Below are 107660 nucleotides of genomic sequence, written 5' to 3' on the forward strand. Positions count from 1 at the left end.
GTTATGTCATAATGACCTTACTCTATTTTGTCCCAACAAGCAATTTAGTGCCAAACACCTGCTTTGTGTTAGTATCTGTCTGTTGCATCTCGGAAAACAAGGAAACACTGTCTGTGGAAGCACCAAGAGGGAAACACCCTCTAAAAACACTGGAACTTCTGAAGATACCAACTTGATCGCAAATTAATCACACATTTTTTATCTGTTCAAAATGTACCTTAAAGAGAGATTTGTCAGTTTTCAGTACTTGTACATGTAGGATGTGACGGTTGGTTGGTATTTGTCCCGCCACTCTTCCAATGTGATTGGATGGTTGGATAAAAAGTGACAGTGACGAGCGCAGCATTTTACCCAAAGTTGAATATTTTTCAACTCACGGCCACCAGAAAATAAAAAACACGCAGCGGTTAGCACAGAATACCTCGTCATGCTGCTGCTGTTTGTAAATGTAAAAATATGGCACTCACATTGCAAAGAATTCAAAAAAGAAAAAACCTGAACATAGCGGTTGTGGCGGTTGCTTGCCATCCCCTGCAGTTGACTTGTCAATAGCGCGGTATTGCAATATTGTGGTTATTGCGACAGCCCTAGTGTCGGCATCAGGTATCGTATAGAACATTTTAAAATGATACCCAGCCCTATTTGCAATTAAGATCCCCAACTGCTTTAGTTTGTGCTGCCACATGCTCAAGTTGTTTTGTACTACTGTATATAGAGCTGAACTATTTTGCCTTTTTCTTCACAGATAAGGGCTATTTCTTGATCGTCATTCAGAACCCCTCAGACTGAAAAAGGAGGAGCTGCTGCCCGACTCATTACTCTCTTTGTCTTTCATATTTAAACAGTCAAACATTTTCTTTGTCCCGCTAAAATCAAACAAACCTTTTTTACCAGAAGCTTTTTATGCACTTGCTGTACCAGAAAGTAACGACAGGATTTGAAGGTGGATGAAATTGAATCACTGCTCAATGACGAGATGTGTGAACCGTACGCCAGTCAGTCGATCACTCTGCAGGCAAATTTATTTTTTCCATGTTTTAGCATTCCAGTTGGGCCTCTTCTCTATGTATACTGGACGTTATGTCACTGTGTTTATTTCAGAGGTATTTTAGCATGTGATGAGAAGTGCACACCTGCTAAAATACCTCTGGCTTAAAACTGCACCAGTGCATTCATGTCTGCACAGTGTACAAGAGAGAGACCACAGCACATCTTTAAGTTTGAGGAGGTTTTTCAGTTCCATCTTAATGGAAAACTTTGAATTATTATTTATTATAGTGTTGGCAAAAAATGTTGAAGTGCAGTATTTCACTGGTGAGCAGCGAACTACACTACAAAGACTTCTCTGCTCTGCCTTGTCAAGTTTCTGATGGTTATTTTTAACAAATTAAGAAATTAAAAAAAGTCAAAATGTTCTTGTGTTGTCATGGTTTTTATATACATTATGCCGTTATGGTTTTGGGTTGAGGTTAACAAGCAATTGATCTTTACTATGGCTGTCAATCGATAAGAATATTTAATTGCGATTAATCGCAAATTAATTACACATTTTGTATCTGTTCAACTGTACCTTAAAGGGAGATTTGTCAAGTATTTAATACTCTTTTCAACATGGGAGTGGGCAAATATGCTGCTTTATGCAAATGTATATATTTATTAATGTAAATCAATTAAAACAAAACAATGACAAATGTTGTCCAGAAACCCTCACAGGTACTGCATTTAGCATTACAAATTTGCTAAAATCATAACATGGCAGACTGCAGCCCAACAGGCAACAACAGCTGTCAGTGTGTCAGTGTGCTGACTTGACTATGACTTGCCCCAAACTCTATGTGATAATCATAAAGTGGGCATGTCTGTAAAGGGGAGACTCGTGGGTACCCATAGAACCCATTTTCATTCATATATCTTGAGGTCAGAGGTCAAGGGACCCCTTTGAAAATGGCCATGCCAGTTTTTCCTCGCCAAAATTTAACGTAAGTTTGGAGCGTTATTTAACTGTTATTATCACGTTAACTTTGACAGCCCTAATTTTTACTTGTTTGACACTGGACTGAAATGTATTTTCATTGAATAGTGATCTACCAGAGACTTAAAGGGAAAATTCACCACCTTTTATGTGGATGTCAAGGGTGATGTGCAGCGTGAACTTAGCCTATTTTCACTGTTTCTTGAACACAACATTGTATCTTAATTTCAGGCAACTTTCTAAACACGTTTTAAGTATTAGTAGATTTACATTGGAAAAAGACAAAGTATGAATCACAGTGATAGCAAGCACATAAAGAGCTATGTTTTTAGTGAGGTATTGATAGACGCTACTAATCCACAACAACAAGAGGAGAACAAGAAAGAGCTATTAATATAAAAATCAGTAAATCATTAAATGCTTGAAAAGACTTCCTATTTGACACAGTTTTTAAATTAGATGGCAGCAAAGAGCAAGGACACGGCTTTATTATTTAAAGATTGAACAGTATCAACAGAAAGACATCCTTTTGCAGCTAGATATTCAAGTTCATATAAATAAATAAGTAATGAGAACAGTCATTTTAACAATATTAATAAACTGCTGTTTAACAATAGAAGCAAAAAGGACAAAGTTATGATTTTTTCATAACAGTAATGAACGCACACTTTTTGTTTTGCGGTTAGTCTTGATCCATCTAAGTTAAATTCTCTCACAATTCCATTTTGTATGTATTATGGAAGAACATTTTGCTGTTCCGCATTAACCCCACTGCTTTATGTAAAAATAATAATGAAAAAATCCCTGTATTTCTTTTTTAAAAATTCTTCTGATCGTATTAAAAATAAATATGTAAAAAATTATTAAAGTGGTAACCCCTCCCTTTGCCACAAACTATGCTTGCACATTTCATGGTGGTGACAAAATATGAACATAAAGCATTGTTATTACACCAAATAAGGAAATATTTCATGTTTACAGGATATATGGAGTATGCATTAACAAATATATGTTCATTGTGTTTGTAAAAAAAGTAATTAGTCTCCAGATGAACTGAGCTCCAATAACAGAAAAACAAGTACTTATTTTAGGATTTGGGAGGGGTAGTACTGCTGCGTAACAGTACTGTCAACACCAATCTATATATTTAACCATGCAAGGGTCACTGAGAACCCAGACTTATAGAATCAGGTTTATTGCCAAATAGGTTTCCTCATACAAGGAGTTTGCATTGTTAAATATTGCAAAAGTCAAGAAACAAATAGAAAAATTAACTAAAAAAACATGAAAAATATTATAAAAATATGTAGGCTCCTACTATAGCTACTACTATATCTATTGTATCTGCCTCGCGCTGCCAGTAGTGGTAACTTGCAAGGCAATTGCCACCTACATGGTAGCAGGAGTTGATTGGGCTTGACGTGCCGGGGCAGCTTGTACACTACCTTAAAACCTGTCTGGTCTCATGTGGTATGAGTCTGTAATCTGATACCTGGAAGACACTAGGCTAAAGGGAGAGGACTAACAAATCAACTCCACCAATAACCCTCACACTTGAGGGTTGGGCGTGGGGCTAACAACTCTACCCCGTAAAAAACATCTTGTTACAGAAACTAAAATGAGCAAAACTATTGTAACCAGGCCCATAGTAGATCCCAGCCACCCAAACTATTTGGGGGGTAGTATGATCACTCCTGATGAAAGCCGAAAGGAAGTCAGGAGTGTGAGAGAGGGTCTACTTGGGCCAAAAACCAAGATCCGCCTTGGAGCATGGAATGTCCGAACCATGTTTGAGACCTCCAAGACAGCACAAGTCCTCAGTGAGATGAAAAGGTATCATCTGGACATCCTGGGAATAAGTGAAAGTCATTGGAGTGGCTCCGGACGTCAAGTGCTGTATGATGGATCTGTCATCCTCCATTCAGGGCATGAGAATACCCACACACATGGAGTAGCTGTCATACTCTCAAAGGAGAAAGCCAAAACCTTGCTGGAATGGGAACCAGTCAGTGAGAGGCTGATCAGAGCGCGTCTCAACTCAAAGTTCTGCAAACTCACCATCTTGCAGTGCTATGCACCAACCAATGAGGCTGAAGAGGAGGACAAAGAGGATTGGTACGAACAGCTACAAATGGCGGTCTCTAAGGTACCCCAACACGACATGCTTCTGATAATTGCCGACATGAATGCCAAAGTGGGAACCGACAATTCCAACAACGAGAGGGCAATGGGCACCCACAGGTGTGGCGAAAGAAACAACAATGGCGAACGCCTTGTTGGTTTCTGCATGAGTAACAACCTGGTCATCGGCGGAACCATCTTTCCACACAAGAACATCCACAAGCTCACATGGAAGTCACCTGATGGTAGGACTATCAACCAAATAGACCACATTATCATTAATGGTAAGTGGTGTAGGTCACTACAAGATGTTAGAGCATACCGGGGTGCAGATGCCTATAGCGACCACTACCTTATCGCTGCCACCATCAAGCTGAAATTGAAAAAGTCGGTCCCACAAGGCCAGCGACAGAAGAAAGTGGACATTGCAAAACTCCAGTACCCTAAGAACAACAAGGAGTTTGTGTTGGAACTCAGAAACCGCTTCAGCACACTAGATGCTGCCTCTGTTTTGGAAGAAGAATCCACCACCACCATAAACAGTAAATGGCATGCCATTAAGGCCATATATTCAGAAACGGCACAAAAAGTACTGGGCTTCAAGCAGAAAGGGGCCAAAGAATGGATATCAGCTAACACCTGGCAAACAATTGAAGAGAGGAAACAGCTGAAGGCAAAGATACTGAACACCAAGTCCCAAAGACTCCTCGAAAAAGCCAAGTCATCCTATAAAAATAAGGACAGAGAGGTAAAGAGGAGTGCAAGGAGAGACAAGAGAGTCTTTGTTGAAAACCTGGCAAATGTAGCCGAGAAGGCAGCAGCCTATGGAAATCTGGGCACAGTGTACAAGATCACAAAGAGACTCTGTGGAAAATTTACAAGCCAAACTACCCATGTTAGGGACAAGAATGGCAACATCTGTACATCAGAGCACGAGCAAGCAGCAAGATGGGTCCAACACTTCCAGGAAGTGCTCAACCTCCCTGAGCCAGAACAACTAGCTAACATCACAACAACAGACAATATCCTGGACATTAACATCAGCCCCCCTGACTTTGCAGAGGTTAAAACTGCCATCCTAACCCTAAAGGGTGGCAAGGCATGTGGCATAGACGCTATCCATGCTGAAATGCTGAAGGCAGACATTCCCACATCAACACGAGTTCTGACGGACCTCTTCCAAAACATCTGGAATAGTGACACCATCCCTGAAGACTGGTCCAAAGGTCTCATCGTCAAAATTCCCAAGAAAGGCGATACCAAAAACTGCGACAACTGGCGAGGAATCACCCTTCTATCAATTCCCAGCAAGGTGTTCTGTAGAATCCTTCTTAACAGGATGGAGACAGCCATTGACACCAGGCTTAGACAGGAGCAAGCGGGTTTCAGGAAGGGAAGAGGATGTGCGGACCAGATCTTCGCTCTGCGAAACATTCTTGAGCAGTGCTTGGAATGGAACACACCCCTTTATATCAACTTTGTAGACTTCAGGAAGGCCTTCGACAGTGTTCACCGAAACACTCTCTGGAAGATACTATACTCCTATGGAATTCCATCAAAAATCATCCAAATCATAAAAACATTCTATGAACATTTTGAGTGCAGTGTCATCATGGGCAATACCATCTCTGAAAGGTTTTCCGTACAATCCGGAGTGAGACAGGGGTGCATCATCTCTCCCATCCTCTTCCTTGTTACCATAGACTGGATCACAACAAACACCACAGCAGACAAACCCAGAGGCATCCAGTGGACCCTGTTCTCTCAGCTGGAAGATCTTGACTTTGCAGACGATATCGCTCTCCTTACAACCAACCACTCGAACATGCAGGCCAAAACTGACAGGCTCAACAACTTTGCCAGACAGGTTGGACTAAACATCAACATCTCCAAAACTCAAGTGATGTGTGTAAACTCCACCCCTGCAGCACCCATTCTTGTAAATGGGGCACCACTTGAGTTTGTGGAAGAGTTCACATACCTGGGCAGCCTCATCAGTAAAGATAGTGCAGTGCAGAAAGACATTAAAACAAGGCTGGGAAAGGCTCAGGGTGCCTTCTCCCAACTCCGTTCCATCTGGAGGTCCAAGCAATACAGCCTTAAAACTAAGATGCTTTTGTACAACAGCAATGTCAAGTCTGTTCTGCTATATGGCTCAGAGAGTTGGCGAGTGATCAAAAGTGATATGAGGAGAGTGGAAGTTTTTCACAATGGATGCCTCCGACGAATATGCCAGATCTTTTGGCCAAACAAAATCTCCAACCACCAACTGTACAAAAAAAACGGTAGCCGTAGCATCATCAAGGAAATTACACACAGACGTCTGAGATGGCTAGGCCATGTGCTGAGAATGGAGCAGGACCGGATCCCGAGAGTCGCCTTAAGATGGACACCACCAGGCAAAAGAAAATCCGGGAGGCCCAAATCCACCTGGCGCAGAACTGTGACACAGGAGCTGGACAAGATGAACCTGTCATGGGGAGAGGCCCAACATGCTGCCAAGGACCGAATACAATGGAGAGAGCTCATTGAAGCCTTATGTCCCATAGGGGATGAAGAGGAATGATGATGATATCTATTGTATAACCAATTCCCATAAAATGAGAAAAAAGTCACGAGGTATTAAGGTAGTAAAGCAATGTTAAAGGGGACATTTTATGAAAACTCACTTTTTCAGTGCTTATGCTCATACATTTGAGTTTCTCGAGTACCAACCCACAAACTGTGAAATAAGACAACCCAGTCAGTTTTTGGTGGGCTGCCTAGATCAGAAAATGTGATTCAACAAGCCGTTCAGATTTGGCTCCCCTTCCTATGTCACATGCAGGCTCATTAGAATATAACGCCCACAGCTTGACAACTACCTTTGCAAAGGTGCTCCATATTTTTCTCACAAGCCAATCAGAGCAGACTGGGCTTTTTAGGAGGGGGTCTTAAAGAGACAGGCGCTAAAACGGAGCGTTTCAGACAGAGGGTGAATACAGGTATATTCAGACAGACAGTGTGTTAAAGCATGTAAACACGTTCTAGTAGAACCCCAAAATACAAATATGAACCTGAAATGAGCATGATATGTCCCCTTTAAGTCCCCCGTTAGCTGTTAAAGAGCAAACACCATCAGGGTTAAGAGAGTATGAGATTTACAACATAAAAAACACAGATTTGTAAGTCAACTTTGTCACTTATTTCATATAAATAAAGAATATCTAAAAGTAACAAAACTGTCCTGAGGGGATAGGACTGCACAAGGAACTCTTTAAAGACTAACATAGTTTTTTATTCCTATTATAATTTTATATTAATGTTATTATTTATCCGAATTCTATTTTTTAATTATCATTATTTTCTCATTTTTAATTATTATTTTGTAATTCAAATTCATATACTTGTTGATATTAAATTCCTCTTTGACCCCACGGCTTTGTGCAAAAATAATACCGTTTTTAACCTGTATTCCCTTTTAAAAATTTCTTCTGATTTTATTAAAAATCAATATGTAGAAAAGTATTAAAGTGGTAACCCCTCCCTTTGCCACAAACTGTGCTTGCACATTTCAATTTGGTGACAAGATATTAACATAAAGCATTGTTATTACACCAAATAAGGAAATATTTCATGTTTATATGATATATGGGCTATGGATGTATGCATATTCGTAAAAATAAAAGTCCTTACTCTCCAGATGAACTGAATTCCAATAACAGAAAAACAAGTACATATTTTAGGATTTGGGAAGAGTAGCACTGCGTAACAGTAATGCCAACACCAATCTATACATTTAAAGGGATTGTTTGTAACTTCTTACACGTATAATGGGTATGGGTCGGTGTCCCATGCATGCTCACGTGTGGCTACGCTGTTCAGACTCAGTCTCCAACACAAACTACACGGAAGCACCAAAACTGCAAAGTTATATCTAGTGAAGCCCGTCTTGCAAAACAGGCCGCGGTCGGATAACGCGGGGGAGACCGTAGCTTTGGTCTCCAGGGCCGTAGTCTCTGCTGTACTCTGCTCCTCTGCCTGCCTTCACTCAGCTCGCTCCACCTCACGTTCACGCGTGTACACTACACACTGCAGAAGAGTTAGTTTAGCTCTGAGAATATCTAGTGAATGTACAGTGGACGTTTGTGCAGAAATAAATGCTGCAGCTCCTCCAGACCAACAGAGGTTTTCCGTGTGTTGTGAAGTGACGGGGCTCCGCAGCATGGTACGTTATCGTCTCCGACCAGGTGCCGGTGTCTCCCCTGTTTCCTCCGGCCGCGGTCGGGAGGCTGAGGCAGGAAAAGCCAACACTAGGATCAGCACTGATTCATGGAGAGACCTTCGTCTGGTCAGCTAACATTACTGCAAAGCAGGTGAAATATAGAGTAATATTGTGGTTTTAGCTGACGTGTGTCGCCTCACTGTTTTGACGGATGCTCGCTCACATTCAGGTAGCGCGTGCACACGGGCGAGCGCGAGCAACAGGACACTGACTTTCGTTGACTTAACAGCCAGAGGTGTCGCTGTTACAACCAATTTTCTGATTCCATATCAATCCATACAGACACTGCATAGAGTTGAATAGTCACTTCTATTGCTATTGGACATATCCAGTTCTAGTAATCATTGGTCATGAAATATTCCAGTTTATTTGAGGAACAGAAGCCGTCTCACTGGAGAACAGGCTGAGCAACTCTGCTTTCTGCACCACAGTCTGCTGCTGCTGAATTGAGACTCAAACTTCAGCACAAATTTAAGTTTTGCTAGTTTTATTTATTTTTACACTTTATAAAACTTCAGAGAGATATTGTTTATTTATTTATTAAAATGTTCAGTTAACTTTATAAGAAACTGGGACCTCCCTGCACTTTTTGTTTTAAGATAATGTTGAAAAATTCCCTTTTAATTAAACATATGCTTTAATGCATTTCGATGAAGTTTTGTGTTATTTACATTTTTGACACCAAGATTTAAATTTTTACTGCAAATGTATAACGGTTCAAAATATCGGTTATCGGTCTCCTTGATTACTAATAATCGGTATCGGTCCTGAAAACACCATATCGGTCGATCCCTAATATGTATGTATATATATATATATATGCAACATATATTTATTATTTTTAACCCCATAATTTATTATACCTTCAACTGTGTAATACTGACTCAACAGTACAATAATTTAGTGAAATAATTCAATAATCTGGTTTACTCTGGTATTAACACTGCATTTATTTATACATACATTTAAACTGACATTCATATTTATTTATACTATTCTTGCATTTTTACACACCTAATGATAGACCCTATTTTTCATCATTATTTGCCCTCTTGTTATACTATATACTGTATGTATCTAGAATGGGAGCAAAACATAACTCAATCTCGCCCCGGGGATCAATAAAGTATTTCTGATTCTGATATATTTTTTTTATTTTCTTGCTTTAGAGAGGGAAGTTAGTCCCAAAGCTTGCCACTGCATTTATATCCTCCACCTTAAAGAAGGTGCTTCATTTAGCTGTGAGTGTGACTACAAACGGAGATCCGGAGGGTGTAGGGTCCAGATTGGAACTGGGCCTTTGGTTTGGGAGCAGGGCCACGCCTCAACCATCCACCTACCTGGTCATCCCATCCTGTCCTGTTTGTTGCTCACTGTGTTAAGAGTTCTCATTGAGAACGAGTCGTGTTAAAGTGAACTAGAAATGAGTATATCAACAGTAAAAACATGTCTAAAAATATCTCTTCTAAATAAAATTCATCAAGAAAAGTCTATATTTGGTTTTGTCCATGCGGGCTGCTGCTCCTCCGGCTTTCTCCTTGTTTGGAAAATGTCACCTGAACTGGTTGTTGCATCAAATAGAGAATTGTACATATATTTTTGGATGATTACATATATTGTATAAATTGTTAACATTTCATGTAATTAAACATTGATTTTAATGTTTTGAATAATTTTGAATAATCTGGACTACAATTTAAAATAAAGTTTGTTGGTGAACAATGATTGGCTGCTCAAACATGCAGTTATTGATAAACTGATTCTTTTTTCTTTATTTGGATCTCATCAACTTCTACAAAGTCTTTGCTGGTCTTCATGGCTCCACACACACAAGTCAAAATAATCAAAATGAACAACAATTTACAGTAAAATGACACAGTATCGATAAAAAAAGAAAAGTGTAAACAAACAAACAGAAAGATCAGAGATACTGAGTGAAATTATTTTACAAAAACAAAACCCTCTTTCTTTCTCTCTTATTGTTTCTAAATGTAGCACTTGAAGCCGTTTAGCATATTTAATTAAAATGATGTACTTGTATAATTATTGAAATTTTTGGGTAGTATCTATATTGTTGAATGCATTTATTGTAAGTCACTTTGGATAAAAGGGTCAGCTAAATGAATGTAATGTAATTTAATAAAGGTCGACAACAGAAACAAAAAGCAGATTGTCAAACTAAATAATAAAAATAAAATAAAACCATAATAAAACAATACCTGAAACAAAAATAAACATATCTTTGGAATAATGAGTCAGCAGGAGGACAGGTGCAGCTTAAATTCAGAGAGTTTTCCCCTTAAGAAATAAACATCATTAATATAAATATGATCATGCTCTTTATCTTTAACTGCTCTGTTCCACTGTCACACAGACCTTCAGTGGTGATATATTCACTTTATCTCTAGTGTAAATGTATGGAAACAGCTTCTCAGTGAAAGTGTGTGTGAAGGTGTGTATGTGTGTGTTAGTATCAGGATCAGAGAACGACAGCTTTCCTCTGTTCCAGTCCAGATTCACTCTGATCCTCTGGAGCTTCTTCTGGACTCTGAGATCAGTGGGTGGATCTGATGGTGACCACGCTGAGTATTTACCTTCATTGAACTGTATTCTCCATAATCCAGACTGTATGGATCCCTTCCTCTGGACAGACTCTGCTGACACACCCAGTAACCAGTATGTACTGTCTCCAACGTCGACATCCCAGCTGTGAGGTCCAGAGTTAAAGCCCTCAGAGCACAGGACAGAGCAATATTTATCAAACCTCTCTGGATTATCAGGAAGCTGCTGTTTCTCTCCTCCTCTCACACTGGTCAGATCTTCAGACAGGATGAGTAATGGATGAGCAGTGTTTGGATCCAGAATCAGAGGAGTGTAGGAGACCATCTCCTTCATCTTGTTCCAGATGTTGAAGGTCAGGTTGCCCAGGTGTTTGGCCTCGTCTATCAGAGCTCCTGAGGGCAGCTGTGGATCCTCCAGCAGGGGGCGCTGCTGGACTCTTTCCACTGCAGCCTTGTAGTTGTGCAGGAATGAGACGTCTTCAGCTCTCAGCTCCTCCTCTGTGGCTCTGACGGTGTCTGAAAGAGCTGCTATCTCTCTGCTCAGAGCCTCCATCTTCTCCTTCATCATCTGACTCTTCTGCTCCTCTTCCTCCCTCAGAGCAGAGATCCTGGCCTCCTCTTCCTCTTCTAGAAACTGGTGAAGCTTCTTAAACTGCTCCTTAATCTTCCTCTCTGTGCGTCGGGCCTGGACCTTCATGTGTTCTGCTGTTTGATCAGACTTCACTTTAACTTGTTCAAAAACCTTTAACTTCTCCTTTAAGGTCTCCAGAGTTTCCTGAAGTTCCTTCTTGTGTTGTCGTGCAGCTTCATCGATGGGTCTGAATCTATGGTTGGTGTGTTTTTCTGAATCTCTGCAGACGACACACACTGGCTGCTGATGGTCCAGACAGAAAAGTTTGAGTTTCTCAGAGTGCAGACTGCAGAGAGCCTCTGAAGCTCTCTGATCTCTCTCCTGTAAGAAGACCTCACACAGGTCCTTTAACACCAGCATAGAAGGTGGTTCCTCTTTTGAAGATCTTCTCTTACAAATTGGACACTCGCGTGTTGGTTTCTCTCTCCACCAGTTCTTCAGACAGTCTTTACAGAAGCTGTGGCTACATGACAGGAGAACAGGATCTCTAAAGACGTCATGACAGACCGGACAGCAGAGATTCTCCTCTGATCTGGAAGCCATTTAGTCTCTGAGTGAAGCTGAAAACACAGCAGACAGAAAGTATAGTCAGTCATGGCTCCCCTCCCTCCTCTACTAGCTTCACTGACATTTACTTTCACGTTGAGACATGTTTTTAGTCAAACTCACCTTCAGTGTGTGGAGCGTCAGCAGGTTGAAGCAGCAGTGTTGTAGTTTTCCACTTTTCTCTCCTGTAGATGAACTCACTCAGATGAAGTTGTTAGTTTGTTCTGAAGGTGAATCTGATCGTCTGGTTTTCAGTCTGTGTGACTCTCTTTAGTGAGGAAGAATAACAAACTGTTTCCTGGTTTGTCTCAGGTGAGTCCGGTGAGGGTGGAGCTTTAGTCAGACCTCCTCTGCTGAATGTTGTTGGACACAGAGGTGTGTCTCATTCCAAAGTCCTGATTCATTGCAGTATATGTAGACTGATAGTGTGCAGCAGGCTGTTGCAACAGTTATGTTTATTAGAAGAATAGCTTCCAAACAGATCATCGCCTGAATCAGAAGGATGGATCTACAGTTCTGGATCCATGGTAAGTTGATTATTCGGTTTAATCGAAGGTAGAGAAAAAAATATTCCTAAAATGTTCCTTAGTCCCCCTTTCTTATATTCATGGCACCCCTTAATGAAGTTAAGAAGTTAACTTAGGCCCAAATCCAAACCCCTACACCCTCTCCTTAACCACTTCCACTTTGTTCAGGTGGAGGGTCCGCTATGAAGTGCCATATATATATATATATATATATATATATATGTATTAGGGATCGACCGATTATCGGCGTGGCCGATATTATCGGCAGATATTCAGCATTTTGCCGATTATTGGTATCGGCATTGTTTTTTAACTGATAACCGATAAAATGAATTAATTTATAAATGCGCTACTTTGGCTCTGATCAGCCTCCTCTCTGTGTCAGCCTGCTGTCAGCGCTCTCCACTGTGCAGTCTGGCTCAATGTCCCGCCCACAGAGCTATCTGATTGGTTACACGCCATGAGCACTAGCCAATCAACACTGAGGGTTACCGTGCCACAGACGTGCGGACCAAGACAGACAGACAGACGGAGCCGCTCCGGTGAGCAGAACCGTGACCTTTCGGTAACACGGATGATATTGTTGTGTAAGTTCCAATAAACATCCCAATCCTTTATGCTGAAGTTGCAGAAACACCACGATCTCATGATCTATTTATATGCTAACAAGCATGTCTAGTTTACCAGTTACACAGTGGAACTGAAACTTGCTTTAGCTGCTGATTTGCGAACGTAACATTCCTCGCCCGTATGAGTCGTTGTTTTTACGTGAACGTTTACATGAAAATCGTGAGCTGAAGTGGAGCGTCGTAGAGCTTGAATGCGATAGCGAACGTCAATACGTTCATTAGTTGATCCATAATTTAGCCAGCTGACTAGCAAAACATCTGATCAGCTGGTCCTCTCAGTCTCAACCAGGACTAACGTTACTAACTAAGATAAGATAAGATAAGATATTCCTTTATTAGTCCCACAGTTTGCAGTGTACAGCAGCAAAGGGGATAATGCAAAAAACAAGAAGCATCAGCTAACACAGTAAAAAAAGAGCTAAACAAAGTGTAACAAAATATGAACCATTTAAATAGAAGTATAAAAATAGGAGCAGTATATACAGTATTGACAATAAACAGACTATTAACAACATTGAACAAGTGGAAAATGATATTGCACAGTGAGAATGAACTAACTAATGTTACTGAGTCTGTCCTGAAGCAGTTCTGACTTTTGACAGTTGTGTTATAATATCAGTAATATGTAATGTGATATATGATGGCAAGTTAAGGCCTTTATAAATAAACAGAAGCCAGTACCTGTCACATCTTGCTGTGAGAGAGGCCCAGTTTAATGTAATGTAATGGAACTGAATATAAGGCCTGTGTTAATCCATACAGACACTGCATAGAGTTGAATAGTCACTTCTATTGCTATTGGACATATCCAGTTCTAGTAATCATTGGTCATGAGGTATTCTAGTTTATTTGAGGAACAGAAGCCGTCTCACTGGAGAACAGGCTGAGCAACTCTGCTTTCTGCACCACAGTCTGCTGCTGCTGAATTGAGACTCAAACTTCAGCACAAATTTAAGTTTTGCTAGTTTTATTTATTTTTACACTTTATAAAACTTCAGAGAGATATTGTTTATTTATTTATTAACATTTTCAGTTAACTTTATAAGAAGCTGGGACCTCCCTGCACTTTTTGTTTTAAGATAATGTTGAAAAGTTCCCTTTTAATTAAACATATGCTTTAATGCATTTCAATGACGTTTTGTGTTATTCCCATTTTTGACACCAAGATTTAAATTTTTACTGCAAATGTATATCGGTTCAAAATATCGGTTATCGGTCTCCTTGATTACTAATAATCGGTATCAGTATTAAAAAAACGTATCGGTCGATCCCTAATATGTATAGATATATATACTGTATATATATATACAACATATATTTATAATTTAAACCCCATAATTTATTATATCTTCAACTGTGTAATACTGATTTAAGAGTACAATAATTTAAAACTACAATTTAAAATAAAGTTTGTTGGTGAACAATGATTGGCTGCTCAAACATGTAGTTATTGATAAACTGATTCTTTTTTCTTTATTTGGATCTCATCAACTTCTACAAAGTCTTTGCTGGTCTTCATGGCTCCACACACACAAGTCAAAATAATCAAAATGAACAACAATTTACAGTAAAATGACACAGTATCGATAAAAAAAGAAAAGAGCAAACGAACCAAACAGAAAGATCAGAGATACTGAGTGAAATGAATTTACAAAAACAAAACCCTCTTTCTTTCTCTCTTATTGTTTCTAAATGTAGCACTTGAAGCAGTTTAGCATATTTAATTAAGATGATGTACTTGCATAATTATTGCAATTTTTGGGTTGTATCCATATGGTTGAATGCACTTATTGTAAGTCACTTTGGATAAAAGTGTCAGCGAAATGAATGTAATGTAATTTAATAAAGGTCGACAACAGAAACAAAAAGCAGATTGTCAAACTAAATAATAAAAATAAAATAAAACCATAATAAAACAATACCTGAAACAAAAATAAACATATCTTTGGAATAATGAGTCAGCAGGAGGACAGGTGCAGGTTAAATTCAGAGAGTTTTCCCCTTAAGAAATAAACATCATTAATATAAATATAATCATGCTCTTTATCTTTAACTGCTCTGTTCCACTGTCACACAGACCTTCAGTGGTAATATATTCAGTTTATCACCAGTGTAAATGTATGGAAACAGCTTCTCAGTGAAAGTTTGTGTGAAGGTGTGTATGTGTGTGTTAGTATCAGGATCAGAGAACGACAGCTTTCCTCTGTTCCAGTCCAGATTCACTCTAATCCTCTGGAGCTTCTTCTGGACTCTGAGATAAGTGGGTGGAGCTGGTAGTAACCGTGCTGAGTATTTACCTTTATAGAACTGTATTCTCCATAATCCAGACTGTATGGTTCCCTTCCTCTGGACAGACTCTGCTAACACACCCAGAGCCCAGAATGTACTGTCTCCAACCTCGACATCCCAGCTGTGAGTCCCAGAGTTAAAGCCCTCAGAGCCCAGGACAAACCAGGCTTCATCAAACCTCTCTGGATTATCAGGAGGCTGCTGTTCCTCTCCTCCTCTCACACTGGTCAGATCTTCAGACAGGATTAGTTTTGGATAAGCAGTGTTTGGATCCAGAATCAGAGGAGTGTAGGAGACCATCTCCTTCATCTTGTTCCAGATGTTGAAGGTCAGGTTGCCCAGGTGTTTGGCCTCGTCTATCAGAGCTCCTGAGAGCAGCTGTGGATCCTCCAGCAGGGGGCGCTGCTGGACTCTTTCCACTGCAGCCTTGTAGTTGTGCAGGAATGAGACGTCTTCAGCTCTCAGCTCCTCCTCTGTGGCTCTGACGGTGTCTGAAAGAGCTGCTATCTCTCTGCTCAGAGCCTCCATCTTCTCCTTCATCATCTGACTCTTCTGCTCTTCTTCCTCCCTCAGTGCAGAGATCCTGGCCTCCTCTTCCTCTTCTAGAAACTGGTGAAGCTTCTGAAACTGCTCCTTAATCTTCCTCTCTGTGCATCCAGCCTGGACCTTCATGTGTTCTGCTGTTTGATCAGACTTCACTTTAACTTGTTCAAAAACCTTTAACTTCTCCTTTAAGGGCTCCAGAGTTTCCTGAAGTTCCTTCTTGTGTTGTCGTGCAGCTTCATCGATGGGTCTGAATCTGTGGTTGGTGTGTTTTTCTGAAACACTGCAGACGACACACACTGGATGCTGATGGTCCAGACAGAAGAGTTTGAGTTTCTCAGAGTGCAGACTGCAGAGAGCCTCTGAAGCTCTCTGATCTCTCTCCTGTGAGAAGGCCTCACACAGGTTCTTTAAGGCCAGGTTATAAGGTGGGTCCATTGAAGATCTTCTCTTACAAATTGGACACTCGCGTGTCTGCTTCTCTCTCCACCAGTTCTTCAGACAGTCTTTACAGAAGCTGTGGCTACATGGCAGAATAACAGGATCTCTAAAGACGTCATGACAGACCGGACAGCAAAGATCCTCCTCTGATCTGGAAGCCATTTAGTCTCTGAGTGAAGCTGAAAACACAGCAGACAGAAAGTACAGTCAGTCATGGCTCCCCTCCCTCCTCTACTAGCTTCACTGACATTGACCTTCACTTTGAGTCGTGTTTTTAGTCAAACTCACCTTCAGTGTGTGGAGCGTCAGCAGGTTGAAGCAGCAGTGTTGTAGTTTTCCACTTTTCTCTCCTGTAGATGAACTCACTCAGATGAAGTTGTTAGTTTGTTCTGAAGGTGAATCTGATCGTCTGGTTTTCAGTCTGTGTGACTCTCTTTAGTGAGGAAGAATAACAAACTGTTTCCTGGTTTGTCTCGGGTGAGTCCGGTGAGGTTGGAGCTTTAGTCACACTTCCTCTGCTGAATGTTTCTACACACAGAGGAGTGACTCATCTAAAGTCCTGATTCATTGCAGGATATGTAGACGGATAGTGTGCAGCAGGCTGGTGTAACAGTTATGTTTATGAGAAGAATCGCTTCCAAACAGATCATCTCCTGAATCAGAAGGATGGATCTACAGTTCTGGATCCATGGTGAGTTGATTATTTGGTTAAATCGAAGGTAGAGAAAAAATATTCCTCAAATGTTCCATAGTTCCCCTTTCTTATATTCATGGCACCCCTTAATGAAGTTAACAAGTTAACTTAGGCCCAATTCCAAACCCCTACACCCTCTCCTTAACCACTTCCACTTTGTTCAGGTGGAGGGTCCGCCGAATGAAGTGCCACCCCAAACCAATTAGCGGGGAGTGGAAGTGGGTTATAAAACCCTCCAATAGCAAGTCTACATGGATGACGACTTAACCAGCTGCTCTTACTGACTAAGTGCAACGCTGTTTTTTGTCCGTCATGAAACATGCTCCAATGTAAGTTCCATGTGACTACCGTTACAAACATTTACTCTTAAACTGCTTAAACTAAGAGAGACATTTAATTCATTCTACTTTATTGTCATACAGACGTTATCAACTTAAAGTAAATATTGTATATTGTATTTAGGATCAAATATACCCTTGTCTAGTCTAGAAAATGGTAGACATGTTCATTTGATTATAAAGTGTTGTATATTTATACATGTGTATATACTGTGTGTATATATATATATATATATATATATAAATACATATATAAATACATATTTATTATTTTTAACCCCATAATTTTTGTATATCTTCAAATGTGTAATACTGATTTAACAGTACAATAATTTAGTGCAATAATTCAATAATCTGGTTTACTCTGGTATTAACACTGCATTTATTTATACATATATTAGAAATAACATTCATATTTATTTATACTATTCTTGCATTTTTACACACCTAAAGATAGTCCCTATTTTTCATCATTATTTGCACTCTTGTTATACTATATACTGTATGTATCTAGAATGGGAGCAAAACATAACTCATTCTCGCCCCGGGGATCAATAAAGTATTTCTGATTCTGATATATATATTTTTATTTCCTTGCTTTAGAGAGGGAAGTTAGTCCCAAAGCTGGCCACTGCATTTATATCCTCCACCTTAAAGAAGGTGCTTCATTTAGCTGTGAGTGTGACTACAGACGGAGATCTGGAGGGTGTAGGGTCCAGATTGGAAGTGGGCTTTTGGTTTGGGAGCAGGGCCACGCCTCAACCACCCACCTACCTGGTCATCCCATTCTGTCCTGTTTGTTGCTCACTGCGTTAAGAGTTCTCATTGAGAACGAGTCGTGTTAAAGGGAACTAGAAACGAGTATATCAACAGTAAAAACATGTTTAAAAATATCTCTTCAAAATAAAATTCATCAAGAAAAGTCTATATTTGGTTTTGTCCATGCGGGCTGCTGCTCCTCCGGCTTTCTTATGTTTGGAAAATGTCACCTGAACTGGTGGGTCCATTCCAGCCGTGTCCTGATTGCGTCTGGCCCTCCTGGTGGTCCTAGGCGCACAGGTTCCACAGGGCTTATAAGGTGAGGGTGGTCCGCTCCAATTAGCAGCAAAGGTGAGACACGGCTGAAGGCGTGTAGAGGTAAGTCTTTAAGGTGTTTGAACCTTTTCTTAAGTGTGGCCACTGGATAGGTATGTTCGGCTAGCCCAAGGCGCTGGGCGGTGAAGGCGTTGACTATCTGGAAGGATTTCTGTGGCTGCACTACGGAGGAGACTTGGAAAGAAACTGAGGCACCGTGCAGAGTTTGGATGTCCTGACGTATGGTTCTCAGGGAAAGGTCTTCAGGGGTGCCTGTTAGTCCCAATTGCTCAGCGGCAGGTGAGAGCAGCATAGTGCGATCAGAGCCGTCATCCAAGACCGCGAAGGTGTCTAGTGTCTTGTCGCCATGTCGTAGGATGACTCTGATGACTTCAGGAGAACCCGAGTGGAGTCGGAGGGTTTCTCTAGGTGAAGGGTTTCAGTGGCTGAGCTAACCAGACAGGTACCTTCCGTCACACTCTTGACCTTGACTTCATGCAGTATCAGTAGGTGTTTACCTTGACATATGCTGCAGGCTTTTTTCAGGGTACATTGTGCTGCTTGATGTGATCTTCCACATCGCCAACAACGCCTATTGGTCTTAATTCAGTCTATGATTTGAGCCTTATTGAAGCATTTGAAGGTGGCGCATTGGCTCAGGTAATGATCCTCTGTTTCACAGTAAGGACAGTAGGCTTTAGGTTGGCCTGTCTTCTTACTTTGCACAGGTGGCTTGCCCGTTGCTGACACAGTAGCCTGTTTGGTTTCCACATCCTCTGAGCCATGAAGTATGGTGGCTGAGCGAGGGACAGCCTTTGACTCCTTCCAGCGCTCTGGCCTTTGGCTGGTTCTCTCTTTCTGTCCTCGGTTTACGGCATGGAGATCACTGTCCTGGCACCATGTTTCCAGCTGCAGCCAATCAGAGAGGTCTATGAGGTTATACACCACTCCTGGGTGGCGGCACATGTATCTCCGAAACTCAGACCTCATCTCAGCAGGCAGCTTACTAAGGAGCCGTGACACATGAGAACCGCATCTCAATTCTACCTCTCCATCTTGGCCAAGGGTTTTCAGCATACCAACAAGGGCCCGAATCTGCAAGGCAAACCTTTCAAAGGCCTCCGCATCTCCACGTCTGATGTCAGATGCATCCATGACACTGGCGATTTTCTTTATGGCTAACTGATGGGGCTGACCGACTTTCTCGGACAGGGCCGCCATGGTGTCAGTGTAGGGAGTCTGTGAGTTAAGGTATGCATCAGCTATTAGGCGGGCTTCATCTAGTTTTAGGTGATCCATCAAGATCTGAAACTTGAATAACTCTGTCCCGTCCGATGGAAGCAGATTATCAAGAGCAATTTTCAGCCGTGCGAACTCACCAGGATCCTTCTTATTGAGATTAGAAATAGTAGGTGTAGGTCCCCTGTAGGTTCTCTCTGGTGCTGCAACATATGGCTGAGGGCGTGAAGACATGTCAGAGATAGTCCTCTGCTGGTTGTAGGGCCTGAGCAAATGAGGTTCATATTGCAACGGTGTTGTGACCGGCCTTGGCGTGGTACAGGTTGGCTGCTGGTCCCAAGCTTGCATAAGCAAAGGGTTTTGGTAACCGAGGTAGGTATTGCTGGCTGGCTGACTCTGCAGTAGAGGCATTTGATCATAATGACTCAAAGGCGGGCGAGCGAACTGAGGTAGAGGCCCACGGTTAGCTGTTGTGGATGGTGGTTGGCTTGCTGAAGCTGCCAGTTTTTGCTCCTTTAAAAGCCGTCACTGGCTCCTACCGACTGATAATCAAGCTCCCGACTCTCATGAGGGGAAAGTGTCCATTCATCTAAGGTGAAGTCACATCCGATCTGACTTAATGGACTAAAGGACCGGAAGAACTGGTCCGAACTGCTGATGAAAAGGCTCCCGATGTACTCCGGTGGTCCTCTCCTAAGCCTGGTGCATACTGTGCTGTGTGTGCATAACTAGGAGTTGTAGTGGCTTGCCTATGGCCGACAAAACTCACTTCATAGTCACTTAGGTAGGGAGGAGGTTGAACTAGCCGCCTTGGACGTGCTGATTCTGAAAAGGCTTCACTGCGTGTGAAACTAGGCTGCATCCTGGAGTCCAAGGAAAACGTCACATCCGGCTCGAAGGACCAAATATTGAATAGGTATTCACTCAGGACTGTATAGGTGTTGGTTGCAGGTAGCGATGTAGCCTTGGTGTGTTGGTAAGAACACTCAGGACTAGGGCTGCACCTAACGATTATTTTTTTAACGATTAATCTAACGATTATTTTTTCGATTAGTTGATTAATCTAACGACTAATTCATAGATTTTTCTAAAAAAAAATTATAATTCAATTAATTTACCCCAAATAAATATCAACAACTTGTCTCATTATTATTTCAATACTTTATTCAAATATCTTCTCTTATAAACATATACATAAAACAAGAGTATTATTATGGCATTATTTCACAACAAGATATTTCTTGTCTTTACTGGTAATCTGTTTTCAGTCCAACATACAATTTCATGTAAAAGGAATACAGTGCAATGTTCTTTTTGTGGAAAAAGTCCTCCACACTGCTTTGTCTCGTCCTGAAAAAGAGACACAGAAAGCCCATTAGAATAATGATAATAGTGGCACATTTTAAAATCGGTCTAATTTCCACAGCACTTTTGTGTTATGACATTAGGCTAATAATAATCATTTTTATTTAAGTACTTAACTTAAAACTTAAAATGATTTAGACATGGATTTATTTCATCACTGTAATAATATGCAGTTAAGATAAACACTAGCAAATGTACTTTGCACATCAGTGTGGAGCAAGAGAGAAATAATTGAAACTATTTACAGACTAACAGTCACAGACTGTAGAACAATATGTAACGTTACTTTAAGCCATTTTCTCACTCATACATCGCGTTAAAGTAAACAGAAAATATAAAACGGCCGACGTTAGATGACGCATGGTGTAATGTTACGCTACAATAACAGTGGTCCATAAAAATCTTTTAACATGGAGGCGATGAAGAAACATTTTAAAAACAAACTTTAAATGACTACTGCTAACAGAGACATGCCCGTGTTTTAGACAATCTTAGTAGATCATGCCTGGTGGGGAAAAAGTAACAGAACTTACGGTGGTGTCTTGCTGCTGTCTTCTTCACTCAGTGCTCTGGGATACCTTCTTGTCAGGTGATGGTGCATTGCACTTGTCCCACACTTTAGATGAACGTGGGCGAGTTTTTTTGACACTTCTTGCTCTCGGGGAGTCAGAATCCATGCTTGGACCGGGCGCAGCGCATTTTAATTACGTCATCCGATGCGTCGACGGACGTTACGTAAATCGACGTATTTGCGTAATCGATTACGTCGACTATGTCGACGAATCGCCCCAGCCTTACTCAGGACGCTCTTATAGGGTTGATTCCTCCTTTTACTGAATAGTCTTTAACATAACAGCACAGTATTCCTCACACAGGCTTACAGGTTTCCAGATGAACAATATGTGATTTTGAATGTGTGGTCTATAACAAGGACATAAGAAAATGCCATATTATAATTATTAAATTAACCAGTTATATTCAACTTAAATGGCTTATTATTATTATTACTACATTAAATCTGGTACAGATATATAAAGGCAGAAGAAATTATACTGACTGCTGCTTTAAGTTGCAGTACAAACATACTTCCAAGTCATTTAAACATATATAGCAGAATGCCAACATTATCTACATCTACCAGTATACCAGAAAAGAGCAGCTAAAGGCATTAGCATGGACAGATTAGCTCAGCATCTGTAAAACAGCCCCAAACACATAAACCCAAAGTCTCAATCATAGTCCTGTTCAGTGGGAAATAGCGGCGTTTACTCACTTTTCATCAGAGACACACACAAATCACACCACAGATGCAGTAAAGTCCACTTTTTACACTCTCAGTTCAACGTGCTTCTCGCTCTGCCTCTCGCTCTCTCTCTTAATTACTGAGTGCGCAGCTCCATGTGCTCAATAGCGCAGCTTCACATTCTGCCACAAGAGGGCGCTGATACAACAGTCAATAGCCTTTCCAACACAGTGAAAAAGAGCTAAACAAAGTGTAACAAAATATGAACCATTTAAATAGAAGGAAGTATAAAAATAGGAGCAGTGTTTACAGTACTGACAATAAACTGACTGTGGAAAATGATATTGCACAGTGAGAATGAACTAACTAATGTTACTGAGTCTGTCCTGAAGCAGCTCTGACCTTTTGACAGTTGTGTTATAATATCAGTAATATGTAATGTGATATATGATGGCAAGTTAAGGGCTTTATAAATAAACAGAAACCAGTTCCTGTCACATCTTGCTGTTAGAGATGCCCAGTTTAATGTAATGTAATGGAACTGAATATAAGGCCTGTGTTAATCCATACAGACACTGCATAGAGTTGAATAGTCACTTCTATTGCTATTGGACATATCCAGTTCTAGTAATCATTGGTCATGAAGTATTCCAGTTTATTTGAGGAACAGAAGCCGTCTCACTGGAGAACAGGCTGAGCAACTCTGCTTTCTGCACCACAGTCTGCTGCTGCTGAATTGAGACTCAAACTTCAGCACAAATTTAAGTTTTGCTAGTTTTATTTATTTTTACACTTTATAAAACTTCAGAGAGATATTGTTTATTTATTTATTAACATTTTCAGTTAACTTTATAAGAAGCTGAGACCTCCCTGCACTTTTTGTTTTAAGATAATGTTGAAAAGTTCCCTTTTAATTAAACATATGCTTTAATGCATTTCAATGAAGTTTTGTGTTATTTACATTTTTGACACGAAGATTTAAATTTTTACTGCAAATGTATATCGGTTCAAAATATCGGTTATCGGTCTCCTTGATTACTAATAATCGGTATCGGTCCTGAAAACACCATATCGGTTGATCCCCAATATATATATGCAACATATATTTATTATTTTTAACCCCATAATTTCTTATATCTTCAACTGTGTAATACTGACTTAACAGTACAATAATTTAGTGCAATAATTCAATAATCTGATTTACTCTGGTATTAACACTGCATTTATTTATACATACATTTAAACTAACATTCATATTTATTTATACTATTCTTGCATTTTTACACACCTAATGATAGACCCTATTTTTCATCATTATTTGCACTCTTGTTATACTATATACTGTATGTATCTAGAATGGGAGCAAAACATAACTCAATCTCGCCCCGGGATCAATAAAGGATTTCTGATTCTGATATATTTTTATTTCCTTGCTTTAGAGAGGGAAGTTAGTCCCAAAGCTTGCCACTGCATTTATATCCTCCACCTTAAAGAAGGTGCTTCATTTAGCTGTGAGTGTGACTACAGACGGAGATCTGGAGGGTGTAGGGTCCAGATTGGAACTGGGCCTTTGGTTTGGGAGCAGGGCCACGCCTCAACCACCCACCTACCTGGTCATCCCATTCTGTCCTGTTTGTTGCTCACTGCGTTAAGAGTTCTCATTGAGAACGACTCGTGTTAATGTGAACTAGAAACGAGTATATCAACAGTAAAAACATGTCTAAAAATATCTCTTCTAAATAAAATTCATCAAGAAAAGTCTATATGTGGTTTTGTCCATGCGGGCTGCTGCTCCTCCGGCTTTTTCCTTGTTTGGAAAATGTCACCTGAACTGGTTGTTGCATCAAATAGAGAATTGTACATATATTTTTGGATGATTACATATATTGTATAAATTGTTAACATTTCATGTAATTAAACATTGATTTTAATGTTTTGAATAATTTGGAATAATCTGGACTACAATTTAAAATAAAGTTTGTTGGTGAACAATGATTGGCTGCTCAAACATGCAGTTATTGATAAACTGATTCTTTTTTCTTTATTTGGATCTCATCAACTTCTACAAAGTCTTTGCTGGTCTTCATGGCTCCACACACACAAGTCAAAATAATCAAAATGAACAACAATTTACAGTAAAATGGCACAGTATCGATAAAAAAAGAAAAGTTTAAACAAACCAAACAGAAAGATCAGAGATACTGAGTGAAATTATTTTACAAAAACAAAACCCTCTTTCTTTCTCTCATTGTTTCTAAATGTAGCACTTGAAGCAGTATAGCATATTTAATTAAGATGATGTAATTGTATAATTATTGCAATTTTTGGGTTGTATCCATATGGTTGAATGCACTTATTGTAAGTCACTTTGGATAAAAGTGTCAGCTAAATGAATGTAATGTAGTTTAATAAAGGTCGACAACAGAAACAAAAAGCAGATTGTTAAACTAAATAATAAAAAGAAAATAAAAAAATAATAAAACAATACCTGAAACAAAAATAAACATATCTTTGGAATAATGAGTCAGCAGGAGGACAGGTGCAGCTTAAATTCAGAGAGTTTTCCCCTTAAGAAATAAACATCATTAATATAAATATGATCATGCTCTTTATCTTTAACTGCTCTGTTCCACTGTCACACAGACCTTCAGTGGTAATATATTCAGTTTATCACCAGTGTAAATGTATGGAAACAGCTTCTCAGTGAAAGTGTGTGTGAAGGTGTGTATGTGTGTGTTAGTATCAGGATCAGAGAACGACAGCTTTCCTCTGTTCCAGTCCAGATTCACTCTGATCCTCTGGAGCTTCTTCTGGACTCTGAGATCAGTGACTGGAGCTGGTAGTGACTCTGCTGAGTATTTACCTTTATAGAACCGTATTCTCCATAATCCAGACTGTATGTCTCCCTTCCTCTGGACAGACTCTGCTAACACACCCAGTAACCAGAATGTACTGTCTCCAACCTCGACATCCCAGCTGTGAGTCCCAGAGTTAAAGCCCTCAGAGCCCAGGACAGACCAGAGTTCATCAAACCTCTCTGGATTATCAGGAAGCTGCTGTTCCTCTCCTCGTCTCACACTGGTCAGATCTTCAGACAGGATGAGTTCTGGATGAGCAGTGTTTGGATCCAGAATCAGAGGAGTGAAGGAGACCATCTCCTTCATCTTGTTCCAGATGTTGAAGGTCAGGTTGCCCAGGTGTTTGGCCTCGTCTATCAGAGCTCCTGAGAGCAGCTGTGGATCCTCCAGCAGGGGGCGCTGCTGGACTCTTTCCACTGCAGCCTTGTAGTTGTGCAGGAATGAGACGTCTTCAGCTCTCAGCTCCTCCTCTGTGGCTCTGAATGTGTCTGAAAGAGCTGCTATCTCTCTGCTCAGAGCCTCCATCTTCTCCTTCATCATCTGACTCTTCTGCTCCTCTTCCTCCCTCAGAGCAGAGATCCTGGCCTCCTCTTCCTCTTCTAGAAACTGGTGAAGCTTCTTAAACTGCTCCTTAATCTTCCTCTCTGTGCGTCGGGCTTGGACCTTCATGTGTTCTGCTGTTTGATCAGACTTCACTTTAACTTGTTCAAAAACCTTTAACTTCTCCTTTAAGGTCTTCAGAGTTTCCTGAAGTTCCTTCTTGTGTTGTCGTGCAGCTTCATCGATGGGTCTGAATCTGTGGTTGGTGTGTTTTTCAGAATCTCTGCAGACGAGACACACTGGCTGCTGATGGTCCAGACAGAAGAGTTTGAGTTTCTCAGAGTGCAGACTGCAGAGAGCCTCTGAAGCTCTCTGATCTCTCTCCTGTAAGAAGGCCTCACACAGATTCTTTAACACCAGCATAGAAGGTGGTTCAACCTTTGAAGATCTTCTCTTACAAATTGGACACTCGCATGTTACTTTCTCTCTCCACCATCTCTTCAGACAGTCTTTACAGAAGCTGTGGCTACATGACAGAAGAACAGGATCTCTAAAGATGTCATGACAGACCGGACAGCAGAGATCCTCCTCTGATCTTGAAGCCATTTAGTCTCTGAGTGAAGCTGAAAACACAGCAGACAGAAAGTACAGTCAGTCATGGCTCCCCTCCCTCCTCTACTAGCTTCACTGACATTGACCTTCACTTTGAGTCGTGTTTTTAGTCAAACTCACCTTCAGTGTGTGGAGCGTCAGCAGGTTGAAGCAGCAGTGTTGTAGTTTTCCACTTTTCTCTCCTGTAGATGAACTCACTCAGATGAAGTTGTTAGTTTGTTCTGAAGGTGAATCTGATCGTCTGGTTTTCAGTCTGTGTGACTCTCTTTAGTGAGGAAGAATAACAAACTGTTTCCTGGTTTGTCTGGTTGCTCAGGTGTGTCTGGTGAGGGGTGGAGCTTTAGTCAGACTTCCTCTGCTGAATGTTTCTGCACACAGAGGAGTGACTCATCTGAAGTCCTGATTCATTGCAGGATATGTAAACTGATAGTGTGCAGCAGGCTGTTGCAACAGTTATGTTTATGAGTCGCTTCCAAACAGATCATCTCCTGAATCAGAAGGATGGATCTACAGTTCTGGATCCATGGTGAGTTGATTATTATGTTTAATCGAAGGTAGAGAACAAAATAATCCTAAAATGTTCCATAGTCCCCCTTTCTTATATTCATGGTACCCCTTAATGAAGTTAACAAGTTAACTTAGTCCCAATTCCAAACCCCTACACCCTCTCCTTAACCACTTCCACTTCGTTCAGGTGGAGGGTCCGCCATATGAAGTGCCACCCCAAACCAATTAGTGGGTTATAAAACCCTCCAATAGCAAGTCTACATGGATGACGACTTAACCAGCTGCTCTTATTGACTAAGTGCAACGCTGTTTTTTGTCCGTCATGGAACATGCTCCAATGTAAGTTCCATGTGACTACCGTTACAAACATTTACTCTTAAACTGCTCAAACTAAGAGAGACATTTAATTCATTCTACTTTATTGTCATACAGACGTTATCAACTTAAAGGGACTATTTGTAACTTTCAGAAATGCTTCTTAACAGCGACACCTGTGGCCGTGAAATCAACGAATGTCAGCGTCGGGCTCGCGCTTGCTCGCTCTCAATATACCTGAACGAGCATCACTCAACACAGTGAGGCGACACACGTCAGCTAAAACCACAATATCACTCTATATTTCAGCTGCTTGGCAGTAATGTTAGCTGACCAGACGAAGGTCTCTCCATGAACATGATTTAGATCTGATCCTAGTGTTGGCTTTTCCTGCCTAAGTGCAGGCTGAGGCAGCGGGGCTCTCCAGCGTGTCTCCCTGCTCTCACAGCAGAGGAGACACCGGCACCCGGTCAGTAACGAGAAGACAACGTAAATCTCTGTAGAGCTCCATCACTTCACAAGACACGGAAAACCTCTGTTGGTCTGGAGGAGGTGCAGCAGTTATTTCTGCACAAACGTTCCCTGTACATTCACTAGATATTCTCAGAGCTAAACTAACTCTTCTGCAGTGAGGAGTGAGCGCCCGTTCACGTCTAGAGGTGGAGCGAGCCGAGCTGTCTGAGTGAAGGAGAGAAGGCAGAGGAGGAGGGTACAGCGGCTACACGCGAACGCGCATATGCGAGCGCGCATGTGTGCCGACCCGCTACATTTATACGCTTACAAAGTTACAAATAGTCCCTTTAAAGTAAATATTGCATATTGTATTTAGGATCAAATATACCCTTGTCTAGTCTAGAAAATGGTAGACAGGTTCATTTGATTATAAAGTGTTGAATATTTATACATGTGTATATATATACTGTATATTTATATATATGTATTAGGGATCGACCGATTATTGGCCTTGGCGATATTATAGGCCGATAGTCAGCATTTTGCCGATTATCAGTATCGGCATTTTTTTAACCGATAAAATGAATTCATTTATAAATGCGCTAATTTGGCTCTGATCAGCCTCCTCTCTGTGTCAGCCTGCTGTCAGCGCTCTCCACTGTGCAGTCTGGCTCAATGTCCCGCCCACAGCGCTATCTGATTGGTAACACACAATGAGCACTAGCCAATCAACACTGAGGGTTACCGTGCCTCAGACGTGCAGACCAAAACAGACAGACAGACGGAGCCGCTCCGGTGAGCGGAACCGTGACCTTTGGGTACACGGAAGATATTGTTTTGTAAGTTCCAATAAACATCCCAATCCTTTATGCTGAAGTTGCAGAAACACCACGATCTTATGATCTATTTATATGCTAACAAGCATGTCTAGTTTACCAGTTACACAGTGGAACTGAAACTTGCTTTAGCTGCTGATTTGCGAACATAACATTCCTCGCCCGTAGGAGTCGTTGTTTTTACGTGAACGTTTACATGACCAACGTGAGATGATGTGGAGCGTCGTAGAGCTTGAATGCGATAGCGAACGTTAATACGTTCATTTGTTGATCCATAATTTAGCCAGCTGACTAGCAAAACATCTGATCAGCTGGTCCTCTCAGTCTCAACCAGGACTAACGTTACTAACTAAGATAAGATAAGATAAGATATTCCTTTATTAGTCCCACAGTGGGGACATTTGCAATGCACAGCAGTAAAGGGGATAGTGCAAAAAACAAGATGCATCAGCTAACACAGTAAAGAAAGAGCTAAACAAAGTGTAACAAAATATGAACCATTTAAATAGAAGTATAAAAATAGGAGCAGTATATACAGTATTGACAATAAACAGACTATTAACAAAATTGAACAAGTGGAAAATGATATTGCACAGTGAGAATGAACTAACTAATGCTATTGAGTCTGTCCTGAAGCAGCTCTGACTTTTGACAGTTGTGTTATAATATCAGTAATATGTAATGTGATATATGATGGCAAGTTAAGGGCTTTATAAATAAACAGAAACCAGTTCCTGTCACATCTTGCTGTTAGAGAGGCCCAGTTTAATGTAATGTAATGGAACTGAATATAAGGCCTGTGTTAATCCATACAGACACTGCATAGAGTTGAATAGTCACTTCTATTGCTATTGGACATATCCAGTTCTAGTAATCATTGGTCATGAAGTATTCTAGTTTATTTGAGGAACAGAAGCCGTCTCACTGGAGAACAGGCTGAGCAACTCTTCTTTCTGCACCACAGTCTGCTGCTGCTGAATTGAGACTCAAACTTCAGCACAAATTTAAGTTTTGCTAGTTTTATTTATTTTTACACTTTATAAAACTTCAGAGAGATATTGTTTATTTATTTATTAAAATGTTCAGTTAACTTTATAAGAAGCTGGGACCTCCCTGCACTTTTTGTTTTAAGATAATGTTGAAAAGTTCGCTTTTAAAGGTCTCATATTATGCTCATTTCCAGGTTCATAGATGTATTTTAATGTTGCACTAGAACATTTTTACATGCTGCAATGTTCAAAAAACCCTTTATTCTTCTCATACTGCAGCCTGAGTCTGCCTGCCTCAGAGCCTAATTCAGCCTCTGTCTGAAAACCCCTGATTCACAGCCTGTCTCCTCCCACTCTGCTCTGATTGGTCAGCATTTTCTGTCAATCAAATGTCCTCAACAACACAGCGCTCACGGTCTGAGAGCAGGGAGGGAGAAGCAGAAGAGTAAAATAAACTACTTTAAAGTTTATAAACCAGAAACTTCACCCAGCGCACGTTACCGGAGGAATCTGATCAGAAATCTGCGACAAATGAACAACATCTGCGGTTCAGACTCCAGGTTTTCCTGACGGTTTCTCTCAGGTAAATAATGCTATTTATATCTCTGTTAGTTAGCTCAGTGTTTACCTCATGCATCAACTCTGTATACCGTAAACATTCACTCTGTTTAACGTGTGTCTTTACAGGTCCATCTGTGAGAAATGACCGACAGAATCATCCCAGAGGAGAGCAGACAGCTGAGAGCAGACAGCTGAGAGCAGACAGCTGTGATCAGACAGCTGAGAGCAGATAGCTGTGATCAGACAGCTGAGAGCAGACAGCTGTGAGCAGATAGCTGAGAGCAGACAGCTGAGAGCAGACAGCTGTGATCAGACAGCTGAGAGCAGACAGCTGAGAGCAGACAGCTGAGAGCAGACAGCTGTGATCAGACAGCTGAGAGCAGACAGCTGAGAGCAGACAGCTGAGAGCAGACAGCTGTGATCAGACAGCTGAGAGCAGATAGCTGTGAGCAGACAGCTGAGAGCAGACAGCTGAGAGCAGACAGCTGTGATCAGACAGCTGAGAGCAGATAGCTGTGAGCAGACAGCTGAGAGCAGATAGCTGTGATCAGACAGCTGAGAGCAGACAGCTGAGAGCAGACAGCTGAGAGCAGATAGCTGTGAGCAGACAGCTGAGAGCAGACAGCTGTGATCAGACAGCTGAGAGCAGACAGCTGAGAGCAGACAGCTGAGAGCAGATAGCTGTGAGCAGACAGCTGAGAGCAGACAGCTGTGATCAGACAGCTGAGAGCAGACAGCTGAGAGCAGACAGCTGTGATCAGACAGCTGAGAGCAGACAGCTGAGAGCAGACAGCTGTGATCAGACAGCTGAGAGCAGACAGCTGTGATCAGACAGCTGAGAGCAGACAGCTGAGAGCAGACAGCTGAGAGCAGACAGCTGAGAGCAGATAGCTGTGAGCAGATGGGAGATACAGAGCTAACCCGTTAGGGGTTAGCTACATGCTACTGCTATGAGACGGTGTGTAACCACAGCGACCATCAGGGTGGAAAATAGAAGATGTGAAACAGTAGTCAGTTCATTATTTCTGGTAAAAGACACCTGATAAATGTATGGAAGATCAGAGTAATGGTATATTATTTACAGTAGAAGTTGTCTCTGTGTTACCATGACTACAGACCACCGGAGCTTAGCTTACTGTAGTTTACCGGAGCTGAAAGACTTTCTCCTGTACCATGTCACATAACTAACTAACAGGTGAGATGATTACAAATGCTGTGAATAATTAATATTGTCATCTTTCTACTCAAATAAAGTTTGACTGTGAAACAGAAATGTGTTGTGTTGCTTACAAGTCACTATTTACTACCTGTACTCTTCTACATGCATGACATCAAATATATATAATATATAAATGTCAGCTGTTTAAACAGTGTAATTACATAAAGCCTTTGTAAAAGAACATGTTATATTTAGATGATGGGAGTACATGAAGCCTGTTCTGCTGGTTCTTGCAGACTAACAGTAGGAGCTACTTTGCTCAAGTTCGGTTGAGGAGGAGAGACAGTGACGCGCTGTGGGGCGGGGTCAGCTACTGAAGGTTCTCTCTGGTTCGACCAGGAAACCCTTACATGGCTTGCATTTCTCTAATGACGTCAGAAGAGAAGGAAAAAAAGCGAAGTGATTTTCTACACCCATTTCCGGACAAACGGAGCAGGAGAAAAAGAGAGAGGATGGTCTTTTATGATACTATGGTGGCCTGTAGACACACTGGGGACAGATATTGATGTTTAAAAGACATGGAAAAGTGCATTTTGCATAATAGGTGACCTTTAATTAAACATGTGCTTTAATGTATTTCAATGAAGTTTTGTGTTATTCCCATTTTTGACAACAAGATTTAAATTTTTACTGCAAATGTATATCGGTTCAAAATATCGGTTATCGGTCTCCTTGATTACTAATAATCGGTATCAGTCTTAAAACAAACATATCGGTCGATCCCTAATATGTATATATACTGTATATATATATGTATATATATATACAGTATATATATGCAACATATATTTATTATTTTTAACCCCATAATTTCTTATATCTTCAACTGTGTAATACTGACTTAACAGTACAATAATTTAGTGCAATAATTCAATAATCTGGTTTACTCTGGTATTAACACTGCATTTATTTATACATATATTTAAACTAACATTCATATTTATTTATACTATTCTTGCATTTTTACACACCCAATGATAGACCCTATTTTTCATCACTATTTGCACTCTTGTTATTCTATATACTGTATGTATCTAGAATGGGAGCAAAACATAACTCAATCTCGCCCCGGGGATCAATAAAGTATTTCTGATTCTGATATTTTTTTTTTATTTCCTTGCTTTAGAGAGGGAAGTTAGTCGCAAAGCTTGCCACTGCATTTATATCCTCCACCTTGAAGAAGGTGCTTCATTTAGCTGTGAGTGTGACTACAGACGGAGATCCGGAGGGTGTAGGGTCCAGATTGGAACTGGGCCTTTGGTTTGGGAGCAGGGCCACGCCTCAACCACCCACCTACCTGGTCATCCCATTCTGTCCTGTTTGTTGCTCTCTGCGTTAAGAGTTCTCATTGAGAACGACTTGTGTTAAAGTGAACTAGAAACGAGTATATCAACAGTAAAAACATGTCTAAAAATATCTCTTCTAAATAAAATTCATCAAGAAAAGTCTATATGTGGTTTTGTCCATGCAGGCTGCTGCTCCTCCGGCTTTCTTATGTTTGGAAAATGTCACCTGAACTGGTTGTTGCATCAAATAGAGAATTGTACATATATTTTTGGATGATTACATATATTGTATAAATTGTTAACATTTCATGTAATTAGACATTGATTTTAATGTTTTGAATAATTTGGAATAATCTGGACTACAATTTAAAATAAAGTTTGTTGGTGAACAATGATTGGCTGCTCAAACATGCAGTTATTGATAAACTGATTCTTTTTTCTTTATTTGGATCTCATCAACTTCTACAAAGTCTTTGCTGGTCTTCATGGCTCCACACACACAAGTCAAAATAATCAAAATGAACAACAATTTACAGTAAAATGAAACAGTATCAATAAAAGAAAAGTGTAAACGAACCAAACAGAAAGATCAGAGATACTGAGTGAAATTATTTTACAAAAAACAAAACCCTCTTTCTTTCTCTCTTATTGTTTCTAAATGTAGCATTTGAAGCAGTTTAGTATATTTAATTAAGATGATGTACTTGCATAATTATTGCAATTTTTGGGTTGTATCCATATGGTTGAATGCACTTATTGTAAGTCACTTTGGATAAAAGGGTCAGGTAAATGAATGTAATGTAATTTAATAAAGGTCGACAACAGAAACAAAAAGCAGATTGTCAAACTAAATAATAAAAAGAAAATAAAAACATAATAAAACAATACCTGAAACAAAAATAAATATATCTTTGGAATAATGAGTCAGCAGGAGGACAGGTGCAGCTTAAATTCAGAGAGTTTTCCCCTTAAGAAATAAACATCATTAATATAAATATGATCATGCTCTTTATCTTTAACTGCTCTGTTCCACTGTCACACAGACCTTCAGTGGTAATATATTCAGTTGACCAAAAGTGTAAATGTATGGAAACAGCTTCTCAGTGAAAGTGTGTGTGAAGGTGTGGATGTGTGTGTTAGTATCAGGATCAGAGAACGACAGCTTTCCTCTGTTCCAGTCCAGATTCACTCTGATCCTCTGGAGCTTCTTCTGGACTCTGAGATCAGTGGGTGGAGCTGGTAGTGACGATGCTGAGTATTTACCTTTATGGAACTGTATTCTCCATAATCCAGACCGTATGAATCCCTTCCTCTGGACAGACTCTGCTAACACACCCAGAGACCAGTATGTACTGTCTCCAACCTCGACATCCCAGCTGTGAGTCCCAGAGTTAAAGCCCTCAGAGCCCAGGACAGACCAGCGTTCATCAAACCTTTCTGGATTATCAGGAAGCTGCTGTTTCTCTCCTCCTCTCACACTGGTCAGATCTTCAGACAGGATGAGTAATGGATGAGCAGTGTTTGGATCCAGAATCAGAGGAGTGTAGGAGACCATCTCCTTCATCTTGTTCCAGATGTTGAAGGTCAGGTTGCCCAGGTGTTTGGCCTCGTCTATCAGAGCTCCTGAGAGCAGCTGTGGATCCTCCAGCAGGGGGCGCTGCTGGACTCTTTCCACTGCAGCCTTGTAGTTGTGCAGGAATGAGACGTCTTCAGCTCTCAGCTCCTCCTCTGTGGCTCTGAATGTGTCTGAAAGAGCTGCTATCTCTCTGCTCAGAGCCTCCATCTTCTCCTTCATCATCTGGCTCTTCTGCTCCTCTTCCTCCCTCAGTGCAGAGATCCTGGCCTCCTCTTCCTCTTCTAGAAACTGGTGAAGCTTCTTAAACTGCTCCTTAATCTTCCTCTCTGTGCTCCTGGCCTGGACCTTCATGTGTTCTGCTGTTTGATCAGACTTCACTTTAACTTGTTCAAAAACCTTTAACTTCTCCTTTAAGGTCTCCAGAGTTTCCTGAAGTTTCTTCTTGTGTTGTCGTGCAGCTTCATCGATGGGTCTGAATCTGTGGTTGGTGTGTTTTTCTGAATCTCTGCAGACGACACACACTGGCTGCTGATGGTCCAGACAGAAGAGTCTGAGTTCCTCAGAGTGCAGACTGCAGAGAGCCTCTGAAGCTCTCTGATCTCTCTCCTGTAAGAAGACCTCACACAGGTTCTTTAAGGCCAGGTTACAAGGTGGTTGTGGCTTTGAAGATCTTCTCTTACAAACTGGACACTCACGTGTTAGTTTCTCTCTCCACCAGTTCTCCAGACAGTCTTTACAGAAGCTGTGGCTACATGACAGGAGAACAGGATCTCTAAAGACGTCATGACAGACCGGACAGCAGAGATCCTCCTCTGATCTGGAAGCCATTTTGTCTCTGAGTGAAGCTGAAAACACAGCAGACAGAAAGTTCAGTCAGTCATGGCTCCCCTCCCTCCTCTACTAGCTTCACTGACATTGACCTTCACTTTGAGTCGTGATTTTAGTCAAACTCACCTTCAGTGTGTGGAGCGTCAGCAGGTTGAAGCAGCAGTGTTGTAGTTTTCCACTTTTCTCTCCTGTAGATGAACTCACTCAGATGAAGTTGTTAGTTTGTTCTGAAGGTGAATCTGATCGTCTGGTTTTCAGTCTGTGTGACTCTCTTTAGTGAGGAAGAATAACAAACTGTTTCCTGGTTTGTCTGGTTTATCAGGTGAGTCTGGTGAAGGTGGAGCTTTAGTCACATCTCCTCTGCTGAATGTTGTTGGACACAGAGGAGTGACTCATGCAAAGTCCTGATTCATTGCAGGACATGTAGACTGATAGTGTGCAGCAGGTTGTTGCAACAGTTACGTTTATGAGAAGAATCGCTTCCAAACAGATCATCGCCTGAATCAGAAGGATGGATCTACAGTTCTGGATCCATGGCGAGTTGATTATTTGGTTAAATCGAAGGTAGAGAAAAAATATTCCTAAAATGTTCCATAGTCCCCCTTTCTTATATTCATGGCACCCCTTAATGAAGTTAACAAGTTAACTTCGTCCCAATTCCAAACCCCTACACCCTCTCCTTAACCACTTCCACTTCGTTCAGGTGGAGGGTCCGCCATATGAAGTGCCACCCCAAACCAATTAGCGGGGAGTGGAAGTGGGTTATAAAAACCCTCCAATAGCAAGTCTACATGGATGACGACTTAACCAGCTGCTCTCACTGACTAAGTGCAATGCTGTTTTTTGTCCGTCATGGAACATGCTCCAATGTAAGTTCCATGTGACTACCGTTACAAACATTTACTCTTAAACTGCTCCAACTAAGAGAGACATTTAATTTATTTTACTTTATTGTCATACAGACGTTATCAACTTCAAGTAAATATTGCATATTGTATTTAGGATCAAATATACCCTTGTCTAGTCTAGAAAATGGTAGACATGTTCATTTGATTATAAAGTGTTGTATATTTATACATGTGTATATATATATATATATTAGGGATCGACCGATTATTGGCCTTGGCGATATTATCGGCCGATATTCAGCATTTTGCCGATTATCGGTATCGGCATTTTTTTTAACCGATAACCGATAAATTGAATTAATTTATAAATGCGCTACTTTGGCTCTGATCAGCCTCCTCTCTGTGTCAGCCTGCTGTCAGCGCTCTCCACTGTGCAGTCTAGCTCAATGTCCCGCCCACAGCACTATCTGATTGGTTACACACAATGAGCACTAGCCAATCAACACTGAGGGTTACCGTGCCCCAGACGTGCAGACCAAGACAGACAGACAGACGGAGCCGCTCCGGTGAGCGGAACCGTGACCTTTCGGTAACACGGAAGATATTGTTGTGTAAGTTCCAATAAACATCCCAATCCTTTATGCTGAAGTTGCAGAAACACCACGATCTTATGATCTATTTATATGCTAACAAGCATGTCTAGTTTACCAGACTTCCGGTTGAGCGACACCATGTGAAGACGTGTCAGGCTGAGCGCTTCACCAAACTTGACTTATCAAAGCAGAAATACATTCTCGACCAGTGTAAAGTGTCTTTGTTTAATTATAAGTGAAAGGGGAAGATAAAATAGCACTAGAAGCAGCGTTGTAACGTTAGTTTAGAACTTGACGGACCATGCCGCGCCACAAGACACAAGAAGCTAGCATGCCCGCAGCTAGCAAGGAGAGCACGGGCGAAGAAGCTGGCGGCGGCCAAGTGGCGATTCTCCGTGAGATAAGGACACTGAAAGTGGAGCTACTCTCGAAAATTGACGAGAAGGCAGAGACTCAAGCCACTGAGATCAGAAATCAGTGTGGACAGTTAAGAGGAGAATTTAAAAATGCGATGGAGCAGTCAAACATGAAGACCACGGCACTGGAAGCCCGGGTGTCCGATATGGAGGAAGCAGGGAACGAACACTCAGACGCTATAACCTGCCTTCAACAGGAGGTAGCCCAGCTGAAGCGCGACGTTACCAGCCTGGAGCAGAAGAATGAGGACTTGGAGGCTAGATCCCGCCGCTGCAATATGCGCATAATCGGTGTGAAGGAGAGACGAGAGGATGGAAAACATGTTCCAGAATTTGTTTCACAACTGCTGATGGACTCTCTTGGGCTGGATAAAGCTCCTCTGTTGGACCGGGCACACCGCACTTTACGGGAAAGACCGGGAGATGACCAGCCAGCGAGAGCACTGATAGTGCGGTGCCACTACTTTCAGGAACGGGAGTTGCTGATGAAGACGGCCATACAGAAAAAAGAGACTGTTACTCCAGATGGTGAAAGAATACGCATCCAACCCGACTACACCCAGAAGATCACCAAACAACGGGCTGCCTTCAACGAGGTGCGCGGTGAGCTGCGGCGTCTCGACGGAGTACGCTACGGCTTGTTTTACCCAGCGGAGCTGCGAATCACGACCACGGAGGGGATCAGACGGAGCTTCAAGGACGCCAAGGTAGCCATGGAGTTTGTGAAGGGGAAGCTAAAGTCATAAAATGAATGGATATTGGTGTACTACATGTTGGCCATTATATAACAGTGAACTACGTTTGAGTAATGTAAATGGCCATACACCGAGGCGATGAAAGAGGGATACAGCTAGTCTAACATAGATGGACAGCTTGGACAGTAGCCTGTTATTTATTTATTAATTTTTTGGGGATTTTGAAAGCTCCAAGATGAAGGTAGGCTGTTATTCAACCTTCTCACTTATGTTTGTTTAATTGAGGTTTTGGCATGTTTAAAATAGTGTGAGAAGCATAATCCTATCATAAGTCTGTTCGTTTTTGTTTTATTTGATATACCACCCACAGTTAAGGTGAGGTGATGGATGGGATACCTGGCTAGGGAGTTTTGTACTCCAAAATGATGATAATTTGGTGAAATCCCCATTACTGCTTATGTTTTACATTTTGGAAAGGCTACTTAAAGGGACTGTTTACGGGATAATAAGAGTAACTTTGTTAAAGAGAAATTCATTTTTGAAATAATATTTTCAATGATAGTTTTGGTTGAAGCTCAAGCCTGTTGGAGGAGTTGCTTGGGAAGTAGGTTAGGAGTTGTAGCTGTAGGTAGGCTACTGGCAGCCTCCCGTTTGGAGGCCAGCCTAATGTTATATGTATGTTGTTGTTATTATCATTATTATTGTTTTATGGTATGTTTGTATCCCACCCCTACCCCCACCCCAACACTTCAGGGAGCCCACAATGCGATACATTTGAAAAGAGCAAGGAATGGTGGATAGAAATAACACTGTTGTGATGAGTTGGAACTGTCGTGGTCTTAACCATCCGATTAAACGAAGTAAAATATTTTCCCACATCACCAAACAGAAAGCAGAGATAGTTTACTTACAAGAAACTCATCTCCTCCCAAAAGACCACAATAAACTACTCAGAGGTGGCTTTTCCAAAATTTTCCATTCAAAATTTACAGCAAAGAGTCGAGGTACAGCCATCCTTATACATAGAGATGTTGTGTTTGAAGAGTCAAAAGTAATTACAGACAAGGATGGGAGATTTGTGATTGTACAGGGGAAGCTGTTCAATTTACCTGTAGTGTTGGTAAATGTATACGCCCCCAACTGGGACAACGTGAAATTCTTCAGTGACCTCTTTGCATGTCTCCCAGACCCGAATAGTCATCAGCTTATACTAGGTGGAGATTTAAACTGTGTATTACATCCAGTTTTAGACCGATCAAAATCTCTATCTGGGACGCTGAGCAGATCAGCCCGATGTGTAAATGATTTTTTACAAACTTATGGAATGGTAGATGCATGGAAATACAAGAACCCAACATCCAGGCAATATTCTTTTTTTTCTACAGCACACCAGACATACTCTAGAATCGATTTCATTTTCATAGACAAGAGAATGTTGCCCTTGCTAAAATCTTGCGATTACACAGGCATAGTTATTTCTGACCACAGCCCTGTCTCTATGAAACTTAATTTCACAGACAATATACCATCAAGACGTGTATGGAGGCTAAACCCTAGCCTACTGGCAGATAAAGAGTTTGAGTCTTTTATGTCAAAGCAAATAGATTTCTTCCTTGAGACTAATCAGACACCAGACATAAGTAAACACACCCTCTGGGAGGCAATGAAGGCCTTTTTACGGGGCCAGATAATTTCATATAACGCTAATGTGAATAAAAAAAGAGTGGAAAGGACCAATCAACTCATCTCCAGAATAAATGCTGTAGATAGAGAACACTCTCAGAATCCCCATACCAACCTCTACATGGAACGAGTGGCATTACAAACAGAACTTGATATATTAACTACAGGGTCAGAAGAGGAGCTGTATCTAAAATCCAGGCAGAGGGAATACGAATATGGAGAGAGAGACAGTAAATTACTCAGCCACCAGTTAAGACAAGCTACTGAAGCTGGATACATAGCAGAGATAGAAACCCCTCATGGTATAACCACGAATCAATTGGATATTAATAATCAATTTAAGAAATTTTATGTGGATTTATATACGTCAGAGTCTTGTGGTGGAGCAGAGACAGAAACTTTTCTTAACAATCTAGAATTATCTCCAATTAGTGAAAAGGAAAAAAAAAAATCTTGAACAGCCTATATCAGCTAGGGAAATTGAGCTTGCAATTATAGGAATGAAAAGTGGAAAAGCCCCCGGACCTGATGGGTTTCCCATTGATTTTTATAAAAAATTTGCACTTAAACTGGTCCCCATTTTGAGAGATGTGTTTGCAGAAGTACTTGAAAAGAAGTTATTACCACCCACCATGACACAAGCCATAATTTCAGTTTTACATAAAAAAGACAAGGATCGTTTGAAATGTGACTCATATCGGCCTATAAGTTTGCTCTCAAACGACTATAAGATCTTAATTAAAGCCCTTGCATCACGACTTGACTCTGTCATTCACTCTATAATTCATCCCGACCAGTCAGGGTTTATCTCCGGGCGACAACTTTCTGGTAATTTACATAGACTCTTTAACATACTCTACTCCTCTAATGGACCGCCCTTACCAGAGGTGCTAATCTCCCTCGACGCCCACAAAGCTTTTGATCGCATTGAATATGAATATCTCTTTGCAGTTTTCAAAAAGTTTGGTTTTGGTCCCACTTTCTGCTCTTGGATCAGGGTCATATATACCTCTCCAAAAGCATGTATCCGAACTAACAAGATTATATCAGACTATTTTCCTCTTTACAGAGGTACTAGACAGGGCTGTCCGTTGTCCCCACTCTTGTTTAATATAGCCATAGAGCCCTTAGCCTTAGCAATAAGACAAGAGGTAAACTTGATGGGGATAAACAGGGGTGGCCACACCCATAAAGTATCATTATATGCGGATGATCTTATTCTTTATATCTCCGAACCCGAGACATCAATCCCTAAAGCCCTGGACATTATATCCAAATTTGGGAAAATATCAGGTTATAAAATAAATCTTTCCAAAAGTATAATATTTCCGATAAATGATCATGTACAGCAGTTCAATTTTGACCGGTTCCCATTCAAAGTAGCTAGAGACAAATTCACATACTTGGGTGTTTCGGTGACACGTAAATATAAGGACTTATTCAAATGTAATATGTTGCCAGCATTAGAGAAAGCCAAACAAGACTTAAACCGATGGTCATTACTACCTATTTCCCTAGCGGGTAGGGTAAATTCCGTCAAGATGACCATTCTACCTAGACTTCTCTTCCTGTTTCAGAATGTTCCTGTGTTTATTGCAAAATCTTTTTTTAAGAGTTTGGATAAATACATATCTTCCTTTATTTGGAACAAAAACATTCCTAGAATTAGAAAAGCATATCTAGAGAGACCGAAAGATGCGGGGGGACTGGCACTGCCAAATTTTCTGCATTATTACTGGGCTTCCAACATTCATAAAGTTATTCACTGGGTATCAAGTTTCTATGAGGGCACAGGACTATTATGGGCTGAGATGGAACAATTTGTTTGCAATCCAGTATCCTTACCATCAATGCTTTGTGCACCACTACCTCTCAGCAAAAAAAGGCAGACAGTCAACCCCATTGTAAGTGGCTCACTGAAAATATGGTCCCAGTTTAGGTCACATTTTAAACATAAACAGGCGCTCACTTTGCTACCTATCGTATCTAACGGGCTATTTCCACCTTCATTAATAGACTCTGCATTCCAGTTATGGTTCAGGAAGGGGCTACGATGTATAAGGGATCTTTTTCAAAATAATAACTTTATGTCTTTTGAGCACATTGTTAGAGAACATGACATACCTAAATCTCATTTTTTCAGGTATTTGCAAGTGCGCAGCCTAGTCAGAAAGCTTTTTGTTTCCTTCCCATCTCGCCTGACAAATGTTTGGATTGAGGAATTTTTAGATTTGGATCCTCTTGAACGTGGTCTGATATCTAGACTTCTACAGTGAAATTCAAAGGGTGGCATCGCCTTCACTGAACCATCTCAGGGAACAATGGGGTAAAGACTTCGGAGCGGTTATTTCAGATAAAGTTTGGCGGTTTGCAATTGAACGGATCCATTCAACATCTATCTGTGTAAAACATGGATTACTACAATTTAAGATTATTCACAGACTCCACCTTTCAAAAAGCAAACTCGCAAAGATGTTCCCAGGAACAGATCCAACTTGCTCCCGTTGCCATCAAGACGATGCCACCCTTTATCACATGTTTTGGACTTGCCCAGCCCTGGTTCCACTCTGGACCGCTATCTTTGAGACCTTTTCATACATTTGTGGTAAAGAAATACAGCCAGACCCAACAATTGCGATATTTGGGGTAGCTCCTCCAGAAGTCTCACTGTCATTGGTTCAAGCTGATGCAGTGGCTTTTTCCTCACTGCTAGCGCGAAGGCTAATACTACTACAGTGGAAATCCAACAATCCACCGACGCATTCTCAATGGATAGAAAGTGTAATGACATATTTAAAGCTAGAGAAACTTAGATACTCAACAAGAGGCTCATCTAAGAGGTTTTTCAAAGTGTGGAGGCCTTTTCTCTTTTACTTTGAACATGAATATGTATCTAAACAGCAGATGTAGGCTCCCCTGATCCCCCCCCCCTCATCCCCCACCCACACGTGCACACACACACACACACACACACACTCTCAAAATCCACATTCACACAAGTATGGATGTATAAATGTATGTTATTTTAGTAGTGTTCCACAATTTTTTTTTTTTTTTCTTTCTTTTTCTCTAGTATTTTAGTTACGTATGTACTTGTCTGATATGTTGTGCACCTTATATTGTTTGGTATGTTGTTTTGACTATGTACTTTGAAAAATTTAATAAAAAGATTTACACTAGTTTACCAGTTACACAGTGGAACTGAAACTTGCTTTAGCTGCTGATTTGCGAACGTAACATTCCTCGCCCGTATGAGTTTGTGTTTTTACGTGAACGTTTACATGAACAACGTGAGATGATGTGGAGCGTCGTAGAGCTTGAATGCGATAGCGAACGTCAATACGTTCATTTGTTGATCCATAATTTAGCCAGCTGACTAGCAAAACATCTGATCAGCTGGTCCTCTCAGTCTCAACCAGGACTAACGTTACTAACTAAGATAAGATAAGATAAGATAAGATATTCATTTATTAGTCCCACAGTTTGCAGTGCACAGCAGCAAAGGGGATAGTGCAAAAAACAAGAAGCATCAGCTAACACAGTAAAAAAGAGCTAAACAAAGTGTAACAAAATATGAACCATTTAAATAGAAGTATCAAAATAGGAGCAGTATATACAGTATTGACAATAAACAGACTATTAACAAAATTGCACAAGTGGAAAATGATATTGCACAGTGAGAATGAACTAACTAATGTTACTGAGTCTGTCCTGAAGCAGCTCTGACTTTTGACAGTTGTGTTATAATATCAGTAATATGTAATGTGATATATGATGGCCAGTTAAGGGCTTTATAAATAAACAGAAACCAGTACCTGTCACATCTTGCTGTTAGAGAGGCCCAGTTTAATGTAATGTAATGGAACTGAATATAAGGCCTGTGTTAATCCATACAGACACTGCAGAGAGTTGAATAGTCACTTCTATCGCTATTGGACATATCCAGTTCTAGTAATCATTGGTCATGAAGTATTCCAGTTAATTTGAGGAACAGAAGCCGTCTCACTGGAGAACAGGCTGAGCAACTCTGCTTTCTGCACCACAGTCTGCTGCTGCTGAATTGAGACTCAAACTTCAGCACAAATTTAGAGATATTGTTTATTTATTTATTTATTTAAATGTTCAGTTAACTTTATAAGAAGCTGGGACCTCCCTGCACTTTTTGTTTTAAGATAATGTTGAAAAGTTCTCTTTTAATTAAACATATGCTTTAATGCATTTCAATGAAGTTTTGTGTTATTCCCTTTTTTGACACCAAGATTTAAATTTTTACTACAAATGTATATCGGTTCAAAATACCGGTTATCGGTCTCCTTGATTACTAATAATCGGTATTGGTCCTGAAAACACCATATCGGTCGATCCCTAATATGTATATATATATATATATATGCAACATATATTTATTATTTTTAACCCCATAATTTATTATATCTTCAACTGTGTAATACTGATTTAACAGTACAATAATTTAGTTCAATAATTCAATAATCTGGTTCACTCTGGTATTAACACTGCATTTATTTATACATACATTTAAACTAACATTCATATTTATTTATACTGTTCTTGCATTTTTACACACCTAATGATAGACCCTATTTTTCATCATTATTTGCACTCTTGTTATACTATATACTGTATGTATCTAGAATGGGAGCAAAACATATCTCAATCTCGCCCCGGGGATCAATAAAGTATTTCTGATTCTGATATTTTTTTTTTATTTCCTTGCTTTAGAGAGGGAAGTTAGTCCCAAAGCTTGCCACTGCATTTATATCCTCCACCTTAAAGAAGGTGCTTCATTTAGCTGTGAGTGTGACTACAGACGGAGATCTGGAGGGTGTAGGGTCCAGATTGGAACTGAGCCTTTGGTTTGGGAGCAGGGCCACGCCTCAACCACCCACCTACCTGGTCATCCCATCCTGTCCTGTTTGTGTCTCACTGCGTTAAGATTTCTCATTGAGAACGAGTCGTGTTAAAGTGAACTAGAAACGAGTATATCAACAGTAAAAACATGTCTAAAAATATCTCTTCTAAATAAAATTCATCAAGAAAAGTCTATATGTGGTTTTGTCCATGCGGGCTGCTGCTCCTCCGGCTTTCTTATGTTTGGAAAATGTCACCTGAACTGGTTGTTGCATCAAATAGAGAATTGTACATATATTTTTGGATGATTACATATATTGTATAAATTGTTAACATTTCATGTAATTAAACATTGATTTTAATGTTTTGCATAATTTTGAATAATCTGGACTACAATTTAAAATAAAGTTTGTTGGTGAACAATGATTGGCTGCTCAAACATGCAGTTATTGATAAACTGATTCTTTTTTCTTTATTTGGATCTCATCAACTTCTACAAAGTCTTTGCTGGTCTTCATGGCTCCACACACAAGTCAAAATAATCAAAATGAACAACAATTTACAGTAAAATGACACAGTATCAATAAAAAAAGAAAAGTGTAAACGAACCAAACAGAAAGATCAGAGATACTGAGTGAAATTATTTTACAAAAACAAAACCCTCTTTCTTTCTCTCTTATTGTTTCTAAATGTAGCACTTGAAGCAGTTTAGCATATTTAATTAAGATGATGTAATTGCATAATTATTGACATTTTTGGGTTGTATCCATATGGTTGAATGAACTTATTGTAAGTCACTGTGGATAAAAGTGTCAGCTAAATGAATGTAATGTAATTTAATAAAGGTCGACAACAGAAACAAAAAGCAGATTGTTAAACTAAATAATAAAAAGAAAAGAAAAACATAATAAAACAATACCTGAAACAAAAATAAACATGTCTTTGGAATAATGAGTCAGCAGGAGGACAGGTGCAGCTTAAATTCAGAGAGTTTTCCCCTTAAGAAATAAACATCATTAATATAAATATGATCATGCTCTTTATCTTTAACTGCTCTGTTCCACTGTCACACAGACCTTCAGTGGTAATATATTCAGTTTATCTCTACTGTTAATGTATGGAAACAGCTTCTCAGTGAAAGTGTGTGTGAAGGTGTGTATGTGTGTGTTAGTATCGGGATCAGAGAACGACAGCTTTCCTCTGTTCCAGTCCAGATTCACTCTGATCCTCTGGAGCTTCTTCTGGACTCTGAGATCAGTGGATGGAGCTGATGGTGACTCTGCTGAGTATTTACCTTCATAGAACTGTATTATCCATATTCCAGACTGTATGTCTCCCTTCCTCTGGACAGACTCTGCTAACACACCCAGTTCCCATGATGTATTGTCTCCAACCTCGACATCCCAGCTGTGAGTCTCAGAGTTAAAGCCCTCAGAGCACAGGACAGAGAAGTATTCATCAAACCTCTCTGGATTATCAGGAAGCTGCTGTCTCTCTCCTGGTCTCACACTGGTCAGATCTTCAGACAGGATGAGTAATGGATGAGCAGTGTTTGGATCCAGAATCAGAGGAGTGTAGGAGACCATCTCCTTCATCTTGTTCCAGATGTTGAAGGTCAGGTTGCCCAGGTGTTTGGCCTCGTCTATCAGAGCTCCTGAGAGCAGCTGTGGATCCTCCAGCAGGGGGCGCTGCTGGACTCTTTCCACTGCAGCCTTGTAGTTGAGCAGGAATGAGACGTCTTCAGCTCTCAGCTCCTCCTCTGTGGCTCTGAATGTGTCTGAAAGAGCTGCTATCTCTCTGCTGAGAGCCTCCATCTTCTCCTTCATCATCTGACTCTTCTGCTCCTCTTCCTCCCTCAGAGCAGAGATCCTGGCCTCCTCTTCCTCTTCTAGAAACTGGTGAAGCTTCTTAAACTGCTCCTTAATCTTCCTCTCTGTGCGTCGGGCCTGGACCTTCATGTGTTCTGCTGTTTGATCAGACTTCACTTTAACTTGTTCAAAAACCTTTAACTTCTCCTTTAAGGGTTCCAGAGTTTCCTGAAGTTTCTTCTTGTGTTGTCGTGCAGCTTCATCGATGGGTCTGAATCTGTGGTTGGTGTGTTTTTCTGAATCTCTGCAGACGACACACACTGGCTGCTGATGGTCCAGACAGAAGAGTTTGAGTTTCTCAGAGTGCAGACTGCAGAGAGCCTCTGAAGCTCTCTGATCTCTCTCCTGTAAGAAGGCCTCACACAGGTTCTTTAACACCAGCATAGAAGGTGGTTCTGCCTTCGAAGATCTTCTCTTACAAATTGGACACTCGCGTGTTACTTTCTCTCTCCACCATCTCTTCAGACAGTCTTTACAGAAGCTGTGGCTACATGACAGAAGAACAGGATCTCTAAAGACGTCATGACAGACCGGACAGCAGAGATCCTCCTCTGATCTGGAAGCCATTTAGTCTCTGAGTGAAGCTGAAAACACAGCAGACAGAAAGTACAGTCAGTCATGGCTCCCCTCCCTCCTACTGCGGTCAAGCCAGCCTCCACTTCGAAAAACACAGTCAAGCCAGCCCCCAAGTTGTTTTGCGGTACGTGTATATCCAAGGCATTACGGTAAGAGGGCGTAGGAATTGATTTCAAAATAAAAGCGTTGTTGTGATGAACGTGATATGCCTTCAAAATAAAAGCACCGTTCTGATGAACGTGATAGACCTTCAAAATAAAAGCACCATTCTGATGAACGTGATGGGACATTCAGATTCATTCAAGTGGTCAGTCAGTCTGTCAATAATAAATAAATAAATGAATGAATAAATAAATTCAGATTATAATTAAAGGGAAACTGTCTTTCGAAATTAAAGCCTTTTAAAAATCTCATATGTGGGCTATCTTCCCTCTAAATTCAGATCAGAATTAAAAGGACACGACCAACTATCACAAACTAATTTCACAACAGAATAATAGTAGACCACCTTAGAGTATCACTCCGTCACTATCAGGACATTATGATGTAGAATTCCCAATCTGAATTTAGAGGAAAGAAAGCTCATATATGAGATTTTTAAAGGGCTTTAATTTTGAAATTCTACATCAGAATCTACTAATATTCTCTGAGTGACACTCTGAGGTGGTCTACTGTCATCCTGAAGTGAAATTAGTCTGTGATATTGGACAGTTTCCTTTTATCAATTCTATCTATCTCAAGTTAAATTAGGCACTGTGTGAGGTTGTATACTGTAATTTAGAGGTTAGATCACCCTTTGTAAATGTATTATTTAATATTAAGTTTGACTAAGTATTTACACAATTGGAATAAGATTTTTCTCTGACCTACATTTTGGAGGTGGTTGTTTTTCTTTTTAAATTATCATTCATTTCATTTAGTATTTCATATGTATTCATTTTGTTTCATTTATTTTTTACTTATTTATGTATTAGTTGTTTAATCATTTTATTCATTCATTTATTTGTTATTGACAGACTGACTGACCTCTTGAATGAATCTGAAATGTCCTATCACGTTCATCACAACGGTGCTTTTATTTTGAAGGCCTATCACGTTTATCAGAACGGTGCTTTTATTTTGAAATCAGTTCTTACACGCTCTTACCGTAATGCCTAGGATATACAAGCACCCCCAAACCAACGCAGCGGCTGGCTTGACCACAGCTCCCTCCTCTACTAGCTTCACTGACATTTACTTTCACTTTGAGTCGTGTTTTTAGTCAAACTCACCTTCAGTGTGTGGAGCGTCAGCAGGTTGAAGCAGCAGTGTTGTAGTTTTCCACTTTTCTCTCCTGTAGATGAACTCACTCAGATGAAGTTGTTAGTTTGTTCTGAAGGTGAATCTGATCGTCTGGTTTTCAGTCTGTGTGACTCTCTTTAGTGAGGAAGAATAACAAACTGTTTCCTGGTTTGTCTGGTTTCTCAGGTGAGTCTGGTGAGGGTGGAGCTTTAGTCACACTTCCTCTGCTGAATGTTGCTGCACACAGAGGAGTGACTCATCTAAAGTCCTGATTCATTGCAGGATATGTAGACTGATAGTGTGCAGCAGGCTGTTGAAACAGTTATGTTAATGAGAAGAATCGCTTCCAAACAGATCATCTCCTGAATCAGAAGGATGGATCTACAGTTCTGGATCCATGGTGAGTTGATTATTTGGTTTAATCGAAGGTAGAGAAAAAAAATATTCCTAATATTTTCCATAGTCCCCCTTTCTTATATTCATGGCACCCCTTAAAGCAGTGGTTCCCAAAGTGGGGGGCGCACCCCCTAGGGGGGGCGCGGCTTCATCACCAACCCACACACATAGACACACACACACACACACCAGTAAAACAATATAAAATTAAATTATAACGAATACAATTGCAAACAAGTTGTAAAGATAGGGCATTATATCATATGGTTGCACCTAAGAAATAAAAATAAAATAAAAAGAAATCAAGCGGAACCGACGTGACATGCACTGTGTTCCAACCACACCCCCCAGAGCGGCTCATGTTACAGACCGACTAGCGGCAAAACCAGAGAGAGAGAGAGAGAGACACACACAGCGACACAAAGAGAGCGAGAAAGACACAGAGCGACACAGAAAGAGAAAGAGAAAAAGATAAGAGTTAGGAAGGAAGCGATGTACCAAGATGGACAGATTTGTGACTGGTATAAAGCGCAAATCAGATGGCAAGTCTGTTACAGCTGTAACAGGCGATGCGGCCACCACAACAACGGCACAAAAAAAGGTAAAAACGAGAAAATATAACGAGGCATATCTGTCCCTGGGCTTTACAAGCACCATGGTCGGCCAAGACGAGAGACCCCAGTCTGTTGTGTGTCTTAAAATACTGGCGGCAGACAGTATGAAGCCCACTAAATTGAAAAGACATTTGGAAACCCACCACCCCGATCATGTGAACAAGCACCTTGAGTTTTTCAAAAAGAAATTGGAAAACTGTCATGCCCAGCAGAGTCACTTTGTAAAAGCTGCATCTGTCCCTGTGAAAGCACGACTCGCTTCCTACAAAGTAGCCTATAGAGTCGCCCAATCCAAAAAGGCTCACACAATAGCGGAGGAGTTAATTTTTTTTATTTATGTTTTTACCTTTATTTATTCAGGGGGAGGTTCACTGAGATCAATTAATACAATATATATAGATAGAATATATATATAGAATATAAATAGAATGTAATGCAATTAATATGTCTGAAAGCAATCTAAAGTCCAATCTTTTTGGAAATTGATTTTATTTTTGCTATTTTTTTTTCAGTAAAACAAACTAAACAATAAACTGTGAAGTGGAAAAGTGAAGTGATATGTACTTATTTTAGAAAAAAAAACAAATATTTTATAGAGTTTATATATTATAATGCAATTAATTCAAAACAAAGAAGGTAGGACCCATTTGGGGTGGGTGGGGTCGGGTGCGGTGGGGGGGCTTACAATGTTCCTATATCATCAAAGGGGGGCTTGACAGAAAAAGTTTGGGAACCACTGCCTTAAAGGGACTGTTTGTAAGAATCAGAAATGCTTGTTAATAGCGACACCTGTGGCCGTTAAGTCAACGAAGGTCAGCGTCAGGCTCACGCTTGTGCTCGCTCTACATAGACATGAACGAGCATCGCTCAAAACAGTGAGGCGAAACACGTCAGCTAAAACCACAATATCACTCTATATTTCACCTGCTTGGCAGTAATGTTAGCTGACCAGACGAAGGTCTCTCCATGAATCAATGCTGATCCTAGTGCTGGCTTTTCCTGCTTCAGCCTCCCAACCGCGGCCTGTGGAAACAGGGAGACACCGGCACCCGGTTGGAGACGATAACGTTTCTCGCTGCGGAGCAGAGAACAGCCGACACTCCGGCCCTGGAGATCAAAGCTAGGGTCTCCCCCCGCGTCCTCCGACCGCGATCAACACTGTTTTGCAAGACGGGCTTCACTAGATATAACTTTGCGGTTTTGGTGCTTCCGTGTAGTTTGAGTTAGAGTCTGAGTCTGAACAGCGTAGCCACACGCGAGCGCGCATGGGACGACGACCCCGGTGATTTATATGTGTAAGAAGATACAAACAGTCCCCTTAATAAAGTTAACAAGTTAACTTAGGCCCAATTCCAAACCCCTACACCCTCTCCTTAACCACTTCCACTTCGTTCAGGTGGGGGGTCCGCCATATTAAGTTCCACCCCAAACCAATTAGCGGGGAGTGGAAGTGGGTTATAAAACCCTCCAATAGCAAGTCTACATGGATGACGACTTAACCAGCTGCTCTTACTAACTACGTGCAACGCTGTTTTTTGTCCGTCATGGAACATGCTCCAATGTAAGTTCCATGTGACTACCGTTACAAACATTTACTCTTCAACTGCTCAAACTAAGAGACATTTAATTTATTCTACTTTATTGTCATACAGACGTTATCAACTTAAAGTAAATTTGTATATTGTATTTAGGATCAAATATACCCTTGCCTAGTCTAGAAAATAGTAGATAGGTTCATTTAATAATAAAGTGTTGTATATTGTATAGTGTATATACTGTATATATATATATATGCACCTAATGATAGACCCTATTTTTCATCATTATTTGCACTCTTGTTATACTATATACTGTATGTATCTAGAATGGGAGCAAAACATAACTCAATCTCGCCCCGGGGATCAATAAAGTATTTCTGATTCTGATATTTTTTTATTTCCTTGCTTTAGAGAGGGAAGTTAGTCCCAAAGCTTGCCACTGCATTTATATCCTCCACCTTAAAGAAGGTGCTTCATTTAGCTGTGAGTGTGACTACAAACAGAGATCTGGAGGGTGTAGGGTCCAGATTGGAACTGGGCCTTTGGTTTGGGAGCAGGGCCACGCCTCAACCACCCACCTACCTGGTCATCCCATCCTGTCCTGTTTGTTGCTCACTGCGTTAAGAGTTCTCATTGAGAACGAGTCGTGTTAAAGTGAACTAGAAACGAGTATATCAACAGTAAAAACATGTCTAAAAATATCTCTTCTAAATAAAATTCATAAAGAAAAGTCTATATGTGGTTTTGTCCATGCGGGCTGCTGCTCCTCCGGCTTTCTCCTTGTTTGGAAAATGTCACCTGAACTGGTTGTTGCATCAAATAGAGAATTGTACATATATTTTTGGATGATTACATATATTGTATAAATTGTTAACATTTCATGTAATTAAACATTGATTTTAATGTTTTGCATATTCTGGAATAATCTGGACTACAATTTAAAATAAAGTTTGTTGGTGAACAATGATTGGCTGCTCAAACATGCAGTTATTGATAAACTGATTCTTTTTTCTTTATTTGGATCTCATCAACTTCTACAAAGTCTTTGCTGGTCTTCATGGCTCCACACACACAAGTCAAAATAATCAAAATGAACAACAATTTACAGTAAAATGACACAGTATCGATAAAAAAAAGAAAAGTGTAAACGAACCAAACAGAAAGATCAGAGATACTGAGGGAAATTATTTTACAAAAACAAAACCCTCTTTCTTTCTCTCATTGTTTCTAAATGTAGCACTTGAAGCAGTTTAGCATATTTAATTAAGATGATGTACTTGCATAATTATTGCAATTTTTGGGTTGTATCCATATGGTTGAATGCACTTATTGTAAGTCACTTTGGATAAAAGTGTCAGCTAAATGAATGTAATGTAATTTAATAAAGGTCGACAACAGAAACAAAAAGCAGATTGTCAAACTAAATAATAAAAATAAAATAAAACAATACCTGAAACAAAAATAAACATATCTTTGGAATAATGAGTCAGCAGGAGGACAGGTGCAGCTTAAATTCAGAGAGTTTCCCCCTTAAGAAATAAACATCATTAATATAAATATGATCATGCTCTTTATCTTTAACTGCTCTGTTCCACTGTCACACAGACCTTCAGTGGTAATATATTCAGTTTACCAGCAGTGCAAATGAATGGAAACAGTCTCTCAGTGAAAGTGTGTGTGAAGGTGTGTATGTGTGTGTTAGTATCAGGATCAGAGAACGACAGCTTTCCTCTGTTCCAGTCCAGATTCACTCTGATCCTCTGGAGCTTCTTCTGGACTCTGAGATCAGTGGGTGGAGCTGGTAGTGACCGTGCTGAGTATTTACCTTCATTGAACCATATTCTCCATAATCCAGACTGTATGAATCCCTTCCTCTGGACAGACTCTGCTAACACACCCAGTACCCAGGCTCTACTGTCTCCAACCTCGACATCCCAGCTGTGAATCCCAGAGTTAAAGCCCTCAGAGCCCAGGATAGAGATGTATTTATCAAACCTCTCTGGATTATCAGGAAGCTGCTGTTCCTCTCCTCGTCTCACACTGGTCAGATCTTCAGACAGGATGAGTTTTGGATGAGCAGTGTTTGGATCCAGAATCAGAGGAGTGTAGGAGACCATCTCCTTCATCTTGTTCCAGATGTTGAAGGTCAGGTTGCCCAGGTGTTTGGCCTCGTCTATCAGAGCTCCTGAGAGCAGCTGTGGATCCTCCAGCAGGGGGCGCTGCTGGACTCTTTCCACTGCAGCCTTGTAGTTGTGCAGGAATGAGACGTCTTCAGCTCTCAGCTCCTCCTCTGTGGCTCTGATTGTGTCTGAAAGAGCTGCTATCTCTCTGCTCAGAGTCTCCATCTTCTCCTTCATCATCTGACTCTTCTGCTCCTCTTCCTCCCTCAGTGCAGAGATCCTGGCCTCCTCTTCCTCTTCTAGAAACTGGTGAAGCTTCTTAAACTGCTCCTTAATCTTCCTCTCTGTGCGTCGGGCCTGGACCTTCATGTGTTCTGCTGTTTGATCAGACTTCACTTTAACTTCTTCAAAAACCTTTAACTTCTCCTTTAAGGTCTCCAGAGTTTCCTGAAGTTCCTTCTTGTGTTGTCGTGCAGCTTCATCGATGGGTCTGAATCTGTGGTTGGTGTGTTTTTCTGAATCTCTGCAGACGAGACACACTGGTTGCTGATGGTCCAGACAGAAGAGTTTGAGTTTCTCAGAGTGCAGACTGCAGAGAGCCTCTGAAGCTCTCTGATCTCTCTCCTGTAAGAAGGCCTCACACAGGTTCTTTAAGGCCAGGTTACAAGGTGGTTTTGACTTTGAAGATCTTCTCTTACAAATTGGACACTCACGTGTTACTTTTTCTCTCCACCAGCTCTTCAGACAGTCTTTACAGAAGCTGTGGCTACATGACAGAACAACAGGATCTCTAAAGACGTCATGACAGACCGGACAGCAGAGATCCTCCTCTGATCTGGAAGCCATTTTGTCTCTGAGTGAGGCTGAAAACACAGCAGACAGAAAGTACAGTCAGTCATGGCTCCCCTCCCTCCTCTACATGCTTCACTGACATTGACCTTCACTTTGAGTCGTGTTTTTAGTCAAACTCACCTTCAGTGTGTGGAGCGTCAGCAGGTTGAAGCAGCAGTGTTGTAGTTTTCCACTTTTCTCTCCTGTAGATGAACTCACTCAGATGAAGTTGTTAGTTTGTTCTGAAGGTGAATCTGATCGTCTGGTTTTCAGTCTGTGTGACTCTCTTTAGTGAGGAAGAATAACAAACTGTTTCCTGGTTTGTCTCAGGTGAGTCTGGTGAGGGTGGAGCTTTAGTCACATCTCCTCTGCTGAATGTTTCTGCACACAGAGGATTGTCTCAATCCAAAGTCCTGATTCATTGCAGGATATATAGACTGATAGTGTGCAGCAGGCTGTTGCAACAGTTATGTTTATGAGTTTATGAGCACCATACGAGACATCAACCCCCAGAACAACCTCACCTTCCTCCGGATTCACTCCAAGAAGAACGAGATCATGATCGCTCCAGGTGAGAGGGGAAAAGTAATGTTTTCAATGACTTGCTCTGGGACACTTCAACATGCAGACAGGGGACTGAACCACTAACTCTATGATTAATGTCCGACTCGCTCTACTCCCCGCGCTACAGCCGCCCCAAAATTAGAAATAAAAATGTACTTCATGCAACATATACAGGGCAAAAATCCTCATAAAGCTACATATATCTGTGAAATCTGTCTTTGGTGGATGAACAAATGCATTATGTCATACTGACCTTACTCTATTCTGTCCCAACAAGCATGCACAAAGTTATGGTGTTTCTTTAGTGCCAAACACCTGCTTTGTGTTAGTATCTGTCTGTTGCATCTCGGAAAACAAGGAAACACTGTCTGTTGAAGCACAAAGGGAAACACCCTCTAAAAACACTGGAACTTATTTGCAATTAAGATCCCCAACTGCTTTAGTTTGTGCTGCCACATGCTCAAGTTGTTTTGTACTACTGTATATAGAGCTGAACTATTTTGCCTTTTTCTTCACAGATAAGGACTATTTCTTGATCGTCATTCAGAACCCCTCGGACTGAAAAAGGAGGAGCTGCTGCCCGACTCATTACTCTCTTTGTCTTTCATATTTAAACAGTCAAACATTTTCTTTGTCCCGCTAAAATCAAACAAACCTGTTTACCAGAAGCTTTTTATGCACTTGCTGTACCAGAAAGTAACGACAGGATTTGAAGGTGAATGAAATTGAATCACTGCTCAATGACGAGATGTGTGAACCGTACGCCAGTCAGTCGATCACTCTGCAGGCAAATTAATTTTTTCCATGTTTTAGCATTCCAGTTGGGCCTCTTCTCTTTGCATACTGGACATTATGTCACTGTGTTTATTTCAGAGGTATTTTAGCATGCGATGAAAAGTGCACACCTGCTAAAATACCTCTGGCTTAAAACTGCACCAGTGCATTCATGTCTGCACAGTGTAGAAGAGAGAGACCACAGCACATCTTTAAGTTTGAGGAGGTTTTTCAGTTCCATCTTAATGGAAAACTTTGGATTATTATTTATTATAGTGTTGGCAAAAAATGTTGAAGTGCAGTATTTCACTGGTGAGCAGCGAACTACACTACAAAGACTTCTCTGCTCTGCCATGTCAAGTTTCTGATGGTTATTTTTAACAAATTAAGAAATTAAAAAAAGTCAAAATGTTCTTGTGTTGTCATGGTTTTGGGTTGAGGTTAACAAGCAATTGATCTTTACTATGGCTGTCAATCGATGAGAATATTTAATTGCGATTAATCGCAAATTAATTACACATTTTGTATCTGTTCAAATGTACCTTAAAGGGAGATTTGTCAATTATTTATTACTCTTATCAACATGGGAGTGGGCAAATATGCAAATGTATATATGTATTAATGTAAATCAATTAACACAAAACAATGACAAATATTGTCCAGAAACCCTCACAGGTACTGCATTTAGCATTACAAATTTGCTAAAATTATAACATGGCAAACTGCAGCCCAACAGGCAACAACAGCTGTCAGCGTGTCAGTGTGCTGACTTGACTATGACTTGCCCCAAACTGCATGTGATTATCATAAAGCAGACATGTTTGTAAAGGGGAGACTCGTGGGTACCCAGAGAACCCATTTTCATTCACATATCTTGAGGTCAGTGGTCAAGGGACCCCTTTGAAAATGGCCATGCCAGTTTTTCCTTGCCAAAATTTAACGTAAGTTTGGAGCGTTATTTAACTGTTATTATCACGTTAACTTTGACAGCCCTAATTTTTACTTGTTTGACACTGGACTGAAATGTATTTTCATTGAATAGTGATCTACCAGAGACTTAAAGGGACAATTCACCACCTTTTATGTGGATGTCAAGGGTGATGTGCAGCGTGAACTTAGCCTATTTTCACTGTTTCTTGAACACAACATTGTATCTTAATTTCAGGCAACTTTCTAAACACGTTTTAAGTATTAGTAGATTTACATTGGAAAAAGACAAAGTCTGAATCACAGTGATAGCAAGCACATAAAGAGCTATGTTTTTAGTGAGGTATTGATAGACGCTACCAATCCACAACAACAAGAGAACAAGAAAGAGCTATTAACTGAAAAATATCAGTAAATGCTTGAAAAGACTTCCTATTTGACATGTTCTCAGTTTTTAAATTAGATGGCAGCAAAGACACGGCTTGATTATTTAAAGATTGAACAGTATCAACAGAAAGACATCCTTTAGCAGCTAGATATTCAAGTTCATATAAATAAATAAGTAATGAGAACAGTCATTTTAACAATATTAATAAACTGCTGTTTAACAATAGAAGCAAAAAGGAAAAAGTTATGATTTTTTCATAACAGTAATGAACGCACACTTTTTGTTTTGCGGTTAGTCTTGATCCATCTAAGTTAAATTCTCTCACAATTCCATTTTGTATATATTATGGAAGAACATTTTGCTGTTCCGCATTAACCCCACTGCTTTATGTAAAAATAATAATGAAAAAATATGTATTTCTTTTTTAAAAATTCTTCTGATCATATTAAAAATAAATATGTAAAAAATTATTAAAGTGGTAACCCCTCCCTTTGCCACAAACTGTGCTTGCACATTTCATGGTGGTGACAAAATATGAAAATAAAAGAATTGTTATCACATCAAATAAGGAAATATTTCCTGTTTACAGGATATATGGAGTAGGTATGAACAAATATATGTTCATTGTGTTTGTAAAAAAAGTAATTAGTCTCCAGATGAACTGAGCTCCAATAACAGAAAAACAAGTACTTATTTTAGGATTTGGGAGGTGTAGTACTGCTGCCTAACAGTACTGTCAACACCAATCTATATATTTAACCATGTGAGGGTCACTGAGAACCCAGACATATAGAATCAGGTTTATTGCCAAATAGGTTTCCTCATACAAGGAGTTTGCATTGTTAAATATCGCAAAAGTCAAGAAACAAAAAGAAAAATTAAATAAAAAAACATGAAAAATATTATAAAAATATGTAGGCTCCTACTATAGCTACTACTATATCTATTGTATAACCAATTCCCATAAAATGAGAAAAAAGTCATGAGGTATCAAGGTAATGGGCAATGTTAAAGAGGATATTTTATGAAAACTCCCTTTTTCCGTGCTTATGCTCATACATTTGAGTTTCTGGAGTACCAACCCACAAACTGTGAAATAAGACAACCCAGTCAGTTTTTTGTGGGCTGCCTAAATCATAAAACATGTGATTCAACAAGCCATTCAGATTTGGCTCCCCTTCCTATGTCACATGCAAACTCATTAGAATATAACGCCCACAGCTTGACAACTACCTTTGCAAAGGTGCTCCATATTTTTCTCACAAGCCAATCAGAGCAGACTGGGCTTTTTTAGGAGGGGGTCTTAAAGAGACAGGTGCTAAAACGGAGCGTTTCAGACAGGGGGTGAATACAGGTATATTCAGACAGACAGTGTGTTAAAGCATGTAAACACGTTCTAGTAGAACCCCAAAATACAAATATGAACCTGAAATGAGCATGATATGTCCCCTTTAAGTCCCCCGCTAGCTGTTAAAGAGCAAACAGCATCAGGGTTAAGAGAGTATGAGATTTACAACATAAAAAGCACAGATTTGTAAGTCAGCTTTGTCACTTATTTCATATGAATAAAGAATATCTAAAAGTAACAAAACTGTCCTAAGGGGATAGGACTGCACAAGGAACTCTTTAAAGACTAACATAGTTTTTTATTCCTATTATAATTTTATATTAATGTTATTATTTATCCCAATTCTATTTTTAATTATCATTATTTTCTCATTTTTTTATTATTATTTTGTAATTCAAATTCATATACTTGTTGATATTAAATTCCTCTTTGACCCCACGGCTTTGTGCAAAAATAATACCGTTTTTAACCTGTATTCCCTTTTAAAAATTTCTTCTGATTTGATTAAAAATCAATATGTAGAAAAGTATTAAAGTGGTAACCCCTCCCTTTGCCACAAACTGTGCTTGCACATTTAATGATGGTGACAAGATATTAACATAAAGCATTGCTAGTACACCAAATAAGGAAATATTTCATGTTTGTATGATATATGGGCTATGCATGTATGCATGTTCGTAAAAAAAAAAAGTCATTACTCTCCAGATGAACTGAATTCCAATAACAGAAAAACAAGTACATATTTTAGGATTTGGGAAGAGTAGCACTGCATAACAGTAATGCCAACACCAATCTATACATTTAAAGGGGCTGTTTGTAACTTCTTACACGTATAAATCAATACGGGTCGGTGTCCCATGCGCGCTCGCATGTGGCTACGCTGTTCAGACTCAGTCTCCAACACAAACTACAAAAAAGCACCAAAACCGCAAAGTTATATCTAGTGAAGCCCGTCTTGCAAAACAGTGTTGGCCGCGGTCGGAGGACGCGGAGGAGACCGTAGCTTTGGTCTCCAGGGCCGGAGTCTCTGCTGTACTCTGCTCCTCTGCCTGCCTTCACTCAGCTCGCTCCACCTCACGTGCATGCGCGCACACTACACACTGCAGAAGACTTAGTTTAGCTCTGAGAATATCTAGTGAATGTACAGTGGACGTTTGTGCAGAAATAAATGCTGCAGCTAAGACCAACAGAGTTTTCCGTGTCTTGTGAAGTGACGGGGCTCCGCAGCGAGTTACGTTATCATCTCTGACCGGGTGCCGGTGTCTCCCCTGTTTCCTCCGGCCGCGGTCGGGAGGCTGAAGTAGGAAAAGCCAACACTAGGATCAGCATTGATTCTTGGAGAGACCTTCGTCTGGTCAGCTAACATTACTGCAAAGCAGGTGAAATATAGAGTGATATTGTGGTTTTAGCTGACGTCTGTCGCCTCACTGTTTTGACGGATGCTCGCTCACATTCAGGTAGCGCGGGCACACGAGCGAGTGCGAGCAACAGCACACTGACTTTTGTTGACTTAACGGCCAGAGGTGTCGCTGTTACAACCAATTTTCTGATTCTTACAAACAGTCCCTTTAACCAACTTTGTCACATATCTTATATGAATAAAGAACAAAAATAAAGTAACAAAACTGTTTTTTTTTTCTCTGTACCATTATGCGGAGTACAAATCTGCAATGTTTGCATGAATGTTTATTCAATAAAGATTGAATTAAAAATGTATGGATTATATATTAAGATAAGATAAGATAAGATATTCATTTATTAGTTCCACAGTGGGGACATTACAGTGTACAGCAGCAAAGGGGATAGTGCAAAAAACAAGAAGCATCAGCTAACACAGTAAAAAAGAGCTAAACAAAGTGTAACAAAATATGAACCATTTACATGGAAGGAAGTATAAAAATAGGAGCAGTATATACAGTATTGACAATAAGCAGACTAAGCAAAATTGCACAAGTGGAAAATGATATTGCACAGTGAGAATGAACTAACTAATGTTACTGAGTCTGTCCTGAAGCAGCTCTGACTTTTGACAGTTGTGTTATAATATCAGTAATATGTAATGTGATATATGATGGAAAGTTAAGGGCTTTATAAATAAACAAAAACCAGTACCTAGAACCATTAACACTGCATTTATTTATACATATATTTAAACTAACATTCATATTTATTTATACTATTCTTGCATTTTTACACACCCAATGATAGACCCTATTTTTCATCACTATTTGCACTCTTGTTATTCTATATACTGTATGTATCTAGAATGGGAGCAAAACATAACTCAATCTCGCCCCGGGGATCAATAAAGTATTTCTGATTCTGATAGTTTTTTTTTATTTCCTTGCTTTAGAGAGGGAAGTTAGTCGCAAAGCTTGCCACTGCATTTATATCCTCCACCTTGAAGAAGGTGCTTCATTTAGCTGTGAGTGTGACTACAGACGGAGATCCGGAGGGTGTAGGGTCCAGATTGGAACTGGGCCTTTGGTTTGGGAGCAGGGCCACGCCTCAACCACCCACCTACCTGGTCATCCCATTCTGTCCTGTTTGTTGCTCTCTGCGTTAAGAGTTCTCATTGAGAACGACTTGTGTTAAAGTGAACTAGAAACGAGTATATCAACAGTAAAAACATGTCTAAAAATATCTCTTCTAAATAAAATTCATCAAGAAAAGTCTATATGTGGTTTTGTCCATGCAGGCTGCTGCTCCTCCGGCTTTCTTATGTTTGGAAAATGTCACCTGAACTGGTTGTTGCATCAAATAGAGAATTGTACATATATTTTTGGATGATTACATATATTGTATAAATTGTTAACATTTCATGTAATTAGACATTGATTTTAATGTTTTGAATAATTTGGAATAATCTGGACTACAATTTAAAATAAAGTTTGTTGGTGAACAATGATTGGCTGCTCAAACATGCAGTTATTGATAAACTGATTCTTTTTTCTTTATTTGGATCTCATCAACTTCTACAAAGTCTTTGCTGGTCTTCATGGCTCCACACACACAAGTCAAAATAATCAAAATGAACAACAATTTACAGTAAAATGACACAGTATCAATAAAAAAAAAGTGTAAACGAACCAAACAGAAAGATCAGAGATACTGAGTGAAATTATTTTACAAAAAACAAAACCCTCTTTCTTTCTCTCTTATTGTTTCTAAATGTAGCATTTGAAGCAGTTTGGCATATTTAATTAAGATGATGTACTTGCATAATTATTGCAATTTTTGGGTTGTATCCATATGGTTGAATGCACTTATTGTAAGTCACTTTGGATAAAAGGGTCAGCTAAATGAATGTAATGTAATTTAATAAAGGTCGACAACAGAAACAAAAAGCAGATTGTCAAACTAAATAATAAAAAGAAAATAAAAACATAATAAAACAATACCTGAAACAAAAATAAATATATCTTTGGAATAATGAGTCAGCAGGAGGACAGGTGCAGCTTAAATTCAGAGAGTTTTCCCCTTAAGAAATAAACATCATTAATATAAATATGATCATGCTCTTTATCTTTAACTGCTCTGTTCCACTGTCACACAGACCTTCAGTGGTAATATATTCAGTTGACCAAAAGTGTAAATGTATGGAAACAGCTTCTCAGTGAAAGTGTGTGTGAAGGTGTGGATGTGTGTGTTAGTATCAGGATCAGAGAACGACAGCTTTCCTCTGTTCCAGTCCAGATTCACTCTGATCCTCTGGAGCTTCTTCTGGACTCTGAGATCAGTGGGTGGAGCTGGTAGTGACGATGCTGAGTATTTACCTTTATGGAACTGTATTCTCCATAATCCAGACCGTATGAATCCCTTCCTCTGGACAGACTCTGCTAACACACCCAGAGACCAGTATGTACTGTCTCCAACCTCGACATCCCAGCTGTGAGTCCCAGAGTTAAAGCCCTCAGAGCCCAGGACAGACCAGCGTTCATCAAACCTTTCTGGATTATCAGGAAGCTGCTGTTTCTCTCCTCCTCTCACACTGGTCAGATCTTCAGACAGGATGAGTAATGGATGAGCAGTGTTTGGATCCAGAATCAGAGGAGTGTAGGAGACCATCTCCTTCATCTTGTTCCAGATGTTGAAGGTCAGGTTGCCCAGGTGTTTGGCCTCGTCTATCAGAGCTCCTGAGAGCAGCTGTGGATCCTCCAGCAGGGGGCGCTGCTGGACTCTTTCCACTGCAGCCTTGTAGTTGTGCAGGAATGAGACGTCTTCAGCTCTCAGCTCCTCCTCTGTGGCTCTGAATGTGTCTGAAAGAGCTGCTATCTCTCTGCTCAGAGCCTCCATCTTCTCCTTCATCATCTGGCTCTTCTGCTCCTCTTCGTCCCTCAGAGCAGAGATCCTGGCCTCCTCTTCCTCTTCTAGAAACTGGTGAAGCTTCTTAAACTGCTCCTTAATCTTCCTCTCTGTGCGTCGGGCCTGGACCTTCATGTGTTCTGCTGTTTGATCAGACTTCACTTTAACTTGTTCAAAAACCTTTAACTTCTCCTTTAAGGGCTCCAGAGTTTCCTGAAGTTTCTTCTTGTGTTGTCGTGCAGCTTCATCGATGGGTCTGAATCTGTGGTTGGTGTGTTTTTCTGAATCTCTGCAGATGTGACACACTGGCTGCTGATGGTCCAGACAGAAGAGTTTGAGTTTCTCAGAGTGCAGACTGCAGAGAGCCTCTGAAGCTCTCTGATCTCTCTCCTGTAAGAAGGTCTCACACAGGTTCTTTAAGGCCAGGTTACAAGGTGGGTCAACCTTTGAAGATCTTCTCTTACAAACTGGACACTCACGTGTTAGTTTCTCTCTCCACCAGCTCTTCAGACAGTCTTTACAGAAGCTGTGGCTACATGACAGAACAACAGGATCTCTAAAGACGTCATGACAGACCGGACAGCAGAAATCCTCCTCTGATCTTGAAGCCATTTCGTCTCTGAGTGAAGCTGAAAACACAGCAGACAGAAAGTACAGTCAGTCATGGCTCCCCTCCCTCCTCTACTAGCTTCACTGACATTTACTTTCACTTTGAGTCGTGTTTTTAGTCAAACTCACCTTCAGTGTGTGGAGCGTCAGCAGGTTGAAGCAGCAGTGTTGTAGTTTTCCACTTTTCTCTCCTGTAGATGAACTCACTCAGATGAAGTTGTTAGTTTGTTCTGAAGGTGAATCTGATCGTCTGGTTTTCAGTCTGTGTGACTCTCTTTAGTGAGGAAGAATAACAAACTGTTTCCTGGTTTGTCTGGTTTATCAGGTGAGTCTGGTGAGGGGTGGAGCTTTAGTCAGACCTCCTCTGCTGAATGTTGCTGCACACAGAGGAGTGACTCATTCCACAGTCCTGATTCATTGCAGGATATGTAGACTGATAGTGTGCAGCAGGTTGTTGCAACAGTTATGTTTATGAGAAGAATCGCTTCCAAACAGATCATCTCCTGAATCAGAAGGATGGATCTACAGTTCTGGATCCATGGTGAGTTGATTATTCAGTTTAATTGAAGGTAGAGAAAAAAATATTCCTCAAATGTTCCATAGTCCCCCTTTCTTATATTCATGGCACCCCTTAATGAAGTTAACAAGTTAACTTAGGCCCAATTCCAAAACATCTCTTACACCCTCTCCTTAACCACTTCCACTTCGTTCAGGTGGAGGGTCCGCCATATTAAGTGCCACCCCAAACCAATTAGCGGGGAGTGGAAGTGGGTTATAAAACCCTCCAATAGCAAGTCTACATGGATGACGACTTAACCAGCTGCTCTTACTGACTAAGTGCAACGCTGTTTTTTGTCCGTCATGGAACATGCTCCAATGTAAGTTCCATGTGACTACCGTTACAAACATTTACTCTTAAACTGCTCAAACTAAGAGACATTTAATTTATTCTACTGTATTGTCATACAGACGTTATCAACTTAAAGTAAATATTGTATATTGTATTTAGGATCAAATATACCCTTGTCTAGTCTAGAAAATGGTAGACAGGTTAATTTAATAATAAAGTGTTGTATATTGTATAGTGTATATACTGTGTATATATATATATATTAGGGATCGACCGATTATTGGCGCTTGGCGATATTATCGTCCGATATTCAGCATTTTGCCGGATTATCGGTATCGGCATTTTTTTTAACCGATAACCGATAAAATGAATAATTTATAAATGAGCTACTTTGGCTCTGATCAGCCTCCTCTCTGTGTCAGCCTGCTGTCCAGCGCTCTCCACTGTGCAGTCTGGCTCAATGTCCCGCCCACAGCACTATCTGATTGGTTACACGCCATGAGCACTAGCCAATCAACACGGAGGGTTACCGTGCCCCAGACGTGCAGACCAAAGCAGACAGACAGACGGAGCCGCTCCGGTGAGCGGAAACCGTGACCTTTTGGTAACACGGAAGATATTGTTGTGTAAGTTCCAATAAACATCCCAATCCTTTATGCTGAAGTTGCAGAAACACCACGATCTTATGATCTATTTATATGCTAACAAGCATGTCTAGTTTACCAGTTACACAGTGGAACTGAAACTTGCTTTAGCTGCTGATTTGCGAACGTAACATTCCTCGCCCGTATGAGTTTGTGTTTTTACAGTGAACGTTTACATGAACAATGTGAGATGATGTGGAGCGTCGTAGAGCTTGAATGCGATAGCGAACGTCAATACGTTTCATTTGTTGATCCATAATTTAGCCAGCTGACTAGCAAAACATCTGATCAGCTGGTTCCTCTCAGTCTCAACTAGGACTAACGTTACTAACTAAGATAAGATAAGATAAGATGAGATATTCATTTATTAGTCCCACAGTTTGCAGTGCACAGCAGCAAAGGGGATAGTGCAAAAAACAAGAAGCATCAGTTAACCAATTAAAAAAAGAGCTGAACAAAGTGTAACAAAATATGAACCATTTAAATAGAAGTATCAAAATAGGAGCAGTATATACAGTATTGACAATAAACAGGTGTTTATTGTCAGGAGGGTGTAGGGTCCAGATTGGAACTGGGCCTTTGGTTTGGGAGCAGGGCCACGCCTCAACCACCCACCTACCTGGTCATCCCATCCTGTCCTGTTTGTTGCTCTCTGCGTTAAGAGTTCTCATTGAGAACGAGTCGTGTTAAAGTGAACTAGAAACGAGTATATCAACAGTAAAAACATGTCTAAAAATATCTCTTCTAAATAAAATTCATCAAGAAAAGTCTATATTTGGTTTTGTCCATGCGGGCTGCTGCTCCTCCGGCTTTCTTATGTTTGGAAAATGTAAAACACAATATTAATCTAACTAAATAACTAAACTAAGCAAACCAAACAAAGTGTGTGTGTGTGTGTATGCGTGTGTGTGTGTGTGTGTGTGTGTGTGTGAGAGAGAGAGAGAGAGAGAGAGGGGGGGGTGATGTGGGGGTTAAGATTATCTGAAGCTGTATGTTTATGTTTAACTAATTCACAGTTTCTGTATGTGATCTTAATGTGTGTCAGATAATGCAGTGGGTTAGAAAAGATGGTTAGTTTGCATGCAAGACCTTGTCTATGTGAAGCATAAACTAAACACATCAGATGTGGCGAAGCCACCTACCCAGATATCAAATACAGATAAATCAACACAGTCCACAACTCAATGAATAACATTAAACCAAATCAATACAAGTATATTCTAGAAATCAAAGTTGGACAGTCTTGCTCAGCCATGTGCAATTGCTAATGCTACGGTTAAGCCCAGTACGTTACCCCATGGAAGAACAGGGTTTGTAATTCCATGTGTTGAAGTACCTGAACTGTTGTTGCATCAAATAGAGAATTGTACATATATTTTTGGATGATTACATATATTGTATAAATTGTTAACATTTCATGTAATTAGACATTGATTTTAATGTTTTGAATAATTTGGAATAATCTGGACTACAATTTAAAATAAAGTTTGTTGGTGAACAATGATTGGCTGCTCAAACATGCAGTTATTGATAAACTGATTCTTTTTTCTTTATTTGGATCTCATCAACTTCTACAAAGTCTTTGCTGGTCTTCATGGCTCCACACACACAAGTCAAAATAATCAAAATGAACAACAATTTACAGTAAAATGACACAGTATCAATAAAAAAAAGGTGTAAACGAACCAAACAGAAAGATCAGAGATACTGAGTGAAATTATTTTACAAAAAACAAAACCCTCTTTCTTTCTCTCTTATTGTTTCTAAATGTAGCATTTGAAGCAGTTTGGCGTATTTAATTAAGATGATGTACTTGCATAATTATTGCAATTTTGGGGTTGTATCCATATGGTTGAATGAACTTATTGTAAGTCACTTTGGATAAAAGGGTCAGGTAAATGAATGTAATGTAATTTAATAAAGGTCGACAACAGAAACAAAAAGCCGATTGTCAAACTAAATAATAAAAAGAAAATAAAAACATAATAAAACAATACCTGAAACAAAAATAAACATATCTTTGGAATAATGAGTCAGCAGGAAGACAGGTGCAGCTTAAATTCAGAGAGTTTTCCCCTTAAGAAATAAACATCATTAATATAAATATGATCATGCTCTTTATCTTTAACTGCTCTGTTCCACTGTCACACAGACCTTCAGTGGTAATATATTCAGTTTATCTCTAGTGTAAATGTATGGAAACAGCTTCTCACTGAAAGTGTGTGTGAAGGTGTGTATGTGTGTGTTAGTATCAGGATCAGAGAACGACAGTTTTCCTCTGTTCCAGTCCAGATTCACTCTGATCCTCTGGAGCTTCTTCTGGAATCTGACATCAGTGGATGGAGCTCGTGGTGACCATGCTGAGTATTTACTTTCATTGAACTGTATTATCCATAATCCAGACCATATGAGTCCCTTCCTCTGGACAGACTCTGCTGACACACCCAGTACCCAGACTGTACTGTCTCCAACCTCGACATCCCAGCTGTGAGTCCCAGAGTTAAAGCCCTCAGAGCTCAGGACACACCAGTATTTATTAAACCTCTCTGGATTATCAGGAAGCTGCTGTCTCTCTCCTGGTCTCACACTGATCAGATCTTCAGACAGGATGAGTAATGGATGAGCAGTGTTTGGATCCAGAATCAGAGGAGTGTAGGAGACCATCTCCTTCATCTTGTTCCAGATGTTGAAGGTCAGGTTGCCCAGGTGTTTGGCCTCGTCTATCAGAGCTCCTGAGAGCAGCTGTGGATCCTCCAGCAGGGGGCGCTGCTGGACTCTTTCCACTGCAGCCTTGTAGTTCTGCAGGAATGAGACGTCTTCAGCTCTCAGCTCCTCCTCTGTGGCTCTGAATGTGTCTGAAAGAGCTGCTATCTCTCTGCTCAGAGCCTCCATCTTCTCCTTCATCATCTGGCTCTTCTGCTCCTCTTCCTCCCTCAGTGCAGAGATCCTGGCCTCCTCTTCCTCTTCTAGAAACTGGTGAAGCTTCTTAAACTGCTCCTTAATCTTCCTCTCTGTGCTCCTGGCCTGGACCTTCATGTGTTCTGCTGTTTGATCAGACTTCACTTTAACTTGTTCAAAAACCTTTAACTTCTCCTTTAAGGTCTTCAGAGTTTCCTGAAGTTTCTTCTTGTGTTGTCGTGCAGCTTCATCGATGGGTCTGAATCTGTGGTTGGTGTGTTTTTCTGAATCTCTGCAGACGACACACACTGGCTGCTGATGGTCCAGACAGAAGAGTTTGAGTTTCTCAGAGTGCAGACTGCAGAGAGCCTCTGAAGCTCTCTGATCTCTCTCCTGTAAGAAGGCCTCACACAGGTTCTTTAAGGCCCGGTTACAAGGTGGTTGTGGCTTTGAAGATCTTCTCTTACAAACTGGACACTCACGTGTTAGTTTTTCTCTCCACCAGTTCTCCAGACAGTCTTTACAGAAGCTGTGGCTACATGACAGGAGAACAGGATCTCTAAAGACGTCATGACAGACCGGACAGCAGAGATCCTCCTCTGATCTGGAAGCCATTTAGTCTCTGAGTGAAGCTGAAAACACAGCAGACAGAAAGTACAGTCAGTCATGGCTCCCCTCCCTCCTCTACTAGCTTCACTGACATTGACCTTCACTTTGAGTCGTGATTTTAGTCAAACTCACCTTCAGTGTGTGGAGCGTCAGCAGGTTGAAGCAGCAGTGTTGTAGTTTTCCACTTTTCTCTCCTGTAGATGAACTCACTCAGATGAAGTTGTTAGTTTGTTCTGAAGGTGAATCTGATCGTCTGGTTTTCAGTCTGTGTGACTCTCTTTAGTGAGGAAGAATAACAAACTGTTTCCTGGTTTGTCTGGTTTATCAGGTGAGTCTGGTGAAGGTGGAGCTTTAGTCACATCTCCTCTGCTGAATGTTGTTGGACACAGAGGAGTGACTCATGCAAAGTCCTGATTCATTGCAGGACATGTAGACTGATAGTGTGCAGCAGGTTGTTGCAACAGTTACGTTATGAGAAGAATCGCTTCCAAACAGATCATCGCCTGAATCAGAAGGATGGATCTACAGTTCTGGATCCATGGCGAGTTGATTATTTGGTTAAATCGAAGGTAGAGAAAAAATATTCCTAAAATGTTCCATAGTCCCCCTTTCTTATATTCATGGCACCCCTTAATGAAGTTAACAAGTTAACTTCGTCCCAATTCCAAACCCCTACACCCTCTCCTTAACCACTTCCACTTCGTTCAGGTGGAGGGTCCGCCATATGAAGTGCCACCCCAAACCAATTAGCGGGGAGTGGAAGTGGGTTATAAAAACCCTCCAATAGCAAGTCTACATGGATGACGACTTAACCAGCTGCTCTCACTGACTAAGTGCAATGCTGTTTTTTTGTCCGTCATGGAACATGCTCCAATGTAAGTTCCATGTGACTACCGTTACAAACATTTACTCTTAAACTGCTCCAACTAAGAGAGACATTTAATTTATTTTACTTTATTGTCATACAGACGTTATCAACTTCAAGTAAATATTGCATATTGTATTTAGGATCAAATATACCCTTGTCTAGTCTAGAAAATGGTAGACATGTTCATTTGATTATAAAGTGTTGTATATTTATACATGTGTATATATATATATATATTAGGGATCGACCGATTATTGGCCTTGGCGATATTATCGGCCGATATTCAGCATTTTGCCGATTATCGGTATCGGCATTTTTTTTAACCGATAACCGATAAATTGAATTAATTTATAAATGCGCTACTTTGGCTCTGATCAGCCTCCTCTCTGTGTCAGCCTGCTGTCAGCGCTCTCCACTGTGCAGTCTAGCTCAATGTCCCGCCCACAGCACTATCTGATTGGTTACACACAATGAGCACTAGCCAATCAACACTGAGGGTTACCGTGCCCCAGACGTGCAGACCAAGACAGACAGACAGACGGAGCCGCTCCGGTGAGCGGAACCGTGACCTTTCGGTAACACGGAAGATATTGTTGTGTAAGTTCCAATAAACATCCCAATCCTTTATGCTGAAGTTGCAGAAACACCACGATCTTATGATCTATTTATATGCTGACAAGCATGTCTAGTTTACCAGACTTCCGGTTGAGCGACACCATGTGAAGACGTGTCAGGCTGAGCGCTTCACCAAACTTGACTTATCAAAGCAGAAATACATTCTCGACCAGTGTAAAGTGTCTCTGTTTAATTATAAGTGAAAGGGGAAGATAAAATAGCACTAGAAGCAGCGTTGTAACGTTAGTTTAGAACTTGACGGACCATGCCGCGCCACAAGACACAAGAAGCTAGCATGCCCGCAGCTAGCAAGGAGAGCACGGGCGAAGAAGCTGGCGGCGGCCAAGTGGCGATTCTCCGTGAGATAAGGACACTGAAAGTGGAGCTACTCTCGAAAATTGACGAGAAGGCAGAGACTCAAGCCACTGAGATCAGAAATCAGTGTGGACAGTTAAGAGGAGAATTTAAAAATGCGATGGAGCAGTCAAACATGAAGACCACGGCACTGGAAGCCCGGGTGTCCGATATGGAGGAAGCAGGGAACGAACACTCAGACGCTATAACCTGCCTTCAACAGGAGGTAGCCCAGCTGAAGCGCGACGTTACCAGCCTGGAGCAGAAGGATGAGGACTTGGAGGCTAGATCCCGCCGCTGCAATATGCGCATAATCGGTGTGAAGGAGAGACGAGAGGATGGAAAACATGTTCCAGAATTTGTTTCACAACTGCTGATGGACTCTCTTGGGCTGGATAAAGCTCCTCTGTTGGACCGGGCACACCGCACTTTACGGGAAAGACCGGGAGATGACCAGCCAGCGAGAGCACTGATAGTGCGGTGCCACTACTTTCAGGAACGGGAGTTGCTGATGAAGACGGCCATACAGAAAAAAGAGATTGTTACTCCAGATGGTGAAAGAATACGCATCCAACCCGACTACACCCAGAAGATCACCAAACAACGGGCTGCCTTCAACGAGGTGCGCGGTGAGCTGCGGCGTCTCGACGGAGTACGCTACGGCTTGTTTTACCCAGCGGAGCTGCGAATCACGACCACGGAGGGGATCAGACGGAGCTTCAAGGACGCCAAGGTAGCCATGGAGTTTGTGAAGGGGAAGCTAAAGTCATAAAATGAATGGATATTGGTGTACTACATGTTGGCCATTATATAACAGTGAACTACGTTTGAGTAATGTAAATGGCCATACACCGAGGCGATGAAAGAGGGATACAGCTAGTCTAACATAGATGGACAGCTTGGACAGTAGCCTGTTATTTATTTATTAATTTTTTGGGGGATTTTGAAAGTTTTCTACTCCAAGATGAAGGTAGGCTGTTATTCAACCTTCTCACTTATGTTTGTTTAATTGAGGTTTTGGCATGTTTAAAATAGTGTGAGAAGCATAATCCTATCATAAGTCTGTTCGTTTTTGTTTTATTTGATATACCACCCACAGTTAAGGTGAGGTGATGGATGGGATACCTGGCTAGGGAGTTTTGTACTCCAAAATGATGATAATTTGGTGAAATCCCCATTACTGCTTATGTTTTACATTTTGGAAAGGCTACTTAAAGGGACTGTTTACGGGATAATAAGAGTAACTTTGTTAAAGAGAAATTCATTTTTGAAATAATATTTTCAATGATAGTTTTGGTTGAAGCTCAAGCCTGTTGGAGGAGTTGCTTGGGAAGTAGGTTAGGAGTTGTAGCTGTAGGTAGGCTACTGGCAGCCTCCCGTTTGGAGGCCAGCCTAATGTTATATGTATGTTGTTGTTATTATCATTATTATTGTTTTATGGTATGTTTGTATCCCACCCCTACCCCCACCCCAACACTTCAGGGAGCCCACAATGCGATACATTTGAAAAGAGCAAGGAATGGTGGATAGAAATAACACTGTTGTGATGAGTTGGAACTGTCGTGGTCTTAACCATCCGATTAAACGAAGTAAAATATTTTCCCACATCACCAAACAGAAAGCAGAGATAGTTTACTTACAAGAAACTCATCTCCTCCCAAAAGACCACAATAAACTACTCAGAGGTGGCTTTTCCAAAATTTTCCATTCAAAATTTACAGCAAAGAGTCGAGGTACAGCCATCCTTATACATAGAGATGTTGTGTTTGAAGAGTCAAAAGTAATTACAGACAAGGATGGGAGATTTGTGATTGTACAGGGGAAGCTGTTCAATTTACCTGTAGTGTTGGTAAATGTATACGCCCCCAACTGGGACAACGTGAAATTCTTCAGTGACCTCTTTGCATGTCTCCCAGACCCGAATAGTCATCAGCTTATACTAGGTGGAGATTTAAACTGTGTATTACATCCAGTTTTAGACCGATCAAAATCTCTATCTGGGACGCTGAGCAGATCAGCCCGATGTGTAAATGATTTTTTACAAACTTATGGAATGGTAGATGCATGGAAATACAAGAACCCAACATCCAGGCAATATTCTTTTTTTTCTACAGCACACCAGACATACTCTAGAATCGATTTCATTTTCATAGACAAGAGAATGTTGCCCTTGCTAAAATCTTGCGATTACACAGGCATAGTTATTTCTGACCACAGCCCTGTCTCTATGAAACTTAATTTCACAGACAATATACCATCAAGACGTGTATGGAGGCTAAACCCTAGCCTACTGGCAGATAAAGAGTTTGAGTCTTTTATGTCAAAGCAAATAGATTTCTTCCTTGAGACTAATCAGACACCAGACATAAGTAAACACACCCTCTGGGAGGCAATGAAGGCCTTTTTACGGGGCCAGATAATTTCATATAACGCTAATGTGAATAAAAAAAGAGTGGAAAGGACCAATCAACTCATCTCCAGAATAAATGCTGTAGATAGAGAACACTCTCAGAATCCCCATACCAACCTCTACATGGAACGAGTGGCATTACAAACAGAACTTGATATATTAACTACAGGGTCAGAAGAGGAGCTGTATCTAAAATCCAGGCAGAGGGAATACGAATATGGAGAGAGAGACAGTAAATTACTCAGCCACCAGTTAAGACAAGCTACTGAAGCTGGATACGTAGCAGAGATAGAAACCCCTCATGGTATAACCACGAATCAATTGGATATTAATAATCAATTTAAGAAATTTTATGTGGATTTATATACGTCAGAGTCTTGTGGTGGAGCAGAGACAGAAACTTTTCTTAACAATCTAGAATTATCTCCAATTAGTGAAAAGGAAAAAAAAAAATCTTGAACAGCCTATATCAGCTAGGGAAATTGAGCTTGCAATTATAGGAATGAAAAGTGGAAAAGCCCCCGGACCTGATGGGTTTCCCATTGATTTTTATAAAAAATTTGCACTTAAACTGGTCCCCATTTTGAGAGATGTGTTTGCAGAAGTACTTGAAAAGAAGTTATTACCACCCACCATGACACAAGCCATAATTTCAGTTTTACATAAAAAAGACAAGGATCGTTTGAAATGTGACTCATATCGGCCTATAAGTTTGCTCTCAAACGACTATAAGATCTTAATTAAAGCCCTTGCATCACGACTTGACTCTGTCATTCACTCTATAATTCATCCCGACCAGTCAGGGTTTATCTCCGGGCGACAACTTTCTGGTAATTTACGTAGACTCTTTAACATACTCTACTCCTCTAATGGACCGCCCTTACCAGAGGTGCTAATCTCCCTCGACGCCCACAAAGCTTTTGATCGCATTGAATATGAATATCTCTTTGCAGTTTTCAAAAAGTTTGGTTTTGGTCCCACTTTCTGCTCTTGGATCAGGGTCATATATACCTCTCCAAAAGCATGTATCCGAACTAACAAGATTATATCAGACTATTTTCCTCTTTACAGAGGTACTAGACAGGGCTGTCCGTTGTCCCCACTCTTGTTTAATATAGCCATAGAGCCCTTAGCCTTAGCAATAAGACAAGAGGTAAACTTGATGGGGATAAACAGGGGTGGCCACACCCATAAAGTATCATTATATGCGGATGATCTTATTCTTTATATCTCCGAACCCGAGACATCAATCCCTAAAGCCCTGGACATTATATCCAAATTTGGGAAAATATCAGGTTATAAAATAAATCTTTCCAAAAGTATAATATTTCCGATAAATGATCATGTACAGCAGTTCAATTTTGACCGGTTCCCATTCAAAGTAGCTAGAGACAAATTCACATACTTGGGTGTTTCGGTGACACGTAAATATAAGGACTTATTCAAATGTAATATGTTGCCAGCATTAGAGAAAGCCAAACAAGACTTAAACCGATGGTCATTACTACCTATTTCCCTAGCGGGTAGGGTAAATTCCGTCAAGATGACCATTCTACCTAGACTTCTCTTCCTGTTTCAGAATGTTCCTGTGTTTATTGCAAAATCTTTTTTTAAGAGTTTGGATAAATACATATCTTCCTTTATTTGGAACAAAAACATTCCTAGAATTAGAAAAGCATATCTAGAGAGACCGAAAGATGCGGGGGGACTGGCACTGCCAAATTTTCTGCATTATTACTGGGCTTCCAACATTCATAAAGTTATTCACTGGGTATCAAGTTTCTATGAGGGCACAGGACTATTATGGGCTGAGATGGAACAATTTGTTTGCAATCCAGTATCCTTACCATCAATGCTTTGTGCACCACTACCTCTCAGCAAAAAAAGGCAGACAGTCAACCCCATTGTAAGTGGCTCACTGAAAATATGGTCCCAGTTTAGGTCACATTTTAAACATAAACAGGCGCTCACTTTGCTACCTATCGTATCTAACGGGCTATTTCCACCTTCATTAATAGACTCTGCATTCCAGTTATGGTTCAGGAAGGGGCTACGATGTATAAGGGATCTTTTTCAAAATAATAACTTTATGTCTTTTGAGCACATTGTTAGAGAACATGACATACCTAAATCTCATTTTTTCAGGTATTTGCAAGTGCGCAGCCTAGTCAGAAAGCTTTTTGTTTCCTTCCCATCTCGCCTGACAAATGTTTGGATTGAGGAATTTTTAGATTTGGATCCTCTTGAACGTGGTCTGATATCTAGACTTCTACAGTGAAATTCAAAGGGTGGCATCGCCTTCACTGAACCATCTCAGGGAACAATGGGGTAAAGACTTCGGAGCGGTTATTTCAGATAAAGTTTGGCGGTTTGCAATTGAACGGATCCATTCAACATCTATCTGTGTAAAACATGGATTACTACAATTTAAGATTATTCACAGACTCCACCTTTCAAAAAAGCAAACTCGCAAAGATGTTCCCAGGAACAGATCCAACTTGCTCCCGTTGCCATCAAGACGATGCCACCCTTTATCACATGTTTTGGACTTGCCCAGCCCTGGTTCCACTCTGGACCGCTATCTTTGAGACCTTTTCATACATTTGTGGTAAAGAAATACAGCCAGACCCAACAATTGCGATATTTGGGGTAGCTCCTCCAGAAGTCTCACTGTCATTGGTTCAAGCTGATGCAGTGGCTTTTTCCTCACTGCTAGCGCGAAGGCTAATACTACTACAGTGGAAATCCAACAATCCACCGACGCATTCTCAATGGATAGAAAGTGTAATGACATATTTAAAGCTAGAGAAACTTAGATACTCAACAAGAGGCTCATCTAAGAGGTTTTTCAAAGTGTGGAGGCCTTTTCTCTTTTACTTTGAACATGAATATGTATCTAAACAGCAGATGTAGGCTCCCCGGGTGCCCCCCCCCCCCATCCCCCACCCACACGTGCACACACACACACACACACACTCTCAAAATCCACATTCACACAAGTATGGATGTATAAATGTATGTTATTTTAGTAGTGTTCCACAATTTTTTTTTTTTTTTCTTTTTTTCTCTAGTATTTTAGTTACGTATGTACTTGTCTGATATGTTGTGCACCTTATATTGTTTGGTATGTTGTTTTGACTATGTACTTTGAAAAATTTAATAAAAAGATTTACACTAGTTTACCAGTTACACAGTGGAACTGAAACTTGCTTTAGCTGCTGATTTGCGAACGTAACATTCCTCGCCCGTATGAGTTTGTGTTTTTACGTGAACGTTTACATGAACAACGTGAGATGATGTGGAGCGTCGTAGAGCTTGAATGCGATAGCGAACGTCAATACGTTCATTTGTTGATCCATAATTTAGCCAGCTGACTAGCAAAACATCTGATCAGCTGGTCCTCTCAGTCTCAACCAGGACTAACGTTACTAACTAAGATAAGATAAGATAAGATAAGATATTCATTTATTAGTCCCACAGTTTGCAGTGCACAGCAGCAAAGGGGATAGTGCAAAAAACAAGAAGCATCAGCTAACACAGTAAAAAAGAGCTAAACAAAGTGTAACAAAATATGAACCATTTAAATAGAAGTATCAAAATAGGAGCAGTATATACAGTATTGACAATAAACAGACTATTAACAAAATTGCACAAGTGGAAAATGATATTGCACAGTGAGAATGAACTAACTAATGTTACTGAGTCTGTCCTGAAGCAGCTCTGACTTTTGACAGTTGTGTTATAATATCAGTAATATGTAATGTGATATATGATGGCAAGTTAAGGGCTTTATAAATAAACAGAAACCAGTACCTGTCACATCTTGCTGTTAGAGAGGCCCAGTTTAATGTAATGTAATGGAACTGAATATAAGGCCTGTGTTAATCCATACAGACACTGCATAGAGTTGAATAGTCACTTCTATTGCTATCGGACATATCCAGTTCTAGTAATCATTGGTCATGAAGTATTCCAGTTAATTTGAGGAACAGAAGCCGTCTCACTGGAGAACAGGCTGAGCAACTCTGCTTTCTGCACCACAGTCTGATGCTGCTGAATTGAGACTCAAACTTCAGCACAAATTTAAGTTTTGCTAGTTTTATTTATTTTTACACTTTATAAAACTTCAGAGAGATATTGTTTATTTATTTATTTATTTAAATGTTCAGTTAACTTTATAAGAAGCTGGGACCTCCCTGCACTTTTTGTTTTAAGATAATGTTGAAAAGTTCTCTTTTAATTAAACATATGCTTTAATGCATTTCAATGAAGTTTTGTGTTATTCCCTTTTTTGACACCAAGATTTAAATTTTTACTACAAATGTATATCGGTTCAAAATACCGGTTATCGGTCTCCTTGATTACTAATAATCGGTATTGGTCCTGAAAACACCATATCGGTCGATCCCTAATATGTATATATATATATATATATGCAACATATATTTATTATTTTTAACCCCATAATTTATTATATCTTCAACTGTGTAATACTGATTTAACAGTACAATAATTTAGTTCAATAATTCAATAATCTGGTTCACTCTGGTATTAACACTGCATTTATTTATACATACATTTAAACTAACATTCATATTTATTTATACTGTTCTTGCATTTTTACACACCTAATGATAAACCCTATTTTTCATCATTATTTGCACTCTTGTTATACTATATACTGTATGTATCTAGAATGGGAGCAAAACATAACTCAATCTCGCCCCGGGATCAATAAAGTATTTCTGATTCTGATATATTTTTTTTATTTCCTTGCTTTAGAGAGGGAAGTTAGTCCCAAAGCTTGCCACTGCATTTATATCCTCCACCTTAAAGAAGGTGCTTCATTTAGCTGTGAGTGTGACTACAAATGGAGATCCGGAGGGTGTAGGGTCCAGATTGGAACTGGGCCTTTGGTTTGGGAGCAGGGCCACGCCTCAACCACCCACCTACCTGGTCATCCCATTATGTCCTGTTTGTGTCTCACTGCGTTAAGAGTTCTCATTGAGAACGAGTCGTGTTAAAGTGAACTAGAAACGAGTATATCAACAGTAAAAACATGTCTAAAAATATCTCTTCTAAATAAAATTCATCAAGAAAAGTCTATATGTGGTTTTGTCCATGCGGGCTGCTGCTCCTCCGGCTTTCTTATGTTTGGAAAATGTCACCTGAACTGGTTGTTGCATCAAATAGAGAATTGTACATATATTTTTGGATGATTACATATATTGTATGACTTGTTAACATTTCATGTAATTAAACATTGATTTTAATGTTTTGAATAATTTGGAATAATCTGGACTACAATTTAAAATAAAGTTTGTTGGTGAACAATGATTGGCTGCTCAAACATGCAGTTATTAATAAACTGATTCTTTTTTCTTTATTTGGATCTCATCAACTTCTACAAAGTCTTTGCTGGTCTTCATGGCTCCACACACACAAGTCAAAATAATCAAAATGAACAACAATTTACAGTAAAATGGCACAGTATCGATAAAAAAAGAAAAGTTTAAACAAACCAAACAGAAAGATCAGAGATACTGAGTGAAATTATTTTACAAAAACAAAACCCTCTTTCTTTCTCTCATTGTTTCTAAATGTAGCACTTGAAGCAGTATAGCATATTTAATTAAGATGATGTAATTGTATAATTATTGCAATTTTTGGGTTGTATCCATATGGTTGAATGCACTTATTGTAAGTCACTTTGGATAAAAGTGTCAGCTAAATGAATGTAATGTAATTTAATAAAGGTCGACAACAGAAACAAAAAGCAGATTGTTAAACTAAATAATAAAAATAAAAAAAACACAATAAAACAATACCTGAAACAAAAATAAACATATCTTTGGAATAATGAGTCAGCAGGAGGACAGGTGCAGCTTAAATTCAGAGAGTTTTCCCCTTAAGAAATAAACATCATTAATGATTAATGATAATATGATCATGCTCTTTATCTTTAACTGCTCTGTTCCACTGTCACACAGACCTTCAGTGGTAATATGTTCAGTTTATCCAGCTGTGTAAATGTATGGAAACAGCTTCTCAGTGAAAGTGTGTTTGAAGGTGTGTATGTGTGTGTTAGTATCAGGATCAGAGAACGACAGTTTTCCTCTGTTCCAGTCCAGATTCACTCTGATCCTCTGGAGCTTCTTCTGGAATCTGACATCAGTGGATGGAGCTCGTGGTGACCATGCTGAGTATTTACCTTTCATATGAACCTGTATTATCCATAATCCAGACCATATGAGTCCCTTCCTCTGGAGAGACTCTGCTAACACACCCAGTACACAGACTGTACTGTCTCCAACCTCGACATCCCAGCTGTGAGTCCCAGAGTTAAAGCCCTCAGAGCTCAAGACACACCAGGCTTTATCAAACCTCTCTGGATTATCAGGAAGCTGCTGTTTCTCTCCTCCTCTCACACTGGTCAGATCTTCAGACAGGATGAGTAATGGATAAGCAGTGTTTGGATCCAGAATCAGAGGAGTGTAGGAGACCATCTCCTTCATCTTGTTCCAGATGTTGAAGGTCAGGTTGCCCAGGTGTTTGGCCTCGTCTATCAGAGCTCCTGAGAGCAGCTGTGGATCCTCCAGCAGGGGGCGCTGCTGGACTCTTTCCACTGCAGCCTTGTAGTTGTGCAGGAATGAGACGTCTTCAGCTCTCAGCTCCTCCTCTGTGGCTCTGACAGTGTCTGAAAGAGCTGCTATCTCTCTGCTCAGAGCCTCCATCTTCTCCTTCATCATCTGACTCTTCTGCTCCTCTTCCTCCCTCAGTGCAGAGATCCTGGCCTCCTCTTCCTCTTCTAGAAACTGGTGAAGCTTCTTAAACTGCTCCTTAATCTTCCTCTCTGTGCGTCGAGCCTGGACCTTCATGTGTTCTGCTGTTTGATCAGACTTCACTTTAACTTGTTCAAAAACCTTTAACTTCTCCTTTAAGGGCTCCAGAGTTTCCTGAAGTTCCTTCTTGTGTTGTCGTGCAGCTTCATCGATGGGTCTGATTCTGTGGTTGGTGTGTTTTTCTGAAACACTGCAGACGAGACACACTGGCTGCTGATGGTCCAGACAGAAGAGTTTGAGTTTCTCAGAGTGCAGACTGCAGAGAGCCTCTGAAGCTCTCTGATCTCTCTCCTGTAAGAAGGCCTCACACAGGTTCTTTAAGGCCAGGTTACAAGGTGGTTGTGGCTTTGAAGATCTTCTCTTACAAACTGGACACTCGCGTGTTGGTTTCTCTCTCCACCAGCTCTTCAGACAGTCTTTACAGAAGCTGTGGCTACATGACAGGACAACAGGATCTCTAAAGACGTCATGACAGACCGGACAGCAGAGATCCTCCTCTGATCTTGAAGCCATTTTGTCTCTGAGTGAAGCTGAAAACACAGCAGACAGAAAGTTCAGTCAGTCATGTCTCCCCTCCCTCCTCTACTAGCTTCACTGACATTTACTTTCACGTTGAGTCGTGTTTTTAGTCAAACTCACCTTCAGTGTGTGGAGCGTCAGCAGGTTGAAGCAGCAGTGTTGTAGTTTTCCACTTTTCTCTCCTGTAGATGAACTCACTCAGATGAAGTTGTTAGTTTGTTCTGAAGGTGAATCTGATCGTCTGGTTTTCAGTCTGTGTGACTCTCTTTAGTGAGGAAGAATAACAAGCTGTTTCCTGGTTTGTCTGGTTTCTCAGGTGAGTCTGGTGAGGGTGGAGCTTTAGTCAGATCTCCTCTGCTGAATGTTGCTGCACACAGAGGTGTGTCTCATCTAAAGTCCTGATTCATTGCAGGACATGTAGACTGATAGTGTGCAGCAGGATGTTGCATCAGTTATGTTTATGAGAAGAATCGCTTCCAAACAGATCATCGCCTGAATCAGAAGGATGGATCTACAGTTCTGGATCCATGGTGAGTTGATTATTTGGTTTAATCGAAGGTAGAGAAAAAAATGTTCCTAAAATGTTCCATAGTCCCCCTTTCTTATATTCATGGCACCCCTTAATGAAGTTAACAAGTTAACTTAGACCCAATTCCAAACCACTACACCCTCTCCTTAACCACTTCCACTTCGTTCAGGTGGAGGGTCCGCCATATGAATTGCCATATATATATGTATTAGGGATCGACCGATTATCGGCGTGGCCGATATTATCGTCAGATATTCAGCATTTTGCCAATTATCGGTATCGGCATTGTTTTTTAACTGATAACCGATAAAATGAATTAATTTATAAATGCGCTACTTTGGCTCTGATCAGCCTCCTCTCTGTGTCAGCCTGCTGTCAGCGCTCTCCACTGTGCAGTCTGGCTCAATGTCCCGCCCACAGCGCTATCTGATTGGTTACACGCCATGAGCACTAGCCAATCAACACTGAGGGTTACCGTGCCTCAGACGTGCAGACCAAGACAGACAGACAGACGGAGCCGCTCCGGTGAGCGGAACCGTGACCTTTCGGTAACACGGAAGATATTGTTGTGTAAGTTCCAATAAACATCCCAATCCTTTATACTGAAGTTGCAGAAACACCACGATCTTATGATCTATTTATATGCTAACAAGCATGTCTAGTTTACCAGTTACACAGTGGAACTGAAACTTGCTTTAGCTGCCGATTTGCGAACGTAACATTCCTCGCCCGTAGGAGTCGTTGTTTTTACGTGAACGTTTACATGACCAACGTGAGCTGAAGTGGAGCGTCATAGAGCTTGAATGCGATAGCGAACGTCAATACGTTCATTCGTTGATCCATAATTTAGCCAGCTGACTAGCAAAACATCTGATCAGCTGGTCCTCTCAGTCTCAACCAGGACTAACGTTACTAACCAAGATAAGATAAGATAAGATATTCCTTTATTAGTCCCACAGTGGGGACATTTGCAATGCACAGCAGTAAAGGGGATAGTGCAAAAAACAAGATGCATCAGCTAACACAGTAAAGAAAGAGCTAAACAAAGTGTAACAAAATATGAACCATTTAAATAGAAGTATAAAAATAGGAGCAGTATATACAGTATTGACAATAAACAGACTATTAACAAAATTGAACAAGTGGAAAATGATATTGCACAGTGAGAATGAACTAACTAATGCTACTGAGTCTGTCCTGAAGCAGCTCTGACTTTTGACAGTTGTGTTATAATATCAGTAATATGTAATGTGATATATGATGGCAAGTTAAGGGCTTTATAAATAAACAGAAACCAGTACCTAGAACCATTAACACTGCATTTATTTATACATATATTTAAACTAACATTCATATTTATTTATACTATTCTTGCATTTTTACACACCTAATGATAGACCCTATTTTTCATCATTATTTGCACTCTTGTTATACTATATACTGTATGTATCTAGAATGGGAGCAAAACATAATTCAATCTCGCCCCGGGGATCAATAAAGTATTTCTGATTCTGATATATTTTTTAATTAAAAATATGTTTAAAAATATCTCTTCTAAATAAAATTCATCAAGAAAAGTCTATATGTGGTTTTGTCCATGCGGGCTGCTGCTCCTCCGGCTTTCTTATGTTTGGAAAATGTCACCTGAACTGGTTGTTGCATCAAATAGAGAATTGTACATATATTTTTGGATGATTACATATATTGTATAAATTGTTAACATTTCATGTAATTAAACATTGATTTTAATGTTTTGAATAATTTGGAATAATCTGGACTACAATTTAAAATAAAGTTTGTTGGTGAACAATGATTGGCTGCTCAAACATGCAGTTATTGATAAACTGATTCTTTTTTCTTTATTTGGATCTCATCAACTTCTACAAAGTCTTTGCTGGTCTTCATGGCTCCACACACACAAGTCAAAATAATCAAAATGAACAACAATTTACAGTAAAATGACACAGTGTCGATAAAAAAAGAAAAGTGTAAACGAACCAAACAGAAAGATCAGAGATACTGAGTGAAATTATTTTACAAAAACAAAACCCTCTTTCTTTATCTCTTATTGTTTCTAAATGTAGCACTTGAAGCAGTTTAGCATATTTAATTAAGATGATGTACTTGTATAATTATTGCAATTTTTGGGTTGTATCCATATGGTTGAATGCACTTATTGTAAGTCACTTTGGATAAAAGTGTCAGCTGAATGAATGTAATGTAATTTAATAAAGGTCGACAACAGAAACAAAAAGCAGATTGTCAAACTAAATAATAAAAAGAAAATAAAAACATAATAAAACAATACCTGAAACAAAAATAAACATATCTTTGTAATAATGAGTCAGCAGGAGGACAGGTGCAGCTTAAATTCAGAGAGTTTCCCCCTTAAGAAATAAACATCATTAATATAAATATGATCATGCTCTTTATCTTTAACTGCTCTGTTCCACTGTCACACAGACCTTCAGTGGTAATATATTCAGTTTACCAGCAAAGCTAATGTATGGAAACAGCTTCTCAGTGAAAGTGTGTGTGAAGGTGTGTATGTGTGTGTTAGTATCAGGATCAGAGAACGACAGCTTTCCTCTGTTCCAGTCCAGATTCACTCTGATCCTCTGGAGCTTCTTCTGGAATCTGAGATCAGTGACTGGAGCTGGTAGTGACCATGCTGAGTATTTACTTTCACAGAACCGTATTGTCCATACTCCAGACATCAAGAATCCCTTCCTCTGGACAGACTCTGCTAACACACCCAGTAACCAGTATGTACTGTCTCCAACCTCGACATCCCAGCTGTGAGTCCCAGAGTTAAAGCCCTCAGAGCCCAGGACAGAGATGTGTTTATCAAACCTCTCTGGATTATCAGGAAGCTGCTGTTCCTCTCCTCGTCTCACACTGGTCAGATCTTCAGACAGGATGAGTTTTGGATGAGCAGTGTTTGGATCCAGAATCAGAGGAGTGTAGGAGACCATCTCCTTCATCTTGTTCCAGATGTTGAAGGTCAGGTTGCCCAGGTGTTTGGCCTCGTCTATCAGAGCTCCTGAGAGCAGCTGTGGATCCTCCAGCAGGGGGCGCTGCTGGACTCTTTCCACTGCAGCCTTGTAGTTGTGCAGGAATGAGACGTCTTCAGCTCTCAGCTCCTCCTCTGTGGCTTTGACTGTGTCTGAAAGAGCTGCTATCTCTCTGCTCAGAGCCTCCATCTTCTCCTTCATCATCTGACTCTTCTGCTCTTCTTCCTCCCTCAGAGCAGAGATCCTGGCCTCCTCTTCCTCTTTTAGAAACTGGTGAAGCTTCTTAAACTGCTCCTTAATCTTCCTCTCTGTGCGTTGGGCCTGGACCTTCATGTGTTCTGCTGTTTGATCAGACTTCATTTTAACTTGTTCAAAAACTTTTAACTTCTCCTTTAAGGTCTTCAGAGTTTCCTGAAGTTTCTTCTTGTGTTGTCGTGCAGCTTCATCGATGGGTCTGAATCTGTGGTTGGTGTGTTTTTCTGAATCTCTGCAGATGTGACACACTGGCTGCTGATGGTCCAGACAGAAGAGTTTGAGTTTCTCAGAGTGCAGACTGCAGAGAGCCTCTGAAGCTCTCTGATCTCTCTCCAGTGAGAAGGCCTCACACAGGTTCTTTAAGGCCAGGTTTACAGGTGGGTCCATTGAAGATCTTCTCTTACAAATTGGACACTCGCGTGTCTGCTTCTCTCTCCACCAGTTCTTCAGACAGTCTTTACAGAAGCTGTGGCTACATGGCAGAATAACAGGATCTCTAAAGACGTCATGACAGACCGGACAGCAGTGATCCTCCTCTGATCTTGAAGCCATTTAGTCTCTGAGTGAAGCTGAAAACACAGCAGACAGAAAGTACAGTCAGTCATGGCTCCCCTCCCTCCTCTACTAGCTTCACTGACATTTACTTTCGCTTTGAGTCGTGTTTTTAGTCAAACTCACCTTCAGTGTGTGGAGCGTCAGCAGGTTGAAGCAGCAGTGTTGTAGTTTTCCACTTTTCTCTCCTGTAGATGAACTCACTCAGATGAAATTGTTAGTTTGTTCTGAAGGTGAATCTGATCGTCTGGTTTTCAGTCTGTGTGACTCTCTTTAATGAGGAAGAATAACAAACTGTTTCCTGGTTTGTCTCGGGTGAGTCTGGTGAGGGTGGAGCTTTAGTCACATCTCCTCTGCTGAATGTTGCTGCACACAGAGGAGTGTCTCAATGCAAAGTCCTGATTCATTGCAGGACATGTAGACGGATAGTGTGCAGCAGGCTGTTGCAACAGTTATGTTTATGAGTCGCTTCCAAACAGATCATCTCCTGAATCAGAAGGATGGATCTACAGTTCTGGATCCATGGTGAGTTGATTATTTGGTTTAATCGAAGGTAGAGAAAAAAATATTCCTAAAATGTTCCATAGTCCCCCTTTCTTATATTCATGGCACCCCTTAATGAAGTTAACAAGTTAACTTAGGCCCAATTCCAAACCCCTACACCCTCTCCTTAACCACTTCCACTTCGTTCAGGTGGAGGGTCCGCCATATTAAGTGCCACCCCAAACCAATTAGCGGGGAGTGGAAGTGGGTTATAAAACCCTCCAATAGCAAGTCTACATGGATGACGACTTAACCAGCTGCTCTTACTGACTAAGTGCAACTCTATTTTTTGTCCGTCATGGAACATGCTCCAATGTAAGTTCCATGTGACTACCGTTACAAACATTTACTCTTAAACTGCTCAAACTAAGACAGACATTTAATTTATTCTACTTTATTGTCATACAGATGTTATCAACTTAAAGTAAATATTGTATATTGTATTTAGGATCAAATATATCCTTGTCTAGTCTATAATCAAATGAACATGTCTACCATTTTCTAAAGTGTTGTATATTTATACATGTGTATATACTGTATATATATATATATATATATATATATGTATTAGGGATCGACCGATTATCGGCGTGGCCGATATTATCGGCAGATATTCAGCATTTTGCCGATTATCGGTATCGGCATTGTTTTTTAACCGATAAAATTAATTAATTTATAAATGCGCTACTTTGGCTCTGATCAGCCTCCTCTCTGTGTCAGCCTGCTGTCAGCGCTCTCCACTGTGCAGTCTGGCTCAATGTCCCCCCCACAGCACTATCTGATTGGTTACACGCAATGAGCACTAGCCAATCAACACTGAGGGTTACCGTGCCCCAGACGTGCAGACCAAAGCAGACAGACAGACGGAGCCGCTCCGGTGAGCGGAACCGTGACCTTTCGGTAACACGGAAGATATTGTTGTGTAAGTTCCAATAAACATCCCAATCCTTTATGCTGAAGTTGCAGAAACACCACGATCTTATGATCTATTTATATGCTAACAAGCATGTCTAGTTTACCAGTTACACAGTGGAACTGAAACTTGCTTTAGCTGCTGATTTGCGAACGTAACATTCCTCGCCCGTATGAGTCGGTGTTTTTACATGAACGTTTACATGAACAACGTGAGATGATGTGGAGCGTCGTAGAGCTTGAATGCGATAGCGAACGTCAATACCTTCATTCGTTGATCCATAATTTAGCCAGCTGACTAGCAAAACATCTGATCAGCTGGTCCTCTCAGTCTCAACCAGGACTAACGTTACTAACTAAGATAAGATAAGATAAGATAAGATAAGATAAGATATTCATTTATTAGTCCCAGTGGGGAAATTTGCAGTGCACAGCAGCAAAGGGGATAGTGCAAAAAACAAGAAGCATCAGCTAACACAGTAAAAAAGAGCTAAACAAAGTGTAACAAAATATGAACCATTTAAATAGAACGAAGTATAAAAATAGGAGCAGTATATACAGTATTGACAATAAACAAACTTTTAACAAAATTGCACAAGTGGAAAATGAAATTGCACAATATACCTTACTGTACTGTATGAGAATTAAAATATTAAAAATATAAAAAAGTATTGGCTTCAATGGTAAAAACTTGCATGAATGAAGTTATATAGTGTTAAAGGGACTGTTTGTAACTTTTTACACGTATAAATCTACCAGGTCGGTTTCCCATGCGCGCTCGCATATGCACGCTCGCGTGAGGCTACGCTGTTCAGACTCTCTGTGGACACGTACCATCAGCCTCCAACACAAACTACACAGAAGCACCAAAACCTCAAAGTTCTATCTAGTGAAGCATGTCTTGCAATACAGTGTTGGCGGCGGTCGTAGTACGCGGGGGAGACCGTAGCTTTGGTCTCCAGGGCTGGAGTCTCTGCTCCTCTGCCTGCTTGCCTTCACTCACACAGCGCGCTCGTTCCCGCTCCACCTCACGTTTATGCGCGCACACTACACGCTGCAGAAGAGTTAGTAGCTCTGAGAATATCTAGTAAATGTACAGTGGACGTTTGTGCAGAAATAACTGCAGACACAATGAAAGCTGCAGCTCCTCCAGACCAACAGAGTTTTCCGTGTCTTGTGAAGTGATGGGGCTCCACAGCAAGAAACATTATCGTCTCTGACCGGGTGCCGGTGTCTCCCTCCAGCTGCGGTCGGAAAATCCAACACTAGGATCAGCAGCGATTCATGGAGAGACCTTCGTCTGGTCAGCTAACATTACTGCCAAGCAGGTGAAATATAGAGTGATATTGTGGTTTTAGCTGACATGCGTCGCCTCACTGTTTTGAGCGATGCTCGTTCATGTCTATGTAGAGCGAGCACAAGCGCGAGCCTGCCGCTGACTTTCGTTGACTTAACGGCCACAGGTGTCGCTGTTAACAAGCAGTTCTGATTCTTACAAACAGTCCCTTTAATAAAATTGCACAAGTGGAAAATGATATTGCACAATATATCTTACTGTACTGTATGAGAATTAAAATATAAAAAATATAAAAAAGTATTTGCTTCAATGGTAAAAACTTGCATGAATGGAGCCCCGCTGCTTCAGAGCCCCGGCACCGACGCTGAAGCAGGAAAAGCCAACACTAGGATCAGCATTGATTCATGGAGAGACCTTCATCTGGTCAGCTAACATTACTGCCAAGCAGGTGAAATATAGTAATATTGTGGTTTCAGCTGACGTGTGTCGCCTCACTGTAGAGCGAGCACAAGCGCGAGCCCGACGCTGACTTTCGTTGACTTAACGGCCACAGGTGTCGCTGTTAACAAGCATTTATAATTCTTACAAACAGTCCCTTTAAATACCTTACTGTACTGTATGAGAATTAAAATATTTTAAATATTTAAAAAAAAGTATTGGCTTCAGTGGTAAAAAAAAACTTGCATAAACGAAGTTATATAGTGTTAATAAATAAAAGTGTAATACAGAGGAATCTCTGGATTTAAATTGGTGCACGTCCCCTTTAAATGCAGCGGATGACGTCAGTGCCTTGGTTTGCTTGCTTTGTTTGTCCGGACGGAGCTGTTTGCAGACTGAGACCGGAGAGACGACCGGAGACACTCAACCGGGATCCTCACAGCTTCGTTTAGTGACCGAGCAGTTGTATCGCACATTCATTTAGGTTATAACGGTGTAATAACTCTGATAGAGATGCCGTCCGACAGACCCTTCAAACAAAGGAGGACATTTGGTAAGAAACCCACCAAGGCGCTGTTGTTGTCTAGCAACAGCAGCAGTTAGTTAGCCGGCCTGCTAGCCACCTAGCTATCTGTTGACAAGTGTTAGTCACTTACATGGTGTTTACTTGTATGTTGTGTTAGTCTAGTGTTTCACAGCTGTTTAAAACTCATCCTTTATCTCTCAGATTGTTAACAACACAGACACAGAAGCTCATGGTAGTCAAGTTTAGAGAATATTGCTAATCAAAGAGTTAAAAAATAACAAATCTAACTAAAATGCCAGTATTGTTTGTTCCTGTTGGTGATCTCTTCTGATAATGTTAAAAAAAAAAGGCCATCTGGGTCACTGTCATATTAGCTTGCCAAGCCTTGAAGCTACTAAGGCCTGCCATTAACCAGCTTTGTCGTCACACACAACTATATAAGCTACTAGCTGGGCTATACCAGCAGTAAACATGTAAGTGTTTGCTCAAAGGGAAAACAACTTGTGCTGACACATTATCCCAGTACACGTGTTCAGTGATTTATGTTGTAATTTGATGCCAAAACGACAGCCCCCTATGCTGGTGAAGGGAGGAGCCCAGACTCTGGCCATTGCATAATCTTGTTATACTGTACAGAGAAATGTGGGATAAGCAACTGTGTCACAGTGGAGACATAAACATACCACTAGACTTTGTTTATAACCTCCTTATAAAGTTGTCACCGTAAAGAAATCAGAGATAATGTTTCATAATAGTGACTAGCTGGTCTTGTACTGGATCTGTTAACCTGTTGTTATGATGTTTGTTCACTGCTGTTTGTCTTCTGGTACTGTCTGTGTCACACTGACACCCATTACTATGGTATTGCATAACAATAAAAACACCTTGACCCGATGTCAAGTTAACTTGTTGGAGTATTTAGTTTGATTAGCAGTTAGGTACATAGAAGTATTTTCCTGCTTATAGTGATACCACACCAACAAAGTGTAATATACTGTTACAAACTATAGGACACAGTAAAGGATGATGCAATTCCCTGTCTAGGTATTGGCTCAAATTATATTATTCCCTCTGTGATAGCAGGAATAATGAGGGGTTGGTGGAAAAAATGGATCCATCTATCGATTTTTTACAATTTTGAAATATATTTTTTAATGCCAGAGTCGATATATTTGCTTAATTTGAGTCTATGTGGAGGTAGAAGGAAGTTACCGCTTCTATATTTGTAGTCTGAGTAATGTGACGTCATATCCGTTTCGTATCCTTCAAAACAAACCGCGGTGAGCTGAAACGAGAAAGTAGAAAACGGCGGAGGGTCCGCAGGGATGCGACCTGCATCCTCACATTTTAAATCCAAAGAGGTGAACACTACACATACAGTAAAGTATGGAAACACTTTGGGTTTCACACATTGCCAGGAAAAGCAGAGCTAGACATCATGGCTAAAGCTGCATGCTAACTCTGTCATGGACAGGAAACGTTATCGTATTGCGTAACGTGCGGTCAAGCCAGCCGTCACTCTCATCTCTGTGGTTAAATGGGCCGACGCTACAACTGTAGAGCACCCATATACTGACATTGATGTTAAATGCATTCAAACGGCCCAGATGGAGCTGACCATGGATGTATAAAGACAACGGAGCTGATGGGAGAGCTAGTGACGGACTTGGCGACGTTAGCGAAAGTACACACGTGTGACTACATCCGGTTTTCAAAATAAGGTGTTAACAAAGGGAACTGTATATACAAAATACAGATATGGAAATAAGACTGATTGTATTATATTCACCAGAAGTATAAGACATTATAAATGAAAATGAAAATACCATTCATTTGTGAGGGATTTTTGTGTTGCTGGAAAAAATGTAGTAAATAATTCCTAACAATGACTGATATATTTGACTTTAGGAAATCTCTGACTACATACATGCTGAAAATCAAACAATTTTACCATATCAATTTAGACATTTTCCAAAGTAAAAGTCCCTAGAAGTGTATGATTCAACTTTTCCCCATGGTCTAGTGTTTAAAAAGTTAACAAAAATTGCAATACTTGTAGAATCGCAATACGTAACAAATTGGCACCCAAGTATCATGATAGTATCGAATTGGGAGATAGGTGTATCGTCCCAACCCTAGGAATAATAAAGCCAGACCCGAAAATATATTTATATATCTATCTTTTATTCAAAGAGGCAGATACTCAAGAAACAGGTTGGACTTCACTATTTTGATGCAAAGCCAGGGAAGGGAATTATATATCTCAAACAAGACAGTAATGTTGGATTATCTCATTTGTGATAGCTTTCGAATTTGATCTTGCCCAATCCCACAGTATCTTTTGATAAATACATTTATATTCTAACACTTAGCACCGACCCTTCCCTTAGCTGGGGAAGAAAAACATCCCTAGACCTAAGACAAAGGAACCATTCACACTTCACTGTCGTTCCCCAATGCCGTCTGAGCTTTGAACCCTGCCAGTGTTTAAAAAATAGCTGCCGTTTTCCTGAAACAGGGCTATTCTCACAGAGCGCAGTGTGTGTTGTAAAATTAATGAGACGGTAAAATCATTGAAAAGCGAAAGAGAGAGAAGCTGCTGGAATAAAAGGCAATAATCACACACAAATTATATGCAAAGTGGTGAGATATGTAGATTGAGTCCGCAGACAGAAAGAATCAAGACATATTAAATTGTAACAATGTACAAAGCATGTTTTGCATCACTGCAACCAAGAAAGTAAAATAATATGAACAATTTATTTATAACAAGGGAAAAGACACAAGATGTGGTTATTGTAAAGTAGGAGTTCAAATCTCTGTCAATCTCATGATTTGATTCCGATTCTTGGCGTCTCGGTTTGATTCAAAACGATTCTAGATTCAATTAATAGAAAGAGTGGCACTATGGCTACTATGCACTACATACTCAATATGTGTACTATCATTCAACATACTTTTGTTTTGTATAAACAGTAGTATGTATCTTTTCGGACGTACTGAACAGTAATTTACGTCGTCACTTCCTGCAAGCCTCCTTGTCGGTTGGCGACGTGTAACCACAGTAACCCGTGCCGACCTCATGTGACCAAAACAACAGTTTGTGAGAATCAAATTCTGAATTAATTTGAAATATATAGTACCTAGCAAAATGAAATCTTATACTTACAGTTAAATTGAAGCGTTATTGATGTTACAGAGCTGTCCGTCAACGACCGTTTTGAACATTTTCGTCACTACCGCATTGCATTGTGTGATATTTATGCCGCCGTATTGTCCAGCGTTGCATACTGTAATATTTCAACGGAAATAGTATGCAATTTGCTAATACTAATTTCATACTAAGGTTTCGGACATACTAACATATCTCACATACTGTTTTAGCGTACTAAATAGCATGTTAGTATGGAATTTCGGACACAATCTATATTTTGGCTCTTACTCCAATGCCTGTCTCAAACCACTGACTCATGTCCTTTGCCCACTGAGCTGCAAATGAAACATAACTGACAGTTAAGCCAACTGGTCTTAATCTGGGTTATTGCCAGACTAACAGAATAAAAGAAAAGTTTCCAAAGCTAATTGTTAAGTCATTAAATCCTAAATGCACACAAATGCTTGCCTTTTTTGAAGATGAACTGCAAGATAACTCTAGTATGTGCACGCTGGACACTTTCCGGATGCTCCACTGTACGCTCGCATTGAGTTATGCTTTTTATGTTCTGTCTACATAACGTTATTACTATGGTTGTCAATCGATTAAAATATTGAATCGCTATTAATCGTATGATTGTCCATAGTTAATCGCGATTAATCACGCTTATTTTTAGATTTGTCAAGTATTTAATACTCTAATCACCATGGGAGTGGGCGAATATGTTGCTTTTTGCAAATGTTGTCTTTTTCTTGTTTTAAAGGCTGCATTACAGTTAAGTGATGTGATTTTCTGAACTTACCAGACTGTTCTAGCTGTTCTATCATTTGCCTTTACCCACTTAGTCATTATATCCACTTTACTGATGATTATTTATCATCTCATTTTGTGAATATTTTGTGAAAGCACCAATAGTCAACCCTATAATATCGTCGCAATATTGATATTGAGGTATTTGGTAAAAAAATATTGTGATATTTCATTTTCTCCATATCGCCCAGCCCTAGTTTCTGTCATGGACTATTCAGACTACTTAACTTGCTTTCTCTGTTGCTCTACACATCTGTTACATTTACTGTTGTAAATGTGCTTTGAATAAATTGGAATAAATTTGATAAAAGGACTACAAATAGTGACATGATTTTACAAATTTGTCTTAAACAGAGGTCCTTAATTATGCATCCGTACTTGTTTGTTCTCTCTCCCAAAATAGAGATACAGTTTGCTTTAATGGAGTGTTTTCTCTAGGTATGAATACATCACAGAGAACCAGACTGTTAGTATTAGCGAGGGAATCACAGCTTTGTATCAGTTGAAAGTCTCTTTTAAAGTAAAGCTTGTTGTTTTATGAATTCTGTCTTTTGTTGCCCACAGCTGACCGGTGCAAAGAGGTCCAGCAGATCCGTGATCAGCACCCCAACAAGATCCCCGTAAGCTGCTGTTCAAATCTGATTTCAACACATCACATTTCATTGCTCTCTAATAGTGCAGACACCGGTGATCCATATTAAGGTTTGGCATGTACAGTACATTTACATATGCTCTTGTCTAGCCTTTTGATTGTGATGTACCTGTGCTTACTGAAGTGCAGGAAACACAAGATCGAGTGTGTGAGTGTGAGGGAGAAGTAGAGAGCTACACAAAAGTTAAGTCAATGAATCGTTTGACAAAACGTTTTAGTCTCCAGTGTGAGCTAGTGCTAGATCAGTTTATCAGTTTGATGATACATTAGCCCAATATTGACGGGCTTGTAATAATAAATAATAAATAATAAACAAAATATTTTCTCAGCTACTTCTGCCACTTACAGTATTTGTGAAGTCATTTAAACAGTTTCACAGATAGCATAACATTGCCACGCTTGTCTCTGTTGCCACGCATGTCTCCGATCACAATCTACAAAACTACTTCAGCAAAATACCGCAGCGTGTGAACGACAGCCTGACTTACAGTATGTTGTGTTTTGTGGCTGCTGCAGGTGATCATTGAGAGATATAAGGGAGAGAAGCAGTTGCCCGTTTTGGACAAGACCAAGTTTCTGGTACCTGACCACGTCAACATGAGCGAGCTGGTCAAGATCATCAGGTAAACAAACACACACACACACACACACACACACAAGTCTTAGAGTTCATACCTACTGTATGAGGACACTGCACCAGCATTAACACACACACACTCTGCAGGTCATTATAGGTTGCTGAATTGGATACCAGTGTAGGTTAAGTTCATTGAGGTGTATGTTTGGTATGTGCGTGTATATTTGGAGCTGGTAGTGTTTTACATACCATCAGAGTAAGATGAAGTATTTGTGTGTATTTGGCAGCTTGCTGAGGCCGCAGTTGACCGGCTTGTTTACAGTCCTCAACTTGGCTTCAAAACCAAAGGGGTGAAAATCATTTTACATCCAGCCATAGAATAATAGGGCAGTAAATTAAGATTTTACTGTCCTGCAGTATACCATAATATATCTGTGGGGGTTGACGGGATCGTTGATCATTATCTGTCTTAAATGCTGATGAAGCTGAAATATAAAAGGGAGTTATTTTGTTGATGTAAATCAGCCAAATAAAAAAAGTCAATTTGACATCTAATCGCAATGCGTGCACAAATGGGCGGCATGTTGTTGATCTCTTACTAGAGCTGAGAAAGGTTAGGACCAAAGAGCATTAACCCAAAAACGGTGCATTCAATCAACTATTACAGTAGTTTAGTCCATTTTTACCAGGGCTGTCAATCGATTAAAATATTAAATTGCGATTAATCGCATGATTTTCCATAGCTAAGATCTTAGTTAATTAATAAACATTTATTTTCTGTTCAAAATGTACCTTAAAAGGGAGATTTGTCAAGAATATAACACTCTAATCAACAAAGAATATGCTGCTTAATGCAAATGTATGTATATATTTATTTTTGGAAATCAATAATAATAACAACAACAACAGAATACAGTGAGAATATTATCCAGAAACCCTCACAGGTACTGCATTTAGCATTAAAATATGCTCAAATCATAACATGGCAAACTGCAGCCCAACAGGCAACAACAGCTGTCAGTGTGTCAGTGTGCTGACTTGACTATGACTGGCCCCAAACTGCATGTGATTATCATAAAGTGGGCATGTCTGTAAAGGGGAGACTCGTGGGTACCCATAGAACCCATTTTTTCCCCCCTTTGAAAATGGCCAGTTTTTCTTCACCAAAATTTAGCGCAATTTTGGAGAGTTATTTAGCCTCCTTCACGACAAGCTAGTATGACATTTTTGATACCAATGGATTCCTTATTTTTGCTCAGTTTTTCTAGTTTCATATGATGCCAGTATCTTCACTCTAGCTTTAAAACCCACTACAGCCTCCGCGTTAACTTTGACAGCAGTATTACAAATCATGTAACAACTAATATTACAGTAAAGCTCTCTCCACCAACAGCCCGACCGCTCCTTTTACTGTCCCATCAGATCAGCTTACCAATCAATAAAATGATTCGTGTTTAAAGGGGGGCTGCCGTCTGGGATTCACACATCCTCAATAACGCTGGACCTCCATCGATTTCCAGGACACGGGCCGGAAGAGCGAGGAAGGGAGAAAGCGTAATTAGCAGATTGGAAAGCACCCCCAGACAATCCTTCTGACAAACTCAAACATCTGAAAACTGGACACAAAATGACCACATTCAGTCAGTCTGTGGTTCTTTACACCGAATGATACCACAGAAATAAGAGAGATGAAACATCAACTAGACTGATTTCCACTGATACAACTGGGTTTATGTTGTTTACACAGAAACATTGTCCAGTGCAGATATGAGTGAAGTTGGTAGTTAGAATTGCATCCTCCAAAAAACATGAAATGGTGGAAGAAAAAGCAGAGAAACAGGAAGGCACAATTCAGACCTTAATCCAAAAATACATAGAAAGCATAAAGAGTACAGCTGTATTTCTTTTAGCTGAACAAGTAGATTTGTTTCGATACCGATACCAGTATTGGAAATGCGTCTGATACTGCTCAAAATTTGGGATCGGGTATCGGCGAGTATGCCAGTCTATGCACCAATCGGATACCATAATTTATTAACCCAGAAATCAAATTAACTTGTTTCTTCTTCACTACAGCAAAACACAACTCCTGCCGACCGGCTGTCGGACAGTTGTATGAATGAAATAGATATAGTAAAACGTAGCTAGCTTACCTCCAATTCTCTCTGCAAAATGGACAAGCCATACTGTCCACGTCTTTCGAGCCACCTGCGAGTCCATATACGCCGGCGCCTCTTTTTTTTTTTAGATGTTTCAGCAGACAGGTTGGCACACATGATCAAGGCAGCCAGTTTCTGCCTTGTTAACATTGTGACCCGTACAGACCTCTGCTAGTAAACAAACTTAACCTGCCTCGGAGCTTTCAAACAAATCTTTATTGACAACTGTCAACAGGCACATGGGCCGTGTTTTTTTTTGTATTTTACACGTACAGTGTGAGCACATAAATGGTGAGCTTTGTCTTTACATCGCAAACGATCTACTCGTACAGTAGGAATAGGAATTACACAACAACATTTCTAAAATTGTACAGTGTAAGCTCAGCTTTAGAGAAGTCGAAGCACTAACTAGTGATACAAAAAGAATGTGAAGCAATAATACCTCATGCACTCATTTTTTCCTTTCTCTCTTATTACCCTCACCCCGTCTCCCCCCCCCCTCCCTCCTTCAGGCGTCGGCTGCAGCTGAACCCCACGCAGGCCTTCTTCCTGCTGGTCAACCAGCACAGCATGGTGTCAGTGTCCACCCCCATCTCTGAGATCTATGAGCAGGAGAGAGACGAGGACGGCTTCCTCTACATGGTCTACGCCTCGCAGGAGACCTTCGGCTGCTAGGGAGGGCGAGGGGGAAGGAGAGGGGGAGGGAGAGCGGGGCATCTTCAGGTGCTGGGAGGACGGGGAGAGGGTGGGGGGGGGGGGTAGAGACGCAAGACGGGGAAAAAAGAGAGGCATATGGTGTCCGACCAGAAACCACCAAACTCCATGATCCTCTCCACTTTGTTGCATCGCAGGCCCACGTAGCAGCACCACGTCAGCCAGTGTAGGTGTGACAGACACCCCTTGTTCCTCTCTCTCTCTGTCGTAGTCGAGCACCCTCTTCATATCGGTCAGTACAACACTAGCTACAAAAAGCCAGAGGACATCCTGTGTGTCTTCCACGCCCTCACAGTTAGAAGTCAGAATCATACCTGTGATAGCTCCGAGTGTTTCTAGTTTGATTTTCTCTCTTGTTCTTTTGGTCCCACACAGACTCTTTATTTTGAAAAAGGTGGGACAAACCAAACAACGACTTTGGAGTTTGAAATCGGCGAGTAAAATAGACTAAAACGACACACACACTGTGTGTGTATTAGACAAGCTAAACTTGAAACCAGTCAGTCGCTTGCAAGCCAGTCAGAGTTCAGGATGTAATCTGAGGCTTGACAGATGAAGTCACTGATACTGCTTAGAGTTTAAAACTCTGTCATGTACGCAGCACAGTTAGGTTCACAACCAGTGATCTGCTGCTGCGTCGGTCTATAGTCTCGTCATTGCAACAGCAGTAGTACAAGCTAGAAGATAGATTGGTAGTGATTTTTAACTTTTTTAACTCACATTTAGTTTTTTTTTTAATTATTGTCTTTTGTTTTTAGATATTAGCTGTAGTTTAGTTTGTATTACGTAGCTAGTTCGGAGTTTGTTTTAATCATACATTTACCGTCAGCCTGAAGCTCAACTTGCCAACTCGCCACTGGCTACAGAGTAGCTGACAATCAGGCTAAAGAAATGACTGCAATACTCGGAAATTTTACATGTGCAATATTTATCCCCTCGCGCCCTCGTAGGCCCCCACACTATGAACACAACACTGCTCCACTCCCTCCCTGTATAGCAACAAACCGCTCAGTCACAGAAGGGAAGTTAGCATTAATAACCACACGCTGCTACATCCTGTCAGGCAGGTCAACAGCATGTTAACAGCCGCAATTAACAGACCTCCGTAAGCACAACGCACCTGTAGTATCACTACTCACCTGTCGTCCTGCACAAGGCTCCCCCAACACTTAACCACACATACATTTAACGTCATGAACAACCAGTCGGGTGAAGCCCAATTAAAAAGGCCTATCCAGTAGATTTTAGACCATGGAGACACGAGAGATGCACTCTGTTCCAACAAGTCGTAAAGTTAAATGCTTGCTTTTCATGCTTGGTTTCTTAAAGGGCCAAGTGTGTAGGATGTATTAGCAGAAATGGAAAAAAAAATATTCATAATTATGTTTTGTGTATGATCACCTGAAATTTAGAATCGTGTTTTCGTTAGGTTAGATTGAGCCCCTTCATATCTACATAGGGAGCGGGTCCTCTTTACAGAGTCCACCATGTTCCTACGGTAGCCCAGAACGGGCAAACCAAACTCTGACTCTAGAGAGAGCCTTTCACGATTTTTACGTTACCTAAAGCCAGGTTCACGCCACACGACTTACAACGTGGTCAGATCTCAGTACTGTTCACGCTACACAACTTGCTGTCTTGTAATCGGGACTCTTTGTCTGTCCCCGACAGGTCCACATATTTAGCAGGCTTTTGTCGGGGAGCTCTAAAAAGAGCAGAAAATCCGGGCTGAAGTCGTGTAGTGTGAACTAGGCATAAAGGCCACCGTCATTCTTTGACACGCTGGGAAAGGGAGGAGTGAGCGGAGGGGTATTCATCTCACCGATGGATGCCAGTACACACTGCACCTTTAAGAGTCACATTAAAAAACACAAATGTATTACATGAAAGTTATTAGGACACAAGCAACTATCTAGCTTGAAACTGACTCTGTTGGTTCAGTTTAGCAGCACAGGAGGAGACACTGTCTCCACACAGGCAAACAACTGTTCACAGGCATTTACATGGGGATGATAAGAGGACAGGATGTTTAGGTTTGACACACTGTGATTTTTATTTCCAGCGCAGTGAATTGATCACATTTTTGTACATTGAGCAGAGCTGACGCAGCCTGTGCTTGGCAGTAGCGGAGGCCAGCAAGTAATCTAATCCCGGTAAAGCTGAGGTGAATCAAGGCCCTGCTCCTGCTTCGCTATCATTTCTCCACCGTGATGGCGGCGTCTCCTCCTGGCCTCGCGCCACACAGCTTGTTAGAACGCCACGCGTGTCACGGTAGCATAGACTCGAGCATCAGACATAATAAAATGTATTTAATGTCAGAAATGAATGAGCTTCTTTTGCACATAAATTAATACAAATATAGAAAAAGAGTTGGCATAGAATTTTTTTAGGAATTACTGTATCTATATAACAATTATCAGTTCTTTTTTTTTTGTATCTGCTCCTCTTCTCCAGAGCGCTGCTGCTGCTCTCTATCTGTACGTCCGTCTGTCTGCCTTTGTTTAATAAGACTTTAAAGATAAAAAAGGTTGTGATGCACTACAAACCTTGCATGTTTTTTTTTTTTTTTTATAAATGTATATTGATTTTACGCAATAGATATAATTGTATTGTTTAATTTAGAAAAAAGTCTTTTTTAGATGTTTCCCAAACCAAAAACTGAAAATAAGTGTGTGTTTGAAAAAAAAAAAAGTGTGCGTATAAACGATCATATAATCGAGCTGTATTACAAAGTGTGTTTTTCTTTAGGCTTTCTGACATTGTCACTATTTGGAGGGGTGTATATACTGTAGATGCATTGCTACAACCTTATTCAAAGCATTTGCCAATAAATAAAAAAAAGTTGCCTTTAAAATATTTTGCTCGTCTTTGATCTGTTTTGCGCTGATGATGAGTCAGGTAGAGCTAGACTTGTCATGGGATCATTCTGTGTGTATGCATGTTTCCTGCTTTACCAGTAGATGACACTATAAAACCAGCAAACGCTAGTGTGGGAGGTATGATGGGGTGGGGGAAGTATTCAGAGCTCATTACATTAATATAAAAACACTCCAATACAAGTGAAAGTTCTGCAGTCAAAATCCTATTTGAGTAAAAGTACAAAGGTATTAACAATATGTACTTAAAATATCAAAAGTAAAAGTACTCACAGAAAGCTGTCTCCTGTGACTGATATATCGTTTTATATGACATATTAGTAGTGAAGCATCAATGTTAGAGCAGCATGTTACTGTTGTAGTTGCTCCAGGTGGAGCTAGTTTAACTACTTTATATACAGATCTTTAATTCAATTTGTTTTAATGCCACTTGTTTCTTTAACGCAACTTTCGATTTTTGTAGCGGGCTCAGTTTTAAAGCTAGAGTGAAGATACTGGCATAATATGAAACTAGAAAAACCTAAGAAATCTATTGGTACCAACCATGTCATACTAGCATGTCACGGAGGAGGCTGTGGGGTGCTAAGTAACACTCCAAACTTACATACATTTTGGCGAGGAAAAACTGGCATGGCCATTTCCACAGAGATCCCTTGACCTCTGACCTCAAAATACGTGAATGAAAATGGGTTCTATGGGTACCCACGAGTCTCCCCTTTACAGACATGCCCACTTTATGATAATCACATGCAGTTTGGGGCAAGTCACAGACATACTGACACACTGACTGCTGTTGTTGCCTGTTGGGCTGCAGTTTGCCATGTTGTGATTTGAGCATATTTTTAACTTAACGTCGTTTTACTATTGGCTCACAAGCCTTGTTATAAGTGGGAACTAAACATCACACATCTTCCACAGAGATAAACAAAACACTCATTTTGGACCCCGCAAAATTTTTAAAATGATTAATTCACAATCATAATTTTTTTTCAGGGAAAGCCAAACCTTTATTCAGCACCTTTCTAAAGGCTCTGTAGATGTTTTTATATTATTCTTCATAAAAATGTTATCAATATGCCCTTTAAAAAAAGTACAACTGCATTTAATTACAGCACTTGCGTAAAAGTACGAGGTACTTGCCAACACTGTCCCCATAACTTATTTTTCAGCCAAGTCTTCTTGTACTTCTTCTCTACGCTGCGGTTCATTCTGATCCTACTGTGACACCTTAATCTCAAAATAACACAAACCGATAAAAAGAGGGTGATTTATTTTATTTTACAAGACAGACGAGACGTACTGTTCGTTAAGAAATATCAACCATGTTTAGAGTTCCCCCCGGCAGAGAGACTTGAAGTAAAAACTATCCCACGTCTGAATCCGTCTCATTTCATACAGTCTGATGAAAACATCCATCTCTGCTTTAATCTGGTAATTTAATGTAGACATTACATACCAGAGCACTGACACTCCAAACACACACTTCATCATACTGCATGTTGTACATTCTCAGTTCGCTGGACAGATACATCATCAAATCAAGTGATTTCAGACCTGGTTCAGACAAAACATCACTCTTTATCCTTCAATAACATCCTTACTTCTAAATTAATGTTGGATTTTGACAAAACGTGAGATACTTTCTTCAAGCATCGGAAACACGGTGATAGAGTTGGCAGATGTGTGGTGTGTGTCGATGGGAATCCCTTACATGCTTCCTGGCTGACGTACACTTTTTAATGATGCAGGCACAGAATTTAATTTGTTTTTTTAACACCTTTTAGCACAGCCTCGGCCACTTTTGATCTATCCAAACTGGGAGAAAACGTTAAATGTGTGAATGCAACATTAGAGAAGAGGTGGTGGATGTTTTTCTCTGCCCTGGAAACTGATCATTTCCAGAAAAGTTGATTTAAAAAAATGACCGAGGTAAGCAGAAGAAACGTTTTAGAAAGATGAAACCAAATGCTAAAAAAAAAAAAGGTACAAAATGATGGCCGTAATGTGGCTGCAGGTGTGAGCAGTGACTTCTGAGTGAAAGTGAAGTGTACTGTGTGTACGGAGGTGCTTCGAGTTGAGAAATGAGGTCCAGCAGCTTGATGGCTTCATGCGAGAGACCATGTGGACCGCAGCAGAGCTCTTCACCGGCAGGAAACTACAGAGGCAGCTTACGTCATGCTGATGGGAGACAGAGCAGAGGGGAGAAGATGGATTAGATTTAATGATTTACTGTTTCTACTAGGGCTGTCAAAGTTAATAAGCAATAATAACACGTTAATGCAAACTCGTTTTAACGCCACTAATTTCTTTAATGCATTAATGCCATAGATCTTCCAGAGGTTAACGGGCTCGGTTTTAAAGCTAGAGTGAAGATACTGGCATCATGTGAAACTAAAAAACCTAAGTAATCCATTGGTACCAACCATGTCATAGTAGCTTGTCGCAAAGGAGGTTAAATAAAGCTCCATACTTGCGCTAAATTTTGGCGAGGAAAAACTGTCATGGTCATTTTCAATTTTGTGATTATCATAGAGTGGGCATGTCTGTAAAGGGGAGACTCGTGGGTACCCATAGAACCCATTTACATTCACATATCTTGAGGTCAGATGTCAAGGGACCCCTTTGAACATCGCCATGCCAGTTTTTTTCCACGCAAAATGTAGCCTAACTTCGTAGCGTTATTTAGCTCCTTCCCGACGAGCTAGCAAGACGTGGTTGGTTCCATTGGATTCCTTAAGGTTTCCTAGTTCCATACGCTACCTGAGTCCAAGATCAAGTGAACAAAGCCTGACATAACACTAGTAAAAAAAAAAGTTAAACTAGGCCGCAAGCAGTGAGCAGTTATAAAATGAACAGATGGTAGCCTGTGTGAGTGTGCATCCATCACAACTGCAGAAACACCTTTTCCAGTCTGTGCTGTGAGAAAGAAGAAAGGCATCACACATGGTTGTTTTGTACAGTGTGTGAGTGTTTGTGTGTGTTTGTGTGTGTGTGTGTGTGTGTGTGTTGGCGTGTAAGTGAGGAGCAGTGAATGATGAACAAGTGTTAATGAGTCAGTCTGTCCCACAAGTGTTGCGAAGGTTGAGTGTTACAATCATTTCTGTGTGAATGTGTGTAAAGAAAGAAAAGATGTGGGTCAAACATGATCTGGTTGTTACAAATTCATTCTCAGGGTTCATTTAATAAAGTGAAAGTGAAGAAGTATATCTGTAGAAATCTGTGTGTGTGTGTGTGTGTGTTAGTCACCTGTCGATCAGCGAGTCCCTCATGCTGGTGGCGATGGCGGAGGGCTGCGCTGAGTCGCTCAGTCTGAAGACGCTCTCGATGACCGACAGCTCGGTGCTGGTGGTGTCCAAGCCACAGAACGCGCACCAGTCGTTGACCACCATCCCCGCCGCGATCACCTCGCTGCCCCTGTTCACTGTGCCGGCCTGAACAAGAAGTCAGCTTTACTATTATGTGCAAAATGTAATGCACTCTTATTTGCTTCCGTTCTCTCCTGTTGATGGAGGGAATGAAATATCTGATAGCTCATCACTGCCTCACAGGAAGTGATGCTTTCTTTGGTTTGAGCCTCTTTTTTTATGTGCCGTCTCCCATTTGTGCAGACGGACTTGGTGAAGTTAGCGGAAGTATACACATGTGACTACGGTTGGTTTTCAAAATAAGGTGTTAACAACGGAAACTGTATATACAAAATACATATACGGAAATAAGATATGAGATAAGATACAAATTTTGTGAGGGAAACGTCTATTCTTTGATTTTTGGGTTGCTGGAAAAAAATAATAATAATGCCTGACAATGACTAGATATTTTTCAAATTAAAAGTCCCTAGAAGTCTGCGATCAACTTTTTCCAATGCTCTAGTGTTAAAAAAGTTAGTAAAAATCGCAACACATATCGAATCGGCACCCAAGTATCGTGATTGTATCGAATCAGGAGATAAGTGTATCGTCCCAGCCCTGGTATTAAGGTCGACCCCTGGAATCCTAAAGCAGTCAAACTGGACCCAGTTAACCTCCTCTACCCGTCACTCACCACGAGGGGAACTTGCAGCAGAGACGACAGCTCGTCCTGGTCTTCTATGGACGTCTTTGGGTGGACGAGGCCTCCCTGGTTGCTGAAGGCGCAGTAGGAGCCGACCAGGACCTGCTCTGCTACCGTCTGACGGAAAACCTCCACCTTCAGAGTGTCTGCAAGGATCTCCTCTGTCTCCTGAACGGACGGGATGGAAGGGAGGGAGAGGATGAATTAAATGATGTAAGACTTCAAATGATCACAGAGATATCCGCAACTTTACTGCATATTTCTTTCTATTACAATTGCATGTGAACTCCGGCTTAAATCCATCAATCTCTTGGTTATTTATCTGACTAGCCATGAACCATTTAGTTAAACAACCGTTTGTTACGTTTTGAATTAACTGATTTTTTCAGCAAATTAAAAAAAAAAGATTAAAATGCCTATGAGTGACTGTTATAGGCGCTCTTCTCTGTAGGTACAACTGTCAGTGTGTGTTTGTCCGTCTCACCCTGTCGAGGTCGGGGTGGACCAGCGCTACGTAGTCGTTGCAGGCGATGACGTTGCCGAGAGCAGACAGCCTCTCCTCGACTCTCTGGATCCTCACTTCGTCTGGCAGGCAGTTTCTGATGTGCTGCAGCTCCTGGTCTGTCGTGTTGTTGGGCACTATAAGACCATGACGGTTACCTGGTAACGGCACAAATAGAGAAGTCATCAAGAAAATTAAAATTTGTTTTAACGCCTCTAATTTCTTTAACGCATTAACATAACTTGTGATTTTCAGGTTGTAGCGAACTCAGTTCTAAAGGTAAAGTGAAGTGGCATCGTATGAGCTAAAATCCTAAGGAATCCATTGGTACCAACCATGTCATACTAGCTTGTTGTGAAGGAGGCTAAATAACGCTCCAATTTTTGGTGAAGAAAAACTGGCATGACTATTTTCAAAGGGGTCCCTTGACCTCTGACCTCAAGATATGTGAATGAAAATGGGTTCTATGGGTACCCACGAGTCTCCCCTTTACAGACATGCCCCCTTTATGATAATCACATGCAGTTTTGGGCAAGTCTTAGTCAAGTCAGCACACTGACACACTGACAGCTGTTGTTGTCTTTTGGGCTGCAGTTTGCCATGTTATGATTTGAGCATATTTTTTATGCTAAATGCAGTACCTGTGAGGGTTTCTGGACAATATTTGTCATTGTTTTGTGTTGTTAATTGATTTCCAATAATAAATATATACATACATTTGCATAAAGGAAGCATATTCGCCCACTCCCATGTTGATAAGAGTATTAAATACTTGATAAATCTCGCTTTCAGGGATCAGAATAAATAAACTAGCTATCACGATAACTGAGCAAACGCTTTCTAAAGATTTGTCTTTTGTTTCCGTTTGGCCCGTTGTGTTGATGGTAAGATAGGAAAAGGAGAGAGTGATCAACACATTTTGAGAGTTGGAAAAATTGAGCAAAAACAAAGAAAGAGTTCAAAATCAAAGGATGAAAGAAGGGTGTTGTTGTAAAGGATTAATGTTTGGAGTTTGAGTGAGTGTTTGAGTGTGTGTGTGTGTGTGTGTGTGTGTGTGTGTGTGTGTGTGTGGTCCACATCATTACTCACCCACACACATCCTCCCTATGATGCGACAGCCTGCGATGGAAGCGTGAGCCACTGGGATGGTTTCTGACAATTCCCCCTCGAACACACTGCAGTCACACAAACAACAGCCTGTCAGTTCTTTCAGCTCTGCGTGGAAACCAACCAGTGATGAACCGGACTGGCTGTTCTTTCCTGAGCCAGTTGTCAACACACCACTCATCCAAAACACAAAGGACTCCTTTACACAAGTCTTTTTACAATTAGTTTGACTTTTCTTCCGACCACACTAAACTGTTAACGGTGGTTTAGAGTAATTTAAAAATGTTGAGATCACACTTAAATCGATGCTGGATCAAAAATATAACATGCTGAATCTTCCCCATGATTATTTGAATGTATTAAATGATGCTCTACCTGGTTTGTATGGTCACCTATGTGGAAGGGAACTTTAATTGCCATTTTTTTAAATGGGGGTTTGGTATGGCGGTGTCTCCATTCAGCAGAATATGACACATTTCTGCTATAAGTCTGACTGAGATATTAATGTTGCTTAGAGGTCCAATCAGTAACTTAGTGATAATATCAATTAAAGATATACACCGATCAGCAATAACATTAGGACAGCATGGGCACCCTCACCAGTCTGCAGCTACGCAGCCCCATAAGCAACATACTGCGATACACTGTGTGTTCTGACACCTTTCTATCAGAACCAGCATTAACTTTTTCAGCAATTTGAGCTCCAGGAGCTCTTCTATTGGATCGGACAACAAGGGCCAGCCTTCGCTCCCCACGTGCATCAATGAGCCTTCGGTCTGACCCTGTCGCCGGTTAACCTGTTTTCCTGCCTTGGACCACTTTTGGTAGGTCCTGACCACTGCAGACCGGGAACATCCCACAAGAGCTGCAGTTCTGGAGATGCTCTGACCCAGTCGTCTAGCCATCACAATTTGGCCGTTGTCAAAGTCGCTCACATCCTTACGCTTGCCCATTTTTTTGCATTAAGCAAATATCGTCAGCTATATCCCTAGCAGACTTATTGGTCTAACCCTAAATATTAAATATTGTCTGGTGTTAGTCTGTAATAAAAGACCTGTCAATCAACTTGAGTTTCAGCCCTGTGTTTTGTTTATATTTTGCTTCACAGACCGCACCTTTGCATATCTTAATATGAATGAGGGAGATCTGACATGATATATATGTATGTTTTGGGAATAGACATTTACATTCACTATTTACAATCATTGTAATAATGGGAATTTGTTACACTATTGTTAATCAAAATAAACACTACAGAGTTTTGTAGTATGAGGATAGTAGCTGTAAATGAAGCTGAAACTGACTAGCTTATACATTACCCTGCAGTCTATGTAATTGCCCAAACCTGTATGTTAACATCAGAGATACAATACCCTTCAAAAGCTTCAGCTGTTATATTGATTTCTTCTTTCCTTCAATAATAACTGTTTTAACAGAGATTCAGGCATCAAATATATTATTTAAAAGCGTCAGTGATCCTTGAGCATTACTGAACCATGAAGGTGCAACTTGGCTCTAAATATTGAGTTAGTCCATTATTCTTTGGGCCCTCTGCAGTCTACTTAGTGGTTAGATTGAAGAGGTTAAACTCAGATTTGTCAGTCCATAGTATGTTCAGCTGGTATTCCAATAGTGCCAAACTATAAAACATCTCAGACATGTGACTGGACACAACCAAGGGCGTTGTGACAGGAGACTGCCAACTTGTGAACGGTTGTGTATGCGTTTGAGTACTTTGACACACCTCATCTTCCATAGAGACAATAGCAGAGATTGATCTCTGATGACATCATGGAGGAACTCAGGCTAGTAAACTTTTTCTTTTTTTTTTAAATCATGCCTCAAAACCTACCTTTACAGGAAGACCTTTTTTAATAGCAATCCCTTGTTTTAAATTTCATTACTGTTGACTTTTTGTACAAAAGTCTTTATGTTCAACATTTTATTTGGGCCTATGTTTTTTATTCTTGATCTTGATGTTTGCACTATTTTAACTGATGTAAAGCACTTTGTTTGGAAAGGTGCTATACAAATAAAGTGTATTATTATTATTATTATTATCATCAGCCAGCAGTGGAAACTAGTTTAGCCTCCAAAGCTACACAGACACGACTAAAATCAAGTGACCACAGCTCCACTAGACTGACTCAAACTCAGGTGTTTGGTGTATTAATGAAAGGTGAATGTTTCACCTGTAGAAGTTCTCCGAGCCGCCGACAGCCACCAGACAGTACGTGTTGGTGAGCTTAGCGAAGCAGCCGATCTCGTTGTTCTTCTCAAACGATGCTCTGACTGCCATGCTGACTGAGAGAGGATGTCTTCACTTCTGATCCTGAAAACAAGCAACACACTGTGCTTTGTTCACGCTGGTAATCACAACATATAGTGAGTTTGTTAATGGACTAATGTGAGAGTTGCGCAGATGTGGCAGTAGAGCCGGACTACCTATGCTAGCTGGCTATAAAGCTATTTTACAGAAGTTTACCAGAGATTAGTCAGACTAGCAGACGTTTTAATCAACACGCAGCTTCTACTTCACACACAATGATGTTTGGTTTTTAAATAACTACTGATATTTAGTGATAAATGTACCTGAATACGGTCCGTGGCCTCTTTCAACGAGCGTGGTGATTCCCTTCAACCACACGTGTTCACTTCCGCTTCGGTCCGGTCAACGTGATGACGTAGGACGTACCATACGTTATAAAAACAATCTGGCCACCGTGAGGAGTTCAGAGTGAACTTTTATTATTATCTACTTATTTATTCATTTTTATTGTGTTTTTTTTTATTTTATGTTTGTTTTGTTTCATTTCTGTTGTCCTTTTATGTTTGACACAGCTCTTTGTTTGTTTTCGCTATGCTTCTTTTGTATGTAAATGTTTTTAATGTTTTCTGCTGTTACTATGTATACTGTAATTTTGAAATAAATAAATACATATATATAAATAAATACATAAATATATATATATATATATATATATATATATTTATAAAACTCAACTAAAATAAGAACAGAATAAGAAAATAAATTTAAAGAAATAGATCTATGTAAAGAGAGTGACTGATGATGTGATTAAATGAAGTTTGTCTCTATTCATAAAAAAAGGAGTTTAGAGTGAAAAACTTCTTCTTCTTCTTCTTCTTCTTTAGTGTTTATTGGCGGTTGGCAAACCAGCTTATAGGCATTACCGCCACCTACTGGACTGGACTGGAGTGTGGAGCAGTAGATTGGCAGGAAAAATAATAATAATAATAATAATAATAATAATAATAATAATAATAATAATAATAAAATAAATAAATAAAAACAAACACAATAAAATAAAAATTACTAATAATAATAATTATTATTATTAATAATAATAATAATACTAATAAATAAATTATCTCCATTATTACTGTTGCCCTAAACTAATTAATTAGAAGATTGTGTACTTTCTTAGATGTCTTTCCTAGCAGATTCCCCATTGTATTATTTCCATTATCTACTCCTGATAGCAATTCCCTTCTTTCTCTGTCATATTTGTTGCACTCTATAAGAACATGCTTGACAGTTTCAAGTTTATTACAGTGCGTAGTGCATAGTCCAGTTGGGTGGAGTGAAAAACTTCAAAGAATTATAGCCTATTTATGATATATTTCTACATACATAATGCAAAAATACTAAAAGTTACCCCCAATTCCAATGGAATCTTTATGGGAATTTAAAGAATATATTAAAACTCTCAAACTTATACACGAAAAGTAAGAAAACAGTCAGGTAAAACTTCATTTTACAGGGCCGCAAATTTCATGGTAATTAGGTAATAATAAGCAAGTAACCTATTGGACATTTCTTTGGAATTACTGCCAAATGAACCCAAAATTTACCTCAAAATTTACCCCAAATTACTTTATTATAAACATTATTTAATAAGTATATTTTAAAATAGTATATCATCTTTAAAATAGGGCCCTTAGGCTTGAGAAGCGGCTGTGTGCTGCTCTTCATCGGAGGTGGAAAACCAAAAATAATAGAAGACACTTCTGATCAACACAAATCTCACCATTGTGTGACTTGTTGTCTACACAAATGTACCCT

General features: G+C 40.3%; 12 protein-coding genes and 1 long non-coding RNA gene across 17 annotated transcripts; 2 read left to right on the forward strand and 11 right to left on the reverse strand.

Moving 5' to 3' along the window:
• Nucleotides 1–10427: 10427 nt before the first annotated feature.
• LOC119491849 (nuclear factor 7, brain-like) lies at nucleotides 10428–12426 on the reverse strand. The gene is made up of 2 exons (XM_037776101.1): nucleotides 12219–12426; nucleotides 10428–12109 (listed from the first exon to the last, which is right to left on the reverse strand). The coding sequence occupies exon 2, from the start codon at nucleotides 12090–12092 to the stop codon at nucleotides 10704–10706; it is 1389 nt and encodes a 462-aa protein (XP_037632029.1). The 5' UTR covers nucleotides 12093–12109; nucleotides 12219–12426; the 3' UTR covers nucleotides 10428–10703.
• A 2832-nt stretch (nucleotides 12427–15258) lies between these two features.
• Nucleotides 15259–17002, reverse strand: LOC119491865 (nuclear factor 7, brain-like). The gene is made up of 2 exons (XM_037776126.1): nucleotides 16813–17002; nucleotides 15259–16703 (listed from the first exon to the last, which is right to left on the reverse strand). Exon 2 carries the CDS (start codon nucleotides 16684–16686, stop codon nucleotides 15301–15303), a length of 1386 nt encoding a protein of 461 aa, XP_037632054.1. The 5' UTR covers nucleotides 16687–16703; nucleotides 16813–17002; the 3' UTR covers nucleotides 15259–15300.
• A 7489-nt stretch (nucleotides 17003–24491) lies between these two features.
• Nucleotides 24492–26791, reverse strand: LOC119491842 (nuclear factor 7, brain-like). The gene is made up of 2 exons (XM_037776087.1): nucleotides 26608–26791; nucleotides 24492–26498 (listed from the first exon to the last, which is right to left on the reverse strand). The coding sequence occupies exon 2, from the start codon at nucleotides 26479–26481 to the stop codon at nucleotides 25093–25095; it is 1389 nt and encodes a 462-aa protein (XP_037632015.1). The 5' UTR covers nucleotides 26482–26498; nucleotides 26608–26791; the 3' UTR covers nucleotides 24492–25092.
• Nucleotides 26792–33067: 6276 nt separating this feature from the next.
• On the reverse strand, nucleotides 33068–53625 carry LOC119491269 (nuclear factor 7, brain-like). Of its 2 annotated transcripts, none has more exons than XM_037775097.1 (3): nucleotides 53527–53625; nucleotides 51885–53417; nucleotides 33068–33541 (listed from the first exon to the last, which is right to left on the reverse strand). In XM_037775097.1, exon 2 carries the CDS (start codon nucleotides 53398–53400, stop codon nucleotides 52012–52014), a length of 1389 nt encoding a protein of 462 aa, XP_037631025.1. In that variant the 5' UTR covers nucleotides 53401–53417; nucleotides 53527–53625; the 3' UTR covers nucleotides 33068–33541; nucleotides 51885–52011. The 2 variants fall into 2 exon arrangements, with proteins under 2 accessions (XP_037631025.1, XP_037631035.1); XM_037775107.1 differs by lacking the exon at nucleotides 33068–33541 and adding an exon at nucleotides 45022–45080.
• Nucleotides 33069–35384, reverse strand: LOC119491244 (zinc-binding protein A33-like). Its single transcript, XM_037775046.1, has 2 exons — nucleotides 35184–35384; nucleotides 33069–35074 (listed from the first exon to the last, which is right to left on the reverse strand). Exon 2 carries the CDS (start codon nucleotides 35055–35057, stop codon nucleotides 33669–33671), a length of 1389 nt encoding a protein of 462 aa, XP_037630974.1. The 5' UTR covers nucleotides 35058–35074; nucleotides 35184–35384; the 3' UTR covers nucleotides 33069–33668.
• LOC119491252 (nuclear factor 7, brain-like) lies at nucleotides 45079–53662 on the reverse strand. Of its 2 annotated transcripts, none has more exons than XM_037775064.1 (2): nucleotides 53527–53662; nucleotides 45079–46613 (listed from the first exon to the last, which is right to left on the reverse strand). In XM_037775064.1, the coding sequence occupies exon 2, from the start codon at nucleotides 46594–46596 to the stop codon at nucleotides 45208–45210; it is 1389 nt and encodes a 462-aa protein (XP_037630992.1). In that variant the 5' UTR covers nucleotides 46597–46613; nucleotides 53527–53662; the 3' UTR covers nucleotides 45079–45207. The 2 variants fall into 2 exon arrangements, with proteins under 2 accessions (XP_037630992.1, XP_037630982.1); XM_037775054.1 differs by lacking the exon at nucleotides 53527–53662 and adding an exon at nucleotides 47877–48201.
• Nucleotides 53663–53851: 189 nt separating this feature from the next.
• LOC119491319 lies at nucleotides 53852–55136 on the forward strand. The gene is made up of 2 exons (XR_005207590.1): nucleotides 53852–53956; nucleotides 54468–55136. It is a non-coding gene; the product is annotated as an uncharacterized LOC119491319 (long non-coding RNA).
• A 5177-nt stretch (nucleotides 55137–60313) lies between these two features.
• Nucleotides 60314–67505, reverse strand: LOC119491259 (nuclear factor 7, brain-like). 2 transcript variants are annotated; one of them, XM_037775085.1, is made up of 2 exons: nucleotides 67434–67505; nucleotides 60314–62320 (listed from the first exon to the last, which is right to left on the reverse strand). In XM_037775085.1, the coding sequence occupies exon 2, from the start codon at nucleotides 62301–62303 to the stop codon at nucleotides 60915–60917; it is 1389 nt and encodes a 462-aa protein (XP_037631013.1). In that variant the 5' UTR covers nucleotides 62304–62320; nucleotides 67434–67505; the 3' UTR covers nucleotides 60314–60914. The 2 variants fall into 2 exon arrangements, with proteins under 2 accessions (XP_037631013.1, XP_037631004.1); XM_037775076.1 differs by lacking the exon at nucleotides 67434–67505 and adding an exon at nucleotides 62430–62829.
• On the reverse strand, nucleotides 65835–83577 carry LOC119491278 (nuclear factor 7, brain-like). 2 transcript variants are annotated; one of them, XM_037775130.1, is made up of 3 exons: nucleotides 83386–83577; nucleotides 81904–83276; nucleotides 65835–65948 (listed from the first exon to the last, which is right to left on the reverse strand). In XM_037775130.1, exons 2-3 carry the CDS (start codon nucleotides 83257–83259, stop codon nucleotides 65919–65921), a joined length of 1386 nt encoding a protein of 461 aa, XP_037631058.1. In that variant the 5' UTR covers nucleotides 83260–83276; nucleotides 83386–83577; the 3' UTR covers nucleotides 65835–65918. The 2 variants fall into 2 exon arrangements, with proteins under 2 accessions (XP_037631058.1, XP_037631049.1); XM_037775121.1 differs by lacking the exon at nucleotides 65835–65948 and having other exon boundaries at nucleotides 81271–83276; nucleotides 83386–83575.
• On the reverse strand, nucleotides 65893–67576 carry LOC119491236 (nuclear factor 7, brain-like). The gene is made up of 2 exons (XM_037775034.1): nucleotides 67434–67576; nucleotides 65893–67324 (listed from the first exon to the last, which is right to left on the reverse strand). Exon 2 carries the CDS (start codon nucleotides 67305–67307, stop codon nucleotides 65919–65921), a length of 1389 nt encoding a protein of 462 aa, XP_037630962.1. The 5' UTR covers nucleotides 67308–67324; nucleotides 67434–67576; the 3' UTR covers nucleotides 65893–65918.
• Nucleotides 77563–79475, reverse strand: LOC119491287 (nuclear factor 7, brain-like). The gene is made up of 2 exons (XM_037775162.1): nucleotides 79030–79475; nucleotides 77563–78920 (listed from the first exon to the last, which is right to left on the reverse strand). The coding sequence occupies exon 2, from the start codon at nucleotides 78901–78903 to the stop codon at nucleotides 77563–77565; it is 1341 nt and encodes a 446-aa protein (XP_037631090.1). The 5' UTR covers nucleotides 78904–78920; nucleotides 79030–79475.
• Nucleotides 83578–86807: 3230 nt separating the features above from the next.
• On the forward strand, nucleotides 86808–97897 carry LOC119491304 (microtubule-associated proteins 1A/1B light chain 3A). The gene is made up of 4 exons (XM_037775197.1): nucleotides 86808–87002; nucleotides 91504–91559; nucleotides 92108–92214; nucleotides 94840–97897. The coding sequence occupies exons 1-4, from the start codon at nucleotides 86963–86965 to the stop codon at nucleotides 95000–95002; spliced, it is 366 nt and encodes a 121-aa protein (XP_037631125.1). The 5' UTR covers nucleotides 86808–86962; the 3' UTR covers nucleotides 95003–97897.
• A 1273-nt stretch (nucleotides 97898–99170) lies between these two features.
• Nucleotides 99171–106325, reverse strand: eif6 (eukaryotic translation initiation factor 6). Its single transcript, XM_037775185.1, has 7 exons — nucleotides 106169–106325; nucleotides 105769–105908; nucleotides 103559–103644; nucleotides 102452–102627; nucleotides 101959–102135; nucleotides 101164–101348; nucleotides 99171–100095 (listed from the first exon to the last, which is right to left on the reverse strand). The coding sequence occupies exons 2-7, from the start codon at nucleotides 105873–105875 to the stop codon at nucleotides 100086–100088; spliced, it is 741 nt and encodes a 246-aa protein (XP_037631113.1). The 5' UTR covers nucleotides 105876–105908; nucleotides 106169–106325; the 3' UTR covers nucleotides 99171–100085.
• Between the last annotated feature and the right edge of the window lie 1335 nt (nucleotides 106326–107660).

Source organism: Sebastes umbrosus, chromosome 1 (genome assembly GCF_015220745.1).
Source record: "Sebastes umbrosus isolate fSebUmb1 chromosome 1, fSebUmb1.pri, whole genome shotgun sequence".
Lineage (NCBI taxonomy): Eukaryota > Metazoa > Chordata > Actinopteri > Perciformes > Sebastidae > Sebastes > Sebastes umbrosus.

Bases quoted from the DNA above. Each gene is read 5' to 3' on its own strand.
- LOC119491865 (XM_037776126.1), bottom strand. From the start codon at position 16,686: ATGGCTTCCAGATCAGAGGAGGATCTTTGCTGTCCGGTCTGTCATGAC.
- LOC119491236 (XM_037775034.1), bottom strand. From the start codon at position 67,307: ATGGCTTCCAGATCAGAGGAGGATCTCTGCTGTCCGGTCTGTCATGAC.
- LOC119491259 (XM_037775085.1), bottom strand. From the start codon at position 62,303: ATGGCTTCAAGATCAGAGGAGGATTTCTGCTGTCCGGTCTGTCATGAC.
- LOC119491278 (XM_037775130.1), bottom strand. From the start codon at position 83,259: ATGGCTTCAAGATCAGAGGAGGATCACTGCTGTCCGGTCTGTCATGAC. The intron at 65,949-81,903 runs GTCTGTGTGACA...TTACCACTGAAG, and splicing joins TGAATATATTACCACTGAAG to GTCTGTGTGACAGTGGAACA.
- LOC119491269 (XM_037775097.1), bottom strand. From the start codon at position 53,400: ATGGCTTCCAGATCAGAGGAGGATCTCTGCTGTCCGGTCTGTCATGAC.
- LOC119491244 (XM_037775046.1), bottom strand. From the start codon at position 35,057: ATGGCTTCCAGATCAGAGGAGGATCTCTGCTGTCCGGTCTGTCATGAC.
- LOC119491252 (XM_037775064.1), bottom strand. From the start codon at position 46,596: ATGGCTTCCAGATCAGAGGAGGATCTCTGCTGTCCGGTCTGTCATGAC.
- LOC119491304 (XM_037775197.1), top strand. From the start codon at position 86,963: ATGCCGTCCGACAGACCCTTCAAACAAAGGAGGACATTTG. The intron at 91,560-92,107 runs GTAAGCTGCTGT...TGGCTGCTGCAG, and splicing joins AGCACCCCAACAAGATCCCC to GTGATCATTGAGAGATATAA. The intron at 92,215-94,839 runs GTAAACAAACAC...TCCCTCCTTCAG, and splicing joins GAGCTGGTCAAGATCATCAG to GCGTCGGCTGCAGCTGAACC.
- eif6 (XM_037775185.1), bottom strand. From the start codon at position 105,875: ATGGCAGTCAGAGCATCGTTTGAGAAGAACAACGAGATCGGCTGCTTC. The intron at 103,645-105,768 runs GTGAAACATTCA...GTGTGACTGCAG, and splicing joins GGCTCGGAGAACTTCTACAG to TGTGTTCGAGGGGGAATTGT. The intron at 101,349-101,958 runs GTGAGTGACGGG...CTTCTTGTTCAG, and splicing joins TGCTGCAAGTTCCCCTCGTG to GCCGGCACAGTGAACAGGGG.
- LOC119491849 (XM_037776101.1), bottom strand. From the start codon at position 12,092: ATGGCTTCCAGATCAGAGGAGAATCTCTGCTGTCCGGTCTGTCATGAC.
- LOC119491842 (XM_037776087.1), bottom strand. From the start codon at position 26,481: ATGGCTTCAAGATCAGAGGAGGATCTCTGCTGTCCGGTCTGTCATGAC.
- LOC119491287 (XM_037775162.1), bottom strand. From the start codon at position 78,903: ATGGCTTCAAGATCAGAGGAGGATCTCTGCTGTCCGGTCTGTCATGAC.